The sequence below is a fragment of the Phaethon aethereus genome, assembly GCF_964289735.1.
Source record: "Phaethon aethereus genome assembly, chromosome: 13".
Lineage (NCBI taxonomy): Eukaryota > Metazoa > Chordata > Aves > Phaethontiformes > Phaethontidae > Phaethon > Phaethon aethereus.
The window spans coordinates 13,126,809-13,270,987 of NC_138589.1; the positions used below are offsets into that span (position 1 = coordinate 13,126,809).

General features: G+C 39.9%; 2 protein-coding genes across 2 annotated transcripts; both read right to left on the minus strand.

Moving 5' to 3' along the window:
• Positions 1 to 18,277: 18,277 nt before the first annotated feature.
• On the minus strand, positions 18,278 to 79,079 carry BEAN1 (brain expressed associated with NEDD4 1; the record flags this gene model as incomplete). The annotated part of the gene is made up of 6 exons (XM_082005772.1): positions 18,278 to 18,626; positions 32,471 to 32,612; positions 35,663 to 35,872; positions 65,800 to 65,934; positions 77,913 to 77,987; positions 79,049 to 79,079. The coding sequence occupies 6 exons, from the start codon at positions 79,077 to 79,079 to the stop codon at positions 18,278 to 18,280; spliced, it is 942 nt and encodes a 313-aa protein (XP_081861898.1).
• Positions 79,080 to 102,605: 23,526 nt separating this feature from the next.
• CDH5 (cadherin 5) lies at positions 102,606 to 113,970 on the minus strand (the record flags this gene model as incomplete). Its single annotated transcript, XM_082005532.1, has 11 exons — positions 113,776 to 113,970; positions 111,156 to 111,444; positions 110,950 to 111,066; positions 110,030 to 110,194; positions 109,427 to 109,614; positions 107,403 to 107,656; positions 106,682 to 106,824; positions 105,717 to 105,841; positions 104,457 to 104,565; positions 103,924 to 104,169; positions 102,606 to 103,099 (listed from the first exon to the last, which is right to left on the minus strand). The coding sequence occupies exons 1-11, from the start codon at positions 113,962 to 113,964 to the stop codon at positions 102,606 to 102,608; spliced, it is 2,319 nt and encodes a 772-aa protein (XP_081861658.1). The 5' UTR covers positions 113,965 to 113,970.
• Between the last annotated feature and the right edge of the window lie 30,209 nt (positions 113,971 to 144,179).

Sequence of the window (144,179 nt, forward strand, 5' to 3'; positions counted from 1 at the left end):
ACAAAACAGTAGTTTGTATGGAGGTTATTGACATTCATAATTATAATGGAATATAAAGAAATCATTTATATAACTTATTTATTAAAAATTACGGATGTGATGGCTACAGAGAACATGTTTATTTTATGTTTTGCTATCTATTGATTTTAATGTATAGATTTTCATATACAGGAAGGATGGGGTATTTAATGAAAACTGGGAACAAAACCAAACAGGTTACTTGTTATGTATCACAAATGTAAAATGTTTGCAGTCTGCTGTAGATGTGTGGATAAAAATACTGCCATAATCATAAATTTGTGTTTTTAAGCCTGGAATTCATTTGCTTTTTGTTTCTTGAAACCTCTTGGTGAAGGGAGGGGGGAAAAAAGGGCAATCAGCATTAGTCTGATACATATCTTGTTTCTTTTCTGTCTAAGAAGCAGTGATTGAGTAGTAAGTTGCAAAATACCATAGAAAGTACTCCGTTTCTGTAGGCCGATTGAACTTCAGTACCAGTGGAATGGATAATTATAAACAAGCTGCCACTTCTCTTGGCTTTTAAGTTTTGGTCTGTAAGTTGGATGTAGCCTATACTTGTAGACTGAACCATACATAACTGTTTTTGCATACATTTTGGCTGTTCTGGAGTATATTGTAGGAACACATGAGATGAGTAAAAATTGTGGGGTTTAATTACTTCTGTCACAATGAGTTACACATCTAAATTCTAGTATATGTGAAAAGAGATTATCTCCCTGTATTGCCTTTTCTTTATTACATACTTAGCCTGAACTGATGTCTTCTCCAGACGTTGGTATTCACTTTGTCCTGTTCAGGGTGTCTTAGCAAATCAATAACATCTGGGAGCAGCATATGAATTAATTTGAAGTAAGATTGGGAGACTGGCAAAAATTAAATCATTTAACAGTTCCATTCTCTTAGCCTGGCCTTTTGTGTACTTTCTTCTTCTAGCATGGGAAGCATGTTCAGGACAAGTTCCTTGTTTAATGAAACATTTCAGAAGTGACTGTCCAAAACTGTAGGTCTTAAGAAACCTTGAAAATTGTTTTCATCAGTGTAATTAGCACACAAAACTACTGCCAACACCAGGAAATAATCCAGCATCTCTCTTCAGTGCACTTCCTCCTGCAGAGACTATAGGAAGTGCTGGGTATTCTGACATCAGTTGCTATTGAAGAATTCAGACCTGAAGCTCTCTTGTCCCTTTCCTGAATAATGGCTCCCTTAGCAAGTTACTGTCCTGTTTCATGACTTGGAGAATCCAGTCCTTTCTGTAGTGTATGGAGGTTTAAGTAAACATCATGCATGTCTAAAGCAGGATAAAGTCATAGAATCAATCATAGAATCACAGAATGGTTTGGGTTGGAAGGGACCTTAAAGATCATCTAGTTCCAACCCCCCTGCTGTAGGCAGCGACACCTTCCACTAGACCAGGTTGTTCAAAGCCCCATCCAACCTGGCCTTGAACACTTCCAGGGATGGGGCATCCACAACTTCTCTGGGAGTCAGATGAGAATTAATGATGGTAGCTTTTTTCTGCCCAGCATTTGAGAGGACTGACAGAAAGTTGCAAGATTTCAATTTTCAAAAAAATTTTAGCTTCAGAACAAAAACTAGCAGTTGGTAGATTAATTCCTACCTAAGAAAAATGTAGTCTTTTGTCTAGTCCAGATCAATTTTTTAATTGATCATTTATCATTTTTTAAGAGGCTGACACGTGGTAATTATTTGTTCTGTATCAGGATCAGGGCACCATTTTCCTAAGTGTGTAAACATCCACCTGTAAGAGTGACCTCTGTCTGAACACGTACAGAGGTTCAATAAGGAGAGTGACAGGATAGAGGAGCTGTGTTCGCTACCTGTGTATTGCATACATACTACTTGGTTTTACTTATTTTTATGCCAGAAGGCTTTGAGTTGAATCCTCTGCTCCACCCTAGACCCCTCTGCCTGGTAGCAGCGATGCATTCCTCCCTCGCACACACCACAAAAAGCACTGAGCTGTTAGGACTTCCACTGCAAGTAGGTTGCTCTGCAGCTGTCACTCTATTCCATCCCAATCCCAACGTCAGTTTTTTACTATTTAATGCTATGAAAAGGAGCCTTGTGGGATTTAATCAGCTATCTCACTTAGACAGCTGTGCCAATTAATTTCCAATGGGTGGGACCTTTAGCTGTTGTGGTGGGTTACTGGTGGTTATCTCCCAGCATTTAGGTACAAGGTAAAAAATGATAAAGCAGTGTTTCAGAAACTGTCTTTTTGTGATGAGACGGCTACGAATGATCTTTATCTTCAGTGCTTTGCAAACCCTTGCCAGTCCCTCTCAAGGTGTGGCTTGTTTGTGTCTCAGGGAATTGCTGTTTTTAAGACTGTCACTTATAATTCTGAAGCAGATTGAAATTTTTTTTATTCATCTAGTGTTTGCATGCTTTCCAGTTTTGTGCTTTTTTTTTTTTTTTGGTCTTAACACTGAAATTTGGTTTTCATTCTTGGCTTTAAAATGAACAGTTTGTTCTAAAATGAAGCTAGGCTGCTTTAGGCACCGTAACTCCAGACAGGGCAAGGGTGTATGTGTGATACAAATGTTAGGGGGGTTAAATGACTGCTATAAGAGACCCAGCAGGGAGCGCCTGCGTGAGTGAGTATTGCCCAGCTACCAGGTCTGGTGCCTGAGCTCTGTGTGCACTGATCAAAAGAGAATTTCTCTAATCCAAGGCTTGGGGGAATGGAGCCATTCAAAGTTGGTTGTGTATAGCATATAAATTTGGGAACAGAACTGGCCTTATGTCTCTGTGATAGAAAGCCATCCAGTCAGTCAGTAAATCCTCATTCAATTCATAGACAATCGGGACCAGCTGTAGCGCAATTAAAGCTGACAGCTCACCAGAGGATAGGCACACATTTTATAAACACAAATCACCTTCCTTTAGAAAGGGGCCCAGGCAGCCCTCTTGCTGGCCAGCAGCGTCATTGCTCTTGTTTAAGTTAGCCAAGACAACGTGCAGTGGTTACTACCAACAGGGACAGGAGGGCATTAGCAGATGGGGTCAGAAATCTTATGGTCCCTTTTGTTTGTCCCTCTTCTCAGGTCTGACTATATTTACAACAAGGATTTTAAACCCAGTTCTACCTTACTCATGTGGAAGCAGCTGCACAAAGGACCACTGCCTAAGGCCTATTAAATATGACTTGGCTTTTATTTCAGACGGTTTTCAAATCCTCTCTCTTCACAAGTGTCTTTAACTGTAAAGCAGTTGTCTCTTGAGACCCCATAAATTTGCAAATACAAAAGTAATTTTTAATACAAGACCTCAAAACCCTACCATTTGTACAGGAAGAGAATTTACAGGTGTTCCTGCAGCAATAAGAAACTCAGATGAAAATATCTGGAAGACTTGAAGTGCATAGTAGCTCTTCCTACAAAGGCAGACAGACACTTAACAGTCCTGGCCAATCTGCCATGAAGAGGAGACTTCTCCTCAATCCAGGCACGCTAACAAAAAGTAGATTGTCAGAACATGGCCATTTTATATTTAATAATTTCTGTGCAGTTTAACTGTTTGTTTGGTGGGTGTTGTTCATAATTACTATCTCCACCAGTGTTTCTGCGACTTGGTGGAGCTGTGGGACTCTGGTGCACTGTTAGCAAGTTAGGGCTACGCTTCCTCTCTTCTGAAAGACCGTGTACTTTGTTTTCCCCAGGTGAAGTTTTCATAAGCTCCTGCATGTGGAAGATGCTGGTCCAAAGCCTTGCTCACAGCAGGGCAACATGAAGAGTTATGTCTCCTGTATGCCAGGGACCGTGAAAACAGAAGCAATTGTGCACAGGCACATCAGGGGAGGTTTAGTAAAGACATGAGTGTTTCTCACAATAGATGTTAACTGAACAAGTTTAGTGAAGGCTGGCAGTATGGCATTAATGGAGCTAGATGTCCAAGATGGTGTCTTTTCACATGGTAGTCTTTAGTTTCCTTTTGTATTGGTTTTTCATGTGTAAGTTGCTGTTAATTACTTTTCCTCGTATGGCAACAGTAAAGATAAAAATGGGATGATAGGTATATGAATCCTGTAGTAACTCGTGGCCATCTAAATACTTAGGAGACATCATCATTTGTGATGAGAGGGTTTTTGCAGTTTTAAATTAGAGTTCCTGAATAACTGACACAATATGAGATTTAAAACACATTTTAATAACCCCCACAGGGGGAAAATATAGCTTATAAAACCCAAAATGGTTAGGAAGAACAGATAGGTACTTGAAAGAAGAGCAAGGAGTTTGTGGTGGGTTGACACAGCTAGCAGCTAAGCACCTACACAGATGCTTGTTGCCCCCTTCCCCAGCAGTATGGGGAGAATAGCAAGAGCAAAATCAAGAGAGCTTTTGGGTTGAGACACAGGTTTAGTAAGTGAAGGAAAGAGGGGTGGAAAAAAACCCAAGCGATGCAGTGGCAGTAACTCACCACCTCCCACAAGCAGACCAATGCCCAGCCAGTCTCTGAGCAATGGCCACCTTGGTAGACAAAAAAAACAGTCGTCTTGTGCTCAGCGGTTTCATTGCCAAGCACGATAGTATGTGGTATGGTATATTCCTTTGGCCAGTTCAGGTCAGCTGTCCCAGCTGTGTCCTCTCCCAGTTACTCATTGGGGGATGAGAGGTATAGTTAGAGAAAGCTGTGACACCGTGCAAGCACTGCTCAGCAATAGCCATAACACTGGTGTATTATCAACAATTTTAGCCACAAAGCCCAAACACACCACCCCAGGGGCTGCAATTAAGAAAGTTATTGCTATTAAGAAGGTTACCTCAATCCTAGCAAGACCCAGTACAGAAGTATTAACTTGTGTGTGCATGATGGTAACACCAGTTTCTTCCAACTCTACCCAAAGCTAAAGGCAGTCCTGTCACTTGATGTTAGCATGGTCGAAGCTTTATTCCTCCCACACTGCTGGAATCGGGTGATGGCAGTACTTCAACAATTAGTTCTTCAATAAGCAGATCGTTACATCTTAGCTCCCGAGGTTTTTCCTAATTTAATCCATGTGCTCCTCTTTGAATTTTGGCAGATAAAAGTCAATTATGAACAATTTATACTAAATTAATTTCACCTAATATTTTAATGATACGTGAGACAACAAAACATTCTTAGCACTGAAGTGCTACTGGAAAAGTTACTTGAAGTGGTATTAAGTAGACTGTCTAGCTAACAAGAGTATAAAGAAGCACTGTAGATTAGATTGTGCTAAAATACAGCACCAGTGAGTGTGTGCTTTTCTAAATTTAATTAAATGTGTATGACAGAGGGTCTCAATGCTGGGACTCCAGCTTACATCTGATCTGATCTAACAACCCTCCTCCCTTTCCTTCTCAGCACAATGCTTTTCACAGAGCAGTCCCACCTACAGGACATCCCTTATCCTGGCTCTCATGCACACTGGGACCCTTCCCTGATTGGATTTTTTTCCTGCCACTAAAATGGCAGAGAATGGCTGTGTTTTTCCCTTTATCTTAGTGAGATGAACTGGCTTACAGAAAACACCAGTAAACTCCAGAGCTGGTACAGAGTTAAGTGGCAGGAACAGGGGTAAGGGAAACGGCAGTAGTAGCTGGATCTCTCTCTTCTCATAGCAGTGAACGATTACAGTGCTCACCCCTTCTCTTGAAATTTGTGGTGGTAGCCACAAAAATTTTGGTAACAAGTGGAGACAGGTATAAGACCTGTAATACAGGTTATTGCCTCTGTAAGATCTAAACTGTCACTCCTAATGCAAAAAAACCCTAGAACTGTTCACAGGGCTGTTTCCTTCTTGAAACCTAAAGGAATGTTATCAAACTTTCTAAAGTTATTTTCAACTGAAAACGAGCAAGACTGGCTCAGAGCACAGCTTCACCGGAATGTAATTAACATTAGTTAACAGAAGTACATTCCAGCATAGCATGTAAAGCTATGAAGTTGGGTCTTCCAGCTTAGAAACATCTACCTGTTTCTATCATTGTACAGCACACTATACTGAAAGAATATTCCAGGAATAGTTCTGTAAAGCAAAAAAAACCCGGGAAAAAGTAGAAGTATGCTTAACTGAAGAAACCTGTACGGCATTAAGTACAGCCAGAAGGAATCTGACTAATAAATTAAATGGATTTAAATTTATGGAAGTTGCCTATGCTTTAGAAAGGTAACCATTCAGGTTGCAGTGCCAAAGGTTCCAGATGAGAAGGGGCTATTAAGAATTTGCTCAGCTACTTCCCTTTTTCTCTGCCCAAAAGTGGTAGTGTGGTTTTTTTAAAACTGTTTTGATAAAGCTAATCACCTCCTTGAAAAGGTGATCAAGGCCACAAGTGAGAGGAAGAAACCCAGGCAGATTACAAGTAAAGCACTGGTAGAATCAAGCGTGATGGCATAACATTCCTTGGTCGGTTTTGTCAATAATGACATAAGGCTCCTGGATTTCATTTACATTTGAGTTATAGTCCTCCAGCTTTACTTCACTGGATTCAGGAGAGTCACGTTCGGGCTGCAAGAAGTTCCTTCTGCCTTGTGCGCTGGTCCTTCTTATGCGTGAAGAATGAACATCAATACTTTGTGGTGGAATGTAGGTGAGGTTAGGAGGCTCTCTAATGTGTCTGAAGCACTCAGAAGCTGTATGTGCATTAGGAGTATCCATTAACAGTCTCTTGCTCTCAGGGCCAGTAGTGGAATCCCCCATGTTCCCAGTAGTACAGCATAGATGTGAAGATGGCTCAGTATGCGCAGCTGCTCTGTTCTGCATCTGAGCATTGGTCAGATATGTATGTTTTATTTTGGAGTGATTAAATCCTCTTACATGTCTGTCACTTGTACTTGCATATGCTACTGACTCAGGTTGGCCAGTTTCCTCTACTGGATACATAAGGTCTTCCTGAGTGTCCTTGATTTGTAGTTTTGTGAAGGTTAAAGACAGCTCAGAGACTTCCTCTTCCCTAGGGACACTGCAGTTTTGGACAGATACAATGTCCTTGTACGGCAGAGACTTCAGTGCATTGGGTTCATCTGCAGGGTCCGGGTCTATGCAATTTATGGCATCATTAATTTCTGCTTCAATTGATTCTTCAGGGCCTTCTTGAGCTTTGTACTCCAAAGTGGTTTTGCTGTCACAAGAGCTGTCAGCAAATATTGCAAAGGCTGGCGGACCGCTTGCTCCTGGTGAGAGTGGCACAGGCCTGATCTCATTTGCACTTGACTCTGCAGTGACTGCCAAAACACATTCTTCACTTAGACTAGCTCTTGGCTTTTTTTCAAAAGCTTTTGGAGAAAGATTCTCACTGAAAATAGGTGTTTGTCTTATGACAATGTCACTATATTTGATCAAGAAGTCCTCACTGTCTGAGCATTTGCCTGGAAAATGTACAGTGTTAATGACTTGCCTCTGGTGTTCCTGAAGCCTGTTAGTGGATTGAGTAACTGCTAACTGAGGCATGTCATCTTTGATCTTCAGATTCCCAGCAGCTTCAAAGGATATATCACTATTAGTTGAAGACTTCTGTTGAGTAGCAAGGCACAAAGATGTCTCACTGTTTTCTTTGTTTTCTAGATTTTCAGTGTCTTCCCTCTGGGGCGTCTGAACCCCTTTGTCCTTATCTCCATGATGCTGGTGCAGTTGTGTTCTCTTCTGTAGGATCTTCTCCAAATTGCCATGTTTTTCTTCATTTGTCATTTCAAGGATGGTTTCACACTCAATTCTTGCCAGGAATATTTCAAATGCGGTCTGCTTTGTTTCCTCATTGTTTCTCTTTTTGACAAGTGAAAACTCTGTTGCTGTTGTTTCAGTGTAGCCTATTTTCTCCAGTACTGTTTTTACAATGTCATCTGGGAGCACAGATTGAATATAGTAGACAAAATTACCGGTGAATGTCTGAAACAGAATGCAACATTGAAAAAAAAGATGAACACTGGGGAGCTGGGGTGGAGGGGAGCATAAAAGACTTGCTAAAAATCAGAAATACTTCAAAAATAACTTAAGTCTTTTAAAAAAAACCTATGTTCCTAAAAGTCTGAATTTTGAATCGAAGTGAGTGAGGCTTTTCTATGAGCATTATTTTGTCAGCCTCTCAAGCATTATAGCTCTGCTATAGCACATTAATTTCAGTGAAGTTATGCCAGTTTAGACCTGCTGAGATACTGGACAAGACCATCAATATTCAAAAAGGAAGAGTAAGAAAATCATTTTAGTCAAACTGGAGAAACTCAGCAATAAATCTTACATGCTCTACTGAAGAATGGAACTTTTTTAAACAAACAAAGATTCATGGAATAAATCACTGAGGTCTAATCTTTTCCTAAAGAAACAGACATGATGGACTCACTGTTAATTGTGTTTCTTAATTGGTGACAAGACTCTAACATTTTCCATGGTTCAGACTCCTGCTATAACTCTACTACCCCTGAATTAAGTTGCCATTTCTTTGAAAACACTTTTCTGAAGCGAGACTATTCTAGCAGAACTACTGCCAAACCCTCTCTTTATACAAGCTGTCTGCAAAACATGACTTGAAGAAAATGCTGCTGCTGTGTAACAAAAATATCGATCAACATTTGCTTGGCTTTGGAGCTACCCCAGGCATGAGGCCTAGTTTGTAAACTGGAAGTAGGTTTTGGTTTTGCATGAAACCCTATGACAGGACAGCCTATGTTGACCTAAGCATGACCAACTGCAGGCAAACCAGAACAGAATGGAGGTAGGAATGCCAACTCAAGACTTCCAGAATAGGGGTACCTTATTTTCAGGCTGCCCAGCTTGAGACTGAGTTATCTACTTCCTAGGGCTGAGACCTAAGCATCGGTCTCACAAGCACATGCTTGGAGGAGAACAAAACTGACCCCTCAAAAGGCCATTAGCCTAAAAGGTCATAGTATAATGTAGCACTGAGCCTCAGTCCATTCTCAGATAAAGTTGTCCAACAGTGCCTTTCACTCCCCAGCTTCTGTTCCTTCTAGAGGGGAAGTAAGGAGCAGGCACAGGGGGTGGGTGTGTGTGACATCAGAGTGGGTGAGGCAGGAAATATGTGAAGTAGCATTCCACATATGACCAGTAACTTTTTAATCAAACCTGTATGTACACAACATACTAGTTGTTCTCCAACTTGTGCCTTGCAGCAGAATTATTTCAGGCCTTCAGAAGGCTGTCTTGCATGTTCGATTACCCACAGTGGTCTTCAAAGTTTGACTTTAACGAAGCCTAGGATTCTTGTGTTATGTAAAGCTGACCCCACTAACTGTAGACCTGACTGTCTTATGCTTCGCCCTGTTTTAGGGAGATGTATGAGGAGAATAGGGAACTACAGCTGTTGAGAATCTGCAGATGAGACCTAAGGGCAAGAAGGAGGAAAGAAATGGCTTTTCCTCACCAGCACCAGTTGCTGTAGGAAGGGAAGTAAGTTTGCATTTTGGGTGTTCAGGAATTTTGTTTAAATGCAAATAGATTTTGCATGTGTTTGAAGATTGCTGTCTTTTCTGGGCAACGAGATGTGTTCAGTGTGCTAAGGAAGCAGGGTAACCTTGACCACATTGCTGCAAAAAGCAACAGCGTTTCCTCTTTCGAAGGGAGTTTGAGTTTCCTACCCACTTCATCAGCTGCAGTCACTATAGCTACAATAGGTGGTAAAAATCACTAGACCAGAGAGGCACTGGCCCACTTGGCCTTTGGCATCAAACTGTCAACAAAAATGACAACTAATGCTAAAAAGTATCCCTTCCTTATGGGCAGATTAAGATTAAAACTCAGAGTAATGAGAGTCTAAGCCTTTCATTGTATCTTTTTACTTCTGTATCATCTCACAATAACAGAAGGTGTCCGTTTCCAAACCCTTGAACTGCTCAGGACTCCTGGGGAGACCCCCGAAGGCCCGGCCTCGGCGACGACAAGGCCTGTAAAGGCCAACAAACACCTTGCAGCACCCTCGCACCGCTCAGGACACCTCTAACGCCTTCAAAACGGGCTCCTAAGCGCTGCTCCTAACTCCCTGGGGCGCGGACGCCGCTGCCATGCCTCCTGCGCCACGGACGGGGGGAAGAGGCCTTGAAAGCCCACGGCCGCGAGGCCCCGAGGCCGGACGAGCCCTCCCCCGCAGCTGGCTGCACCTCTCGCCCGACACCGCAGCGCTTCCCTACCTTCAGCGACCTGATCTCCTTCCGCCACGGCGAGAGGAGCAAGTTGACGCAGAGCAACTCCAGCACCTCCAGCGCCTTGAGCAGGTCGCGCAGGACGCTGCCGCCCCGCTCGCCCCGGGCCCGCCGGCACCGCTCCGCCACGCTGCACACGTCCAGGCCGCCGCGCCGCCGCGGGCCCAGCAGCTGGCGCGCCCTCGCCTTCAGGGAGGCCTCGTCGCACACCGCCAGCTCCCCCTCCGCCCCTCGGGCCGCGTAGTAGGCCAGATAGTCCCGCAACACCTCCTCTTCGGCCGCCGCCGCCGGCTCCTTCATGGCGGCGCCAGACCGGCCGGATCGCCTGGCCGCGGCGCCGCTCGCCTCGCCATTGGCCACGCCACTGGCGGGCCGGTCGGTCAGTGGTGTCTCGGCGTGTCAGTCAGGGCAGGGGGGCGGGCGCTCCGGCGAACTGAAAGTGAAAGGCGGGAGGGCAGAGGGGGGCGCTGTCGCGTAGGGAGCTGCACGGTGCCGAGCGCGCGCGCAGGTGCTGGTCGCCTTAGCACGGGCGCGTGGCGGCGTCGTGTGAGGGCGGCCGCCGCGCTGAGGTAAGGGCTGTCGTTTCCCGTTCGGTAGCGCTGCCGGCGCTGTGTTACTGCTCTTCCTGGGCCCTCTCCTGCCCCTTTCCTCCCCTGTGGCCCTAGCTGCTCTCCTGGCCAGCCATGAGCCCCTGGAGGGACTTGTCCACTGTGGGCATGGCCCAGGAAGGCGAGGCCCTGTGCTCAAGGGTGGGCGTGAGGGTGAAAGCTGCCCTAATGTTAATTGTGCTGTGGGGTGAAATAAGGCCATCTGTAACACAGCACATTTCTTCTTCCTGTTTTGTTATTGTTTTCATTGTATGTTGCCTCTGAATTCCTGAACTAGGTTTAGATAACAATCAGCTGAAAGAGACTTGTGTCTTCTGCTATGGTAGCTGAAAAGTTTTGTGGAACAGGTTTGAAATGGAGGTCGGGTCCAACAGCTGGAAAACAAACCTGACTTTGATCCAGATGACTTTGCTAATCTTCATTTTTGGAATCTGAATTTTGATGTCACTTCCTATAGTTGCTAAGATGTTGGGTGCTTGTGTTATTTCATAAATTGGTGCTGGCATCAGCCTCCCATGACCTTAATTTTTTTGTAGACCAGTTGGGCTGGTGTCTTCAGCAGTGTCTCCACTGACTTGCTGCAAGTGTGAATTTGACTTGATGTTTTTTTAATGGCTCATCTTATTATAGATAGTCTTCATTACATGATAGATTTTAAAATTAATAACTGTCTCAGTATTCACTGCTGGGAATTTATGGTTTCTCCTGATTAAGGAAAGTCTCAGGCTTACTTGACTGCAGTCCTATTTCTTTCTTGTGGAAAGTGGCTGTGTGGTGTTGCAAACAAACTGGTTTTCTCTCTGACTTTCCATGCAAGAGGGCTTTCCAAAACCATATGCTTTTGATCGTCGTTCCAAGTGAAATGCCGTTAGGAAATACTTTTGTAGAATTTGTGTATGGATAATTGCTATATAAAAATTGCTGATCTAGCCAAGAGGGAAGGGGGAACAAATCCCCGTACTGCCACCACATGTTAAAATGAGGCCATCTGGCCATCTGCTGCAATGTCTGAGTTTCCTCCCCTACCATATGTGCATGCATACACAGGCAAGCTTGGCTGTGCTCTTAGTAGGGTGCCTGCAGGTGGCTCAGGTCTCTTCTCGCCATATGCAAAACTTTATTGACCCAAATGAGAGGGTTGGATTTCTGCAGACTTGCTCCCACAGGGTGGGATTGGATTCTTGAAACTTTGCAGGTATTGTTAATATATAGAATCGCTGCATTTGTTAGTCTGGTGCGTTTTAGTAGAATGATACGGGGAAATCTGGTTTTGTTGCTGCTTCTTTTGAGTGTTTCACTTTTCAATAAAGAATATTTACATAATACAGTAAATACTGAGTTGTCTCATCTATTTAGCTATCGCTGCATTGTTATTCTCTGAATTAGTTTTCTAGTGCAGCCTCCAAGGATTTGTGTTCTGTGTTTTGAAGGTCCTAATACTATAGAAGCCTGTTCTTTAAAAAGGAAACTTAATCGCTTCCCAGATGTGTGTGTGGTACCAATCCCATCACTGCCAACAGGGCAGAGTACTGGCCCATGACCCATGTGCCCGAAAGTCCAATTGCGGTTCCCTGAGCTATGAGGTCTCCCATCTTGCTTCTCCTTTTTCAATGACATTTTGAAATGTTTTGCAGAAAAGTTTTGCTCTTTTCTGGGTGTATTAATTTTGTTTATTACTGATTTCAATCTCTTGCAGAAGGAGAAAATCTTGGTAGGAGCAAAGCTGTGACAAAATAATTTTTACAGAGTTCTTTCACTGCTTCATTGTAATTTGAATTTAAATTAAAGAAAAAAAAGTCTCTCCATTGTAAATGTATTAGATTCATTTGGAGTGTAACAGAAGACAGAATCTATCAGAAGGATTTTTATTTTTTATTTCTTATGAAAGACTACCGCAAGGCAAAAACCTGGTCATTAGTCCTAGGAGAGAAGAAGAATTCAGTAGAAAGGAATGGCCACTTCCAGGTGTGCAAGCGAACTGTTGCTATTTCCCTGCAGTTAAAAAGACACAATGCTAATACCTGATGAATTGAATCAGGCTATATATATAGCTGACTCTTTTTTTTCATTGCAGTTGCGCTGATTTAGGCAGAGGAGGGTTATTGAAACGATATTGATCGGAGATGCAGGAGAACAAATAAGAGAATGAAGGCATTGGACCCAAAAGATGAGTGGACCACCATGGGTACTTAGGGGTTCCTTAAAGCTTTCACTTTGTGCCTCTGCTGGACATGAAAGCTGTTTTGCTTGTTCCTTTTTCTTGCTTTAATGGAAGTGAGAATATATACGCATATGGACCTGTCTGAAATCTGAGCTGTGAATTTATTGTATGCTTACGAGTTCAGTAGACAGTGTTCAAGCATACATTACTGTGAGCTGAGGAAGAGGGAAATGAATATGAACTTTGCTAGCTGAGAAGTTGTAATGCATGAGTTGCTGTTGGGGATTCAGAAAGCATGGATTTAGTTTCTGATCTATCTACAATTCCCACTTCACATGTAACACATGACTTCAGTGGAGCTAGAGCTTGAGGTGCTTGGATGTAATTGTGATGATGAATATTTTCATTGAAAGCTTTTTCCTGTGACAAGAGTATGGTGTTAGAAATTATGTAGTTCTCAGTGGGTCACTAATGTGGTCTGGGCTAAGAGAATCCTCTTTTCTGAGAGGATATTGGCAGAACACCTAGGGTTTGTAAAGCTGCTAATATTGACAAAAGTACAACTGCCAATTCGCAGGCCATGAACAGTGTCAGACGCTGTAGACAGTGATAAAGAAAGGACATGGAAAGCTCCACCAGAAGGAGAGAACTGAAACTTGGCCTTTCCATTCCCAGTAACACGTGGAATCTTTCTTTCTCTACAATTTATAAAACACTAATTCTCCATTTCCCCTCAATTCTAATATCTAATTTCTATGTGGCAATGGAGAACTGCTTCTATTCTCTGTCATGCAAAACCAAGAAAAATAACAACCAGGCTTTCTAACTTTCTTGTTCCTTTTCTCTAGGCAGTCAGGTTTGTCAGCCTCCTTGACCTGTAAAGCCTCAGCTTGGCCTCTGTTTCCTAACAGAGCAGTAGTGAGTGGAGAGCTGGTTTTAATGTGTTAAGATTAATAGCACTGTTTATATTCTCAGGTTCTTGGTTTTTTAATTTTTTTTCATAGTAGTGTGACATCATTGGCTCCTAGTTAGCCCATATTTGTCTCAGTCTAATTCTCAGACATTCTCCTGCAGTCCTAACAGGTCACTGTGTCATGCATTTGTGAATTTGAGCCTGTATTTCTCAAGTGCAGGAACTGTATTTGTGTTCACTGAATTGCATCTTTCCAGGCCTTTCTCTGTCCTTTCAAATTCTAGTCCTGCTCTCTTACGTACTCCTGACTCTCCTAGTTTAATGTAATTTGCTGATTTGAATAGGTCCTTTCTCTATCAAAGCTCTGAAATCCAGCAACACTCATTATTTTCATTAGGACATAGGTGATGCCACCTGATGCATCTTTTCAAACTAACTCGGAGCAATCGATAAATACTCTCTTGTATGATGATTATTTTTTTAATTTACAGAGGTCTGTGGTTATGATTTTACGTAGAGAGTATTTCTCTACTGAGCAGGGGAACAATTTTTCAGACTGCATCGTGACCTGTTAGATCAGTTAGATGTAGTTTCCATTCAGGAAATACAGTGTTACCTTGCTGTGCTGAAAAACTACCTGATTGAATATTTCTAGGAAGATTGGCCTGTTATTTCCTGGCTTTTCCTCTTTTTCCTTGGAGGTATGTTGCCATTTTCCAGTCTCCTGACCTTAGTAATTTTCAGAGGTACCTACGAATGTGTTTGTGGGGGTTTCTGATGCTTCTTGAAATGCCTGAGAGTATTTCAAGGTAACAATTTTTACTGCAGCGGTATTGTACTCTTCCCTTCCTGCTCTTGCTGAGCTGGGATGGTCCTGGCTGGGCACACACTGACTCGTCCCCCTGAGCAGGAGAGACCTGACTGTTCCAATGGCTGCTTATTCCTGTGATCTCTGACAAATGTGAAATCCAAATGTAAGTGTCTGAAGCACGATGTTGCTTAGTCAACAGTTGCTTAGTTGCCTGATTAACAGGAGGCTAGAGGCTGTGGGTAGTCCCAAAGTGATATCGATGCAATAAAAAGCATAGAAGCTGTATCAAATACATGTACGTTCTTTACTGAAAGTTTTGTGTAAAGATCAGTATGCTAAAAATCGAAGCAAAAGAGGTGACTACAGAAACACAGTATTGTTATCACATAGCAAGAAACAGCATGTCCAAACAATTTTCTTCCTGATATTAATCATGTAATAAATGAAAGGCCTGTATTAAGTCTGTTTTAGGACTGACATTAAAATTATGTGAGAGTTTAGGATAAAATCTAATAGGAGGATATGAATTTCTTAAGAGGAGCATCAGGAGACACTCTGTCAACTTTGAGATTTATCTAAGATCTTAAATATTCTCCAAGAAATGAAAACGTGTTCTTATTGCATCATTACAAGAAATCTCAACACTGTTCCAGCAGTAGCAGCAGCAGCTCTTAGAGCAGCTCTAGAGCTATAAATTTCTCTTTCTAGTATTGTCTGTTCGCAGAGGTATATGGGTTGGATCTATAGCTTTTTTCCCCACAATTTTGTGGGATATCACCTAGTTAACAGGATTCAAAAGAGTAGAAAATTCTAAACCACTCTTCCAAGTGATCATGGTTATCACTGAAGGTAGCATACTCTACTTTAAATTCACAGTTTGTTTTTTTTAAAGATATTTGTTTGTGATGAATGACATAACGTGTGCATAGAGTGGTAACTTAGAAAAATGCTGCCGTATGGAAGTGTATGTTTTGGCTGGCTTCCATATCCACGTGACAAAGAAGCTGGGATTATTTTGATGGACGAGTCCATCATTGTGAACTCTGTGTAGCGTGATAACTGGATGACTTTATAAAGCGGTATACCACAAGAGGGAGTAGACAGCTATTAGTAAGTAATGCTGCTACATACAATCCAAATAGCAATGCTTCAGATGCATAACTGGTATCAAATGAAGAAAGATTTTGTTAGTTTTTGACGATCTTAGTAATGCATTTCTATCATGAGGTAAAATATAAATCTCCCGTTTTCATCAGAGGCCTACTTAAAATTAATTTATTTTGTAAACCATAGAGAGAAAGTTAGTGGAAGGTCATGAAATCCCTGTCAGGTTAAAAGCCAAGCAGGTTGAAAGGATTTCCCAAAATGCACAGAAACTGTAAGCATCTGTAACAGAGTAGAGGCTTGCCTGCCAGATGTGAAAAGCACCCTGTGCTTGTCTTCAGAAGAACCTTCAGGTTTGCAATGTTACAGGTAAAAAAGAGACGGGGGAAAAAAAGTCGCATTTGCCTTCTAATAACTTGTTTATTAGATTTCACCTTCCACCTCCCCAATAGCAGCCTAAAGTAAGCAGGGTCTGGTCCCAGTGCCTTACCCTGTTCTAGGCAGGTCTCCAAGAGCTGCAGTAAGCCACAGCTATGAAGGCATGTCCTATTCTGCATAAATAAACCTCTGTGCTCTCCTTCACTTTTTATTTTCCATCCAATAAATCTGACTGGTACATTCCTATGTTGGTTTTAATTTCTGGCCTCTAACAGATGGTGTAGAGTTTTGCTTCTCTTATCGCAGGATACTTTGCAGACCACAAAACTGTTTACACTACTGCTTTATCCAGGGGAATAGTTCTGTCTTTAGGCTATATTTCACATTTGTATTTTACATTCTGGCAATGCCTGCCAACAGTTTTGCAATGCAAAATTGTGAATTCTGTTGTTTTGTCTATAATGTACTGAGAATACTGAAAATCATGGTGAACTTCAAAAGAATTCTGTTATTTTAGCAAAATACATATTTACTCTCATCTACTTAGCAAAAAAATGCATACTTACCTTATCTCATCATGTGCATATGACTCAGTAATGGTATAATTTATACAGCACTAAGAACCATGTAATTACTTCCCATCTAAGTATTAATTATAATTGTGTCAATCTTTGGAGTGTTGAATGATGATTACAGTTGAAAATTATTTAGTATTTACAGAAAATCTAAGTGCAATTTTAATAATTTGAATGATGCTTCCTTTTAAACAGTTATATATTTACTATACTCATTTTTACATATCCTTCAATGGGTGATTTTTATCAGTCCGTTTTACCAGTGTAAAGATTTTTTTTCCCCAGTGAAAATACCTCTAAGAGATTTAGTGGAGATAAGCCTCTGATAACTCTGCTAACTACTACTGGTTGAAGCTGTAGTCTCTCCTTATGTGGAGATATAGTGTTTGTGTACCATGTAAGATTAAAGTCTCACATCTGCAGTCTAAGTCTGCTGTTCCTGCTAGTATGCATCTCCAACTTGTATGCATTTATCATACGAATGTGTGAGAAGTCCAGGTCTATAAACAAAGGCTAGATTTGTGGGTAGCAAAATTTCAGTGAAAAGAATCATGCTAATAAAGAGGTTTTGGCACAAAGTGGGGTTCTCTGTTACTGCGCATGCCAAGTCCAGTATCTATTATTTACATCACACTAATGCAGTTATTAGAGGTCAATGTCCTTTGTACCACTACAGGTTCCTTAAGAAAGAGACCAGTTAGTGCCTGAAAATGCAGTCATGCATGGGAATCAGCATGAAGCATCTTCTGGGGTTCCAGGCACTGCCCTTCCCTTGGCTATTATCAAGTCCCCGTGAAGGGCATGCAGCTCCCAGGCCCACAAATAGCTGTAGTACAGCTTCTGTACGTAAAGCCAATTAGTGTTTGGGTATCCATTGCCACCTCTCCATTGCTTGCTGCTGGTTTCTTTTGAGGAAGACTTACAGCAGGCTTTGCAATGGTCTGGGAAGCCTGGTACTGGCCAGGCTTTCCAAAGGAAAAATGTGACTATCGAAATATTATTCTCCTTTTTCTTTTGCTCCTATATGGTACTGATAGTAATGTTTTCCAGGCAGTGTTCTGTCTCTGTCTACTGAAATACATATTTAGACAAAGAATTATTTAAAAATGCTTTGTTGCCAAGACACTGAATGAAATGTACTAGTGATAACTACAAAGACAACAAAATGGTCTTGTTTTTCCTTCTGCTCTAAAACATGCAAAGTATCTCAAAATCAACAAGTAGGCTTGATTGGATAACATGTATCTACATTAAGAGTGGCTGATTTCAATGTGTTTTGAAATGCTTCAGAAAGCATTTGCTTCAGAAAACAAATGCTTCAGAAAGGTCAGATGTACTGCTTGTCACTGCTGCTCCTTTATGCTGTGTGATGTCATGGAACACTTTGAAGCACGAAGAGGGAAGTTTAGATAAACTTTCAAAATTCACCGTAAAAAAAAAAATCCCATTGCATCCCTGTTTAAAGATATAAAATAGGTAAAACTTTCAGAGGTTTTATTCTTCCATTTAAATTTTTTTTGTTGGTCTGAGTTCTTCGGAAGAATTGAAGGGAAGAGCCACTTTTATTCATAAGATTTGGTTCAGAAGGGTCTGATAGTCAGTAGAAGAATTTTTCAGTACTTCCATTGGAACAAGTGGGATGGGGATATTCTGTTCACACACCACCATCTCGTACAGGGGAGCAGCCTCCAGAGCGAGAGCCGACAAAGAGATGGATGAAATGGGCTGCTGCAAGTCCTGCAGCCTGACTGCATAATTTGCAGCCTGTCCTGTAGTCCCAGATGCTGCTTCCTCTTCCAGGCTAATGTTTATAGATATTTCATTTCTTTGACAAGGGTCCATAAGAGAATAGGGAGGGGGATCATCTGTGGGAATATATATTTGTGTTGCTCCTGGCCCCACACATTCATCGTAGCTGAAAGAAAAAAGAATTTTTCATTAGACTCCTGTGAAAAATGCCACAGTATGCTATTTTCAGCATAACAGGGGCAAGTAAAGTGAGAAGTGAAGGATCATCTGGTGTTTTGTTCCTCAGCCTGCATCCTTGCTTACCCTGCCATGTGAGACACTCGAGCATAATACTTAAAAGCACATCTCCAAATACCTAAAGATAATCCTGGAGGTCTTGGTGAAAGTTCAGACCACAACCTCCTGCATGAAAGTAACATGTGTGGCAGCACTGTTTAGCTGAGGTGCCTGGGGATAAGCCCAGCTCCTTACAGCCGGTCACACAGGATTGGGAGGAATAGCACTGGTGGCTCACACAAAGCTGTGCACGCTGCCCCAGTCGCCGTAGGCGCAACACTGGGAGGGTTTGTTCCTGCTCTCAACTGCTTGTAAGTATCTAAGTTAGAAAATGGCTGGGGAAAAAGGAAGTGGTGTTGCCATTTTACAGTTATGAAATAAGGTATAGAGAGAGTATTGCATCAAATGCTGTCCTCCTGACTCACTGGTCTCTGGTGCTCAGCCAGCAGTTGCATGTGGTGGGTTGTCTGGGTTGCAGATCTGTGCTGGCAGAGGTAGCAGGATTTCTTGCTGAGGTGCAGAGCTGTGATGAATAATCTTGACAGACTTACGCTGGGCATTCTGAGACTCGGCAAACTTCCCGTCATGTTCCTCATGAAAAGGAGGAATGCAAGACAGACCAATTTGTGGGATTTCCATGAGGAGCCAGCTCAGGTCTATCTAGGCTTTGTAGTTCTGTCTGTGCCACCAAGCTAGAGCCAGGGTAAACTATTACCTCCACACTCCACTACCCTGCTCAGTGTTTGCTGTCCGGGTGTGAATGCAGACAGGCACCTGAGATTGGTGCTTGGACTGCAGAGCCTAGGGAGGCCCACAACGGGTAAATAATGAGCCTGGATAGACTAGTGTGTCTTTATGCCCATGTTTTCCTGTGCTCTGTGTTGCAAGAAGGGGATGGGCATGGACAGAGTGGATATGAGCAGGCTCAATGTGTTTGTACTGTTCTGTGCTGGCACTGCCCAGCCGTCTGAGCCTAAGGGCTCTGCAGAGATTGCACTGTGGCCCCAAGGAGCCAGGAGATGGCCTGGCAGGCTTGGCGCTGAACTAGAACTGGTGAATCTGGTCTGTGATGCATCACCTGTTTGTCCACAAACTAAAGCTGACTCCACTTTTGCTATCAAAACAGCCCAGGTCTAGTGGTCTAAAGGAAGGTCCTGTTTTCCTGTCTCACTAGCTACAGGCAAAAGTGAGGAAGAGTCATAACATCATGATCTTAAACATTGTACCTGCTTTGTTTGTGCCTTATTTAATTGTTTCAGGATCATTTTAAATCCAATTCTGAAGGAGGGAAAGTTTCCTGTAAAAACCTTTGCCTACTCAGTTAACCTGAAAAGCAGTTCTGCTGGAGCCAAACGAATTAAGAACCCATTTCCTCAACCACACTAACTGCAGAGCTATTAAGATCTTGGATATTTCCTGAAACTTAGGATATTTAACGTATGTCTTACCAGTAGACGGCAGGCAGTCATTCTGCCCCCTGTAATTGCATTACTGCCAGACTAAACCCAAGCTAATAAACCCTACTTGTAGATTATAAGTGGCTTGCAGCAGGGCAGCTTGTGTTGGCTAGAGTGAACTCAAATCTACTGCAACCAACCATGGAGGCCCTGCCTATTTTTCTAATACTTGGTTCTGCTGCACTCATTCATACCGTTCCCTCAGAGCACTCCTGTTGATTTTGATGGTATTGTTCCTAGTCTGGGTGATGGAAGGGGTTTTTGGGAAAGGTAAGAAAGTGAAATCTTAGTGCTAGGTTACTAAATAACTCAAATATGCACAGGTCTTCTTATTTTTTACCTCCCCTTTATCTTATTTTTATATTAATAAGAACAATGGTTTTAGATTCAGACTAGAAAATTTTGATTTCCCCATCAGCAAGAATGGTGTTTAAAAACATAACTCTGTTCTGAAGATCCTGACTCGGGCCGCTAGATACTTTGGAAACATGTCCCAGCATGCAGGAGGTCAAATTGGTTTTGTATAGCATGTAGAAAAGATTAAGTCCAGCCTCTTCTAAGCCTGCTGAAGCTTTCAACCGTACCTGATACTCTTTTAAAAAGTCTTCAACCTCAGTCAGACATTGAGGACCTGATGTCTTCAACTCTTCATGAACTCAGTGAGAGTACAGGAAGAGCCACTCTTTGCACAATTACTTACTATGAGTTGCATCTTTACTTAATTTACATTTTGCTGAGCCAAAGCCCAGTGAATTTATTTAAAATCTTTCCACAGATTTTGACTGACTTAATCAGGCTAATGAAGAGCACCTACTGGGTCCTATTACCATAGTAAAAGACTTTCAGTTTTGGAAAGCCCACAGTAATGTGAGTTTCAAGGTGGAAAATTCTGAATCTTTCTGCTGAGACACAAAAGGGAACAAGCTTCTCTGTCTCCTGATTCTGCGCTCCGGCCCAGCACAAGGGAAATCTGCCACTGACCTATAGGAGAAATGGGCACAGTATGAACCTTCTACTTACTGTTGTTATCTGATCATGTGCATTTCTTTCCCTTGGATTTAATTTAGCATCTTTCATGGACCCGCAGCTCTGTAGAACTAAAATGCTCGGTGGCATAAATAGCAAAATGATCTTTTGTGAAGGACATTTTTAAGCATCAAGACAAATGGGTAGCAAATTATAGTATTCAAGACCTGGCATTGTAGTGTTTAGTTCCAAATATCAATATATTAGTGTTAGGGCACTTTTTCTTCATGCATATGATGGATAAAAAAATAATTCTCTCTTTTTTTTTTTTTCCTCTCTAAACTCCAATGCAAGTAATGTTCCCCCTGCCCTTTTTGGCAATTAAGTTCACATCTTAAAAATCAAATAGGCCAGTAAGGAACACATGCCAGATTTTCAATTAAGTAACTTTTTGACACCTTCACAGCTGTACCTACAGATTGTTGTAGCCAAGGAGGCAACTACAAATAATTCAAATAACTTTTTTTTTAAAAAAACTTCTTATATTTCATCACAAACTTACGATCTTGATACTCAGTTTCCTGTGAGTGTGATATCTTTGCTTGTAATGCTGCCATTCCAAACAGCTATTGCTATGATACTAGTAGTGGAGGCTACAGGTTCCTAGCATTTTCAGTTGAGGAGAGAAAGGAGATGAATGAAGGTCATACAAGCAACTTTAACTGTGTATTTTTTTCCCCTAGCTTCTGAGTGTTTTGTGATTTTTTTTTTTTTTTTTTTTTTTTTGGTGGGGGGGGGTGGGGGTGGGGGTGGTTGGTTGTTTTTTTTTTCTTCCAGAGTGCTGTTATAGGGGTATTCCTGTAGTATAACTAATGAATTATCAACACTTCAAGCATGAATTTTTATTTTGCAGGCAGGAAAGCAGTGTCTCTTCTTCAAAGAGACCATCATATGTAAATATATGCCTCTAGTCTTTACCAGGTCTTTTTTTATTAGAGGATTTTAAGCAAGTATTATAAGTAATACACAGTTGGACAGGCACCCACTGTCCATCTATGTTGGTGATTGGAAAATAATTTATCAAAAGATTTAAAGGATTACTTTACAAGAAGTTGTAATAGCAATCATTTCTTGCAGTTGATTGTATTGATTTGAGTGATATTGGACTAAATCCTTACTGTCCTCTTAAAATAAAGCTTTGTGTTTGAGGATAAGAGGCGAATGGACTCTTGCATACTGCAGTGAGGTGTGTATCATGAACTAAGTGGTACTGCTAAGTTGTCCTGCAGTGAAAGGTCTGCACTTTTGACACAGCTTTTAGGTTTCTTTATTTTTACTTGCAAACAGAGCAAACTAGAATAGAGTGAAGGAGCTGCCTTCTCATCAGCCTGTATGCAGACCTCAAGACCCGAGGGGCCAAGCGGTACTATGTAATGATGGCTACCACTGAAAAAAAACCAGTTCATCCATAACAATCAGTAGAGATGATTCCTAATATTAAAATGATACTGTTACATGCAAGTCACTTAAGTATAGTAACTAATGCTGTTGATTTCAGCTGAGAAGGTGTCAGCTGTAAAGCTCAGTGATGTGTAAAGCTGTGCTTTCAACATGAGCCAGTGTCCACGTCATTGAAGGGAAGCGTTCCCTGCCGTGTTGCATACTTCCACTGTTTTCCTTGCACTACTTCTTCCCAAATAAGATCACCACTGGAGCTAAATAGGCAAAAAGGTCATATGTGTGTGGTTTTTGGTGCATGTGTGAGTTTTTGTTGTGTGGTTGTTTTTTTTTTAAGTTGGCTTTGGGTTTTTTGTGTGTGTGCGCTTTTTTTTTTTTCTGGGATTAATTTCTACTGATCTAGCTACCTGAGTTGGAAGCTCACAGCATAGTCAGATGGGCATCAATGTAACACAAGGGAAGCAGAAGTATAAGAGATGGGGAAGTCGGGTAGGTCTTAGACCACAGCTCACAGGCAGAATTTCTTAGCCACATCATAAAAGTGCAACCTCAGTAACTGCTAAGGTAATGACACCTACATATGTATGTGTATATATGTTGTATGTGTATATATGTTATATGTGTGCAACTGAAAATGCAAGAGCATGAAGCTTCCATGACTTAAGTGGAAAAACAAAAATACTTGCTAGTCTCTTGCAAAAAACTATGAGTTATGTTTTGTCTGAGAGATTCAGTTCTGTGAAGTTATTGTACATGTAAAAAGTAGCTGATGCTTGAAGTTCAGTACAGCAGTCACAGGAAAATCCTTCTAGACAAGAAAGCAAATGATTTTGAAAAGTATTGTGAATTCACTTTAATCCATTATTTTTTTTAAATTATATTAACTTAAGGTTCAGTGTATCTTACAGTTATGAGAAGGAAGGAGTTACTGACCATGAAATGTGCTGTTGTCTACTTTTTTTTTTGGCCTTGTTTCTTGTCAGAATAACTTCATTGTCATTGTAGACTATGCTATTGAGTTTTTAAGGGATAATTATACTAGGAAAGGCAAGGAGGGCTGGTGTCTGTTAATGTCATCTTACTGCATGTAAATGTGATCCACAAAGAGAAGAATATTGCCTAAAAAATACAGCAGCTCTTCAAGCTGACCTTATTGACTCAGAATGTTGGGTGGGGAGAAATAACTTCATGAATTTGTCAGGTCTCATTGCAATAAGTATTAGGATAGGTTTGTTGCTAAGGAAACCCAAAAGAGCTTATTTAACTAGCTGTCATTCATAAATTATGACCTACTCTCTGGGGAAAGAAGAAGGTTCTACTTACAGAATTTTTTAAGATGCAAACAATAGCTAGTGCAAAAAAAGGCAAATCTGGGGAATGAAGAATTCTTTGTGAAATAGATGTCTTTTTGTTTACTTCATTCATTTTTTATGTTATGACTCTACTAAAATTGCTCCTGTTGCATAGTTTCCATTTTGATGATGACCTACTGTCATCTTTTAATAATGGTAAACAGAATCACTAGATCTGGAAAGTACATGTGCTGATGGGTTTAAGCTATGATGAAAACAACACAAAGGATTTTTGTATGATGTTGTTACCTAATAAAGAAAAGCTGAAATTGGAACAAATATACCGTAACTCTCTAAAAGGAGGATCAAGGGAAAAAGATAATGTGTTTGACCGTGTAAGTAGTTCAACTGATGATGCTATCTCTGATCACACAATCTACTAACAGCTGGGTTTGTAGGATAGCAGCTGGGAAGTCTGTCAGTGTTTCCTTTTCCTTTGAGGTGCTTTTTCTTAAGATACATATATTCTTTGCTGATATGTAGCTACCGTGATGAAATGTATAATTTTTGACAGAACTGCTCTTATAGTGACATGTCATGAGACAGGATATTTTTCTATTTTTTTAAATACTGATGGTTTCCATTCGAGATACTAGGTACATCTACTAACTATATTTTGACTCTTCTTTTGCATGCTTTGTCAGTGATTTATTAAGCATTAGTTTAATATTTTCATATAACAGCAATCCATTCCATGTTACTGATTGTCTCAGTCATTTACTTAGTTTAATTCTTGAACACTGACTTAGAATGAAGAGCCAAAACATCTTTGTCTATTAAAAAAGAAACATCCTGAACTGTTGGGGTCTAGCGATTAGGAGAATGATAGTGTAAGAATAAGCAAAGGTAGTTAAGTGGCACCTCCTTGATGCTCTTTCAGCCTTCCTAGTTATTGTGTTCATATGAAATCAAAATCCATCTGTTTCTGGGCCTGGGTAGTATTACATGAGAATTTTTTACTACGACTGATCCCAAATTACATGAGTGAAGGTGGTGAGTAACACACATATGAGACCCAGAGATAACAGCCTGCAGTGTCAGCCAAGCCAGGGCCCTGAAGGAATGATCCAATGCTCCATAAAAATCACTGGAATATTTTCTGGGAATGTTTTGTCGTATATGTTTGAAATGCGGCTATTTAAACAAGGGCCGGGGGGGGGAGCTCTTAAGGTACTCTGGAGGAACTTCTCTTTTCTTATTAGCTGTAGAGGGATGCTGATCTCCTAACTTAATTGACTTTTAAGCTCCCAGAGGTGTGGTAAATGCACCTTCAAGGTGCCTGCCTGATCTTGGAGTGGGTAACCATGAACAAATAACACTGTTATTTTCTATTTTAATGTTTTTAAACAGTAAAAAATGTAACCCAAGGTATTTTTCATGGAAACAGCTAAGGCTCAACCCTTGAATAGACAGGAAACGTGGAATTAATTTTTTTCCTGCCTTTCATCTGTTCATAGTTGTTTCTGGAATTTCCCATTCCCCACAACTACAATAGGAGTATTTGTGTTAATAAGCACTAAAAGCCTGGCTCTTTATTCTCCACTATGTGTGAAGATAATCTTGAGGAAGTTGTGACTCTTTGATGAATAAATGTTCCAGATGAAAATTAAATGTAAACAGTGTTTTCATGAGAACAAATACCAGACAGCATTTGAAACTGGTATAATACAGTTTTAACATACTTGTACAGCTTTAAGCAATTAAAATAAATGTTTTAAATAAACCAAGTCATTCTATGATTAAGATTTTATATGATACATTTCAGCCTGGCATTAATTTTATATGTAATAAGAACCACTTGATCATAAGTAGTACTTAGTCCCTGGATTTCTGTAACCATTTGCAGCAAATGACAGTGAAGCTATGGGCACTGGTTGAGTAATAATGATTAGTTAAGACAAATTTATTTAAAAATAATCTCTTGTAGCCTCCCAAGCCATAGAGTTAATCCACAAACAGTCCAAACAGTCTTCTAAATGACAATACTGTTTTTTTTTTTTTTGCATGTCAGCAGGAATGCTTAGGACCTGCTAATATTTGAGGAAGTTTGCCATGTGACATGTTTTAGGATCACATTCCTAGAAAGGGCTCTGCTTTAATTATTTTAGGAATAAATTCTAGAGCAGATGAAGGAAATACTAGCTGCAGTATACAACAGAAAGTCTAACTACTCGGAAATCAGAAAAAAATATTCCTTTTTTTTCAGTACTGTTATCAATGACAACAGTTTTAAGTTGTGATTGTTCTGCATGGCACAATAGATTTCTGTTAGAAATGCTTGGTGCTTCTCTTTCATCACGTTTTTCTGCTTTCACTGCTGCAGGAGTTTTTTTGGTTTTTTGGTTTCTTTTTTTTTTTTAATATGCAGTAATAGTTTCACTCTAGAAGTGCAAACTGGGACAGGCGTAGAGAGAGGCTGGCCAGATGATACAGCGTCCCAACAGATATTTTTAATGACAAACAGGGAAGAGAACTTCGTGCCTTAACCTCACAACATGCAGGCTGAGGTGTGAGAAGATTTTTGACTACAAATACAAGAAGCAAGTAGAGAGAAAGGCATGGGTTCTTAAGAGGAATGGAACTGCCACAAAAAGAAACTATCATAAAACGGCTGTAAATGAATTTAAGCTGGAAATAAGGTTGCCATAATAATTAGGAATTAGGTCTGTCTTTAGGTATTCTGGAATGAGTATAATGGGACAAAAGATCCTTATAAACGCTGTTATGGAATAGGTAAATTTCTATTAAAAATGATTACTTGGAGCACTAGGGGTGGGATTGGGTAACTGCAGAAGATCCTTTCGAGCCTATGTTCCTCTGACTGAAATAGCTTCCTGAAGGATGATCTGTTAGTAGAAAATGTCAGGATGAAGGCAGCTCGAGGGGCAAACCTGTTCATACAGCATATATAACTTGATGGTGCTGCCACTGATGTGGTAGCATTCACATCAGCTGAGAACCTCACCATGGCAGGGCTCTGTTTAGAGATACACCAGAGACATCTGAAATACTAGTCTACATACACGCGTTGGGATCTCACTTACAGACTCTGACCTCTAAAGGGCTGGCTTAATGTTGGGCACTAAGGCAATCTCCCTGTGCTCACTAGATGGGCTGTGAATTGCGGGTGTCATGTAAAAAGCCCTTCACAGCAGACAGCAACTAACTAATCAAACAGCAATTAACTTGTTTCTATACCTAATATTAATTAGGAGTAGCACTAGGATGTGAAGGGAGAGGCTTTTGAGGGTCTAGTTGCTCAGAATTTGGAGTTGAAAGAATTGAGAGTTTTATCTCCTGTCACGATTTCCCATGGATTTAAAACTGTCATATTTACAATGGTATTTTTTACGTTAGTGACTGAAAAATCTCTGTGAAGGTATTGAAGTGAGATCTGAACTTAACCACAAATGTCCATCTTGTGCTTTGCCAACTGTCATTGTAATGTGCCAGAAGCTACCTACCTTGCACGCTTGCAGGAAAAGTGGCCTTGGCAAAGGAATACAAGCACAACATAACATGTTTCTATGTTAGTTTCCTGCAAGGATAATTCTGTCTTTCAAGAAAAACTACAAAGCTGGTTCAAGCCTTCTCCCTCTGATATGGCTAACTTGCTTCCTCAGAAGTGGGGGATTGAAAAGAATGTCTTAGAGAAGAAAGTACCTTATGTAGTTTGTTTTTTCTGGTTTTCATATTTAGAGCAAAATTAGGGTCTGTCTTTAAGACATGAGCATTTCCTTTTGCCACTTTAAAGTAATTTTGAAATTAATTTGCCTGTTTAAACAATGCAGACTGAACATGGATATTAAGAGTACTGGAATTTATCAAGCCTAAACAAGACAATTTTCACTAGAATTGATCCTATATAGAGTAGGCAAGATGACCATATGAGGTAGAGTGAGCACACATAAACAAGGAAAAAAACCCTCAGTGTGTTCTAATGTGAATACTAGGATAATGGGTGACTAACAGGTTTTTATCATAGTGTGCCCTGCAGGACACATTTTGATGGGAAATACAGAGAGGACTTTGTAGCTTCCATTAAAACTATTCCTGAAGCTAAATCCCTCCATCTTGCTCAAGAGTCATTCCTCAGTGATGTTCTGTATTAGACAGTCATGAGCCACAGATGAAAAAGGTGGTAACCTTAGTTGCCTCAAGCTCTCTATATACCATTAATATCCAATCACTAAGGAGTGAAAAAGCACTGAGTGAAAAATCAAGTGGGGTGAAATGCATTTCCTCTGGCCAAAAGGTGAAAAGTTGATAAAATTCTTTTCCTGCAGGGAACCTCAAATCTCCTCATTGTTAGGGTTTTAGAGACTCTCTTCAAGAAAATGCAATAGTTTTTAATTTACTTGGTCTTTGGTACCGTACTTCAAACCACTTAAAACATGTAAGCTCAAATTATTTTTAAATAGCTTTCTTATATACATAAAAAGATAATTTGGAAAGCTCACTTATAAGTGCATGTGTTACAATTAACTCGGGGCACAGTGAACATGAGCACGAACTCATGATTTCTATGTATAAAGGTATTATCCACACAGTGTCAACAGTATATGTTTGGGATATGTAAAGTCCAGAAGACTTTTTGCATTAAAGGTCTGCTGCTTGTCACATAATTCCAAAGAACACTTTTTTCTTTTCTTTGAGTCTAAGAAGTTTAAAGATACTAAAAATTCAATTAGATGATTTTGCTCATACCATCACAGTGAATGTTGAACAAATTGGCAAATATTGGATTTACAGGCTTTCCAGTATTTCTTTCAAAGTCATATTTACTATGATAGTTAAACTGTGGCAGGGAGATTGTTCTTATACTTTCTTCAGGTTGAATTTGTTAAAGTTTCCTAATTTGGGGGGGGAGAAGAATTCTGTGATTTAGAATTGTTACTAGATCACCAGGGTCATCTTTCTCAGATTATTGAAGTTTCTTAGAAACAAATACTTTGCCATCTCTGGTAACACAAACTATGAAACATTAACTTAACTTCTAGTGTTACTACAAGTATTTGTACATGTTAGAAATAGGCTCTAAAATACAAACCCTTACATCTTGAAACTGCTTAGTTCATATGCACTGTATTTTGTTTTTATATTTCCCCTCTACACCTCACATAAAATCAATCTGACAGATGCTAACACAGATCTGAGATTCATTAGAAAGTCATTAATTATCCTAAAGGGATGTTTATGGATAGGAGCACTGTATATTTTGGGCTGTCAAGACAAATTGGCCAAATGGCTTCTCTGTAATCACCCTGAAACTATTGCGAACTAATGACAAAACTCAGTGCGTGGTATTCCTCTAAATCTAATGTAAAATCTAAAGTGAGAAAGTGGTTAGTAGAAGTGTCTATGGTGATAATCAAATTGAGCTTCAAATGAAATTTGTGATTTAGATATCAAAGCAATTAAATTACTAACATCCCAAGGCATTTTTCAGAAATTAATTTCCCAATTAAAGTTTTAATATAAATAGTATTTTGTATTGGACTTTCGATTGGAGAGTTGACAGTGGGCAGTCCTGAACAGTCAGCTTTTCCTCAGCCATAAAAACGGGTACTCTTAACTCTGACTCTGTTTCATCAGCCTTCCCCTAAAATTCCTTTTCCACTCATTTCATGGTTTAAAGCCAACCTGTAAAATCTAATGAAAACATTCTAGACTGATTATAATCACTCCCTTGGCCAAATAGAGGTGTCATGCTTTCTACTGAAATAATTTCAGAAAGTACGGTTTTAGCAAAAATAGTACGTTCAAGAATACTCAGCTCTGCAGTACCTAGTATGCAGTGATGTAATGCTGTTGCCCCTTGCAGGCTGTATCCAAAGCTAATGCCTTGGTGTGTGCTTGTGGCAGCAGGACACTCGTTTCCACTCACTGAATTCTTTCACTTCAAATGTGTGTTATTTGCCAGTGCAGTTGCTTTCCTTGCTGCTCTTCGTTTCTGTTCTGTTTATGCTACAGTTGCATTATTAGCTTTTGGGCATGCTAGTTTAGCTTTAAATTACATCTTGCACTGCATGAATTAGAAAGAGGAATTGCATTAATTTAGCCAGTGCTACCTTTGAGTAAACCTACTCTTCAAAACATAATAATATGTAACAAGATTGATCCCAGTCAGTTAATATTTTAAATGCACAAGGTCAAGCATGTCTTGTTTATGCTTCGAGGCCATGTCTGACAGTCAGTTTTCCTGCTGTTAGCACTCATCAGTCCAAATAATCTCCACGCTCTACTAATTAGAAAAAATATATTTTACTAGTATGCCATGGAGGAGAGTGTAAAGGTAGCTATCCAGAAATTTTTCAGGCTCTTACATAATGCACTGTATTCACACAATGCTTCTCAACCAGTGCTTTTCTGAACAGAAAGTTACGACGGACTATATAACGTATTAATAGTAAGTTTAAATGTCTCTCTATGTAGCTTTGCTTTCAGCCATCTGCTAAGCTCTGCTTCTCCTGAAGTCTTCTCCAAGTTGGGTTGCTAAGATATAACTTAAGATTTTGATCATTTGCCAAAGCCACTTTTTCTAAAACATTTAACTATGGCAGCAGTGAGAAAACAGCAAAACCATTAACAATAATCTTTACTTTTGACCTGTGATGCAGCACTGCAGTTTATGGTATAAGCAGTGTTTCCTTGTGTATGGAAGAGCAAGATCTTTGGCCCCTCAGGGATGCAGTCCACTCAGCCCTCAAGGGAATCTTGAGGTGGCAGTGGTTGGACACCTTTATATCTCTCTGATCCTAGTATTGATGTCCCAGAATAGTTTCTTAGGACAAGGGAGGACACAAGATAGTTAACTTGTGCCAGGCTCATTACAGAAGTAGCTGGAAATACAGGAAAGCACAGATCCATCTAGTGCTGTCCCATATCACTTAGTCTCCTTCCAAACAGAGAACTCCACAGAGTTGGAAAATCCTTCTTTGGGCCTGTTTCAAACTGGAAATGGAAGCAATCTTTGGTATAATCTTAGGAGACCTCTCTACTAAAGAAATATCTTCTCAGAGCTTATTCACAGGAGTCTGAGCTTGTTCTCAGAAATCTGGCCAACTGCCTGCTCAAGCTGTTGCTTGGGTGTCAGCTGGTTGGCTTTTATTAGTAAAGACTTGTGGGTGTGGGTCCAAAAACCAGTCTAAATTTTTAAGTGGCTTTAGCTGAAGTTCTACAAATTTAGATGCCAGGCTCAAAATAATTTTTCACTTGTGAGCCTTCTGCTAAAATATTTACACAATCTCTAAAAGCCCATTTATTATATAGCATGACTTTGTAATACATAAAGGGTTGCTTGAGGAACATACTACTGACTTGCTCTATTTTGTATAAGTATACAAGCAGTCAGAAAAGGGCTGGTCTTTTATCAGTTTAACTCAAAACAGTATCTGCTTAAAAGGCAAAGAGGGGGGGGAAAAAAAAAGGGTCCTGACTGTTCAACCACTATTTGCTGTTTGTAAGATACAGCAGTACAGAAAGCCTGAAGTGATGTTCCGTTTAAAATGATTTCTGTTGGTTCATTGGACATAACTGAATTCCTTCATTTATTAACCTCAAGGTGCATGAGGCACACAGAAGAGATAGATGGCCTAAAGGCCAACTCTTTTCACTCATAATGGCCATTCTTGTACCCTGTGAATGCAGGCACACAAATGTGGAAGGAGCTGCTGTATGATTTCTGGAATAACTGTCTTTGGACAAAGAGCCTCTTCTAATTGCCTTGGGAGGTAACATGACTAGAACTGCCTGATATTTGAAGGATGCTCTTCTGCAAAGATGCTACTACAATTCAGGCAACTATGGCTTTCCAGAGCAGGTTTGGGTTAAACAGGTAAAATGGTAGTCATTGTCCTTCACAGATTACTCATATAAGATGAACAATCCCAAACAATTTTCTCACTATCCTAAATGGAGGTTAAGTACAATTCCTGGGTATGTCAGAAAGGTATGTTTTCTTCAGTTCTGCTTTCTGATAAAACACCAGGGTTAAGAAAGCTGAGAAATGAGACTTGATGAAAAATATGGAAAGGTTTAGAGGTTTCTCGCACTCCCCGTGCCGCCCCCCCCCCCGCCTTTTGTTTTTCCTGTTCACTCTGATCTGAACAGTATCAAGGTCAGTAATATATGTAACCTAAAAGTTCTTGCAAAAAGTATATATTTTTCTCCTGGAATTGAAACTTGGACTTGTAAAATAATTTCTTTCAAAGACATTCGTAAGTAATTTTACTTGTGTCTTTAATTAGTATGCTATTTAATATGATAAATTTTAATGTGAATATTAGTAAATGAGAATTGGCTGTATACATGCCTTTAGTAAAGATATATTCTGCTAAGGAAAACTTGAACTTGTACTCAAACTAAACAACGTCTGTCTGTATTTAGAGTTTGTGTGACCTGCATTTTTGTAGTGGGTATAGCTCTAGCAGTTTTATTTTTTTCTTTAACAGGCTTTGCAAGGGCAGGACTGTAACACTCAATCTTAGAAAAGTGCTTACCGTGGAGGTGAATCGGGATACATGACGTTGACCTGAGAAAGCGTATCCAGATAGGAACCAAAATCAAAAGCTGGGGGAAACTCTTCCATGCAGGTGGATCTCAGCTCTCCAAAAGAGCCACCATAAGAGAAGCCATCTGGAGCTGGAAAACAAGCAATTAATACTTGCTGCTCTTTTCCTCCGTGGTGGATTCTCTGAGATAGTATCACTGTTTATAACATGGGCACATATAAGAAAATAAAACCTGAGGCAGAGGAATTACTGGTATTCTGGAACAATCAGGTTTGACAGGACATTGCTTTAAAAGCAAGTTAGCATCACCTGTAGATGAACTGTGGTGTTTCAGGCTATAGTACAGGGACTATATATTCAGTGCTGCCCTCCAAGATGCAAGTGTCTAAAGCTTTTCTTGTGCTGCAAAGGTTGAAAAGGAGTGTCAGTTCATTTGCATGCAACTTCAAACGTTAGCAGGATTGCTGAAGTTTCCAGGAGTTGCATACATTGAAACCTTGACAGTTCTGTGAAGGTTTTTAAAAGGAGGCTTAGGTGTTTGATTGCAGGTATGTGTCTTGAAAATGCTGTTCTCAATAAAAACACTCACAAAAAACGGAAAACCTGGAACATAGTAGAGAAAATCATCAATCTGCCTGCTCCAGGGCTTTCTCGGTGCTTTCATGCAAGAGCTTCATAGCTCCACAAATACCAAGAAGTTAGTGCTATTTTCTGTCTCAGAGGATAGTTAGTTAATGCTCAATATTCTGGGGTAAATTTCCCTAAGAATGTCCCAAATTGTGGAAATGCAGCAATCTCTGCTCCCTGCAATTGTCTTCCAAATAAAACGATCCCTCCTTTTCACTCAATACATTAAAATAGTACCTGGAGAGAAGGGTCAGCTTCTAAAGTGACATAAAAGTAAAGCAGTGTCTCTCTCAACAGAGGGTAAAAGGCAGGAATCACTTGAACTGCCTGTTCTCCTTCTGGCAAGTTTCACCTCTGCCAATCTATTCTTAAGGAATCTACCACAGAATCATAGAATCTTTGGGTCAGATAGTCCAACGCACCTGCAGTGAGCAGGGACATTTTTCACTTGACCAGGTTTCTCAGAGCTCCGTCCAACCTGACCTGGAGTGTTTCCAGGGATGGAGCATCTACCACCTCTCTGGGCAACCTATGCCAGTGTTTCACCACCTGCATTGTGAAAAATTTCTTCCTTATAGCTGGTCTAAATCTGCCCTCTTTTAGTTTAAAACCATTAGCCCTTGTCCTATTGCTACAGGCCCTGCAAAAAAGTCTGTCCCCATCTTTCTTATAAGCCCCTTTCAGGTACCGGAAGGCTGCAATAAGGTCTCCCTGGAGCCCTCTCTTCTCTAGGCTGAACAACCCCAGCTCTCTCAGCCTGTCCTCATAGGAGAGGTGTTCTACCGCTCTGGTCATTTTGGTGGCCCTCCTCTGGACCCGCTCCAACAGGTCCATGTCTTTCCTGTGGTGAGGGCTCCAGAGCTGGACAGAGTACTCCAGGTGGGGTCTTTACCAGAGCAGAGTAGAGGGTCAGAATTGGCTTCCTTGACTTGTGGGCCCTGCTTCTTTAGATGCAGCCCAGGATGCAGTTGGCCTTCTGGGCTGCGAGCGCATGTTGCTGGCTCATGTCTGCTTTTCATCCACCGGGACTAATTTAGTCTATCATGCACTGTGCTTTTCTTTTTGCTTGGTAAGTGAAGGAAGCCAACTTCACAGTGACTCCTGCTGCTTCCATGCTGGCCAGTGGAAACGTGCTGAGATATTAGGATGGTGTGTGCTAATGTTAAAATTTTCACTTGGGTAGATTTAAATGTAGTGATTGAATCTTAATGGTCAGTATTTTATCACGCCAGAGGATTGCTGTTCATGCGTAAAACAGTAACTCCAATTTGTGTTTAACTATTTAATCCCAAATTAGCTGCTGAAAAGTGGGGAAAAATAATAGTAGACACTGGTTTTCTGATTCTTTTTTTTCTTTTTCCTGCAGTTATGTTACCATGGGAGTTTGCATTTTGCTTCTTTTGGAGTCTAAAATTTATTCCCAAAGCATAGACATTATTCACTTATCTGGATAAATGTTTCTATAAAAGCCAAAAATATTCCTAGCTCGAGCTGGACAAACTGATCCTAGGAAATATGTTTTTTAGACATGAAAATTCCTCGTCCAAATAATTAAATGAAGTCAAATTGACTTCAGTGGGTACTTGATTTACCTCAGTAAAATCAAGATTTGAGCCAGTGCATTTTTATGTGGCTCAGATACTACTATCTTTTCTATACAAAGGAAAAAACCTCAACAATATGCAAAGAACAGTACTCTCATAACAAACGGCAGATATAGGAGCCTAACCACAGATGACATAATTGTTGATGCTCCACTCAATTCATTAATCTATTTATCATTTGAATTTTTACTAGCTGAAGACTTACAAAGTAACTTTTTTAAACTGTTTTTTCCTTAAATATAGAATTCATCAGATTCTGTAATTTCTTTGACAAATTCGCTTTTAACTTCTGATCAGCAAACACAAAATTGGCCAAAAATATAATTCTACAATTAACTCCTTCATATTCCCAAATCCTTTTAAAGTATGGGTGTTTTTGTCAGGGGGCAAGGAGGTAGGGATTGGCACTTTTTTGATAGCAAACCAGTCTGTTTGATGTTGATGACAGTTGTAATGACATTGTAATGACAATGCCTTGTTGTTCTGTTTATACACAGTTATTAACTTTTGTAGTCAGAAATGAAGTAATTGCCCAGTCGTTGTAGGCTGGTGCACACTGCAGAAGTTAAAAGATTCCTGGCTTTCCAACAAGTAGAAGTTACATTGTATGCTATACCAAGGTTGTAACGGGATATGAAAATAAACTATCAGGATTCTAGTGATGGAGAAGAAATCTTATACCGTATCAAGGAAAAATAAGCTGTTTAAACAAGGCTCATGCCGACAGCATTTCTTATGTTAACCATTAACTCTGGAGCTTATACTATGTGAATTAAGTGCCAGCACAAAGATGCTATTAAACTACAGAGCTGCCTGTGACCTACTTATCCTATTTTTAAAATTTTTTCTTTTTTTAATCCCTTGCACAGTGGCCAGATGCTTTTTGTTGCCTGTAGCACCACATTTTAATAAAGTTAGGCATTATCTTGGCGATAACTAGCTATCTTACCATAAACAGCATCTCTCCTCAGATGTGGGTGTCTTAACCGTCCATCCTTTCGCAGACTGCCAACAATGATTGTAACACAGGATAGAAACAGCACAAGTCCGATCACTACTCCAGCCACCAGAAGGGGTGAAACAAGTAAACTGGTATCATTTCCGTTTTCACTGTAGCTGGGGAACTCACTGGTTGGGCTGCTCTGGTTCAAGTGAACTTCTGTACAGCAGAGAGGGAAAGAATGTGTCAGTTGTGAAAAGACACATTTACAAAGTGTGGTTATACAGGTGCCAAAACTAAGGGCTTTCAAAGCCATAAGATACAGCTTGAGACAGATCCATTGTATAAATTCATGCTCTGATGGACAACCCATTTATTAGACCAATTTCTGGAACTGCCAGTGACTGACTCTGGGGGAGTCACTTAGCAATTGTTTCCCTGTTATTGAGGAATATCCTGCTGGAGTCAATGGTGTATGTTGCGTAAGTTTGACTGCTTGTTCCTGGAAGGACTCTCTGTATCATGAACTGATACTGAAAGAAGTTCAGCGCATCAGAGGTAATGTGAAAACTCAAAAATTTGGGCTCCAAGCAGAATAGAGGAATTGTGTGTTGTTATTAGGTGTGAAAAGACTCCAAGGTTTTGCAGAGAAAGTTTCAGGCAAGAGTGAAACAGAGGAGCATGCTTTTGTATCATATGGCACGTTTTAGTCTGTGGGATAAGTCAGCATCCCAAGAAACTGATTCGTAGCAGAGGGGGGAAGAGAATCATTCAGAGTGTGATTCTTAGTGAGGCACTGGATTTTCATCAAAGCTGTGGCTCTTTCTTAGGCAGAAGCTCGGGCAATATGGTGGTCCTCTTGGCCTTAACATCTAACAAACTGTTGAAATAGATGTTGAAATGTTGAAAACTGTCAAAATAAGCACTTAAAATTTACTCATTAAAAACTTGAAAGTAAATAAACTTAATTTATTGCTCCCCATATGTCTAAACAATAACCCAGGGATGGTGGCAATCCTCTGCTTTAGTCCAGGCTTTCCTAGTGTTCCAACTGGCTACGTGCCTTGTGGAGAGGTTAGGTTTGGTGCAGTCACTCTCATTTCATCCTCCCTAGTTTGGCCTGATACAGTGTAAGGAAGGAGCTGTGTGGGCAGGCAGACCTCACCTTAAGACAGGGTGGACATATTGTGCTGCAGTAGGTACACCCTGCGCTTCACCAGGTGACTGCAAACTGAGCTGAACTCTGTGTGGCTTGTGCGTCTTTGTTCCATGCAAGCAGTTCTACACAGCAACATTACTACTCTCACCCCATTTTGATTTTTCAGTTGAAATACTGTATGTAGCAAAAACTAACTGCTTTCCTCAGTTAAATAATACATGTAGAGATTTTTTCTTTTAAGTTCAACAATAAATCTGCTTAAGGGAGAAAATGGAAAATGCAAGACTATCCCAAGCTATGAAAAGTCATAATAACTCCAGTAATTTATCCCCACGTCAAATATCCTTTTGAGACAAGCTAAAGAGAGGTATCAAAAGTTAAACAGTAAATTTCCTCTAGAGAATCAACCGGTGACATATGATTATATATGTGAATTAATTGCCCATAGATGTATTTATGAGGGATTGTACTGCTAATGGGGCGCAGGTAAATGTTAAAAATTATGGGAAAAAGGATTCGGGATTTCAGCAGATAGAATCTCTGCTTAAGTAAAAGGTTCTGTATGTTTATTTGTGGACAAAAGCTTGGGCATGCAGTAAAGGTAACCAAATTTGGGCCTAGGCCTTGAAAACAAGTTGCAATAAGCACCCATTTTCCTATCCTTAATCCACAGTTTATTAAAAACCAAAGAAACAAACACACTCCCTCTAAATTAAAAAGAAATCTCTCATTAGCTGCTCAGTATCAAACTAATAAAAATAAACAAACTCAGTTTTATTGATGCAAAAAATTATTGGAGATGCATATATACCAAGACTAACTTTCTAATATGGCATGGATGTATTTTTATATCTGGCTATATGCCACTTGAACAGATATAAGTGGTTTCCTACGGAAACTAAGGCTATCAAAGTCTTGCTCTTTTGAGTGTTCTGTAAAGTGAGTATGTGGTTTTGGAAGTGCATGTGCTTTTTACATGGATAGGTGTTAGCAGGTATTTTTTGGCAATGTTTTCCCCACTCTTTTCCTTTGGGATATACCGCTTAGTGTCTTGCAGTCACAATAAGCTTAAAAAGATGATGGCTTCAAGCCAATGTATATTATCATTGGCTAACGCTTGACATTGAGAGATCTGACTACAAATATAAAAAAATGTGGAATTAGCATGTAGTAGGGTTTTTGTTAATTTTTTAGAAGCACTTGACTGTTGGCTGAGAAACTTTATAAGCAATTAAGATAGCCAAGAAATATGCTGAGCTTTTGCAAAGCATTTTATCCCAAAAGAGAAAACTGAATTTTCTGAAAATTAAGCTGATTCTACAGCATTAAGTCAAAAGGGTGTTGAAAACTGAAAATACTCTCAGTGCAAAGAGAGTATTAAGGGTATGCATTTGGGTATGGAATATGTTTGAGAGGTAGATTCCGCTGATCTTATGTCCCTTGCACTAGAACTAACTTCCTCAAAGTTTGCAAAATTCTAATAGCATTTCTCATTTGTACTTTTTTTTAACTGTCTCTGTTAGTAATGTGCCCAACAAGTGTGTACTCCCGCTGGCTTTCTATAGCCTTATTTATTCAGATTTTTGCAAATTCTGTCTTTGAAAGATGCATATATCATAGCAGTGACAGTTTAGTTTAAATCACAATTGCAGGGAATCATCACTTGAACTGAAAGTACTGGCAGGTAATTTATTGGTAATATTGGCTCACTTGCAAAGATAAAAGGGAAGAATCAACTTTGTTGCCATCGTGATGAGAACATGAGCCTGGGGTGTGAGGTTGGTCCGCGCACTATCAGGCTTGTGGTCTTCAAATTGAAGTCAAACAGTAGTGAAACTGGGGTTGGTGATAAACTTCCTGTCAAGTCAAGTTTGGGATCGAAAAGAGGCTGCAGTGAGAGCTTTCAGATCTTTTGAAACTCAGAAAACTTCTAAATCATCCTCTTAGCAGGAAGGCACTGTCTAAAGAAAAGTAGACTAGACTAGATCTTTTTTTTTAGTTGTGTATGGAAGCCAGCTGGTATCTTAACACATTGACTATGTTGGACATTCCTGTGGTGCCAACCAGTGTGAGCACTAATATTTGGTCCTACTTTTCTTTATAGGAATTTAACAGGTTAGCAGTGACTTCAAATAGAAAGTACTCTCTCTTATACTCCTCACTTGAACTTGAGGTGTTATTTTTTTATGTCAAGACAGCCCATTTATCTAGCATGTTCTCAGGGCTTCCTTAGCTGTTCCAAATCTTGTCTATTTTATCTCTTGTTTCTCACCATCATGAATCTTTCTTTCTTTTTTTTTTTTTAATGCTCTCAATCTAATTGAACCCAGTCTCTGGTAAAGACAAGATGTATTGCAATATTGCTGTTATTAGAAGGAATGAATAACTCCCCTTAGCCTACTTCCTAAAACAATATGCAGCTGATAAATTTATCTTATGGTATTACTTTCAATTTGACACTGTGAGTCTAGTCCTCCAGACTTCACAGACCAACTTACTACTATGGGGGTTGCTCAGGTGACTAACAACTACAGAATGAGATGCTATGTTGATATAAATTCTTTGGTGTTGAATTTTTTGGGGGCAAAAGATGTTTACATTATTTTTGGCAAAGGAATGTCTTATAAATTTTTTTCCTCTTGTCCAAATACATCATCTTTTGATAAACTGTACATTTCTGTATATAAATATATTTGTTTTTTCATTCAGAATGTAAGTATCTGGGAACTTACGTAAAGCTCATGAATATAACAGCTATAGCGGAGTGCTAGCTTTTTTTTTGAGGTAAGTTGTATTTTTTGCCATGAAACTGCAAATTGTAAAAAATACATGCATACTAGATGCACAAACCATTGCTTTTACCCAGTGTAAATATCCAGTAAGTATCCAGTTTTATCCAGGGTGTTGTGTAACTAACCAGACAGGGCACAAATGGAACATGCTGGCTGTCGCAGGCAAAGGGCACATATGGCTGAGCAAACACTTAATTTAGAATGAGACTACTAGTGGAAAATTGCCTACACTATCCATTTGGTGTTAGACAATAAATTATCAATCTGCAAAATCGCTTAAATATCACATTATATTAATTTACACAATGATCCTGCATCTCAACAGACCAACTTGTAAGTAACTGCATGTAACTGAAGGAGGTGTAGTACAACTCTGTCCTGGTTTCAGCCAGGGTAGAGTTAATTTTCTTCACAGAAGCTAGTGTGAGGCTATGTTTTGGATTTGGGATGAGAAAATGTTGATAAGGTGCTGATGTTTTGAGTTGTTGCTAAGTACTCAAGGACAGTCCAGCTTCTCGTGCTGGCCTGCAGCGAGCAGGCTGGGGGTGCACGGGAAGCTGGGAGGGGACACAGCCGGGACAGCTGACCCAGGCTGGCCAAAGAGATATTCCATACCATATAATGTCATGCTCAGTATATAAAGCTGGGACAAAGAAGAAGGAAGGGGGTGGAGGGTCGTTCGGAGTTATGGTGTCTGTCTTCCCAAGAAACCATTACGCGTGACGGAGCCCTACTTCCCTGGAGATGGCTGAACACCTGCCTGCCCATGGGGAGTAGTGAACAAATTCCTTGTTTTGCTTTGCTTGCGTGCGCGGCTTTTGCTTTACTTATTAAACTGTCTTTATGTCAAACCATGAGTTTCCTCACTTTTACTCTTCCGATTCTCTCCCCCGTCCCACCGTGGGGGAGTGAGCGAGCGGCTGCGTGGGGCTTAGTCGCCAGCTGGGGCTAAACCATGACAAACTCTTTGGTGTATGTTGTGCTTTTGCCTGCTCATTAACCTGTCTTAGAAAGGGAAAAGAAATGTCCCTTCAAGCTTGGCAGTAAGTAATGTTGAAGTTTCATTTGAGTCAGATCCTGTCAGAATGAAAGAGAGAGAAGCCACTCCTCGGCGCTGGTGAGGCCGCACCTTGAATACTGTGTTCAGTTTTGGGCCCCTCACTACAAGAAGGATGTTGAGGTGCTGGAGCGTGTCCAGAGAAGGGCAACGAAGATGGTGAGGGGTCTGGAGCACAAGTCTTATGAGGAATGGCTGAGGGAACTGGGGTTGTTCAGTCTGGAGAAGAGGAGGCTGAGGGGAGACCTTATCGCTCTCTACAACTACCTGAAAGGGGGTTGTGGCGACGAGGGTGTGGGTCTCTTCTCCCAAGTAACTAGTGATAGGACAAGAGGAAATGGCCTCAAGTTGCGCCAGGGGAGGTTTAGATTGGATATTAGGAAAAATTTCTTCACTGAGAGAGTGGTCAGGCATTGGAACAGGCTGCCCAGGGAGGTGGTGGAGTCACCACCTCTGGAAGTGTTCAAAAAACGTGTGGATGTGGCGCTTCAGGACATGGTTTAGGGGACATGGTGGCACTGGATTAATGGTTGGAATCGATGATCTTGAAGGTCCTTTCCAACCTAGTGATTCTGTGAAATGTCTTGGCGTGCAGTTGTGTCATGGGAGCTTGGTTCATCCAAGATATAGCCCTTTATTAGGAGTGGCTTCTCTCTCTTTTACCTGCTTGCATCCCAGATGAGACAGAAAGGAAGTGCTACATATAAATGAAAATCACTTCTCTCCATGCTGAAATAGTTGTAGGTTTTTTGTTTTGTTTTTTTTTCTGAAGGCACAGCAGTGCCAGTGAAGCTGCAGTGGTCTGCCTTTATGAACGGTTCCTGTTCAAACATGATTTAGTCTGGCCAAGGGTGACCAACTGTATTCTGCACTTGCTGCTGTACTGTGAAATAAGCCTCTGGCTGCAGCTGCTATCAGGCTGCTATCAAACTGCTTATTTCTGTAGCTCCCAGGCAGGAGTTCACAAAATGAGTAAGGTAGGTGCATTACAAAAACAAGCCGAAAAAGGTTTTGGATCACAGGCTGGATTTGTACAGAGCATCACTGTAGCAAGGGAGAGGGGGATATTATTCAAGTCATTGAATGCAAAGCCCCCATAGGAGCTAAATCTAAGGAAAAAAAAAAGGTAGGGAGAAGTCTCTGTTTGATTCAAAGCTATTCCATCTGGATGCTGAGGAAGTCTGGAACCTCTCGCTTATGCTAGATAAATGCCAGGATGTCACCTGCTTATGGGACTTACCTCCGTTATCCCAAGTATACTTCAGGAGTGGCTTCAGATCAAAATCTGGCCTGCATTTGATTTACACTTACAGTTTCTTCAAGTCTTTTATTTTTGTGCAAACAACCTGCCAGTTTTAAATAGAATGGCAATTTAACAAGTTTTGGGTTTTTTTTAACCTTTCCAATCCCTAGGTGTAGTGAAAGTATTAAAAAAACCTTCTGTAATTCCATAAAAGGAAAAGCTTATGAGAACAGCTCAGCTCTGTCAGACATGATATTGAAGCGAGCACATTTTCCATGTAACACTTTGGATGGATCTGTGCTTTCTTCTGACTCTCTGGCTAAGAGTCCTTCTTAATGATAAAACTGGAAACGAATGCTTCTCCTCATTATGAAAAAGAGGAAAATACTGTGCTTTTTCCTAATTCTGACCAGTTTGGATAGGGAAAAAAACTATGTATGTTCTCCTCAAATAGCTTCTTGTGATCTACTTTTTGTCTTCTTGCAAGACTACCTTCTGCGCCTCTAGTGAAAGATTCATCTTGGCACACCTATTGTTGTATGCCCCATCACGTAAGATCTACAGCAGCTGTGATGGCACCTTATTAAAGTAGAAGTAACTAGGGACCCACAAAGACTTAAAAACTGAGTAAGTACAGGGAGTTTGAAGCTATCATTAAAGTATGGAAGATGAAAAATTGGTCACTGAAGATTTTGTAGGTCTGGCTATGGTGATGGCTTGTGTCAAGTGTAATGAATTAGGTGGCACTGCCTTAACATTTGAATGCACTGCATGTTTGGGTTCTTGCCCTCTAAAGCAGCTATACAGCAGACTGTCATGCTACAATGTAAACTCACATCTGTGTGTGTTTAACACCAAAAGAATAAAACCACTTAGTTCACCAGTTATACCCGTTCAGCTATGGGAACACTGTGCATCAGATTCTTCCTATATTCTAGAGAGATACAGGAAGCAGATAAGAACTGCCACCTTAGTATGTTTAATGTTTAAATAGTGATTAAAAGGAACCGATGCTGCTGCTAAGAACAGGCAAGGCTATTAGTCCTTTTGCATTTATCTTATTATCTTGTAGCAAAGTTAAGCAAACAAGTGGAAGACTACAATAATCTGGGAAATGTCCTCTCTATAAATCAGCTTTACAAGAGCCATACTAATAGTATGGGGAAAGGAATTTTCAGTTCTGGAGGCTCGGGAGCACATTTAATTCTCCACACTGCTTGCCTCTGCTACCTGCAGCCTACGGGCCAGTCACATCTTGTCCTCCTGTTCTGTATGCTTTTCTGACTTGCATGTATAAAATTAAACTGCCTCTTAAGCAACGATTGATATTGAATAACCACACAGGGATTGCTTCAAACTTTTACCTTAATGCGGCTTGTAAAGGGCATCATGTGGTATACATATTCATAGATTAAAGAATGGTTGATCTAGTTTAGCTCATGTATATTGTGGCTCAAACTTTCTTCCACTTACTACTTATGAGAGACCATTAACTTGTACTTCATGGTAGCTTATCTTCTGGAAAGGTACTTAGTAGTTATTTGACCAAATCGATGAATAAATAAATTTTGCTGTCAGTTGCTGCAACTGTGACATTTAAACAGTTTGTAAAACTAGATGATATTAATTATTTTTAAATTTGAGGTAAAAATCTTTCTATACAAATGGTTAACTAGTCTTGCCTGATTATTGCTACTGTGGGAGATACTTCAGCATAATCCAAACCCATATGAATGCTATTAACCAGGCAGGACCCATGAATCTAGACTAAGTTTCTATGCAGCTCACACTGCCTCTTTGATCTTTCTCACTGCGTATGTATGTTCTAATCATAATTAAAACTTTTCACTGATTAATAGTAAAAAATCAAAACCTTATTCAGACAGGAGACTGTGATAGGGACATTTCAGTTTTATCTGATGCACTCAGCTTAAACTGAATTTGGAGCATACTTACAGGTACAAAAGCCACCCATGACCTTGAGAAGCTCATCCAAGGCAGAAAGGGTGGCCTTTCCTTTGAGATATCTAACTCTGCCTTTTTATCATGTCTGCTGGCTATCAGATAATGACTTTTCCCTTCTTGCATTGACATTCTTATTATAGAGCCAGAATGAGTAAGATTGGATCACCAGCAGCCTGCAAATTGAGAATGTCAGAAGCAAAGAGAATGTGGCTGCATAAGGGCTCAGAAAATAAATCTTTTCAGATGCTGTGGCTTTAGGGTATTATGTTGATGTCACAGCAGCATGTATAGCTGCTGTTTCAAATTAACAGGAAAAATCTTCCAATTTTCAGATCCATGGTCTATTTTATCAACATGATAAATACCATTGCAGTGAAACAAATCACTCTGGAAGTATAACAGCCCACTTTGTGATGGACAATGTACTTCTTCCCCTATTTTCTCATATACAAACAACTTTGAACTAATACAATTTTATAAGCAGGACCTGAGCCTATTACTTTTTTCCAGAAACTCTGTATTAGGGCTTGGAAATAAGAATGATAAGAATCCTATTTTACCCATTAAAGTTACCTTCACAAGCTCTAATCCAACTTACGTTGGTAATGACTTGACCAGGGCAAAAGCAGTAATTTTTTTTATCGTGAGAAACTCTGGTATTTTGGCACATAAGCTTCTTGTATAGAATTTGAGGAAAAATATAGCAATATAATAATTTTTATTCTGAGAGAAAGGCTTGAAAAAATGTAATTGGCAAATAGTTCTCTATTTACCTCAGCAGTCTGTCTGCTTGAACTGTGATCTAGGAGTCTCATGTCTTCTTTTTAGGAGGTTGAGCTCTGTCTGAACTATATCTAATGTGACCTAAAGAGGTATCTGTAGGGCATATGACACCTCATGGAAGATGTAGCCCAGGCAGGAAACCTAATCTATATCGGGGGACCACCAAAAAGCCAGAACTCCAACAGAAAAATTCCATTCTTTACAAACCTTACTTTCCACCTCCATAGAGAAAAGGAGAAGGCAGTGATGAAATTCTTGCTAGCTCTAACGGTAACAACTGGTGAGCAGCTGACTTGTGTTCTATTGCCTGCTATATGCCTTTATGAATCTGTAAATCAGCTATCCACTTCTGATTATTATTAAAATGACTCAAACTTATGAGACTTCTAAAATTATGAAGTTTTGTATTTTCCTTGTGTTGCATTGAACTATTCAATTTGCTGTATTAACCAGCATCTTTCAGCAATCATTAACATGCTCACATGATTTGAAACTGAAAAAGAGCTAATAAGGATGATATCTGCAACAAAATTCTGACTGAACTACTAACTGAGCTTCAGGAATCATATCTACCTTATATATTCCTTGAACACTCCTTCCAGAGTGCTTGTGGCTATGTGCTGCTTCTTATTTAGGACTTTTCCTTTTGAAATAATCCTATTTCTTTTTCCATCCTAATCTCCAGTCTTCAATAGTAGTAAGCTACTAAAAAAAAAATGTAAAGGAATGATTGACATCTACTGCTTAGAAAATAATGACAACTGAAATACTGATCTAGCTAGTTATGTAAAGAACTGGTCGCTAAGATAGAAACGTGTTAAAAAGTGCTGGAATCCAAAGATCTTTCTTTAAGAGGTGATATCATATATGATACATGTTGGTCTTTCTTTCAAGGTGACTTGAATTTTAAAAAATAACAACACTGCAAAACCATTTTAATTATGCACTTCCATATGAATTATGGTGTTGATGTCACAGAGTGTACAAAGCCTATAATATGACTTGTATTATCATTTGTATCTGTAAAAGCTACAGCACTATCTACCTGCATAAATCAAGGAGTTTTTTCATACCATTAAGAAGCGACTTCATTCCCTCAGATTTTGTTTGAATAGGACTAGGACTTCTGCTTAGACAGCTGCAGAAATGTCAATAATAGCAAAACAGGTATTGATTCTTGGGATGATTTTAATCACCTAGTTTCTTTGTTGCTGAAGGAGCCACCAAAATTCAAGGACACTGAAAGATCTATAGAAATTAAATCACTCAAACATTACCATCTGAAAAACTGTGGGGAAAAATTTGTTTCTTTAAAATCCCTATTGCTTACTATAGAAAACCTGTTTGGTTAGAGGATTGGTAAATCGGAGAACAGGACTTGCCATACAGACAAACACCATTCCATATATATGCTGTGTAGTGGCTAGGGGCTGCTTGGTACACATTGTGTATTCTGCCCTCTCCCATATTTATCTTTGCCCAGCAGAGCTGAGTCAGGCTTAAAGAGGAGAGGAGACTCACACCAATGAAGGGCTGGAAAAAGTAATTTCATCCCAGCTGACAGGCAGTCGTGTTTCACCTGGAGTAGCATAATATTCTGCTGTCTTGCATATATAGCTTATTTTGTAGGTTCCACATAGTTCCTTCTTCTGAATAATATGATGTTGGTTGCTTTTCCATTTGAGATGGCAGAGGAAGGACTTTAAAAACAAAGATCCCCCCCAACAAGTGTAGCCTTTAGGAAAGTACATTTATTCACCTTTCTATATAAACTGCAGTGTGTGTATGTGTGTATTTTAAAAATAACATGTACTTTCCACTTCAAGGCTTGTTTCAGCACAGGGTAAACATCGACAGCTGCTAGAAATGAGGTAGCTACACCTTCCTATCTGCTGGGAAGCTGGATCCTGGATTGTTTCCTAAACAGAAGACGTATGCTAAGAAGGACTGACATTTACAGATGCCCTGAGAAACATCTGTGTATGCTGCACCATTTTCTCTCCAGGCAATTAGAAGTCTAGGCTATGGATATTTCTCCCTGTTTTAAACTAAGCTGTTTATTATTTTCAAAGAGGATTTTAAAAAAAGAATACATTTCTAAGGGAAACAAATAGCAGTGTGCATTGTTCTGCATTGCTACTGAATGAGACTGAGTGAGAATAATAATAGAAAGATGCAGAGTAAGGCTAGAACAGTAACTCTTGCTTCTTCTGCAAGCACACTGTTTCTTAGGTTAGACTCCATTTAAATAATTGTATGTTATGGAAAAGTTGATTAAATTTTGAATTACAAAGGTTTTATAAATCCCTTTGTAATGAACAGTGTTGTATGGAGGTTAGAACCTCTGCGATGCCCACAGAACACCCTTGACAATGCCTTAACCTGGAATACTGACTGTTTTTAAGGCTAGCTAGTTTTTGTAGCCTTTTGAACAAAAGGGACCAGAAAATGGTTTGGTCCCAGAAAATAAGCGTGCCCTGCAGGGATGGTTCTAGTAAGGCTAACTAAATGAAAGCTCTTTTAGGGATACTGCCTGCAACAACAGGGAGAGAGAAATACTATCCAGCTTATACCTTCTCCCAGTAGCTGTGTTCACGTCAGAGATGTGCTTTGTATGTTTAGTCTAATGTTAAAAGGTCACTAACTGTTGTTCCTGCAGTTCATCAGTTAACTGTGATTTTACCTCTGGACATAATTTGCTATTTCGTATGAGGCAGAATGACCTTCCTTTGACTGTTAACCCACCACTGCAGCACAGATTGACCCTGGACTGTTTCCTGAGACCTGCCGTTAACTCCTAACATGCCTGCATGCAAACCATCCTACCTCTCTTACTTCTATTAATACTCATAGTGCAAATGTGTCTGTTAAATTGTTCTCATTTACCCACTGGAGAAAAAAAAAAAAAAAATCTATGGGGTTCTTGTTGGAGAAATTAGTATCTAGGCTGACGTAAAATTCTCTTTTATCCCCTTTCAAATGCATGGTCAAATACATGGAGAAAGATGTGAACAACTTGATAATAGAAAAGGAAGTTATTTCTGTCCCTGGTTATCCTGATCACACATAACTGCAAAGGGATTTTCATCTACATACTTGCTAACAGCAAGGACTTTTACAATTGTTGATTAACAAATTAAAAAAGAATCACACAAAAAGGAACCTCTTCTTCAATTTCCTCTTATCTGCCTTAATTATGTATTTTAACTATGTGCTGGCAGATGAGAGTTACATTGTTAGGGTCATAATGAGGATGAGAGGATTCATGTGGTATGGCCAGTTAAAGTGTTTCTATTCAAATAAACTAAACATACTTCTTCCCTACAAGAAAGGTATACATTACCTTACAGTCTTGCAGTATAGGAGAACCCAGAATGTCCTTCAATATGAGTGCGATGTAAAGAGTTCACATTAGAGGAATTTATCAGCATCTCAAAGAGACTGCTAAACTTAAGATATCTAAATTGTATGCACCTGCTCTTATGGACTAATATTTGCATGAGAGAGCTGGATACACTGCTACTTCAATTCTGGTGTGAATATATGAACATCTTCAGTTTCTTCTGTGTGAACAATCAGATTAAAAAACATTTGAAGATTAAAAGCCAGTTGAAACTTTATATTCTTTGTATTAGTAGACAATGAATTTTTTTTTTGGTAAAGAAACTGACAGCATGAAAATAGCTCCTATTTTATACAATACAGTAGAAATGCAATGTGTGAGCTGGAGAAAAGTGAATGCTATTCTGAAACAGGCTTATTCATGAAAGGGATGTAGAACTGAAAGTAATACAAGGGGCAAAATGGTGCTCCAGGGTTACTACAGAAGTATCAAATCCTAGCAAAATACAATAGGATATGTTGTCTGTGCTGGACACTTTCTTCATAATGACCTTGCAATTAAAGACCTGGGGAAAATCCCTTCCAACAGCAATAATCACAGAGCTTTGAACAGCAGTAAAAACTTGGTCCTTTCCTGTGAAAAGAACTGTGAAAAGTAAATAACCTAAATATAATTGTACTGGCAAAATGCCCAGTAAGAATGGCAATGGAAAATGGATACTTTTTTGATTGTTTGAAAATTTTTTTTTTTAATTTGAAATGCTCAGGAAGTTTGAGGAAAAACATTAAATGGGAAAGGTTTGAAATCTCTGCATGTATCAAATAATTCTTTTAACTCCTCATTCCTGTCTTGTGCATCACAAGGTATCTTTTGAGGGGTCTTAATCGGGAGTGGTGGGGGTGTCTTGAAACTGTACTACAGTGACATGTTGTTCATGACTTGGAGAAGGGAGAGGTCCTGCCTTCCGCTGTAGATTGGTAAGGGAATGTGGTTTGAAGTTAGGTGTGTGTGTTTTGGTTTGTGTAAGTTGGGTTTCTTGTTTGTTTGTCTGTGATTTTTGGTTTGCAGTTTGTTGTTTGGGGTTTTTTGTTTGTTTTGTGGTTTGGTTGTTGGGGTTATTTTGTTTGTTTCAGCTCCTGGAGTTAAAGGGACAGATTGCAGTTCTTTACCGAGGAAGATATGAACACTACGCAAAAATAAAATCCTGCCTGAACCCCTGCCACCTTCTAGATAGCTTCTGCATTGGTATTAATTGGAGAATGTGCTAGAAATGTTAATGAGGATAACCACTATGTTTTATGGAACTATATCTACAGCTTTATAGTGTTCAGCCTGTGCATGCTGTCCTACTACAATTTGTTCTAAAGGCTGTACTGAATATCATGCAGTGCAGGACATTCACTTCAGATCCTCTGATCTACCTTGTGCTGACAGCATGTGATACAAGACATGCCATGTTGTTTGGATTATTAAAATAATTGATGTATTCATATTTACTGTGCCACTTGTTAATACTATCTTGTTAAGGCCTTCTGGGGATGAGATCACAGATTTTTCTAACTAGCAGCTGCTGCATAGTTTCCTAAAATACCAGATTTTAGGGTTGGTCCAAGGAAGGCAGGGTTGATGATAAAAACAGATGACCTCATTGCTAACAATATACCTGAGCTTGCAAGCACTGAATGCTTGTGAAGGTATGGGCAACCTTGTTGATTCAGGAAGTGTTAAGACTGTTCAGTGAGCTTTTTGGTTCTGAAAGGAAAGTCAGGAACTGCTCCTGTTCATCTCCTGTGTTACTTGGAGATAGACCCTGTCTGTGAAGAAAGATTAGAGATAGCCTAATAAAGCATATGTTTATTCCTCATGTTGCCCTTTATCAGTTTCATTACCCAAAAACTCTACAGAGAAACATACACATACCAACCTTAGAAAATTACTGAGACTGAGATAAAAAGTAATGAACAATGTATAATGCATTAATTTACAATATTTGTCAAGGTGATTACTGACTGTATGAATTATGGTCCTATTGATGAATTTAGCACAAGATTTCTTTTTTTACTCTCTCACTATGAGGTAGATATCACTGATGAAGCATGGATACCCTGTAATTTCTTTTGCACTACCACTACTCTATCCAAGTAAGTCTTCACCTGCATCAGTTCCTGAATTATTACAGGAGGAATCAGTACAGCGTCCAGTCAAATTATCTTGTGCACTGGCTCAGTGATCTGCTCATCTCTCAATTATTCCCAAACATGAAATGTCAAAGAAGCAGACACTTCACCGAGGTAGGATTCCAAACGAGCAGGATGTCAGTAAGATGTGCTGAGGGAATGCTGTCTTTGTCAAAACTGCATTCATACCAGGTTTACATGTGCAGTTTTAATGTACATGCATAATGATCATGGTATGAGATCATATTAATCATCCATGCAAGCATCTATAGGTTAGGAATATAACTATAATCATTATTTGCAAGCTCATTGAATTAGATTTGAAATACACTTTTTGGTTACGTTTGTATTTTTTCAGTGAAGTTTTTATTTTTCTCCACTGGAATTTTGGCATACTATTTTTGATCTTAGTATTTTTAAAAATTTTTTTTGTAAACTCTAAAAGCAATTTTAAGCAGAGAAATCTAACTTCAAGGTTTTGCCTTGTCTTGAAGTAACAATTTTTAATTCTAATTAATATGTTCCTGTAAAGATGGTATAATTAATCTTCATTATTGGTACTGAATTACAATAAATGTGGGAGAAGGGTACTTGAACCTCGGAATAACATGTAGCTGATCTGTCACATTTGCTTTAGATGTGGCTTCTTTAGGGTGACAATACCTTCCTGAGTGGAAGGAAGAAATCACGGAGGAGATGGTAAGGAAACCCTCATCTGTGAGAACGTGATCTTTCTTTTCAAAGACTATTTGTACCAGTTGTTCCATTAGGCTTTGTCCAAATAAAAATGCATTCAACTTATTTGTCCTAGTAGTTAACACTGAAGATCCAATGAAAACAATAACACCTCTTCCTTCTGCTCCAGCACCTTGTCTCTGCTCCTTGCATAGAACAGCATGTTTAGGGGGGAGAGAAAAAAGATGCAGCAAGTTCAGTCACTAGCCTGTTCAGTTAGGTCAAAGACTGGGTTAAAAGGATTAGTTGCCTTATCACAAAAAGCAGTTCTGGCTGCAGGGTGCAATGCCAGGGGAGAGTGGAATGGGTTGCAGCTATGGGCCCCATCAGTGTGTACGTAACCTCTGTATAGAAGCTCTTCCTCTGGTAGGGATGTGGTGACATTTTTGATGGACGTCTGAATTAATACATTATTTCACTAGTCATATTTACTCTATAAACACTATCCTTTGGATTCTTACTCAGGATAATTTAATATGAATACATCCAACCCATAAAACCAGTGTCAGCCTCCTACAAATGTGTATACACATATATTGTCAGAAATAGTTGCTGTGCTATGATCCCAAATCAAGATTAATATGATGAAATCAGTTTGCCTAATGTCAGCCTTAATCTTAGCTTTCACCTATCATCCTTTAATAAAGAGCTCTTCTCATTCTTGTTGGCAATTTCTACTAATAAAATTAGGCTTTTTTCACTGCAACTTCACAGACTGAAGCAGTTTTCATGTTTCCATAAAGCGGTACGAGAGATGCTGACTTTAAGGCATGTTTTATTTCCATTTGGTGAATGCCAGTTTGCCTGTCCTTCATAACTGCGGAGGAGGCAGGCTTCTCAGCCATCTCTTCCCTTCTGACTTGGATGAAACAATTGCTAAAGGACAGAGAGCAGAATTATCCACATATAACTCTGATGCTGCAGGTGCCCCATTTTTCTAAGTAACATGTGACAGGTTATTGTGGTTCCCTATATAACAGGTCACATGGCTTTTGGTGGGTTACAGAAGGAAAATCTGTGGACTTACTTTGCATTGTGTTAGCTCCCTCTTAGGATAAAATAGTGTCCTACACAGTGGGGAGGACGTGGTGCTTTCTGGACTCTGCACTGCAATGGACAGCTACGTGGCTGGAAATCTACTGGCTATATATCCATTGTAGGTTGTTTTTTTTTTTCTGTCCCAGTAGAAAAGATGATGAATCAGGAACTTGGCATCCAAAGTCTAAATGCTTGCTCTCTTTTCACAGGGAAGGCATGGTATCAGTGCTAAAGAGAAGCATGCTACCCAACAGCAAGTCATGCAGAAGTCAGCATCTCTCATCAGATAAGTCAGTTTCTCGGGCACCAAACAATAAACTAAAGGTGTACAATTTTAACACATCCAGCCTCTGACCTGTGACTTTTTTTTGCTTGTTCAGTCATGAAATACCATGCTGACCTCTATTAATACAAGTATGATCCAATTTTGTCAGAAGAACACCTTATTGTGTGCCTATTGAAAGGGCTGGCAGTGTTCAAATTGCCTTGTGGTCTTTTGAGGACAGATGGTTACACTGAGGCTGTGAATTGACACACCAATGCATTTGAGTAGTCGCCCTTTAACTGAATGTGCTTTGTAAGGCAACAACCAAAAGGGCAATACCTTAACTTTGTTCTTCCTTGAATTGACTTGTGATTTAAATTAAACGCAACTGACACTCTGCAGCACGTGATCTATGCCTTATTCTTTAAGTCACGTTCTAATTGTGCATTTTTTTCCTGCACTGTCTATGACCTGTGGAAGAGGGATGAATTACCAGCACAGTTTTGTTAAGCTGAGGAGTTACTTTTAATGAATATTAGATGGATTATGTGAAGATAGAAAATAGGAAAAAAGATATTTGCTACAGAAACATGGTTTGTTTGGGTTTTTTTCCTTGATGCTTTCATCTCTTCTGCAGCGGGGATTACTGTGCTATTTATTCTTTATGGTGAAAGTATGGCACTTATGTCTGTTAGATTTTTCGTATTTTGCTTTATATTCCTTAAAAAAGTGGGAAATGTAAGTAACATTCCTGTACTATCTTTGTGTATTTTGTTTTTAACCTGATGATGTTTCCTTTCTCCAGGCAACAAAATTTAAGATGTTGCATTATACCTGTGTCGTTCATGCGTTTTTATCATCAGGTGAACTTTCTATCCTTCTTGTTAACTCATGTTCCATGAAGTATTTCCAGAATGAAGTTTCTGTAGTACTTTGCAAAGCCTGTGCTGACTAGTATTTCCAGTGTAGTACCCGGGGCAAGAAAACGTTTGGAACCCAACAAAAGCTTGTGGACTGACCTCACTGTATCTTATTGAAGTGATGAATCTGTCTTGTACTTTCATTGACTGACCTCTTTGTTTCTGTACCAGTTACGTACTTCTACATGTTTCTGCTGTACTATAACATATAGTATATTCCTAGTATTGAGAAGCAGGATTCCTACAGCAAGGTATGTGTGAAGAAGAGCTAGCTAACAAGCACAGGGCTACCCACTTTATTCTCTTGGTATTAAACTAGTTTCAAGAAAGAGAAGTGCATCTCTCTTGCTGACACGAAGCCAACAGTTTCAGTCTGAGTCAAGGAGAGAGAACAATGATATTTGTAATCCCCTGCTGAATGCAAATAAGCTCTGTGTTTCTCTTCTGGAGATTGCTTCCCTGAGTCATTGATGTTCATTTACATTTTGGTAACATCTACAAGAATTTTGCCAACACAGCTTATTACTGCAAACATTGTGTCAGTTCTGACATTTCTCCTTACTGGGAGAATCCCCAGAATGGCTGTTTGTGTTCTTAATAGCAGACTTGCGGCTTCACTAGCACAGACATGCAGAAAGCAATGCCAGCCTTAACCATTCCGGTCCTTCATCTGGTAGAGCACCACTCCCTCAGTCAAGCCACCACAACTTTTTATGGCCATGGTGTGATGCACACAGTATGAATAAAAACCTTCCCCACAACAATTTTATTCTGGAGGCAGAATTGACACCCTGACCTTGCTCCTAGAACAGACACAGCATTGGTCACCAGGACTTGTTTCTAGAGCAGATGCAAAACAACTACGTCGACACAACTCGGGAGAGCCATGCTGTGGCAGCAGGGCTCACCTATGGACACCAAGGAGATCCAACTCCCAAATAGGCATGTAATTCAAATTCAAATTAATCCAGCATTCCTGGGGCCAGACAACTGAATCCATAGAAAACAAAGGTTACCCCTGTAATTGCACCAAAGGTTGTTATGAAAAGATGCTTAATTGCCAGCAAAGAATCTCTTTTGCCACGTAATGCTGCACTTGCTGTAACAGTTACAAAGATGGTGAAGGATGTATTAGCACGTTAGGCCAGAAGCATCATCTAAGTTAGACCCTGAACTATTTAGTCTTTCTTTCACATATCATTGGTTTGTGCATTTCTCTGGCTCTCCCACACAGAAGGATCAAGGGGATTACTTCTACTTCTCTCCTCAGAGGGGGTTTCATTCATTTATAAACATCACTTACTAGTTCTGTGAATTGCTGTTGTTTATGAGAGTCTCCAGTGATGCTTAGTAAGATAGATCAGGAGAGTATTTTGTTGTCTACCATTACAATATTTTTTTTCAACCCTGCTTATGTGTTTATATGTAATATGCATTTATTTGCCACTTTTCTCTCTGGAACAAAGCCTGGCAGCTATAAACACTTGTCTTGCAATGTAATGATATGAACAAGCCTCTTCTGTTAGCCACTCAGATGAAACCAACTACATTATTTCAGTTGTGACTTAAGGCATATTTGAACTTAGGATTTCAGGGAGGCTTTATGCCCCCTAGCCCTGCTGACTGTTTTCTATTTGCTCTGTATTTTTCATCTTATTCTCAATTCTGCTGCATATAGAGTTTCCCACTAACTCATGTTTCACAAAGCTGATGTGCCAAAAAGCTGGATTCTGCTATTTATTTATAAAGAGACTGTGGTCAAAGAAGTTAGGCCTCAATTCAGGAAAGCGCTTATGTGCATACTTTACGCACTGTAAATGTATTGTTGATTTTATTCATACAAAAATTTCCAATTCAGGGAGCACCAAGATGCATGTTCAAAAACTGTTACTGTTTTACCTATTTATACTGTGAGAGCAGTATTTGCCTAGCTGATGGTCTCTCTTTCTTCTCTTGTCATTTTTAAAGTTTGTATTATAGAAGTGTTATAATAAAAATTACTGAAATGTTTTAAAATAGCTTTTTCTGAAATTCATAGACTTCATATTAGGAAGGAAAAATAGACTTCATATTCATGAAGGAAAAGGCATATCAAGATAGCTCTTTAACCAGATTAGTTTATCTCTGTGTGTGGGTTTACGGAGCAGCCTTTGGCAGGCTGCCTTAATAGAAACTCCTTTTAACCTTAACTGCTCTTCCTGAAAAAATGCAACCATACAATGAAATATCTTGATATATTTCAAAATATAACAACAATACTGATCATTTCTTACTAAGAAACTGAGCTAGTCATTCTTTATATTCTATCAAATAATTTAGTATTATTATCTCTACCTTGAAAATAGCTGCATTTAGCAGAATTGAGCATTTTCTAAGTTCATGGGGCAAGGGGTGTCATCGTCAGAATGACTGTGCTGTTTCAGGAAGACCTGGCACGGCTACCAAGCAAAGATACTACCTGATCACATTCTTTCTTAAGGTTACTGATTGCAATTAGCCATTGCTAATTTCTCTCGCTAGGAGACCAACGGTGCCACAGCCATGCAGGCTTGTCTTTTATGGTTACTGTATGCCAGAATTCTAGGCTTAGTTGTTATTTTTCTAAACTCTCTATTTTTTATAGCTACATGCTTATGAAAAGATAAGTTGTCAAATTAAAGATGCATAATACAGATAAAAGTTCTGCTCTAATTAACAGTTAGTTGAGGGCTATTTCAATTATGTCCATTGTTCATTTCTGCTTACAAAAGTTGGTAGTGTGCGAGTAGGATTTTTATATCAGGTAAGATTAACAAACACTGACCCTCAGCAGGCAGTACAATATGCATTAAATAAAACTTAATGTCAGCAAGTAAAAGAGAAAAACATGCTGAATAAACATAACAGCACTGGAAGAAGCAGTCCTTCAAATGATACCTTAGAAAGGATAACTAAAAGTTTTAAGAGAAGAGGATATTGTTGTCATTAGTTTTGATAATCCAGACTAAGGTAGTACATGAAATTTATAAACAAGTCCAGCAACAGCATTTTTGTATGCAACAGGCTGCATATTGTTCTAACAGGGAAAGCATAGATAGTGATTTCCACAACAATCTAAATTCTCCTAATAAAGCAGAAATCAATTTCATGACGGCTCCAAAAGAACTGAAATCTAACCAGGGGCCAAAGCATCTTCTTGTGACTAAGGAACGGAAGACATGAGAGTAACAGTAGCAGTGAATTTGAAACTTAATTGCCTGATAAAGATTGTTTAAACTATCACTACAACAAACAGTTTGATGTCTTAAGAAGCCTGAATTGGTCAGCAAGATTACAAGAACTGATTAGTAAGGCGCCCCCAAATTAAATGCAGACAGGTTCCCAATCCGGCCCTTTTTTTTTGGATGCTGAAGTGTTTTTCCTAATAGAGATGCTTGTATTATAAAGATACTCATCAATATAAGGAGTATCATTCTGTTGCTTCATTAAAGTGCTAGGGTGCCTATAATACAGCAATTTTCAAAGCTGATGAGTATAGCTACGTACACTTCTTAGATGAAGAAGTGAAGTTAAAGGAAGATGAAATGACTTCTCAGGAAGAAACTGGCAAAGACAGGACAGACTGGATCTCCTGAGTTGGGAGTTCTTTCCTCTAAGACACTGCCTCCGACACGCCTTCTGTTTGTGTTTCCTTCAATGATCGCTAAAACTAGATTTTGCTATCTCAGTGGTGCATAACAGCATCGCACAGATGAACAGCAAGTATTCACCCACTTTTGGAACTTCACTTTGGAGCTCATTTTAGGAATCAATGCTTTCTAGGTCTCATACCTGTCTGTCTCCACTGACAATCTAGAGTATGTAAACCTGTACTCAGAGGGTCTGTATACTTTCCCTGAAACTGTCTGCAAGGACTAGGAGAAGCCTGGATACAAATTCACATGGATATTGTGAAATGATAAATTCTTCTTCTTCAGTTGGAATAACTTTAAAAGAACATCTTAGGACTTACCTTGGGACGAATGGAAACAAAAGAATGCATTAGAGTGACAACAGCTACCGAAAACATTAAATTTTAACCTATCTCAAGTGTTATGTTCATGTAATAGTTGTTTGAATAACAGTACTGTGCCTTCCTTGAAATCTGCTTTTCTGACAAGAACTGTCCAAAATCAAAGTCTGGATAGTATTCAAACATACTTTCCTCAACAGTCCCATGATAAAATTGTTAACTGTGCTGGTTGACTCTAGGCAGGATTATATAGAGAGAACCTTCCATAGGCAGGATTACCTATGTGACTATATAAAGCTGCATAGAGAGTGATGGAAAGTAGGAATCCAAATGGCCTGTGGTACTTAACAGAAAGAATATCTGTGGAATTATCTGTGTAGATGCAGCTTTTAGAACAGACATAAACCTGGCTCCTATTAACATAAGCCTTAGATAAAGTCTTAATGACAGATTTTTTTAAAAAGTTTGTGTAGTGTTTAATAATAAAAAGAGAAGAATCAAGTGACATAAAAGACATTTAATTTTTTTTGTACAAAAGACTCCAGTCATGTAACCTTTGGAAGTGGGAGAAATGATTGCATAGGTTATGATTATATTTGGCTTCAGTGGGGTGAATTCTTTGGTTCCCATGAAAATGTATTTTTGAATCTGAAGCAGAATTTTAGCCTTTAATAATACTTTCTCATGGTTTCAGGAAAGTCTCTAGATAGATAATACAGACTTAAAAAAACGCACATGGGTAATCTGACACACTAAAAGATAGATAAAATCTTTGTGTGCATATAAACTTCTGTGCTAAATGGTTTGCTAGAGGATTGGAAAAAGAGTAGGTAAAGGCAAGTACATCTTAAGTGCTACAGGTCAACACTATTTTGCTGAGTGTATTTTCTGAGAAATGTATGGTTAACCCTTGAGCAAAGACTATACATTTGACTTCCTCTTATGGCAAGGGAAGTATTGGCTTGTTTTCTCAACTGGAACAAATCCATGCATTGCTTCTCAGGGCAGCTTTCCTTGAGTACATGCAGTATAATGCTTTTGTTAAGACTTAGCAGTGGTTCTACTTCTGATTCAAGAGGATTTAACAGTGAAAAATCACCATCAGCCAAGTTAAGAAAAGGGAGCACAAGGAAGAGAAAGGGGGGTGGAGTGGGGGGGAAGAGAGAGTGGAAGAAAGATACAAGAATGCATTTTTTTCACGGGGTGATTCTGGTTGACTGATACAGCAAGGAATAGACAAATATATTCATACTTGAAATACACTTTAAATAGTTCATGTTCTTTCCCATTAGGCTGAATTTCATGGTAGCGGCACATTAAATGAAATACTTTTATGTCAGTGCTTTGCTTCTTGAATGCTAAAATTAAGCTCTCAAAGTAAGCTAAGGAAGAAACTATTTTGTCTCTGAAAGCCAAGATAACTATGGAGGGTAAAAATTAACAGAATTGTGAGGACTTATAATCCTGCAATATGAAATTAATTCCTGGTTTATTTTTTCCTTTTATTTTTTCTATGTTAAGGCATCTCTTTTACAGAGCTGTGTTTATATATGTGTATGCATGCATTGCCTGTTGGTAAGCATATACTGTTGGTTGTGTAAGAGTCATCTCTGTGAATGCACACACATAGCTTGTCAAGCCATTGTTGATTACTGTGATGCCATAAACAGCTTATGGCTCTACACACAGACTGGTACTGTTACTCTTTACTTATATTACCATAACACCTAGAAGCCATGGTTAGGAAACAGGATGCGGGAGGTGCTACAAGAAGAACAAAGTTTCACTCCTCAGAAGAACATACCCTGCATTCGTCTTGTTCCATCCACCACTTGTTGAGGCTCTTTCTGCCAGAGCTAGACTACTGTTTGCAGCAATAGCACGGACATCTTCCATCTAGTAGCAGTATGCTAAACATATGATGGAAATCTCTCCTGGAATATAGCCTCACTGGAAAGTCCGCTCTTAATCTCAGCAGATACTGTGGGTGTTGGTTTTGAGGACCCAAGGTTTTCCCGATTCCCTTCCCTTCCCTGAAAATTCACTTCACTGTGGCTAGCTGCAAAGCTCTTCCTGTACACGCATAGGTCTGAGAGAGTGGTCAAACATTGTAACAGGCTGCACAGGGAGGTGGTGGACTGACCAACACTGGAAGTATTAAAAAAAATGTGGATGTGGCATTTCAGGACATGGTTTAGTGGGCATGGTGGTGTTGGGTTGGTGGTTGGACTTGATGATCTTAAAGGTCTTTTCCAACCTTAATGATTCTGTAAAATACTATAGCCTGTTTTTCCTTTACAGGCATCATTCTGTGTGTCAGCCCTCTGGAATCTTTCTCACGGTCTCAAATAGCAGACACTGAATGTCTCTGCCATTTGCTCATAACTGGACAAGTTGTAATGGCAAGAGTTCCGGTGTGACTGGACTGCCCACAATAGTGGTGGATATCCTCAAAATACTATGGCCTCATTCTTGTCTTGGGCCACAAGAGATTTCGGTGAGCTACGTAACAGTGAAACTGGTGTAATACTTCGAGAAAGAGCTGTCAGGTTTTTTTGCCTTTTCCTAGGTGTTTATTTCAGAACTCCTTTCTCAGCATCTCTTTTCCCTTTGCCCTTCCCATTTCTGAGATCCTGCTTACCCGCATAGCTGATGCAAAGCAGTCTCTTATTCTAAATGAGTACCAAGACCACATGGTAGTGGTTACGGGTACAGGGAGCCCCCATTATAGACACTATTGTATCTGATTTTATAAATACCAGAACAAAATGTTCTCATTTTATTCCCTCCCAATGCCTAAGTACATGAATCCAGAATACTAGGTTAGGCATTAATGACACAGTGGGCAGGAGGCTATTTGAAAATAATTTCCCTATCATTAGTCTGCTTCCACGCCTGATGTACTGCCAGTGTTTTAAGAAGCAGATCTCATGCATTCTGCTTAGCTACTGACAAATCCAAAATTCCTTGGGGTGAATGTACATGCATAGTGAGCACATATAACAGACTGAGGAACTTGGCCATTTATTTCTCTGTTTAAAGAAAAAAAGCTTTCTCAGACCAAAAAACCAAACTGGTGGACAAATAAACTTCTATTTGGTATACTATGGAAAAGCTTTTTATTTTTAAACCTGCACAAAGCACAACCTTCCATGCTTTTGGATTCTATAATCTGAAGTTTTTCATTTGTTTAACAGCCTGAACTCTCATATCAAAGCTGAGTTTAAACCCAACTACCATCAAAGAAGATCTAGTCCAGTCCAAAGCAAAAAAACCCCCATGCTTCTGTGATGCATTTTCAAGAACTCTAGTGTTGATAGGAATGATTGCCCAGTTTTCAGATTGATGGGATAATTTTCTTGGGGCAATAGGAAAGACATACCTTCCTTTTACTTCAGTGGCTATCTTTTATCCCAGTTCTATTATATTAGTCGATGCCTGAGACTGAATTGTTGTTTTATTCCAGCTTTGCTAAATGAAGTTGCATGTCATCAGCTTCCCTGGGAATCCCTGTATAGCTGTAGCCCACCAAAAATTCTGCAGTCTCAGAAGCTGATGACAGACTTGCCTATGAGTACAAACAACGAAGTACCTAAGACCTCACTGTAGGTATTTACTGGGGAGTGAACTGTACTGCTTTTCAGAAGCACATGAAAAGGTTCTCATTTTCCAGTTTGTGTGTTGATGTATGTTTGAAAGTAAAATCATTGTTCAGATCTTCCAACATGGTTACAAAAGATATGTGTGTTCTTTATGGTATATGTGCTGCTTAGCCACTAGTTGTCGTACAGAAACAGTACTATTAGTGCTGTTTCAGCTTTAGTAAAAAGTATCTTGGGTTTCTGGAAAGCCAGAGCTGGGGAAAGGAAGCGGAACAAAATTAAAATAGAAAGAGCAAAACAAAATAACACAGTAAAACATGTTACCAGCATTGAAAGTCTTTTGGACTTTGACAAACATTCTATATAATGAATTTAAGAAACAGACCTCTGTACACTATATGACAGTATCACCAGCTGCTTGGCAATGTAATTAATTGATCCTATCACAAAAGTGCTTTGCTAATTACAGGGAAAATATTCTTGTGAGCAGTACTCAGAGGGTTAATTTGGTGTCCTGTTGAGTGCTATGCAATATGCTTATATGTTCAGTCTTTCCATTAGAAGCAGGGATTGTGATCCAAAGAGCATTTATGAACACTTCCCTCTATATAGTACCATATGTGGACCTCCCGTACTCAGAAATGCGTAGGCTCAGGAAGTAATCTTGAGCCTACTTTCTCAAGGTCAAGCTTTCAACAAGCTATGCTTCAACCAGAACAGATGCTTCTGAAGAAACTACCATCTTCTCTAGGATGGTTTTTCCTCTTTTGGTAGGGGTTACTCTCCCCATAATTCTTGATGTTTACAGAAAACTTACTAATAAGCTCCTGGCAAAATCTGAAGGATTCAACCCCTACTCAAATATAAAGCTATCCTTCGTAGCTGGTGTCATCTTTAGCACAGATTCAGGAGCACTCATTTTAAGCACTCCATCAACTGGTTTATGAGGATGATTCCTTCTAGTTAGTGGATGGAGGTGAGCAACTGTGATGGCATGATCTTTAACTGACAGAGCTTGATCTGGAGAAAAGAGCTGTTCTACAGCTGCAGGATACAAATGATAGATGAAGAACTGTACACCATGGAAGATCCTCTCAAATCTTAATAAAATCTAAAGCTAAGTGCTGCTTAAGCTTTTTACTGCCCTCTGCATAATTTCAGGCTGTAAGCATGAAGTCATTGCTGATAAAAACACTACTCTCAAACTAACTTACTTTAAGCAGTAGAAAGGGATTTAAATTCCAGGCTATCATGATTTTCAGTTTCTGTAACTAAGAACAACTTTGACAAGGGCTATTTTCATAGACGACTCAAAAGGTGGAATGTGGCTTTATTGTGTTATTTTTTTTAATGCTGAAATTATTAATTTGTAACATGATAAAAATGGAAATTTTAACATGTCCATATACTAGTTTATAATTCTTATCATAAATCATAATGTAAAACTTCCACCACAATTAAAACTAACTTTAAAACATCCATTGAGGCATTTTTAGTCAAGGAATACCATATTGCATAGCAGAAATTTGGACTATAGCTTTTGTTTGCATTTAAAAAAAAAACCCAGACAACAGCTGTCTCTTTCCTCCTTCTTTCCAGTCAATTCATCATAACTACAGGTAGTAATAGGCTCTACTGCACACTAGTAACGTGCATTCATAAATACACAGACTAGTGATGCCACTGCTGACTACCAGTGTTTTGACTTGGAAAATATGCCAGCTTTTGTCCTTGAAGAAACAGAAATTTAGCAGGTCAAAATTTTCACTGGGAATTTGCGTGCATGAGTGTAGGGGAATGCAGATGTGTCCTCTAAACATGTGGGGAGATGATGCCATACATTTTTTTACTAGTGATAAATGATGGCTGTAGCTCTATAGTATGCTACACTTGCCTGTTGTTAAAAAACAACTTTAAGTGACTTAATGCCACTTATCAAGAGGTTTTTAGGTTGTTGAAATAATCATATGAAAGTAAATTTCTACTATATATATATGTAAAAAATATCCTTTTCCATTAAAAAAGTGACAAACCCCATGTCTCTGAAAACATCAAAGTAAGAAAACAACATTCTTATATTATAGACCTATTTGCATTTTTGATCCGTTTCTTTAAACAGCATGAGAAATTGTCCAAGGACACACAAAGTAAGTAATGGATAGATTATATGATGAGACAAGCTTTAAAGATCTCTATTATTAGTACTTTAACAGAAGAACAGCCAACAGAGTAACTATACGTCCTTCTTGGTACCTGTTTTTTATTATATGTTGGTTTCATGGTGAAGTTTTTCTTGGCCAAAATAAAAAGAAAAATAAATTTTTGACTGGAGATGCCATTAACTGTGAAGTAAATGTAACAAACTTAAGATGAGAAAGAATAATGGTTAACTAATATGTAAACGTCTGATATTTTTATTCACACTTTATGGCTCAAAGGTATAGTACTTTAAATTTAGACTGCTACCTTCAGTGGCCATCACAGGTTCTTTGATCCTGCCCAGAAATTCTGAAATGTACTAGGATGAAATTGACTGAATGAAAGTATTTCCTAACCTATGAGCTAAGTGTTTAGATGTTAGTATTAGAAAAGCAGAAAGTTAGAAATACGAACAATAAATAATTCAAGTGGATTGCCTCTAACTTGCACATATATAGAAAGAAAAAGAATAAAGATTATATATTTACATATATACCCATCCCGATATACATACGATGTATATCATACATATGTATCTAATACATATAAAGTCACAAATCTTTGTGACTATAGTTAGTCATAAAGGGATTTTTTTTTTATATACACAAGTATTTCTTTCATGTTCTCATTTAGCTGCATGTTCAGACATGATTTCCCAATGTGAATCCTAACTGCATATGGAAATCTGTCTGTCAGCTTTTGAATTTCATCTAGCTCTGTCACTGCCTTGTCCTTCATTACTAGGTAGCAGTACTATTCTGGACAGTGTGAGCCTGAAGGAAATGGTACACCAGATCTAATTGCATAGTTGTTCTGTGTAGATTTTCTGTTGATGCTGATCTAAGAGGTCTTTGCTGTTATTCAGCAAAACCAACACGTGCTAGAGGTGCTTTGGCACTTGTCTTGTCTGAAACATTTCTATGTCTGTGAAGTATATATGAAGTGACAGATGTTAGTGCCTCGCTGGATGATACTCTGCTCTCAGGTTCATCCGTGAACAGCAGATCAGTCTTCCCATTGAAAAATAATGAATTTTTCCTCTAGGCAATTTCTGATTTGTGTGAGCTTCTGTAACCATTGCAAATGATCTGTTGGTTTTGTGTTTTTGACTTCAACTACTGTCATGTGTTCAGAGCAAACCTGTGACTGTTTGACTCTATTTTGTCAGCTCTGATTGCTGTAGTTTTTTCTTATTAGCACTGAATTGACAGCATTGCATTTAGAAAAAATATATATTTACATATATTAAAAAGAGTTTGTTGTCACTCACTACTTAGTTTATGTACACCTTTATAGAAGGGCAGAAGATAATATATACTTATGTGCAGTGTAAGTTGCTTAACGGTTTTCATGTGATCCAGGCAAGATGCAAGATCATCAAAATTGATGTGTTCCCATTAAACCTACCACAACCACACCCATTCTCAGTGAAGAAAACAAACCACTCTAACCTCTGCTGATTAGGTTAGGAATTAAGAGCGTAAGAACCTGAGGTCTTGCCTAAGTTCAGGTCTTGTGTGTCCTCCCATGCATGTTAACTGTAGCCCTTCTGAATTCTCAATTATAAACTCATAATCTTTCATGCTCCATGAATCTGACTTGAATCCTGCTCTACTTAATGGACTATGATAAATTCTATAGACCGCCTGTGTTGCATGAGTGCTTGAACTCCACTGTAAAGCCAAGAGGCGGGTTGTGACATGCATGGATCTGTAGACTAAACAGTTGCTGTTGAGGGCCTGCTGTCTACACTATGCACGTTTCAGAGGGTTTTACTTTGGATTAGCTCTATCTTGCCTCCAACTGAAAGCCCATTAGAGGATGGAGTGTACTGGGCTCACTCCTGAAACTAATTTTTGGTTCACTTTCATCAGAATTGTATGGCCCATAGCTGTCAATCTTCTCTCCCTGTTGTAACTTTTTGCAAATTGCATCTATGATCTTCTGCATACAATGCTGTGTTAACTAAAAACCAAAGGTCTGCAAATATTTCTGGCAAGTAATTAGTGACAGCAATATGTGATCCATCTTATTTGTACTGTGTAGAATAGAGGTCTAAAGTCATTTGCCCTCTTAGATGTTGGTACTTAGAAAAGGGCTATGTTAAAGGGAAGGTTTCAGCATTAAAACTGTAGCTTGAAATCAACAAGTAAACATAACGAGCAAGAAGTAGGAACAGAAAAAGCTGAGATAGTTACATCACTAAGTTTGCTAGTGAACAGTAACTGCTGAGATTACAACACACTCTGGTTCATCATAAATCCTCCAACTCCTCTTTCAACTTATTTGCAACAAATCTGGTTCTAGAAGAAATAGCTAAAACTATCTGCATTGTTTACAAAAATTACCCTATGACTCTAAGTACACTGGGTATCTCTAACTTGACAGTAATTCTTACTTCCACCCTGCCCAAGTATTATTTTAATTAGCTGGCAGTTTGTTTATTCACATTAACATTTCCAAATGCAGAGTGCGCAGCCAGCAGTCACTGCTCTGCAGAGCTGCCAGTGTCTATTGTTTCTGGCAATGGTGACTGCCTTTTTTCCGCCCCCCGCTCCCTTCTACCCCTCACCCCCCAACTGGCATTTCAGAGCAGCAGCCTTCACAATACATTAGCTTAATGCATTTTGAGCTTGACCAAATCTTCCATTCCCACTGCTGCTGATACTTGCCTACTATTCTACTTGAAATCAGCATGCGGTATAAATGATTTAGACATATGAATAAATAAACATCTAAATATCCGTATCCTTGCAACAGCAAAAACAGATCAAATCTAATGTTTAGAACAGTATTTTGCTACAAACACCAATTCAGTGAGTGATTCACACTCATAGGATATTGTGTCATGATTTAGGAAGGTGAAGGGTAACTCACTTGAGCACGTTAGTTTGATGGACATGTAGTCTCTGCCACAGTCCTTCTTATAGTGACAGCGCAGCCAGTTTACGAGGCAGAGTCCGTCACCGCACTGTAGCTCTTCTTTTTTACACGGTAGAATACTCTCTTCATCTGAAAGGAGGAGAAACAATAGATGACTCTGTTGCTCAGGAAGGAGTTGCTTGTTACACAAAGCCACATGTCTACTGAAAGTCAATCTGCTTTTGAAAGCTCTGGGTGGATGAAAATATTGTCCTCTCTTCGTCAGATGTGAAAAGGATCTCAGACTCAAACAAATATTTCCTATGCTGTTGTTGCTGATCGTTTAAATAGTGTTCAACACAGATGAGCTTTAGGTAAAGGATACCAAAGAAATCACAAGGGTGCCGTATCTCTAAGGCACGCATCCTTCTGGCTGACTTACATGCTTTAGCATCCAAAACAAAACCATCCATCTTTGCCTCAGCTTAACACACAAAATGGATAAATGAGGGGAAAAAGAGATCTGCTATCTTGCATAAACCTGAAGGACTGGATTAAAGGCTTCTTAGCTGTAAGTATAACTCTCTCGCACTCCCTTTCCAGTTTGACAATTAAGGGTAGGAACTTAGTCTGATAGAGTGGGGAAGGATTTTTTTGAATAATCTTAATAAAGCCTTGGGTAGATTTATGGAGACATAAACTCAGGATTTAATGTCTCTGCAAACCAAACCTATCTAGTAGGGTCTGCAGCTCTGCATGAAACCAAATCTTCGACTGGCTCCACAGTTGAAAGATTGAAGCCACCTCCCAAGATTACTGTTGATTGTTGGGGTCTGAGTAGAAAACTGAATCACTCAACTCTGCCCAGACAGGAAGAAAAAAGAATAATTTTATCTTGTCCTTAGAGAGTATACTATGGTTCCTTTTATCTTTATGCACACACACATGCATGAACAGAAATTTCCTACTCTCAAAGGACAGATGATACCAGCCTAAGCCCAAGCCCTGTAACTTAAGAAAAGCAGAGTTTCAGGCCATGCTAACTTTGCAAACATATTTGCACAAGAAATGGGAGTGCTGGTGGGAGTGTCACCACTTGCCACACCTGAACAGGATCACCCCTTCCAGGTCCAAAAGTTTTGAGGGTATGCCTGAGGAGAGAGTGGTCACTGCAAATGCAATGCCAGCAAGCAACAGGTGCTTAGCTTTCTTGGCTACTCAAAAAAGCTGTTTGTTTGATGTCCATAAACATTCAAACAGTAGTTGCATGATACAAAATTTAAAAAAAGAGTTGGGGAATCTCTATGCAGGGAAGACTGTATCTTTTTTTTTTTTTTTTTTTTTGACACATTAACTGCACAGTATAAGATATCCCATGGAATGCCAGGAACCAGCCATACCATCTAAAACACACTGAGCAAATAATTGAAAAAAGAACTTGTTATGTAAAAGTATTCCAGTTTCTTAGGTTAAGAATCTATTAACATACTATAAAGAACAAACAAATTCACGGAGATCAGGAAGTCAGAAAATTATCTAGGAAAAGAGGGGAAGAAAACCTCCTGCATTATTCGAAGAAGGGTTGTTTTGGGTTTTTTTCCCCACATTTCACCAGTAATGCTATTGTAAGGGGTCTTGTTTTGATGCTAGATAAAACGAAACTGTTTTCTGACAAGTGCATCTGAGTGCCCAAATGGATAAACTGACAACATTCAGTTGCAGGGTTTGTAGGGCCTTCCAATAACGAGAAAGAGAAGTAAGATAGGCAGAAAATGGTTCATTAATGACAGAATAAAAAGTTTTCAAGTTTGTCAAGGAAGACCTTTATGCAGAAAGACTCTTTGGAAATCAGATTTAAATTTCATTAGAGTATTAGAGCTGTATTCAGGTGACTTTACGTGAGTGATCTGAAACATTCTAAATACAGGCAAATCAAAGTTTAAGCCCAACTTGAAAAACACTAGCCCTTGAAAGTGAAGGCACAGAGGCCTAGTGTGCAAATCGGTACCCACCAGAAGACAGGCAATTCTGCTACATCATGGTTTTGTTTGCACTCCAATATTTTTAATTTGGAGCCTTTTTGTCATCCTTCATAGCCGCAAAATCATGTGGTTTGGAGTAATTGTTCATGATTTCCAATTCTCCACACAGCTGCTCCGCTGGAAGATGTCAGGACCCCCAAACGCATTTATAAATATCACCAGCACTGACAACATACTGTTATAGTAAATCTTGGATTGTATGCTTGTACATGGCAGCTCTGTAATCTAGAGACCAATAATCAGATCATACTGTTCTGTACTTTCAGAACATCTTGCAGTACGTTTCCCAAATGGCTACTGTTTTTCTGATAGACATCTCAGACAATTTTGCGGTAAAATGGCATAGAATTCCCAGCAATTACAGTTGTTTAGATTTAGACAACTTAGAGTTGTGGGGATTCCTGTCTGGTGTGGGTTTTTTTTCTGTGTGGATGTTTTTTGGGTTTTTTTTTTGAGTTAAGATATTACAGAAGCAGCAGTTAAGCAGTAATTACTTTGTGGTACCAAACGTAGCCATTGTGTAAATGGGATGGACTTTTATTAACTTTAGACTGGTTATGCAGTCATTGCAAATATCAAAAAGGAATTCACCTGTGAAAATGTTGCAAAAGGAAAAAATAATATATTAGTAAATTTATTAGAGTAATTGGTCCTGGTATGCATCTCTCATATTTATATCTTCCATAAAGTCTGTTTAGTTTGTAATCTGGTTTGAAGTTTCCCTAATTATTTTAAACCTCTTTGAACTTGCTCCAGTCTACAACCTTTCATATCTTTCTTCTTCACTGTTCCTGTTTTAACTAGTTCAATACAATTCTCCTGTATCACTGGCTACAGTTTCATGGCTTTTTGGGTATAAGAAAGTTTTCCACAGTTACTGCAACATAAAATTCCTGTTTTACTTTTCACTGCTTTACTAGCTGTACTTTGAAGGTCACTTAAAGATAAATGCCTCTTCTCTCTCATCCAGAAAGTAATACTATGCTTTCTGTTTCTGCTAGGTGTTGTTGCACTGTGTCAGTCACTTTGGGATACGGTCTTTATGAAAATGCTAGAAAATCACTGCAATGTGTTGTTATCTTCAGGGATAACCATTAAGATTGTAAGCTCTAAGAAATTATATGGGCAGATCCAATTTTTTTGGACTGAAAAGCAGTGGGGGACAATGATGGTTAAAAAAGGGTGTGCAAAACCTGTCCCATAAAGCTGTATTTCCCAGATGTAGGAAGAGCAAATTATGTCTTTTCTGAATGCAGATGATACAAATCTTCTATCTATTCTCAAGGGGAGCTGCAAAATAACTGAAAAAAACCCATGAAGACTGAAAATAGGTAAATGTTTTTTTGAGGTGGAAACTGAGGCACAGGCCTATAGTCATGCAGCAGGCAGGGACAGAGGTAGGCATCACATTCAGTGTGCTACTGACTGAACAAATTACAATGTTTTAAGTTCTATGCAATGAAAATTCTTTTGAGACAGATAGGTTCATTTGTGAGAAAATGCATTACTTTCCAAGATGATGTTTCTATCTCAGCAGAGGCTAGCACAAAGTATTTTGTCTTTAAAGTATGTTTTACCCTCAGGTAAAATCGATTCGAAAACAATTTTTGCTACAGATTACAGGGAGCTAACAGGTCTCTTTTGGAGAAGCACTTCCCAGTTCTAAGCCCACCTGTTTCCAACCTGAGTGTGCCACACAGTGGCATGCTGATGGTTTTCAAGGTTTGTATTCTAAATCAGCACATATTTGAATGAATTTATGAAGTGAAAACTAGTAATTTAAGAACACCAAAATGATCATATCAAATTCAGGTTAACGTGCACTATTATATAAATGTGATACATAAAATTAATCCAGAAGTTGAAAATTAACCTGCACCATTAAAATACACATAATAGTTTACCTTAATATATTACCTTATTATACCTTACCCAAATTTGTATTTTCCTATGTTAGTAATACCACCTTTTTTTTAAATTCAAATGACCACTGAATTATAGATCTGTTAAAGTGGGTATGCGCTTCTTGCATCGACCACGGAGTCTGATAATGCCCTCATCATCCACCAGTAGGAACTACTCTCTGCAACATAACCCTTTGCACTTTGTAAAAATCATAGTCCTCATTCTTGCCTTCAGCCTGGCTTTGAAACCTTTGTAGCCAGCTGTGGGAAGATAGCCATGGTAAAGAAAGATCCTCTGGTGACACAGAGATGAACACAACTCTTGAACTTGGCGAGAGAATGACAGAATAAACAACACATGGCACATGTTAGTTTGATGCTTAATGTTCTACTGTGCTTATATGATTTAGATGAGCATGACAAAGAAACCTGTGCAAAAGCCAGTATAAGGAAGAGAGATTCTTATTGTTCTGGTGACTTCTTGTGCCTCTTAGTTCCTTAATATTTTTGCATTGATGGCAACTAAAGAAATTTACAATAACCTTAAATCAGAGGACAGACACAAGATGTCATTTCTGTACTATTAAGGTACCTTGATATATCATCTTCAGCCAGGCATTTTACCATGCTGTCCTTGGATATATCTGGGAATTGTAGTTTTACATGTTTGAAAATCTGGGAAAAAGTTCTTATTTCTACCTCTATAGAGCAGCACTCCTGAAGCATGATACTACATCTCCAATGTTTCGAAAATTTCCAGTTTACAGCTTGCTTCATTCAGTAGAAACTTTTTTTTTAAATCAAAAGCACAAAATATAGCTCTGAACATAGGGGGTTTTTTCTTTTTTTATTTTAGCTTTCTATCAGGTTTTTACTTTCAGGCTGGCTAATAGGATCAAGTTGCAAAAGTACAGTTTCCACTTGTGTTTCCATTTAGGATTGTGCGGTTCGAAAAGCAAAGTCTTTTCTACAAGTGTCCATGTATAGACAAAATCTTTGTTGGTGGCATTCTGATTTTGTGGTGTTCCTATACACTGGGACAGTTTCTGAGTGGGACTGATGCTAAGAAATGTACTATACAGCATGTACCCCAGCACACAATAGCATGAATGTGTTGTAGCTGCTTCTTCAATCTATTATTCAATGTCCCATATTCTTTCTAAAGGAACATCTGATTTCACAGATGTGTTTAGTGTGAGTAGCATGATTATTAGCATAGTGTAACATACACTTCAAATGATGCATAAGTCATCCCAAATAGCTACTCTTTGTTGCTCCCATTTGCAGGATATGTGTTCTTTCTCTAGCACCAAGTTCCAGGCTGAAACAGGAATCACTTGGGTTTCATGTTCCTCTCCCTATGTGTCTCTGAGGCAGACTTACAGTTACAATACCAAATGCCTAGATATCATTGGGCTACTTGTCACAGCGTGGCACCTGTAGTAAACCAGGAGTGTTAATTTGTCATTTGGAGCTTTTAGTGTCTGTTCAAGTCCGCTGGGCTTTTACATTTATTCGCTGAACGGGGAATGGGGATTGCATAGCAGGCTGCCTAATCACTGTACCTTCAGAAGAAAATTTCAGGGCAACACATTATGATGACAACAAGGAAACATGGTTTACAAATTTCTAAGAACTCTGGTCTCTTCTGTTCTGTGTTGGTCTTTCTATGACCTACTTTATTAAAAAAGTCTTGTACTTCCTGACAGTTGTTTGGGCCAGTGACTTGCATACTGTGTGTGTTTGGGCAATGAAAATGGCCCTTGCGTACCTCAGTAGTCTAACTTTTAACTTGTAAATAATCATAAATGGGGAGCATTTAGCCCAAAATACTGAATTCTTCTACTAAGAGGAGACGGTTAAGTATGGATTAAAAATAAAGTTCAATATGAGGTTGTCCTAGTAAGAACTAGTTTTCCAACTGGGCTTTAATAGCTCACCATCTGCTGGGTGCTCTGCCATGTACTGTATTACTGTCTCTGGGAGAGGATCTGGGATCTCTTTTGCAAAGCTCATCTCTTTAAGATCCTCAGTCCTTGCTGTAGAAATCCCTGATTTAACCCTTTCTGTAAATTGGGGCCTGTTTTCAATGCTTAAAAATTGGAAGCAGCCTATTAAATGATTTGGAATGACTCAGAAAGTTGTTCTACTGACTGAGGTGTTTACCTTTCTGATGCAAAATACATCATTCCTATGTATCTCTTGGGTTCCCCAGTGGAAGGGAGACCCACCTGTATTTATGATCTAACTAGAAAAATGTTACAGGCCAGCTGTGGTTACTTTTCTGTCCTAAGTAAGTGGGAACTGAAAGTTGTGGGTAAGTGTAACTTCAGAATATTTCTACTTGGTCTGAGCCTGATGGACGACAGGTTGTCTGTGGACAATTAATTCAGCTACATAAAATAATCACATGGAAAAAGTAAAAGCAGAATAAATGTTCTGGAAATTGTCTTACAGCACGTTTGTTTCTTCAACCCCAAGAACAAAGACAGATGTGGGATTGGACGAAGATGGAAAAAAAGGTACAAGAGAAAATAGCTAGTGCAGTATCTTGTTACCAAGCCTAAGTGCCAACTAATGGACAGATGCTAATCCAGGAGCCAGGAGAGCCTTGCTTTCTCCTTAAATTGCTATATAATCTAAAGCAATTAATTTGTCTGCCAACATTTTTTTCCTCTTTCCACCTTTTGTGTTATCTAGACACCTGCAATCTGCAAGGACAAGGCCCATTATTTTATAAAGGATCTAGCACAATAAAGCTTCAGTCTTAGCTGGGTCTTTTAAGTAGAAGTAATTCTGTAACAATTTTGCAGATAATAAAGATCAGGGGGCTACAGAGCTGCTTCTCTTAAACCATGATAGAGCTGCTTCTCTTAAACCATGAAACTAAAAAAGATTAATTGCCAATAGGAGAGATTCAAAAGTAAAAAAAATTAAAACCTGCACATATTTCACTATTTATTTTTATAATGCTTCTAATGAAAAAACAATTGCTGAAAGGAATATCCTCATTTTAATGATAGAAGTAAAGGGATTAACACACTTGCAACTAAAAACAGCAATTAAAAGATAAGAAACTTAGAATTAAAGAGGCAAAAGAAACAAAGTTCATAGAAGCACTACTTGCATTAAGACTAGACAGCAATCGAGTGGCTTTGGCTGGAATGTCCTCCAGTGAATTGTCTTTGCACAGATCCTTGAAGACCGTAGGTGTCTCAATGTCATATAATGTCATTATTTTTAAAAAACAGTCTGAGGGGTTTCAGGAATTTCTAGCAAGATAGGTATTAAGTCTGGGAGCTAAAATCACTGCATAAATGCTGACAAAGACAACTTAATTGCTTGCTTCTGCTAGCTCTGAATTTAAGGCCCGATTGTCAAAGCATCTGAAGATAGAGACTCTATGTACCCTTCACAAAAGCTCATAATCAATGAGGTGTCCACCTCTCCTTGGAAGATGCTTTGCATAAAGGCATCTACTGCATTTTTAGGTGCTTGAACATCTAGCTCAAATTCAATCATTATATAATAATGAAATGTTAGACTGCAAGAGTTAATAGCACTCAGCACCTCTGAAACGTATCTTCTCTCCTACTCTTCTCTGAGAGGTTTCTCAATATGGCTGCTTGTACCAGTTTGATCAGATCCCCTTCAAAAACTAAAGCAGTTTCTATTTATTTGAAAGGAGCAGCGTTGGACTTTAATCTGTATTTTTGCATAGTAGCTGCATAGGAATTAATTTCAATCTATTATTCTCTCTACTAAAAAAAAAATATGTCAGGAATGGGAGGTAGGAGTTGGGAGAAGCTGCTGAAACTAAAGCATTAAGTCAGTAGTTACAGTGGCAATTAATGTTTTGGAGTTGTCATCCTACATCTTCATAAACAAGGATGAGAAATTACCAGGCTTGGAGAGAAACAGATACCTTCCTAGTACAGATTCCAGTCTAGTGAGTGAAAAGATGAAAAAATGATTCTTGGTGTAACTGAGATGATTTCAAGTCATCATAAAAGAAATTGATGGCAGAAAGATATTGAGCAGGATATGACTTAGTAGGGGAGAGGAACAAAGAATTCTGAGGTGTAGTTCTGGAGGCATTTGAACATCCTTCCCTTCTGAACAGTTGCAAGTCATTAAAGTGCAAAGTGCAATGTGCAGAGCTGTAGGGAGACATTGGTGCCTCCAGAAAACCTCCACACTTTGAGGAAAAAAAAATCAGTGAAGGACGATAGAGAGCAGATTATTCTGGGGATTAAACTTTTCTGTGCATTTTGAGAAGAGGGGGCAATTAGAGTGTTTCCCTCACTGCCTGGCATCACAGACATACATGGCTTCTGGCATTCTCTGTTAGAGGAGAGAGGTAATGGGTGGTAGATGCTGGTGGTTTGATCGTTGAAGTTTCTCAAGGTGTCCCACAAGTGCAAGGCAATATACTGCTGCAGGGTGCAGATCTGTCAGTCTGTCTCTCAAACTTTCTGCCATAATGTGCTCTCTCCAGGACACCAGCTCACAGCAAAGCTGTCACGCACAGCCTTGAAGCAGTATTTTGTCTTTGTCTCAAATCTGGTGCAGCCAGTAGAACCACTGTGAGATATTTGCACAGACCTATCACCCAGTTTTCTTCACCTGTTTGAACTGAGGCACTGGGCTCCACCTGTGCATGTGAATGTGAAGTTACGTTCATGGAGTACTGGCCTTTAGACAACCGTGTTAAACTGGCTGAGTTTAGAGACCATTCTGGGAAAAATACAGGATTTGCCATCAAGAACAAGAGCTACAGACTCCCTAGTCTGTAACAGCGGAGAGAGCATTTTATTCTTACTGTGTACAGAAAGATTTCTTTGTTTATGAGTAGAAGTTTGTTCAACCTTCCACTGACATCCTGGGGTCTCAGAGCACAACTAGCAGTGCTGTAGTCAATGACAACACAGCTGCCAGCCAGCTGTGCTGCTACTGCATGTGAGCTGAATGCTGAAGGACAACATCCAAAGTGTCCACTCAAGTGTCTACTCCTACTGGTTTTAGGATTGGGACCTTCTGCACTTTTTCTTTGTAGCAAGTATCTCACTGTTGCCTGGCTTAGGTGGCTTTTAATGCAGAAAGAGGAGAGCGCCGCAGTAAGAACACTTTTGTTCCTTCTTGATTTTGTGAGATAATTCTGCTAAGGAAGACTAAGTTTGTAAGATGTATAAAAGTTGTAACAGAGGGGTCTTAATGCTGGATTTTAAAATATCGTCTGCATATTTTCTAGTTTTGTTTTTCCTGATTCATGCATCCAAATGTTTATTTTACATATCTCTGGACATACTTTGTGCTCTTAAGTGTAACAGCAGAGACATAGTTCAATAAGGTTGCCATAAAGATTTACTAATATTTAAATACACAACTATATAGTCACTTAATAGTTGTAAAATAACTATTGTTTTGTAATAGTTGATATATACTGGCAATCTGGACAATTGATTGAAAAATCATTTTATTTATTTGCTTTCACCTGTGCTTAAAATCCACTTCTTCAGAAATGAATCTCGGAACTGCTGGGGAGAAGGTGGATGAGGCAGCAGCATGCAGGAAGGGAAGGCAGTTTGGGTAGAACTGTTTGTCTGCCTTTTTACTTCTCTGACAGTTTTCGGCCCCCTCGACTGAAGTATTAGAAGCAGCAACTGAGGTTCATGACTGATGATTAATAATGATTTATATTTATTGTCATCAATACTTTCTAGAGATAATGTTGACTTCTTACTTTAAAAACAAACATATCTACCTACCAAAAGCCAAAACTATTTTGCAAAGAAAATCCAATGTTTCTCTCAGAAAGAAACACCTAAAGCAACAAAGCTAATTGCAAATTTTATTTCCAATCAGAAAGTTCCATTAAATGCTGGAACTGTCAACCCACCTTAGTACTGTGTGGTTGAAGTCACATAGCTCCATTCCTAAATATTGACTTGCCTGGACTTGGCTTCACCCCTCTCTCCTCTACAAGAGCAATGTTCTCGAGGCACAGACGACTGTATGACAAGAGCTGCAGTCCTGCTTCTGGGCCTTTGTGCTTGCTTAGGAAGTTCAGTGTTGGGAGAGTAAACAGGTCTAGTACCTGGCATACAGGAATCCTGTATAGCTGAAGAATCCACTATGTAGTATTCTTCCTGTAGTACATAGTAACAGCCTGGGTAACACCAGTCTCTTTCCATGTTCACTATAAAAGTGTAATACAAGCCACAGTTTGTTTTGGATTTTTGGGTGGGGTTTTTTTGGGGGGGTGGGGTGCTAATGCCCACCTGTCATTGTGTTAATGTTATCTGTTATAGTCAGTAGAACATTTCAGAGTCCAGGCATTACTGTAATTACACATGATTGCCCTTGCGTAGAAGAACAGAACGTTGGGTCTGCAGAACTGTACTCGGTTAAGGCCAATGTAAAAAAAAAAAATACTGTCCTAAGAACACTTAATTTTGAAGAGATGTAGGCACCCATTTGGAAATTAGGGCAATACTCAGACTAGTCTGACCTATGTTTGCAGCAACAGTTCTATTACAAAGCTCCAATAATCTAAAGTTAATGCAATACAAAGTTGTTATGCCATAAGGAAGTGGTCTCTCTAGGAAGGGTAATGGCAGGGAAAAATCTGAGCTTAAGGGTCAATGAACATGAAAGCAAAGAATGGATAAGAAATGATGTGGTTCCGATATGAATCCCCAAACATATACTGGCTACATACGTAATGAAGTACTATGAAATGTCATTTCATGCATACTCTAAAACCAACAGTTCAGTGCAAAAATAGCCTAAACTATTTTTGCAATATTAACCTATAACAACACAAGTGGTTTTTTTGCCAAGCCTACAGGCAATTCACTAGTAAATCACTAGACTGCCACATGTAGCTATACTAAGGTAATTTCCTGTCATTTTTGTATTGTTATTATGTATTTTCTATGACTTAAGTGATGCCAGTTGGTCATCTATTAGGTTGCCACAGGGTTAACAATTTTCACCAGCAGCTACTAATTTTGCACTTGCTCTTCAGCCCAACTTTAACATGTTTTTTATAGGCGTGTAAGGGATTAGCGGGCAATCTGAAAGACAACACTTCGCATTTACTTGATTTTACGCTGTCTTCAGCTTTACTAACCTAACTCTGCTCCTAGTTACCAAAGTTATCTTAGGGTTAGATCCTACAAACACCTCGTGTTGACAGAAGCTGGTCTTGACACTGTGAATAATTTCTCCAAGTTGGTAGGATGTGGCAGCAAACATTAAGCTTGAGGATATTTCTAGACAGTGAATGATAGTAGTTGCCTGACTTTGTTGTTCCTTTATGTATGTTCCAAAGTAAGAAAGGTAATTTTTGCCTCTTCTTTCTTTAAACTTCAGGTTTAATCATATGATTTCTCACCCATGATGGGCATCTTAGCTTGAAAGTTATTACCGATGTCATCACCTGTTCACAGCATTTCAACATGGCTTTTCTTGAGCTGCAGCACTTGCTCTGAGAGATATTTTGGTGGTTTTAATTCTTGTGCATGTATTTTTATCACTACGCATTTTTTCATTTAAGAGACTGAACATGCTACTTTGATTCCCTGCATACATGTGGTTTTCTGCCGAAACAGGACATGAGCAGAATTGGCTCCTACAATGTTTTACTTCCTTTTCAAAAAACTTTCATGTAATAATGACAAAGGTGAGTCATAAAAAGGAGAGTGGAAGGAAGTCAAATGTCAGGAATTGCTTTACTTCAATGACTGGAAGTAATTTTTAGCCATGTATATTTCACTGAGTGCTAAAATGATAGAAATTTTGACTGATGTCAGTGTACTCAATTTGTAAATCAGTTTTAGCGGCTATGTGCTAATTTCTTGTTGTGGAAGAAAATGCTGAAAAGAAGGATTTTTTTTTTTTAAAGGAAATACTGAAGTACTTTTACCTGACACTAAGTTTTATAGTCCTCTATTTCAGGCAATTGTCTCACTAATTTCTCTGAGTTTTGTCTGTATAAAGATCGCAAGGTTAAATCCATTTCTGTTAAGTCAGTTGTTTTCTTAGTCAGGAAGCCATTTGCTTTTTAATGGATTGATGTTTATCTGCTAAAGGACTTTAAATACAATATTCCTACAGCTGTACATGACTGCAAGGCATGCCATTAATGCAGTTAAAAAAAAAAAAAAAGACTACTTACAGAGATTGGAATAATTGCTGCCTATTCCAATATGGATGGAGCTTCCAGAGATGAGAGGAAGATGGAAGAAAAGAACTAAGGAGAGAAAAATGGGGAAAAAAGGTCCTTAATAGCGGTTTGTTTTTGTTTTGCAACCAGATGTCAGTTGAAGACAGGCTGTAGTGTTAACATGCACCCACTCTCTCTGGGGTAGGATTATATGTTTCGGACTGTGAATATATGCACAGATGTAGCTTGAAGGGGGGTGAAAAAACCAAACAAGTCATTGCTTCATACTTCCAGGAATTGCTCCAGTTCAGGAAGTTATATTATATGTGATTTTGATGCCTCTTAGATTCATAAACCCATATATAAACAACAATGTTATATAAATATGCTAATTATTGTGTTAAGTCATGCACCAGTCTCTGAAATAGGCACCTACCATTGTAAAGCAAAATAACTGCTTCCTCATTTAAGTGCATCACGAATACATTAGCGGTGTGTGGGTCAAATGAGGTTGGAATAAATTTATTCTAAAATTTGATACACATACTCCCCTTGTGCATTTAAGCTTTAGTATTTATAACTTGCACTTCAAAGATTTACACTTGCAGGCAACAAAATGCACACGGGTAAAACGCGTCCGAAATAACAGAACGTTGAGGTTTCTGAAAAGATGTGCTTGTTTGCGCCTGGAGTTGCGCGTAAACTGCGCGCCCCTGGCCGTGGGTGGGGTGTAACGCAGCCTGGGACCAGTGTTCCGCCCCGGCCGCCCTCACAGCCCGCTGCGCCCGTGCCCTGCGCTACGGGGACGGTCCCGGTCGCGGCTCCGGCCCCGCCAGCGGCACCTCCTCGCCCGTCTCCTCAGCGGCTTCCCCCTCGCCGCATCGCGCCCTTGCCTCGGCCCGCCGCCGCGCAGGGGCTCTGCCCGGCGGGGTGCCTTGCGGTTTTCAGAGGGGGGGACCCGAGTAGCACAAAGTTTCGGCGGAAACCCTCCCCGCCCTGGCCCGCCGCCGCCGCCCGCCCCGCCGCGCCCTCCCGGGGCAGGGTCCTGCCGGGCTGCGGGCCGCCGCCCGCCCCGCCGCGCCCCCCCGTTGCTGCCGGCCGCAGGGGCGGGCGCCCGGCGCGGCTCCCGCAGCTCCAGCGCGCCTTACCCCAGCCCGCAGCGACGGCCGTTGTCTCCATGCGCCCCCGCCGCGGCGCCCAGGCGGCAGCGGGCGGCGAGGCGGGCGCAGCCGGCGCCGGCAGACGCGCCCCGCCGCCGCCTCCTCCGCGCGGGGCCGGAGCGGCGGCCGGCCGGAGCCGGCGCCCATGGGCGGAGGGCGGGGGAGGCGGATGACCTCCGCCCCGCGGGGGCCGGCCGGAGCGCCCGCTGCCCGGCCCTGCCTCCAGCCGCGGCGGGGAGGGCGGTGGCAGCCCGGCGGGGGGCGGGCGGCGGCCCGGCCCGAGCGGAGCGGGGCCCGCAGGGGGGCGGCCCGGCCCGGCGGGGAGCGGGGCCCGGAGGCGGCGGGGCCGGCGCAGGCCGCACCGCGGGCCGGGCCGCCCGCGGGGCGCCGGGGGCTGCACATCTGTGGGGGCCGGGCCGGGCTGGAGGAGGGGGGTTCCTGCAGTAACCCCGGCTGTGCTCCTTCCCCTCCCTGCCGCAGTCCCGGTGGAAGGGGAAGTGCTGGGCACTACGTGGGGATTTGCTGCTTGGCTGAGGAGCTGCAGACGGATAACGGCTCCTGAAAGCCGAGTCCAGCCCGGCACTTCGGCTAAAAGGGAGGGGACGGCCTGGGAATAAACCTGCGGGGAGGGACGGGATTATCTGAGCAGTGCGGAGGAAATAATTCACTGTGACTGGGTGGGGGCCAGGGGAAGAATGTAGTCCAAGTAAGAGCTAAAACCACTTTACAATAGCAAGATCTACTCGTTACCAGGGATCTTAGCAACGTTTCTCATTGTGAATGATAAATGCCGTAGTGCTAGAGACAGAGAAAATAGAGTTGCCGCAGGTAATAAAGTATATGAGCTTTTATAATTGGTTGTGTACCTTTAAGAAGAGCACACCATTAGCTGGTTAGGTAAAGAATGCAAGAAATAAGGCCTTTTTCTGGCATGTCCTGTCAGCAGTTTGGATTTTTTTAGGAACCAAGTTACATTGGCAGTTCTTTTCTCCCGTGCACGGCTTGGCCCTGCAGGCACTTGCAGAGTGGTCCAGCTGATACTGCTTGTGAGTGAGGGAAGTGGAGTTGGATGCTCCACGGGTATATAGGCAAGCCTCCCTAACTTCCCTGCCCCCAGGTGGCTTTGTAGTTCGCTGAGCAAGTTCTCTCACTTTGGAACAACTTCACCATCAATATCTAGGCTGTTTAATGTCTTTTTGGTTCAGTAGTGATGCATTCAGAGTTGTAATGAAGTTTGGGGTGGATATAAAGCTTGTGAATTCACTGGTCTTTCTGTAGAAAGTTTCCTGCTGTCGCTGATCACTTTTTTTTTCCTTTTTAAATCCAGGCAAGCATTAAGCATGTCTCAAGCAGTTGAAATTAAAGTTTACTGGAAATTTATAAGTATGTTTCATTATGGCCCAGGAATGCCGGTACCTTTTGCCAAAACTATACTACCTTGCTTCTTAATTAACACATCTCTACCCTAAAATCCCTTAAAATGCTGCTGCAGAAGTTATCATGTGATTAATTTCTTCAACCCCTCTGAATACTTTACTCCTTGAAAGACTCATTCTCGATCATTTCAACAAACGGCAACTGTTTGGCTTCATTTTAGGGCTCTCTGTTGTTTAGTTATGACATCTATACACACATCTGAAAAGCTGACTTCATGTGTGTTGTTTTTTTGGATATGTGCCCCATTCACCTCATTCTGCATGTGAAGAGTCATGTACGGTTATAATGCTGAACTTAATATTCTTAAAATATTTTCTCCACTTTAAATTTCAGGAATTTCAAATGTTTAGTGCTTCTGATGATTTTGGTCATGGCATCTTTTGCAAATGGTGCCTTACATTTAGCCATAGTATCAGTATTAACTTTAACCCCGACAGACTTGGAGTCTTATGTTTGACTGAAAGAATCTACGTTGAGACAATTACATAAGCTGACAAACTGTGGGAAATATAGAGGCCTTAGTAACTGACTTTGAATGTAGGGGAATTGCTCAGTGTTTGGCAATTCTGAAAAAAATCCCAATCTCAGCCTGGCTTTAGACCCCTTTCTGTGACAGTGTTGTCCTTTATCTCCAGTAGGAATTGCAACTACTTCTGAGACAGAGTACATTTGTTTCTGGGTCAGACAACGCAGTGTACAACACATGATCCATCAAAGCCTGCAGAAACATCATCACAGTTAACAGTCACTTTCTTGGTACTTACTGGTACTCAGCATGCTCATTTTGAATCTACTTAAATGTTGTAGGTTTTGCGTACCCCGCTAATTTCAAAATCTGCATCACATCCGTGTGGAGATGGTGCAGTTTTTTACCCTTTTATCCTGTTTGTTTTTCAGCTTTTAGGGGTTCCTGTTTTTCTCATGCAGTTGTGCACCCAAATGAAACCTGCATGTGTTGTGGAGTTGAGGACAGATTCTCATTTACACACTTTGTGCAGTACCTCAGCAGTGATGTGTTGTGTCAGAGTGATATTATGGGTAGTTTACATTGTTATTTCTTTCTTTTTGTTGCATCTGCTTTTCTGTTTTGGTAAAATAGATTTGTGTTGAAGAAATATTTCCACAAATAAATGGATTATTACATAGGAGATTGCTTATAGACTGTATTTGGGAGAGTTGGAACAAAGATAAAAAATATTCAGAATTTCTGCTGCTCATATCTATTCGCATTGGGTTAGCTTGTCTTTCTCATAGCATCAGAAAACAAGGAGGACCAAAGCAGCATCTGTCTTTGGTGGTTTATGGCCTGTGTGTCCAGTCTGAATTCTGTCACTTTCTCGAGAAAGTTTTTTCCCAGCCTTTGGATATAAGGAGCTCAAGTACATTTAGGTAAGTTCGGAGTGGCATTCCTTATGGATGGAACTGTACAAAGTTGCCATCCTCAGTGGGTGTTTCCCAATTTACTGATAAGGGGAAATCAGTGAGAAACCCTTGCTGAAGACAGATAATTGAATTGGAAATCACTTTGGGTGATTTTACATTTTCTTCGATCTGGGGACTTCATTATAAAACGGTACTGCTAGTGCAGTCTGCTGAAGTGACAGACCTCCTCAGCTCAGCTTACCATCTCCTGTGGTTTCATCTGAGGTTCTTGGAGCTCAGTGCTGAACTGATGCTTAAGTGTGCTATGCTACCCACGTGGACTTTTTCTGACAGCCAATTTTGGTAAGGCAAAATAGATTTTATTGCTATAATGAGATCTCTTTTTGCCGGAGAATTTTTATGTGTTAGTAATGAGACATTTGGGGGTTACTGTTCATCACATCTTTTTTTATGGAAAAGATGGTAATGAAATAAATGTCAGTTGGATTATACAATTAGTCTTAGGTAAAATGCCTCAGGATAAGCAGAATTGATTAATTGCTGTTTAGGGGAACAGGAAAGTCTTTTCTGTGTAGAAAATTTTGTGCCTTGTCGGTGGCAATAGCATTGATCTAGTAGCATTGAGAATGCATCAGCACTAGCTGCTGTAGGAGTCTTATCACCAAATGTATGCAGATACATTTGCCTTCGCGTTACTTGGCCAGGTCTTACGCCAGCTCAGCTAGCCCTGCACCTGTGCTAGACCAGCAGTGCCAGAAGTGCTGGGCTTTCCCAGTGCTCCGTGTTTCTGGGCAAGCTGATGACACCAGGCCCTGGGCTAAGGTAGCACCTTGCTGCGAGTTTCCACTGCGTGGTGGACCAGGCTGTATAAATCTGTGCTTGTTAGAATTACTAACAAAAGGAAATTCCTCTGTGCTAAAAGCTATTTTAATAAAAATAGGATGAATGAAAAAAAATGAAAAGGATGGAATTTTAAATATATAAAGTTACTGTAGAACATTTTTCAGCTCGCCTTTATAGGACAGGTAAATTTTATTTTGGAAAATATTTTCCAGAGGTTTAAATCAAGTGATTTAGTTCTTTAGGCATTAAATCTGTCAGGAGGAAAAATAATTTTAAATTATTAATATGGATAAAACATGTAAATAAAAAATATTTTACAGCAGCACCAAGGACCAAGTTGGGGGGCCAAGAAGTATTCTTTTACATGCCAGCTAAAGAAATGAGATCTAGAATTAAGAGGCTTTTCATTTTGTTTCTGTAGTTGCTATGTCATGAAAGTATTCTGTAGGAGTTTTACGTCATGCCCAAATTCTCAGTGGCTATTTTTCTGATTTTTAAAGCTACCAGCTGTCTTTTTCTATGGAACAAAAGATGCTCTTAGGGTCTGGAATGGGGCCAGGTTCAGTTTCTTATTTATTCACCTGCTTGCAGACTTTTGAAGATGGTGAATTATGCTGTCATTGCCTTCTGTACCTATATATTTTTTTCCAATATGTGCGTACTCACTACAGAGTCCAAGATTGTTATTGAAAAACCTATAATATTTTCCCTTTCTGTCTGTGTTTTTGATCTTCCTGATGCCAACTGAGTTAATGTTTAAAGACGTAGAACAGAAAATTGGATCTCAGTGTTCTTTTCCTTCTCATTCTGTGACTCCTTAATTAAATTTACAGCTAATTATGCAACTTACTTTGTGTTGACCTTTCAAGGACCTTAAAGCATCTGACAGTGAATGCAGAGTCTCAATGTTTTTATTTTCATGAGTCTTTGTATGAATTTATCATAGATTCTAATTGTACTTGTGGAATTGAAGACAGCCAGTGGATTACTAACAAATGATAACATATGTATTCCTGGAGATACATAACTATAAATATACAAAAAAATATATATAAAGAAATATTGAATTATGTCATATGCAGCATTTAAAATTAGATAACACCGCTACCATGTAATTCTGCATGTCAGAATATTACGGAACATTTCATGTGTTTTAGGTCCACTCTTTGACATAAGTGTCCCACTCGGTGCTAAAAATCCGGCGTTTGGATGATCAGATCCAGTTGTAGTCCCATAGAACACTGATTCCGGTTCCTAAGGCGAGGGGTGTCTGTTAGCTGGTTCCTCAGTGCGAAGGCCACATCCTGTACCGGCAGAGCTCTGCTAAGACGCAGAGCCCCACTTGTGTACGTCAGATGTCGTGGGGAAGGAGAAAAGTGAAATGAAAGCAAGCTTCATTCTACAAACTAGACTTCTTGACTATTTGAAAGATTGTTGGTCAGTGTAACTCTTGTGAAGGTTAGGGGTTTTATGATTTATTTCTTAATTTTTACAGATGGATACTAAAGTAAAGTAGTTGTCATTTACTATCAGTAATCTTCTTAAAAGAGGCTTTTGATAGAGAGCTCTTGGGGGGAAAAAAGGCATACCCTACAGTGTAGGTAAACATATGAATCTAGCAATGCATTTGTTAACCTAAAACAAAAGTATAAATGAGAGAAAGCCAGTATATACAATATACATGTGACCCAAAATTGATTTTATCTCTCTGAAACTGTTGTGTACTAGCAAGAAATATTTAGTGCACCTTGGTGAAATACAAACTCCATAATTCATTGTCTTCTGTGTTTTACCAGTGAATACACAAAACAGTGTGTGTCCATTTTATTACTATTTTATTTATGAAGGGTTTGTGAATCTGTAGGACCTCTGGAAGGTGGTAAAAAAATTTATAGATGCTCAAAGGCGCAAAGTTCCTCACTGGAACTGTGAATGTTTTTCATATTAGCAAGGAAGAGATGAAGACTGGAGATCAAAATGCTTGGGGACGTACCCTCAGGCTCATGAAACCCTCATGCAGCTCAAAACTGGTTTCACTGTCATTGTGCATGCAAAAGTGAGGGTAAAATAAAGCCCTGGAAGTAATACTCAGTCTTATGTAAGGGCGAGGCTCCTGCCTGAGAGGTATTGCTGTGAGAAGCAGAAACTGCTGACAGAAAAGAACTTGCACGGAGGATGATTCAAATGCAGCCAGATTTTGTATAAAACTGATTAAAAAAAAAATACATTGGCAACCTCCAGGTTGTGTTTCTCCCTGTACCCTGGCTGACTGGCACTACTTACGAAGACAGACATATTTTTTTTATAAGCTCTTAATGGTCAAAGTAAGGTTGTACCATTTTCCCTTGTTTAATGGGTCTCACCCGTGGAAATAAATATGCAGTAGGATAAGCAAACTGGCAATTAATTTAAAACCTCAAGAGCAGAGAAGTTCACTTGCTAGGAAGTGCTAGGAACTGAGAAGCACAGTGATAAATGATTTGGAGAGGTGGGAAACCAGGGCAGCTAAGTGTCTTATGCAATTCATTTGCAGAGAAGTATAAGGCAGGCTTGGGGACAAAAGGAATGGCCCCTGCGGGTTTTACAATACAAAAAGATTGTACTGGGGTTTAGGATAAAACTTTGTCTCTGGCGGCTTGGGCATGGTGCTTAGTGCAGTGGAAAGAGCAAAGAGTAGTGTGGCACAAGCTAGTAAGAAGATAACCAAAAGAAATCAGATGAACTGGGTTGCTGCAGCCCTTGAAAGGTTGGTGAGTGAGACCACATTTAAGAGATCAGCTGCATCCATTTCTAGTCAGCCTTTGTGTATCCTTTTGACAAAATAAGATATTCTCAAAATTGAGGATAAAATTGTAAAGGAGCAGTTGTGAATGACTGCTCTATGGTATAGGTGAGCAAAAGCCAGTGTGACTGGCTTCTGTATGAAGAAGGAAATTATGATTAAATTTCAGTGGAGAAAACAGAAAGGAACTGAAGGGGAAGGAAGCCCCAGGCTGCCTGAGTTAGTGACTTGTAATCGTGAAGGAAAGGACACTTTTGTGTTCCTTAGTACTTAAAAGGACAATTGACTTTTATCAAAAGCCCAATAGAAAAAATGAAACGGTACGAACACATGCACCTCAGTTGTCTCTCTGCCACTCTTGCTCTCATTACATTATAAACTGGACAGATGAGCATGGCTTTGCTATTAATCCAGATTTACTCCAGTGTACCTGAAAATGTACTGACTGTCAAATAGAAGCCAAAGAAAGCAAAGGGCAACTAGGCTTTATTGTGTTTTTTTTTTCTTTTTTTGGTTGTTAGCTTAAAAATCAGCTTCTTTTTTTAATTACAGTATATACTTTGTACTTTATTATTTGGAATGGGTTAGTATTTTAGGGACTGCTTTATTCAGACTGTTGAATGTTCTTATCAGTAACTAGCTGTCATCAAAGTATACACATGAACATAGTGTGAAGATTCTGTCCTAAGTGTCAATTAGCTCCACTCCTACTTTGTTTCAGAGGTCTAACAAAAAAGGACTCCCGAGGTAGCACAGGTCTACAATGTGTCCAAAGAGGAGCATCTGTTAAATACTGTAAATGAAGTACTCGGTTTACCCCAATAGGCTTCAGAATTGAGCCTTGTTAAGAGAATACTTCATTTCTGGCTACATTAATTAAATCTTTTTCTTCTGTATGATCCAGAAGTTAGCTTTTGATATCTTCTACACAACAATGTAAGCAAGTACACTACGAAAAAAAAAAAAAAGCTGTTGTCCTAGATGCCTGTAGTTTTGGTTTCAGATCGTCTGGCATCAGAAACAAGGATTTGATCCAATGTTGACATGACTGGGAGCAGAAGGCACCAGTAGTGTGGCATTTACTCATGCATTTCTGTTCAGTAGCTTGAATTTGATTGCAGTGCGTTACCTGGCTCTTTTCCCAACAGATGAAGCTTGGCTGTGAGAAGAAGTAATGAGGGAAAATCCTTTCTCCTCCACTTCATTTTAGATTTTTCACTACCACTGATAAAATTTTAGGTATTGTATATCTAAAAGGCCTTTGGGAGCGGAAGGATGGTTGTCTTGGTAGAACAAAGAACGGTCCAGCAATGAATATGTGAGGGACATGGACAGGAATTCTGTCGCATCTGTTTCCTCTCCCCCTTGCCTCCCCTGCTACTGCCCCAGGCTGTGCGTTCTGGCGGCGGCTGCAGCTGCGTAGCTGAGCACAGGTTTGTGAGTCAGCATCCCCAGTCAGCGTCTTTTCCACTGGTGGTTACCTGTGTTTAAGAATATGAGCATACAGAGGGAACAAAACTAAATAAAATCATAGTATAAACTATTGATTTTCAAGCTAATCTAAAATTACCTCACAGTATTCCCTGCCTGTGCCAAAACCCCACTTGAGCCCATTTTATTATTCCTGAGAGTAAGTCACCTTCACTCAACCTATCATTACAGAGGAAAAGGAATCAAACTGTGCTGCCTTTTGCTTCTAGATACTGTGTGAGACTTGTAAATGAGTCTGAGTGCCAGTTGTTTTTGGTTTTGGTTTGTTGTTTTTTTTTTTAAACAAAGCACAATTATTCAGGCTTTGGAATATATTGAGAGGTCGAGGCTTGCTTATTTTGGGGCACTTGGATTGTTGATACCACCCAAGTAACTGGAAGGGTTTTTTATAGTGACACACTAACTACTGCATTTTATCAAATTAGGTTAAAAAAATTAAGCTGGTGTGTTCATCTAGGTATCGTTTGTTGTTTTTTTCCTTGTATTCATGCTCACTATGGATAATGTGAAACTCCCTGTTTGAAGTTGGGCTTGGAACGTATGGCAGTATTTAGGGGAAGTCGACAACAGTAATGTCAATAGTAAACTGATTTCAGTGCCATCTGCTGTATTTTAGCTGCAACTGCCACTATGTGGTGAGTAGGCGTAAATCCTGTTGCGTTCAGGAGTTATTGATACAATGGTACACTTCGATATTTTCTATGTAAAAAATTGATTGCATATCAATCTTCTAAGTAATATCTATGGCCAAAATTAAGATAACACGTTTATTTTAGTACTAAAGTAAGAATCAAGACCAAAACCAAATAGCTATTAAATCTTACCACTGAAAAGATTTAATTTATACGTACATGTACATATACATATACATATATATAAAAATTATTCCATATGATCTCAACTACCAGATTTTGAGATAATCGCTATGGAGCAATTGTAGCAGATTGTACCACCAGCAGGATGGGTTGTAAAGTCCCAAGGTTTAAGAAGGAAGGAGAACGTGTGGATTTTGAAGTTCTAGATGCTTTTGCTGTCTTGACAAGGAAAATGCATTTCTTGACTTGTAAATACGACAAACATCAATAACAGAGAAAGAACAAATACAGAGAGTGCAATGTCAATTTTTCTAGCCAGTTTCCAGTGACCACACTTTAAAATGGAAGGACATGTCTTCACTCTGCTCTGCAATGTCATATTAATTTGCAAAGATGTTCCCTTGATAACTGTCCAGAAAATAGCTGGTATCACCACTGTAACTGCTGACTTTTGTTGATTTACTATTATTTTGGCAACATGAAAGTCAATGCCAGCTGACACATGGCATGAAAAATACTAATAAAAAATTCAGTGATGGGCCTTGATATTCAAGTCAAAATGTAAAAATATATGTGAGTATATAAAGAGACTGTATCTGAGAAAGAAGAAAAGTATGAAGAGAGTTAGTGCATGCTATAAAAAGATAGGAAGCTCTTGTTTATGTTTTATATGTGTTGAGATAACATTCCTTGCAGACAAGGATAACAGAGTGACCATAGTTGTTGCTTGCTCATTCTTCCCGTGCATCCAACTGAGAAGTAAGTATATGGACTACAACACAGCAGGGAAACCTCAAATTATAGACTCGGTGAACCTGTGGTGTTGGTGGAGCATCGAGGCCCTTGTTTCCCTGAATACTGCTAGGTCTTTGCTTGTTTAAGTCCCAAGTGAAGCAGGGAGAGTGCAGCTGAAACACAGTGAAATTTTTGTGTATCGGTGATCGCTTCGCAGGGTGCAAATAGTTCCTGCTTCACTGAAATCTTCAAACAGTGTGTGCACATTGGCTGTGAGGCTACTGTTATCAAAACAATAAATTTAATGTATGAAATGATCACATATTCAGTAAAAAGCACTAGGGAAATGCATTATTTAGCACACTGCCTCATGGTGGTGTTTAGTCTGGAACTAAATACAGCTTCAGTTGTAATTATATATGTGCTTTACCGGTGGGGCTCCCCTAAACGGATTTCAAAGCCGTGCTGAGGACAGTGTTATTACACTGATTTTCTATTACTTTCAAAATCATTTTGTTTCTGACAATGGGAACTGACAACAAAATGAAAATGTGTCCCACCCACTTAGGGTTTTTTGTACATGCTTGCTCTTTCTTTTCCCTTTAGTTGCCTCATGTGAGGGACTTGATGTAGATCTTGCACTTACTAGAAACCATTATCCAGCTGCATTTAAATTACTGCAGATGTAAGCCTGTGAGGCAGGAGCTCCAAGATGAAGGAGAGTAAAGAAGAGCACTCCTTTTATTGATGGAAAGGGATTAGTGTTGCTGTGAAGAGACTATTTACAGAGTCTGTCTATCCTGAAGCGTCTCTTAGGCAGGCTGTACATGAACTTGGATTTGGGAAGCTTTGGTGCTTCCCTAAAAGGTCTTGTAATCTGCATGGATGAAATGGGCATGAGAGACAGGGAAACCCAGGGAAACAGGGCATGTCACTGCTGTTATGTGGGCTTGCATGTGACTTTAGAAGTTTACACAAGGTACAGTAAAAGTATACCTTTATGCCTGACGTTTAATGTTTCAAGTTTTATTACCTAAAGACAGCCAAGCCTGGTTAATTAACTCAGAAATTCTTATCAAAGTGATCGGTTTATGAAAATTATCTTCCTGCCATTGAATGGAATTAATTGCTCATGCAAAAAAACATAGCATGTAAGAAGACACAAGGCAATATAAAGCTGTCATGTGAATAATGTATTTTTACTGTATTTTGCTAAGTTAAGAAAAATTCAAGTGATCTGACCTTATTAAATCCTTAGAGAAATATAGGCCTACAATCATTACCTATGTTTTAGAATGCCTTATTAAAAAATAAGCTATTAGTTGAGCAAATAATGTACAATTATTTGACATATTGTTAGGCTATTACATGAAAACCAGAACTACTCATAAGAAAAATCAGAATCCTAGGGAAGCTGTAGCTAGAGGTGGGATTAGCAAAATGTCTTAATATTTAAACATAGAGGCTGAGGTTAAACAGAAGATGATTGATAATAAAATTTGTATACAAATTGGCTTAGATCATGTCTTGCCATTGAAGATGAGTCCGTCTGAACCTTAAAGCTGATTGACACTGAATAGATCTGCTCTTTGCAGGTCAAATTTGTGCTATGATGCTCTGTTCCTTTACAGTAGGTACTGCTGTCGCTGGCATTTGTGAGTTTTATATAGACAAAGTGGGCTTGATTTCCCTGTAGGCTCTGTTGCCCTATCTTCTGTTGTAGAAAGTGTCTTTTTCTTGAGTTAGGTGACACAGAGTAGAATTGTAGGAAAACAGGCAGATAGGATTTTATGAATTTAGATAGGAACCTCATGGTATTATTTCTAAAGACATGGGGAAGTGTGGGTGAGAGAATTGTTTGGGTGGGTAAAGGTGTGACAAGAAGATGGGTTTCATGTCTTGTTTGGAAAAGGTGGGCATGTGAGGGAGAAGAAGTGTGTGGGGGAGGGCGGATGGAGGGAACAGTCCCTAGTTTGGGAAAGTAGGATGAAGGGAAAACAAACTTTGTTCTAAGAGGAGCTGCCTCTCATTCTTTTTTTGGCCTCCCACTATCTGATGTCAGGGTTGAGAAAAATTTTTCTCTAGGTGATGCCGATTCATACTGTCTTAGTCCTTCCTTTGGCTGCTTCTGTAGAAAGATCTAGTGGATATTTAATTTTCTCAGGCTTCTTGGTAGGGTAAGTGTTGTAGCTCTTTATTACCTAGCAAAAAAGTACTTGGGTGCAGTGCAATCACATGCTCAGCATTCAGTAAGAACCCTTCAGTTTCCTCAAATAAATGAGATATGTGAAAAAGATATGCTGATTTTAGATTGAGTGAAGCTCCCCTAAGCCGAATCTGAAAATCATAACTAACTGCAAATGACAGAAAAAAGGCAATTGTGCTCTCTGGAGATAAGGGCAACTGATAAGTGGAGCAGCAAAAAAAAACTCTATTAAAATGAGTGCTTTGGAAGGAATAAGATCAATGGCTATAATGTTTTCTATGTCGCAGACTTGCTATTGCAGCTTGAACTGTTCCCATTACAGCAAAACATTATTGAAAGGCTTGAATAGCTTGCCTAGCAGAGCAGCATATAGTAGTATCACTGTAATTAAGCTTCCACCAGCATTTCTATGATAAACATATCTTCAGGGTCCTATAACACAGCTTTCAAATCTTTATTTGGTGCTTGCAATATACCATGCTGTGATTTAGCATTTGTCCAAAGATGATAATGTGAAACTGTGCTCTCGTAGTGGTGGAGCCTCACTCAGATCAGAGGCGCTTAGAGCAATATAGAAGTTTCAGAGTCCTGTGGACAACGTTGACTCTTTGCAGACTGTCCTGTCTGTGGGGAAATGGGCAGCTGATCATGTGGGTATAGTGAAATCACTGTTTGTGTCCAGTAAGAGCCTTATCCTACGGTGATTAAATAGTTGTGCAGTGCTTGGGAGAGGGCTGGATAATCACAGTGGACTGACAGTCACAGTCTGAATCCTATTTCATCTCCTCTGCTTGAAGAGAAATGTAATCGGTGCCAGTCCCTTTCTCTCCTTATGCAGTATTGGAAAGTCTCTCAGGGTTAAGAGAATCCAACAGCCACTGAACATGCATTAGCCCATGTGGCTGGGCAAAAGTTTGGATCTGCACTCAAAATACTTCATCTGATAAGGGACCTAGAGAATATTGCTAGTTCATTGCAGTGAGGAGAAGAAAGAGACTCAGCAAACTTCAATTTCTGCACACTCTGGGTGTTTAACAATGACTCAGGCAGGCATCCTCTTTATGAATGTCCTGTCTTTTTTCAGAAAGCAAGGAAGCCTCAGGAAAACTTTATCTTCTAAAGGCAGCACATTAACAATGCTCTTACACCCAGTGTGCGAGTGCAAGGATGCTTTCCTGGGCCATTGAAGGTGCTTAGCATTTTGTGCTGTTTCTGAGAATTGATGGATGTACAGCTCAGTTTTTCTTCTTGGTACTATCAGCGTAACTACCCTGGAGTTCAGTCTCTCCTATCTCATCTGGGATTAATACAGATATTTCAGAGTCCCAACAATAAATAAGTAAGTTATAATGTTCATTCAGGGGGTTTGCTAGCTCTATGTCCAGAGAGTTAAACTAAAGCCCTTAGCAATTCTGGACTAAAATTTGCTCATTCCTGGGCTTCATATGAATGCTGGTGGGTGAAGGCCTCTCCTTTCCTAGCAAAAAAGAAAGGTTTTGAGACATTGCCTCTTTAGTACTGCCTGCTGTAAGCAAGTCTTGGAGACGAGTACCCTGTAAACAGTGCCTGTATTACTGTACGGTAGGGGCATGTCATGGTCATTCGAGTAGTTTATGCAGCCACAGCTCCTATCACTTCGGTGGTGACTGGAAGTAGGTCCTGTTTATAGTGATGCAATTCTAGGCACCTTTGAGAAGCATCAAAATAAAATGAGTTACGTAAACACATACAGTGTAGAACCTTGGTTGTGCATGTTACTTTTTGTTCTCTACCTAACTGAAGTCCAGTTTAGCCCCATTTGTGTCAGCTCTTAAGTTTAAATTCTACATGCGAATGCTTCCAAGACTGATCCCTTGGACATTAGCCCAAACAGGTGCTGTCATGGAAATGAAAGCTTGTCCAACTGTTCAGCTGTTCTTTGGGGTCTTCAGAACTGTTCATGAGCTTTCTGTGGTCAAAAGAAATAATAACTACAGGTGAGTGTGTTTCATGAGTCCTTTCCTGTGCTGTAAATGATCTGAACCAGAGGGCCTCTGAACCTCCTGATGAAAAACATCAGAGGTGGGTAGAAATTAAAAACGCTCATCTTAGAGCTATGCCAGAAAAACAGCTGACTGTTGATTATTTGTGTGGTCTAAAATGGGATAATTTGGGCAGCTGCAATAAAGGTCTGATGTAAGTAGTATGAATGGCTAAAATAAACATGTTTCTTAGAGGTAGAACTGAAGTAATGAAAAGGCACTGAAACTTGAGTCCCTTGCCTAAATGTAAGTCTTTTTCCATCCCATGTGGAGCCACATGAGGTACGTTGGTCATGCATTTATCATCTCATAAAAATAAAAATGGTGTTTTATTTCTCACCAGTGTTTTCTGCATGCAATAAACAGTCTTTGTGGCTATGCCATGGATTTTAAATGCCTAACGTGGTAATCTTAACTTCCAGGTGTGTACATGACTACCTTGCTCTAACTCTCCCTCACATTAACTGTGTTACCCATCACTCATGCTCACAGTGACCTATAAAATGCAGGTTCTACTCCTGCCTTATGCTACAGGTTCTCTGTTAATTGCAATGGGAATAATGCTATATACATCATGGAGATCTGTAAATACGTGCAGGGGAGGGTGTTTTAATTATAAGTCTTTGTAGATCTTTTGCAAAAATCTGTTGTGCCTGGAAGTGTGCTGTAAAATAATGAATAGTATTAAAGCTTTCATCCTTAAAATGCATAAGCATTAGAGAATGTTACTTATTCAGAGTGCTTTTATGCATATTAACTAACCCTTGCGATGATGTGGGGAAGTGTGTATGTATGGTTGCTGTGGCACGTGTGAAGGGGAAGACAATGGCCAGATAACCTTTCAGAAGGGAGCCCCACTTTGAACACTTGATGTGTAAAAGCAAAAATCTGGGCCTACATGACATACCTGAGATGAAACGGGAAGTCTGTGTCACAACTAGGATACAAGCCCAGGGTTCTGCTCTTGCAGATAGGCTTCATTAGCGCATATTGTTTGTAAGTCACAAATTTCCTCCTGAAATATATCTGCATCAAATGCAGTCAGCTTTGCACAGGTCTGTTCAGTGACCATGTAATGTTCTGCCAGATAGCCTTCTCATGGAAGGCCACGTGGTGCTTCCCAGTTCACTCAGTATTGGTATATGTGACAACAGATGGGTTATATGCAGCTATGCCCAGAGAATGCCTTGTCTGCTTGCCAAGTACTTGCATCAACATCCAAAAAAATCCAGATGTTGTGACAAAATCCAAGAAAGCCCGTTCTGATTTGGGTTGATGCTTAATCATCTATTTATAGGAAGGAATTAATTGTGGAGATTGTTTTCCTAGGATTGAAGAGAATCAATTTTTATAGCTAACTCAAAGCTCTTTTAGTAAAGAGGAGGATGGCTGTGTTCTAACACGCTTTTACAGCCCTTCAGTAAGGGTATAATGCTTTTCACTTACTCAAAGTGATCACTCTGCCTGGCTGGATGAGCAGTTTTGCCAGGTCCATGCAGGTACTGAGAGACAGATCCAAGTCTGTTCAAGATGTGATTAGTCAGTGAGGTGACAAGTGGTCACTGCCAAATCAACAGAATGAGATAATGATTTTGTGTCAGCATGAGACATGGCTCTGCTGCCTGGTACTTCCGATTGCCCTGAGTCTAGCCCTCTGCTAGCTTTCTAGGTGTATTCCTTGATGCCAGCTCTTTTGCACGGTTGACTGCCTCAGTGGATCCCTGCTAGCCTTGCCTTCTGCTGCTGCTGTCGGTTGCTGTTGAGTAGTAGAAGGCAGCACAACTGGGCACGGCCATTGTGTGTTTCTGATCCCTGTCTGGGCTGCACTGGTCACAAAGGTGATGGGTTTTGCTGCTCTGGACCCTTACCTGGCTGCAGCTGCATGGCTCATGTCATTCTCAAGCACGGTACTGTTAGGAGGGCAGCGTACTGCTTGCATCTGCTTGCCCCCCATGTTTGCATGGCAAAATACTCCAGGTTTGGGAAATCATCAGACACCCAGAGCTGGGGTAGTTAGCAATGACAGTTGGGAAGTTTCAGCATCTGCGTGGATGGCTCTCACCCAGCTGAGTGATACAGAAGAGAGCTTCTTAGTCTCCCCAGCTGTGGTACACACTCGTATAATCTCTGTCCATCCTCCCTCCTGTTCAAACAGTAGTTCCTCAACCAGGAAGCCCCCTGCTCTGCTGTACACCAAGGCACGGTAAATCACAGCGGCAGCTTCATTGGCTTTGCTGCTGGCTGGTCTGGGTTCCCCTTGCCGCCCTTTGAGCAGGCCAAGGCTGTGCAAGCAGGGCTGCCTGCAAGTGGTGCAGGACCTACTGACCTGGGTGGAGGCTTCAGGTTGTCACTTCTGCTTGGCACACTGCCAGGACCGTGGTTTTAGGAAGAGATCCTCGGCTATTGTCAGCTGCCTGTGTTGGTGAAATGCGCTCCGGTTCTCTGAAGGAGGAGGCCTGGCAGGGTGGGACCCGTGGGCAGCATGTGGTTTGCTCGCGGAGCCCTGGTCGCTGGCTGTGCTGTGCACAGCTTCTGTGGGAGGAAAGAGGAGCAGATGGCAGCAGGATGGGACCCGTGTGCGCCAGGGGAACAGATGTGTGAGCTGAGCGGGCTGAGGGGGCTCAGCTGCTGCTGAGGAATGAGGAAGCCACGACCCCCGGGCTACTCTCTGCTTACAGCGAACTTGCTACAATTTGCTACTTCTGTATAACATGACATTTTGGATCAGAGGGAGAAATAACATGGGTTTTTTTCCTCTCCTGTTACAAATTCACATGCTGCTATGTTTATCTTTCCTCTCTCCACATCCTAGCAAGATTTGCTTGCGATCGAGGACCTGTTTTGGGGCATATTCTTACGCAAAGTTTTGCAAAGTCACCAGGCATTCAAGGGGAGGGGTGGTAGTGGGTAGGGAGTGCAGTGGGAGTGCTGGGACTCCCAGCCCGCTTGCTGTGAGTGCATTGCAAGCTGTTGCTGGCAATGGTACAGGATCAGGCAGAACGTTGCGTTTGGAGAATCGGGTATGACATGGGTGGGAGAGCTCAGTCTGTAGCATGGGAAAGTAGTAATTAAGGAGTGATTGAGGTGGGATTGGAGAGGTGGTGGCTGCTGCCAGGTCCTTTGTCACCGTGCTGCCTGTGTCAGCTGTATAGGTGCTCGAAGAGGCCTTTGCATTTCAGCTGGATCAGTCTGCCTGTTGCTCAGGGAGGCTGGCTCTGCTGAGGCTCTCCATCAGTGCGGTGTCAGTGTAGTCCGGCATAGCTTCTATGTGGTTATGTGGCCTGGAGGGTGGCATGAAATATGGAGCAGCAGGCTTTTTGCAGAACAGAGGAGGCATCGCAGCTGCCACGGTACAGAGAGAGAGGAAGAGAGCGAGGCTGGAGCTGGGTAGGGGCGGGAAGGGAGTGGCCGGGAGAGGCGAGGGACCGGGAAGCAGCTGCTGAAGACGGCTGTGGGGGGCGCAGCAGATTGCCAGCGTGCACAGTCACTTACTCTGCCATAAACCTTTATCATAACCTTAGCCCGGTAAAATATGATAAACAGGTTTTAAACTGGTATAGGTGTTTGCTTCTATTCTTTGTGACTGACCAGCTAGAGTTCAATCCCGAAGATCTGCAGACAGCATCGTTTTGGGTCCTGAAGGCAGAGCCTGCCTCTCCTACTATACTGCACACCATGATTTGCAGAGCTGGTAGATCAGCAGAGTTACAGTAATCTGTCTGGAGGAGTAGTAGGAGGAGAGAGGATGAAGGCTGATTAAATTACTGATTACAAATACTGAATTAAATCCACTTGCAAGGAGTCTGACTGTCATGAAGCCATTAATCTATAATTGTGTGACAAGTGATTTCTGTGAATGCTTTCCACTTGTACGTGGTCATTGAAAGGTTCTTGGGTACTTTTTTAAACTGGTTTGTTTGTATGGCTACTTAGGAAAGTTTTGCTGCATGGTTATAATATGAAAATAATGAACAAGTAATGACTGGTGGGTAATGTATGTGTTCATACACAAATATACTCATTCAAGGGAAAAGCCAACTATTTTATGAGAGTCACTGAAAATAAAAATTCTTTGGTATTGCTTGAGAAAATCGTGATTAGTAGTTGCAGATTGGTTTGGAAGGAAAAATACTCTAAAGAAGTAGGGTTGGACAACATCTTTATCATCAAAACCAGATTTCAATGTCATATGACAAACTGGCAGGACATAGTATTTGACTCCTTCTGGCAAACATGCCCCAAGTAGGGTGATCTGGACTAATGTTTGAATAAAGAGGACATCTGGAGCTTGCCTCCTTTCCCCAAAGCTATTTCCCTGCCCTTCATGCCCTTCAAAACTCCTGCCTGAACAAGATCCCTGCTTTTTCCTTTATAAATCCAGACTTCGTAGCCTTGCTGGCTTCTGGAAAGGTCTGGGTATTTTTGTGAAGTCAGCGTTAAGGCATGAAACTGATGGAATTAACTTTCTGGCATTGTTAATTTCATTGAGCAGGAGTCAGATGCTGGTGCGAGCTGACACCGCGGGGAGCGGAGCGAGAGGCGGCGGCCGCGGCGCGCAGGGATGGGTTCGAGTGCCACCAGGCGTTCGCTTCTGGCCACGGCAGCCGGTGGCCACTGCGGCTGGAGGTTTGCTTCTCCCTTCGCTCGCTTTATGAAATGCTAAATTTTAACTCATTCTAAATTCGCTTATGATTTTTTGCTGTTGCACTAGCGTGAATTTTATACATCTGTTAGTGCAGCAGTAGAATCTTGCACTCCAGGTTCCTTTCAGGTTTTTGGCATTTTTAGGATCTTCGGGTTTGCTCTTTAAATGGGGCAAGGAAAGCATGGGCAGTTGTTCAGAAAAGACATCTTAAAATGATGGAATTTGGACTCACATTTCCGCCTGTTTTCTCTGTACTGCCCCAGGTGCATAAAAGTAGTTTGTAGTGGCTAGACATTGTCTCAAGGAATATCTGCATGTAGGAGGTTTTCTGCAGGTCAGAGCAGCGGATGGCTACACGATGCCTCCTTTTGAACCTTTCCATTTGAGACTGTCCTGGTTTGTAGAGGGCATTACGGGTCAGGCCTTGAGCTCTAGTGAGGCTGCCAGAAAAGCTCCTTGGACCATTTGCAGTCCAGCTGTTACTGACTTTCTGAAAAACCTTATTTGGCTTATTTTTTAGATGTGTTTGCATGGTGAACCCTGCCTTACATTGTTCTGCTTGTTTTGGTAACTTCATTCAGAGCACTGGCTTTCAAGTAGAGGTTCCTTTGTAATGAGAAATGAAAGAATTGCAGAGATTTATGATTGATTGATTGTAGCATTGAGGAAGTGGTTAGCTAGAATGAATTAGGAGAGTCTTGTGGGAAAGCAGGTGGGAAAGCCCCTCGCTGGGGATAAATAGAAGGAAATGCTGTTTCCCCCTTTTCTTTCAGGTCAGGCAGAAACAAAGTCAGGAAGCTGAGAGAAGTCAGCAAAGATCCATGGATTTTTCTTGCTCATGAAAGAGTTCTGCTCATTTCGTTTTATTTTCCTTTTTCTGATGCAGACTAAAAGTGTATCTTTGCTGGTTTGTTTTCTGTCATGCTTTTTCTATGGACTAGATTTAGGTTAAAACACCCACTATGATCTGATCAGACTCTTATTCAGTTGCTGGCAAGACTTGATGACTTGTGCTATAGTAAAATTGTGGTAGCTTCTTAAATGGGAAAGATATCACCTTGGTCATTTCTTTCATTCCAGGAAGCATGTGAAGGTAAAACCACAAAAGTGTTTTTTTCTTACTGCCTCAAGCTTGAAACATTTATTAAAAAAAAAATGTAGGAAGGGAGAATAGGTCAGGAAAGTTGGCAATTATTCTTTTTTTTCTGCCCTAGCCCCACCTGAAAGATAATGGAAATAAGTATAACTATTATTTTTAGCCAAATAGGATAGTATATCTACTTACTACCACCATGAGCATTTCCCTTGCATGTGACATACGCATAGGAGTGAAAACATTTAAAATAAATGTATACAGGTCAATCTGTACTTTGAACTCTAAGCTCCAAAAAAACAGTGTGGCTTTATGTGACCTGCTCACTACAGTTAGTCCTGGCTGGATGACAATGCCTGTGCTTGAGCCAGGTTGGCTGGTCCCTTCTAGTGCTATTCTAAGCCTTTATTGCTGAAAGGAGAAAAGGGAAGAACCCACTAATTGAAGAACAAGAAATCAGAAAAGATTTGTTTTTTCCTTTTATAACTAATCCTTATGTTTTAACTGGATTTGCTGTTATATTCTTCCTGACAGTGTATCAGTAGGATGGGACTGTAATTGGATAATACCCAATAAAATTGTTATTTCTTTCTCTGAACACTGGAAATTTGTTTTGATAACGGGACCTTAGTTCACCTGATCTATCTGAGGAGTACGGCAGTGTGCTAGGTGTTAATATTCGAACAACTTTTCATTGCTGCTTTGATATGTATCAAGGATTCTGATCAGAAGGCATTATTTCATAAAAATTTCTAATGGAGTGAGAATAAAAAGCCTTTATTAAATGGCATGAATTTCTGTGTCTGAATGTAATAAAACAGTAATGTATGATATATTTTTAGGGATAAGAGATTAAAATGCATATTAATTAAATGAATAATGAAAACCTTTATGAGCATCTCTGCTACAAGTTGCAAGTAGCTGTTTAATCAAATTCTTTCTATGGAAAAATGCATTTCATTATAACATAATTAGCACATCTATTGTGTTTTTAATACAACTTGTGCTAAAGTGTGTTTGATCTGGAGTTTGCTCATGGCAATTAGCAGTGAAGGAATTGAACTTTTTTGCTTTATTCCAAGCTTTGTAAATTGTAAGTGCCATATCTGGGGAAAATTGATGTGATTTTTTTAAAGCGCTAGGATAATCTTGGGAATATATTGGGGTGGTCATTAGTAGTAGTAAAAAGAAATGGTAAGAAACTGTGCTATGTAAAGCTGCAAATTTAGGGTTGGTTTTTTTTTCCCACCTGTCACAGGTGTGTATTGTTCTGTCGTGTCCTATCTAAATCCTGGACTGTGAGAAAGCTGGAGTTTTTTGTGTACCACGGGGGAATCCTGCTTGCGTATGTCCATAGGATGCAGTAGGGCGGCAGGCCAGGGGCCGCGGGGGGCTGCGGCGCTCAGCCTTTTTCCCCATTGAGGTAACACTAAGACCACTCAGGCAGTGGGCATATGTGCAGTTTCCCCGCAGGTGGGTGGTAGGGACTGACCCAGGGTGTTGGTGCTTTCTGTTCTGCCGTGTGTCCTTTGTCATTTGAGCGGAGTACTTTTCCAGTAGGAAAAAAGGGCAGGATCTCAGTAAGCATGGTGGTTCAAAATCACCCTGATGCCTGGCTGCTAAAATACCAAACATCTGCTCGGAAATTGAGTGCATGCTGCAGCACCGTCAGACATGAGTCCTGCAAAGTCAGAGGGTTCAACCTTACCAGCTGCTGAAAGCAGACTGCACTGTTGGGGCTTTTCTCTTCCTTACCCCAGGAGCTTTGCTGACAGCTTTCCAAAGAGTGGGAGAAAACTTCTTTTACAGAAAGTCCTTTGGTGGATTTGTGTCTAGTCTGAGTTAACTTAGAGCATAGACACCAGTGTTCTTGTGGTTGAGTTCACTGTGGTACAAAGCCTGGTATTGTCTTCTGTGTGAAACTCATTAATGCACAGAAAATTCAACTTGAGATTGACTTTTATGTAGTAAAAAAAAAAAAAAAATACAGTACAGGAATATAAAAAGAAACTATCCAGTGCAAACATCTTTATACAGTGGAAATTGATACAGTGTTCCTTAAAATAGCTTTATAAAACACGCTTAAAAATGGCGATTACAGGTAATACTATCTGGATGATGCTTACCAAAGTTCTGCACTAAATAATTTCATAACTAACTATACCTGTTGATAGCCAATACCTTAGTTACTGGTGAAAACCTTAAACTGTAAGTATTATTAGTTAGCATTCTTTATAATATACTAACATGTGGAACCTCAATAGCATACACTGTTGAATGGATTAAGCAAAATAGAAGAGAATGAACACATCAAAAATAAAATGAAGGCTGTCATCCCAAAATATACTTCTTTTATAAAGGAGGTGATCCAAAGTTGATTTGACTGATAGGCAGAATTGTACTTCATTTTCCTTTCGTTTGTATTTGAAAATATGAGTGATTGCGTTATTGGTGATAGTAGGCATTAGTGTCCAGCTAAATATTGTATTGGACAACTTTTTACAGTAGTGCGGACTAATGTGGGACTGTGCATTGCTATTTCCTGCCAAGAAAGCATTTTTGGGGAAGGGGATGTAAATTAGAGATGACATGAATAAGCGAAAAGCAAATTTGTGAGGTTCCACTATACTGGTTTACGAAAAAAAAAAAAGATTTAGTGTTATTTGGTTAGCTACCAAATTTAAATAATTAAATCAACTAAACTAATACATACAGCTCCAGCACAGATTCTGCAAAATTGAGTGTCTGTGTGGTAGGGCTCGGTTCCCGTTGAAAGCAACAGGAATCTGCATTGCCAGAACCCAGAGACAGGCCATTGTCCTAAGAGACCTGCTTTTTACAAAATGTATTTGGCTGGGTAACTTCCTGCATGGGAAGTTTCATTCTGTTCATTCTGTGGCTCTTCATCAGGCGAGAAACTAAACACACGCTTGCCATAGTAGTTGCAGCTCCAAAGCCTTACTTACATTTGCGGTTCTTTTATGCAGGCGAATGTGTGGGTTTAGCATTCTGGTTTGGAAGTCTACAATATTTTCCTAGGTGGAAAATACCCGTTTTACAGTACCTGCTTAGAAAAAAATCAAAACAGTTTCACAGTAATGAGGCCCTTCATTTGTTTGTCCCTGAAAAAATACAATTGCTTTAATAACGTTGAATAAAAAAACCTATTCAACCTCTTTAGAAATCTAGCGAGACCTATGTTGCCATCTAGACAGATTTACGGTATTGGAGTCTTAGCATTCCCCTGATCTCCACGTTTCCTGCCCTGCAGGATATGTTCCATTGAGTAACACTGGCATCCTATCTACAGAAAGAAAAGCAATTTTGCTGCTAGCTAGAGCAAATTCTAGCGTGCCAGAAAGGTGCCTGAAATCATCATCAGGCTGTTAAAAATGACAGATGAAACCAGATTGTGCATCTAAAAACCCTGTCTAATTTTATCTTTAGTAGCTTATATATGTAGTAGAAGACTATAAAGCAAGAATAATTAATAGATTGGAAAGAAGGAAAAATCATGGCTCTTTTTGAAAGTGATGGAATAATTTCTAATATTAAGTGATAGACCATATGTTCCTCCTCTCCTCTGCTGGGTAAGCATAACCATGGAATATCAATAAAGACGTTACAAGAGGGCCAGGCAAACCAGCCAGGTGGGGATACAGGAGGTTATTCAAAACATTCCTTCCCAGTGCCACTGAACGTCTCTGTTCCAGGGGATGGTGACCTTGAATGCATGTTGATGAGAACAGTACAGGAAGAGAGGAATGAAGGAGAAACTGGGGACAAAACTACTTTTTAAGGAAAAGTGTCTGTCTGGATAGGGAGAGGACTTGTGTCCTGGAAGACTTGAGCAGGTCCTCGAGCAGCAATTTTGAGGAAAGAACTGAATGTTAGCAAGGATGGCAGTGCTGGTGGAAGTCAATATACCTGAACTGTGTGTTTCTTTTTAACCCTACTGCTGTCAGGTTTTTTTTCACGTCTGTTTGAAATACTAGTATGGCTTGGGTGAAGAGCTGTGAGTTCTTCTTTGGCCGTTGGCAGGCTCTTGATGTCTATCTGTAGTGGGAAGGAGAAAATTCACGGCTAATTTGAACTTAATACACAAAATCTTCATTTGGTTCTGATCCATACAGCTCAGCTAACATTTTAAATCTAGGTCCCCAGTCATTTAGAAAGTCATAATCAATATCTGAGTCTGAGGAGCCTGATTCCAAAGAACTGAGAGATTCTGCAATGGACTCTGCACCTTCGTAGCCATAAATGTGAAGTGTGTCATATGGCAGCAAATCCCTGTCATTGTCGGCTTCATCCTTCTTAACCTCAATCATCATTTCCATTTCTCCAGCACCAGAAGTTATATTTCCAGGAGTCTTTTGGACTTGCGCGTATGCAGAGGGAACTGCTTCTGGCTTTATACCATTCTTTCGGACAGAGTTGAGTACAGATACATCATAGCTGGTGGTATCCATTTCACCACCACCTTCTTCATCATAAGTGACAAGCTGCTCATGGATCTCTGCCACATTCCTCCCAAGACCGCTCAAATCCTTCTTGTGTCTCTTTCTTAGAAGAATTAGCAATGTGATTACTGCAAAGAAAACTTAGATGAGCGCATGTAAATAGAGAAGTGAGGAAGCAAAACAAATTGCATTTAAGATATGTAACAGATTCTGAAGTGTTTTTTTTTACCTGGAGTGAATTTTTTTAAACACATATTTATTAAAAAAGTAGTTTAAAATACTGTTTAACTGTAGAATTTCTATGTTCTCAAAGAGGTTCAGCCTGTACAGGAGTTGTACAACTGACTCTTGAGCTGGAATCACAAGTAAAAATGCATAGTGTCACAAGTTCATTGAATCAACTACTGCCTTGAACTGGTAAATCCTTTAATGCCAGGCATCAAATGCTACTTATGTGGTAATTGCAAAGGAGACCTTTTCTCAAGCAAGAAAAACTGTTTCCCCTTCTCTGATAGATTCCAAATACAGCAAATAGGTACTGGTCTGCTGATTTGTTACGGATTTATTTATGTATATATGTTCACTGTACTGTTTAAAGGGTTTCCAGACTAGTTCAGCCTTTGGAAACAGGAATCCTATTGTTATTGCGCTAGCACAAATTCCCTGTTTTATAGCTGCATGTGAGCCTGGTAACAGTAAATCAAGTATATTATGCATACGTGCAATAACCTTTCCAGTGACTCAACCTTTCCAATAGAATGAACAGCGTTGTAGCTGAAGCTATGCTAACAGGCCAATTACAAAGAGCAAGTGAGATGAATCAAATAGTTACAGTATTTCTGCCTCTGTGAGCATTTTATAGCCACAAAGCTTTTTGTAGATCTCAGTTAAGAAAAAACAAAACAATCCCCACATTTTAAATCAAAGAACATTACAAAAGTCAAATACTTACCAATGATTGTGAAGATACAGATAAAAATTGCTACCAGTGCTTGTATACTAACTCCAACTTGTTTAGCTCTTTCCTCACAAAAAGTGAAGTTGCCTTTTTCATTACACTTGCAGACACTGATGACAAGTGTATTTGTGCTGCTGAGCTCAGGATCACCATTGTCTGAGATGATGACAGGCAGGTAGTGGATTTTGGCAAGTTCACGATTAAACTGTCCATATTTGACAGTGATATTAGCTGTGTTATCTGGAAGAAGTAATGACATCTAATTAAGTGATAATCTCTACCAGATTTTCCTTATGGATTATCAGTCAATTGGTACATCTTTCCCTTAGACAGAGCCAGCCTTTAGGGAACCCAGTGAAACTTGGGTGGCAACCAACAACATTTTTTTTCAGTAAGTTAAGCCTTTAAAAATAAATTGTTACTTAGCTCTGCTAGACCAATCATAGGTCATTGCTACAGCTTTTCTCCCCTGTGTCCTAGTGTCTCACTTTGGCTAGCTGAGAAAATGCATCACAGGGATACGCTACCGTAGTTCTCAATCAAGGAGAAGTTGCTATCTTCTGTGGCCAGGGAGTATTTGAAGAAGCCTCTAGGTGATACTTCATCCTTGTCAGTAGCTGAAATCCTGATGACTACCTACAAAGATGGAAGAGGTCATAATTTTCAGTATACATTGCCTCCAGTGATAAAACAGCTTACAGTATTTAAGTTAGAGCTGGGCTGTGTATCCTGTATAACCCTTTAGTAAAGGGCAGGAAAAAGATATCTTGTGATGCTCCTCTTCAAGTTCTTTCAAGGCAAGTAATTTCCTTGTAGGTCTTCAAAAAGAGCAGTCTTGCCCCTTCTTTCACAGGTAGGAAACAAAAGAGGAAATCTTGTGTAATTAAAGCATAAAAAAAGTCTTATGCTCAAAGACATATGGCTCACTGAAATACCTAAGATGGCTGTCTTCTAAAGTGTTCAACTTAGAACTTCACCTTACTCTCATTCATTGATTGTCATTGAGACTGCCACTCGTGGATCATAGAATCTTTGGGCTGGAAGGGACCTTTTAAGGTCATCCAGTCCAACCCCCCTGCAGTGAGCAGGGACAGTACACTTGGACGACATACTTGTTTTTGAAAACCTCAGCCTGGGGTAGATTAGATGTATAAAATATAAAAAATGTGTATGATTTTGTCCCAAAAGCACTTTAAAAATTAAATTAAAGGTGAAATAATACCTTGCGTGTTCTAACAGATTCCATCAGAGTCCAATCTGTGACAAGGTCTCTTAATTAAACAAACTTTTCATGCATGGGCTAAATACTTGTGTCTGAGGTCAAACATTTAAAACTAACAAATACTAACACTATTTGTGCATGCAGATACTTGCACTCTGATGAATACTACAATAATGTTATATGCAGCAATCTTTCTCTTAGTATTTTGAAATGGTTTCATTCTCAGTATCACGGATGAACGTTTGTGTGATAAAACTGAATTGCTAATTTTTGCTCTGCAAGGCTTGACTGTACTTCACGGTTCAATTGCTAATGCACATACGTACTTAAAAGCCTGGAGGGAGAGGAACTGTGCAGCCCATGTGTGTAAGCAGATAGAAGTCAATATTCCAACAATGCAGAGTCCTGAAGAGACATTTCTGACCATTGACGTTTTGGGAATCATTGAAATGATCAGGTGCTTGGGTATGAAAACCGAGACTAACTTTTAATAAAAGACATCTTTCACTTGAGCTTGCAAGTAGATAATTCAGGTTTAAGGGAAAAACTCTCCCTCCTGCCTCACCTTTCCTGGTGCAGCGTTTTCACACACTCTGGGTTCCTCAGGATAAACAAGTTCTGGAGCATTATCATTTTCATCAGTAACTATTACGTGAACTTGGGCATGTGATTCTCTGTCAGAAGGACGGCCTGAAACGACAACAACAAACGGGCAGGTCATCATTCCAGAGACGTCGGGAATCTCAGTGCTGTTTAGCCCGCCCTTTCCACTGTTTGCATCCACCTCTGTGCCTCCTGCATGACCAATACGGAGAGTTTCTAGCTCCATCATTAATTTACACTTTTTCTTTGACGGATTCAGATATTTTCCTAAAAATGCTCCTATTGGCCTAGATAATCAAGGATCTATGAGGAAGAAAATGGCAATTGCTTATGGCTTCCTGATTCTTCACACTGTGTGGCTATGGGATCTAGCATCGTTCTCTGGCCCTAAGGCAACAGGCACAGAACTGGCCATATCTATATTATTAAATATCTTTCACCCTCCGGAAAAGGCCAGCCTTCCCCCAAAATGACCTGGGACTGGCCCCCTGGCCTGCCCCGCTTCCTGAACCCCCGCAAAGCTATGCGGGGGTGCCTGTGCAGCGCTGCGCCCCGGGCAGCAGCGTGGGAGGGGCAGGGGTTTTCTAACTGTTAAGTGCGTGAAGCTGGCTGGGATGTTTCTGCTCTAACCACAGACTTATCCCTGTTCCCCACGCTGCTTCCTTTCTTCATGTCCTTTTTATTCCTTGTAACAAACTGAATGCATTTTCATAATAGCTGGGGGCCAAATCTTAAAACTATATTTGAACTACTTATAGGTACTAGTTTGATTTGGAAGATTATTGTGCAAACCCTGCAAGCACCCCTGTCACTTGTAGCTTCGTGGAAACAGGCTGTCAGGTTGCGGCTTTCCTTTTTGATAAGCTACAGTCCTGCTGTAAACTTGTACACTGATTTCTTTCAAATAGGGAAGTGGATAGCACTTACCATCTTCAAGGATTTCCTGAGCTGCTACGGTGATGTTGTATGAGGAACTGAACTCTCTGTCCAGGGGCTTGGGGAGTTGAATAATTCCAGTATCGGATACCCTAATATAGTCTCCATTAGGACTCGCTCTTCGTCGAATAAATCTGTTTTTTGTTTAAAAAGACATATATCAATACAAGGGTGATAATACTGTGTTTCACTTCAGTTCTTCACAGGGGAAGGTCAGAGAGTTGGGTGACAAATTACATTAATATCTTGATCAGGCAGTCTCTGAATATTTCCCTAAAATTATTCAAGCTGTGAGAGCAAAATATATCTGTCGGAAAAGTTTCCAGATTATTGTCGTTTGCTGTTTCAGAATTCTATTTTCTTTTCAAAGTGCATACTTGAGAGAGTTATTACAATAAAAAAATTAATAATAAATTATAACCATGTAGAGATATCCAGGACTATGCATTTTCCCCTAAATGTGCAAGTGTTTTATGAGTAAGTTCATGTGGTAATTACATGGGTAAATGTAATTTATGTTCATATTTGTTGGTTACCATGTACATCCATGGCTACACTGCTGGAAAAATCAAATTGGATTTTTTTTTTTTTTTTTTTTGGCATGCAGATTCTGAAAAATAGGGGCAAAAATCTCAGGTTTTTGTCAAATTCTTGGAGTCGTTAATGAATTCTCCACTTTAAAATAGAATTACTAAAGCTGGTGTCATGTTACCTGATTTTCCGTTTAGCTGCATCGGGGTCATGTGCCCAAACTGAACCAAGTGTTCTTATTTCTGGATCATTTTCCCTTACTTTAAATTCATATGGTAGTTTAGTGAACACAGGAGGCTCATCAACATCAGTGACTTCAATGGTGACTGTTGAAATGCTCCTAGAGCCACCGGACTTAAAATAGCGAAGATCAACTGTGGGATCTGTTGCTTCGATGTCAAACCTGTACTCTGCTACTTTTTCAAAGTCCAGGGGCTAGAAAAAAGACAAACACAGATAGTCCTCCTTTGGAGATGTCTAAGTAAACTTTGCCTTAGCTAGCTATGCAAATTTAAGCTCTGTGCTCTAACTCATGTTTGGAAATATTACTAAATTGCATCTTAGCTAGACTTGTGAGAGAGCATTTCCAACTGAGCTTCTCTTTTTTTCATAGTTGCTCAAGGCTCGAGCAACTTCTGGTTTTGAACAGATTCCTCCAGTATTCTAAGTTCAGCAAGTATTTCTTGGTTTAAATAATTTTCTTTTTGTAATTCCGTAGCTATCAAAACTTGTTTAGCTCCTTTTTCTCAAAAGTTGGGGACCAGATTCCCCTCTTCTTGGCTAGGCTTTCTGTTCTGAAGTCATTCAAGGCAGACTTCGCAGCTGCACTGACTGATAGCTGGGGCATTTAGTGATAAATGACATCCACTTCCTTGTTTCTCTCATTGACTGAGATTATAAAAGGAATCACACAATGGAAGGAAGGCCATAAACTAGGGCAGTAAGAAATTACAAAGTTTGGGTCACTTTGCACTGTTGCCTGAGATTATAAAAGAACTGTGAAATACACAGTAGTTAATTGTGGTGACTCTTGTTTCTCTCTTCCGGTAGACGTGGCAAATGGAAGTGATAGTGCTTACCTAGCAGTTGAAATTTTATCTCACATAGCTGCATATTTAAAATTATAACATGTGCGTGGCCAAAAGCATGTTACAAAAGAGTGGGGTGAACTTTGCCCGCTGTGTGTTAAAAGATCAGCTGATTCCAAATCACCTGGTGTGTGTATGTGTGGGGTCTCTTATTGCTCCTCATCTGGGTAGAATTTGCAAGCAATGCATTCCTCAGGTCCTGGACGGACCAGGGGAAGGGCTGCATTTGGTGAAGGAAAGCTGCTTACAACTAGAGTGACCACAGCTGAAGACTTTACTGCTAGTCTTGGAATACTTGGTACATTTTTCCTTAAAGTTTTCTTTTCTTCTTATTGACATTTCTTGTCTTAACAGTTACAGAGGGACATTTGGAAGTGAAAAATACGTTCCTGTCAATCTAGGGATTATGGGAGGCGATTTATAGTCCTCCCTCCTCTTTTTTTTTTTTTTAGTGTAAATCAGTGAAATCAATGAACCCTTGGCTTGGCAGTGCTCTGCATAATGCAGGAATGTCCTTTTGTACAAATCAAGTAGGTCTGAAAATTAAAAAACAAGGAACAAACCATAATAAAGATTTTGGAGAATCTGAGCCCTCTTAAAGAATTATGAGGAATTAGTGGGGAAGCTCTGAAAAGACCCTGAGGAAAGTAAGGGAGCTGTGGCTCAGATTGAGGCAAGCACCAAACTGTAAAGAGCACTTAGCAGAGTGGTCAGGTGGACTTGTTCAGATTTTCCAGTTTGGCTTCACTTGGGCTGCAGAAGGGAAAGATTCTTTAACTTTGTCAGTTGGTTCAACTCTTAAGATCACCGACTTTGAAGCGTCCAAGTATCTGAAGTTTGAGAGGAGCCCGAAGTGCATAACTTGAATATCTGACATAGTCCCTGTTGCACTCTGCAGTAATTCTAGATTTTCCCAGGACTGGCAGTTGAAATGGACTAGTAAATCACCCGCTCTTCTTCTCACAGAGCTTACAGAACGGGGTTTTCAGGATGAATGTATTTCATGCTGACTTCCATATGTTTCCAATTTTTCTGGCCAGTAGTCCCAAACTGAATCAAATGCTCTTGTTACACATGGAAAAAACAAATTAATCATCTTTGTTACTGGGAAAAGTACCTTCTTTGGCCTAATGATTCCTTCATTTGTGAATGGATTTGCTACAATTTCAAAAGTGTCCCTGTAATCCCCTCTGACAAAACTGTATTTCGTATTTCTGTGTTGTGGTTCATCAATGTCTTCTACTTTGACTCTGCCAACTTCTCCTCCTACTGAAATGTTTTCCGGAACTTTAAAGTGAAATGATGCTGTTAAAAAAAAAACAACAAAAAAACCATAAAGAGTGTGTACATGAAAGTTAGAACTTAGTTAAAAATTGTTCTTAGTTTATAGACATACAGAAAAAAATTTCACTGAGAATTCAGCATTATATATCTCTACAGACAGCACTTTGATGTATTTTTTATAAAAGCATAATTAATTCTCAAAATTGCCAAGGTTTTGTATAAAGTGACGAAATTAATACTGATTTTTATTTTCTCCTCTAGGTGTGCCTCACCCAGGAAATGTAGCTAGGGCTGGAATACAGAAGATCTTCTGAATATGTAAGATTCTTTTGTCCACTTTTAAGAAAAGTTGAATTGTGATGAACTCTGACATAAATTTGGTACAGTTGTGTCAACCCTTGGTTTCCAAATGATACAGCGTTTGCATTATACTTACGGTGTTTGAATACTGGGAAGTTGTCATTGATGTCGATTAAAGTGATAATGACTGTAGCTGTGCTTGAATCCCCAGAAGACCCTGGAGCATCTTTTGCTTTAACAATAATTTCATATGTTGATTGATTCTCTCTGTCTAAATCAGCCCTTGTTGTAGAAATCACACCTTTGAAAAAATAACACTGATTAGATTTTGCAGCATGTCCAACATCTTTTAATTTTGACAGCAAATTTTTGTCTTATGCCACACATTCAGCTTTAAGTAGCATTTTTACAGTGCTATTTTTCTCAAGCTAGAAATGCTAGAAATCTTTCTACCTGACAATATTTGAGAGATTTTGTACAATACATTCCTTTAAACGGATCTTCGCTGCTTCGAAGCAGTCTGACAATGTCTAAACTTGGTCACTACAGCATCTAGAGAGTTTGTCTGAGCATCTCTTGATCTGAGTTATTTGCTCTAGAGGACAGTATGGTTACAAGAGATATTGAGATTATTTTTAAAACTGGGTGAAATTTAAACAAGAAAGTTTAGGAAAGCAAGGGGTTGAGTTATTGATTATTGAATGCTGCTTCAGGATTTATGTATTCCCTTTTCTTGTTTGGTCAAAGGAATAGTATCTATGCTAAACTGAAAACATGAACTTATATTAGCTCCTAGTCAGTCTCTTCATCAGTGGGAAAAAAATGAACTTTTATCTTCTCAGTTCATGGCACCTGATATCCTGACTTTATTAGTTCATTTCCAGATGCAGACAGTGGATTGTGTGAGTGTGAATGAAAAATCTTTCTAAATTTTGGTTAAAATTATATTTTTGAATTATTATCCCCCTTGTCCAGAATGAAAAAAGCTTAAAACTGCATTTTCTTCAAAGCATAAGGTAAAGACAAATTGTAAGGACATTCGCATATCTGACCTACCAGAGTCATCAACTGTGAAGTATTCGTCTCCTCTAATGACTTGGTAGGTAACTGTGGCATGACCTGTAACTGTTGGGTCATCAGCATCTACAGCTGTCACTTTGGTGACCGAGGTTCCTAGAAAAGGATTTTCAAACCACATATTTAGTATAAATTCTGCTTTTTAACCAGAGATATGAAGGGCAATAAGTCATGGAAGAACGTACCTACTGGTGACATTTCTGGGACAGATCCATTGAATACTTTTTGTACAAACACAGGGACATTGTCATTAATATCATAAACCTTGATAATGAATTTAGATGGGGGTTCCAGTGACTGGTTGTTTCTTCTGTCAATAATGAGAGCTGTCAGCTCATACTCTGCTTTCTTTTCTCTGTCTAGCCTCTCAAATGCATATACATCGCCACTGGTTTCTTCCACTTTAAAAATGGTGTTGGCATATTCACCTTCAATAATATACTTAGCGTAGTTGTTCCTTACACTTGATGTGATCTAGAAGGAAAGTATAATTCAAAGAGATAAAAGTGGGCTTTGGCATCCAGATGCAACACAGTTTCTACCAGAAGATACACACAATCAGGTTTTCTTCAGACTCAGTTTGAAACCAGAATAGCCATCAAGTCTTTTGATGTCAGCTGGAGTATTACTGAGCAAACACCACCACAGCAGCTGCAACCATGCAGGGTTATAGGATGAAACTTGCATCCAGACTGAAACTTGCTTACTTATATATCAAGAAGCATTGGGGTTTTTTTAGATCTCTCATTTCCTAAAGGCGTAAATTGTTCATGCAGTTAACGCATACAAATCATTAACCTCATTATGTCTGAAATAACATGCACCTCCACGTTCAGTTTGAGCTACTCTTGTTTGCAAGTAACCTTGTGAACTTAGCAGAGATTTTGCTTAGATTTCACAGAATTACAGAATCAAATCTACATTTAGAGCTGCTGACATGATTCAGCATTAGCCTCTATTACTTAGCATTTAGCAGAATTCCTGCCATAGCTGACAGCTTGCTTGTGTTTAGTCACATGCAATTTTTTATAGTCAGTCTTTAGGCTCATGCTATGACAGTAAGATTAAATTTCCACCCCACAGATTTTAAAATTTAAGATTAAATGCAATGAAAAAGGGATGAGGTAAAAGGAATGAACATTAATCGGTTTTAAAATGTAATTTAATCCAATCCCACATGGTTTTACACATTATTTAATCTGCAGATAATCTGATTATTCTTCCCTTTCTAGACCTTCGCCCATCCAAGGACACTGATAGAAGGTTTAAAACACAATTTTCCATGCACTATATCAGCACTCTTACTTCAGCAAGCTATTTATCAATAATTGCTGGGTTTGACCAGGAATTTCTAGTCTTTTGTTACTGATGCTATCATAAATTGCAGCTGTTTGGTATTCAAGATTTTATTTATCCTGTAGTTGTCATTTACTGTTGAACACTCTTTCATTTTTGTTTTCTATTTTGAAATGTGTCATTAAAATTTTCTTCCCTCGTTCCATATACTTAATCATGCTTCTGGCTGCTGGGGCTGCTGAAGAACAGTTTACAACACCAAAGAGGTAACATGAGAAATAACCTCATCCTTTTCTCAAAGATAGTATAGTCTGTGCCTTCTTTCTCAGTTTTTATTTATTATTCGTTCTAAAAGGTATAGACTTCCAAGATTGCCTTTTCTAAGACTGAGGATGAACATACAAAGGAAAGCATCCAAGGTCATGAAAGATAAAATCAAAATGTATCAGCATATTCCTGCAGCTGTCACTCAGTTCTGCCACGCTGCTGCTGTGGCCTTTTTTAAAGGGTTTATCAAGCGTTCGATCCTGCAAATGCAATGTGCTGAACACAGCCATTGCAAAAGTAATCAGAAGCATTCCACTGTTGAAAGACCACAGAGCACAGTACAAAGTGAATTACTCTTGTTTAGGACAGCTCCAGGAATAGAAGCGTTCTCCTCAATCTGCTACTGAATTGGTCTGAAATGAAACAGAGATACCCTGTGTTAGCTGAGAGTACCCTGTGGCCTCTTTTCTCTCTCTCTCGTGCTTTCTGCCAGTGAGCAGCGCTGATCCAGAAAGGTCTGTTTCACTTTGCTGAGACAGCCTTGACAGATGCTGATTGTTGTACATGGGAGGAAAATGTACAACTGCATTTATCTGAAAAGTGCCAAAGTAGTTCAATTTGAAAGACTAGATTGGAAGAACTTTGTCTGGGTGATATGCAGTTAATCATAGGATGTTATGAGCACTGCCCTGAAGAAAATGAGTTTGTGAGCAGGTCAATGCTTGTTATTATTTTTTAAAATTATTTTCTTTTACTTTGTGAAACAAATTTTTTGATTGTGTAACAGTATTCCTAAACATGCGCTTTTGTTTTGTATCCAAGCTGAGAGATGTAAACTGTATGTTTTTTAATGCTTATGTTTTTATTAGCTGATCTCCTAGGTTTTTGAAAGAATCTTGAGCTGCCAGAAGAATATTGACATACGTCAGCTGCCGGACTTCCTTCCTAACTGCACCTGCATGCAATGCAATTGTTTCTGCACTGCGGATGCTCCATACTTGCCATTCTCTAAAATTTATTTGTATTCTTCAAAAGAATTTGAATCCCTTTGACATTATTCTTGGTTTACTGTCTGTCCACATTCTTAAGATTTGAACACGTTAGTATGTTGGTGTTAAGTCCCATTTCTATTTTCTATTTTTCTCTTCTATTCTGCCTAAACTGCAAACAAGTAATACTTTTCAAGATACTCATTTGCTGTCTGCATTTCTAATAATTCATTGCTAACAGACTGCTATTTACCTTGCCAACATGGTGTGGTAATGGTGTATCAATCTCTTCTTTGATATGCATTTGGTTCCATATCCAGTCTCTTTTCAGTCGTTTATGACTGGCATTGTTTGAAGAAAAGTTTTGGTTTGTTTTCTGATTTTCTTTGTCAGCAAATGCTGGAGCCAAGAACAATGAGAAAAGTAGAATAAGGTGGTTCATCTTCTTCTGTAGCCTAGAAAGTAATATAAAATATGAAAACTATATAAATAACAACAGAATCAGATTAATCAGAGAGAGCACACATAGAAGTGCAAATGGAATTTCCTTCTATAGGAAAGTTCGATTAGTTTCTGTATTTCTTTTCATCTGCCTTAGCATCAAAAATTGAAATATCAGGCTTCTTCCTTCCATGAAACAGTTTTAACTAGATGACAACTGTAAAAACCATCAAAACCATCTTAGTGAAATAAAAAATGTGCAAGTTTTGAAAGCTAGCATAAAAGCCAGCATCCACTTGAGCCACCATAGTTAATCTGAAGAGAAGATTCAGTAGCGAAGATCACTCATTGTGCATTATGGAAAGTGTAGTCCAGCTGCACAGTATAGCTCCTGGGGAGAGTAGCCATGGGAAGCAACACCAAGGCTGAGCCCGATCAAAGTTTAGGTTAACTCAACTTGAAATGAAACGTTCCAGCTTGACAAACCCAAATGCAATGTTTTGACTTGCCCTGACCAAAAATATGCTGTAATCAATATCTTCATATGGAAAATACTGATTTAGAATAGAGTCTGTTTTTTGGGTGGAAAAAATGATTTGTGTGAAATTTTCGTCAATTCCAAGTACAATGTAGCAAATTATCGTGCTCAGAGCGCTCATTTATTGATTCAATTCCTCGCCTTTTGAAATGCTTGAAGACACATATAAGGCTCCTTTATCCCCTATCCTCAGGTTTTGCCATCTACAAAATGATAATTTGTGAAGTTATTCTCAGGTGAAACTATATTTTTGCATCATATGTTAATATTAGCAAACTTTAGGCCTGACTTTCATATCAGATTGATAAGTTACTTTAAAGTAGCAAAGCTGATTAATTTTCTTACTGAATTTCCCCTTCCCAATACAAAAGACTGTCAGGGAACTCTAACACTCAAATAATCAGACTTTAAATTACACATAAAAGACTTCCCATTAGCTTCTAGGAGCTGCCAGCATGCACATCAAAAATAAAACCATTAATTGTGATAGAGAAGTTGACATCACACAGGTTGCTAGATGCGAGATTAAATTAATATTTTCGACAGGAAGGTGCTGAGATGTTTCCAGAATTACTCTTTGGTAACTAGGCAATCAATGTTATCCCGTGGTGCAGCATCATTGTCAGTAAAAAGATTTTATTTACCATGAGATTTTGCTTTCCTGTACTTTCCTCTCCTCTACATTGTTGTACATAAGCTGAGGAGCATTCCTTCTTCTTTGTGATTGTGTAGGAGATGACCAAATAAGGTGGCTTCAAAGTTTCTTTTTAATATCTAAGCTGTGTTTTATACAGTTTCATGGATTCATATAAAACTTTTTGATTTAACTAGTTTGTTGTATTCTATGCACTTACTTTGGCTCTGAATGTTTTTAGAAAAATTAGTAAGATTTCATTGTTTTGCTTTGTTTTATTTGTGTACATGAACATTGGACAACTGGAAACTGGAAGGCATTGATATGATTCTGTTGTGATTGCGTAAGTCTGTCTTTTATTCATAAAATTGTAAAACATGATAACCAAAGGAAACCAGACGGTTAACATCAACTAGTCCAGGCTGTAGTTTTGGAAGAAACAGACTGTAGTGTTTAAAAAGCCATTTTGTCTCGTTGCTCTGGTAGAGTGGAGATCTGTACTGCTGTAGTGAAGAGATTAGCTGGGAAAGCTGAGGACGATACTGCCCACTTCAGCTGCCATTCATTTCACGGGAAGTGATAAATTTACAAACATCCTCGCATAAAGCGTTTTTAACTTAAATAGCCAAATCTCCGCTAAAGCATACTGGTCCCAGTATAAATCTACTTTGTAACGAGAAATTTTGTGTCTTTTGTGTCAGTAATATTTTCCTAGCATTTGCCTCTCTGTGTATGAACGCTCGGTTCAGAGCCTGCCATGCCCTCGCTCGAACCCCTCGGGGTACTCCTCGCGCTGCTGCCGAGAGTGATTACTAGTAGCAGCTCCGGCACCTTTGGTGTCCTCATACAGGGGCTCTGCTTAGCGGAAGCTGAAGGCTCAAATTCATAAGGAGTGTATGGTTATCTGTGTAGGAGCTCTGGGACTGTGGAAATATCTTGATTATTCCCAAGGATCCATGCAGCAAATGCGAGCTCTCCTTTGAAGTAGGTGGCCTGTAGGTGTTTCACGGTTTGAAAGCTTGGCCATTAATACAGAAAGTGCCAGACCGAATCTTCTGAAATATATGCACATTTCAGCTGAAACTTAAGCTACCCTTCCACTCAGCAGATCCATCTTCGTGTTCTCAGATTTTAAGGTGGCTTCACTTCCTTTAACTCCTCGTTAATGGATTCTTTGTTCATACTTGTCCAGCCTCCTCAGTACGTTAACAGTTCCTTTGTGAGCAATTTGGTGGAGTTTGGTCTGCCCTCTGGTATAGACTGTAGGTCAGACACACACTGAGATAGAAGAGCCTCTTGCGAAAGATGACTTCTGCTTTGTCTTTGGCACGTTTCACAATTTCTCATTTTGGTAGAAGTTACACTGCACACTCGAGCACTTTGCATGCTGTCTTTTCTTTCAATTTGATGTGCATTGCTCCATAGGACAGTCTGACTCTGTGAAGACTTCCTCTGTGATACCATGCAAGGTTTCCATGTGGCAGCTGGAAGTCCACTGCTGTTGAATCCACAGCTGAATTCATCACCGTATTTAAGAATACCCTTCTTTGGCAGCACATACAAACACTGCAGAAGCAGGACCCTGCCGAGCAGTAACTGGATAAGGGCACTGTCCTGGTGTGAAGGCCACGTTCCATGGATGTTAGCTCTTGACAAGCTGTACTAAATGCTCTCTCTTCTTCTGTCCATGATAGTTTTCCTTCCCAGCAGATCTCATTTGAAATGCCAGAGGTAGCAGCAGAAGAGAGATATTCCCATGCCTGAGCAGGGGAATGCATTACCATGGAGTCAGAAGCAAGACAGTTTCTGAGGGATGGCAGGTGGATGATATGCAGGGATTGGCTTTTTGTTTCTTCTCATGTCTGCTGTGGCAGCCAGGACTGAGAAGAGGAAATAAGATGCACCCTTTCAAGTAATGGCCCCTGCGGCTGCACGCTTCCAGAGAAGGGGACAGCACGGCATGGGCTGTGACCACTCTGCCCCATGCCTGGCTCTCCCTGGCATGCTGCCATGAGGTCCCATCGCTGGTCTGCCTTAAAGTACAGTCTCCAGTACCCCTCTGTCACTAACTGATTAGACCGATAATTCAAACTTCTTTCAATTTAAGCAGGGACCATAAATGTTTCTTAAAGTTAGCAGGGGAATAGTTTATTCAAATAGCAAAGTTTCTTGCTTTGCTCTTAAATTTTCTTTCAGCAAATGATGGGTTTTTCTGCCAACATTATTCATTTTATGTGTTAAATTATTTTAGCAAATAAGTCTTGGTCTGCAGGGTACTATAGACAGTTAACTGAGAAATTCTGGTATTCAAACTGATTTATAAGACACATGACTGATACAGTGTAGCTTCTTCTCACAAATTGGGAGTAATTATTAAAAAAAAGTCAGGTGGAGATACAGACAATACTGTACTAATTAAAAGTTTGCATTTTACAAGTTGCTTTGGTAAGTAATCAAGTATAAGTTTGATGAGCAGCTAATATAAATAAGGTCTTCCTGTAATGAAAACACATTTGATGAAATATTCTTATAAGCATTTGTGAGTTTTTTTAATGGTATTTGCCTCTTAATCTGGTTTACTTCTCACTCTAAAAATGTATATTAATACTTATGTGAGGTTAGTTTTGTTAGCAAAGAAATGTGTTCTACGCTTGCGTGTTAAATAGAAGCTAAACCAGGTTCCTGTATGGAGACCTTGGTAAATAAGGAAGCAGTTGTAGCTGAAATGATGTATTTTTCTGGTTGATTGGACTACAGACTTATGCTAATCTTCAGCATCTAAAAAACAGAAATAGTTTTAGAAATAGTGATAAGGAACATCCTAAGAAAGAGATTTGCTTAAAGTGGCTATCATGCACCAGAAAATAAAGAAATTTTAAAAGGTTTGTGTCTGTATTGTTCAGATCATTTGCATACCTCATTGTCAGAAAAGCTGGAAATGAAATTATTATTGATGATTGAGCTGAAAACTTAATGATTATTTTTGCTTACACTGTCTCAGTTGGAATCTGAACAATGTAAATGAAAATGAAAAATCTGATGCAAAAATGAGAGTTTCATCAAAGCAGAAAATATTAACAAAATTACTTATAAATCAATACTATAGGGCATAATCTATTCCATTCCACAGCACTGGAAATTTTGCTGTTTCTGATTGTCAGTCAAACCTCAGCTGTCATGCCTGCACCTATGTAAATGTAGGGAATCCGAGATATCTGAAATATCCTATTCAATCAATTGGGAGAAATACGGAGCTTGACGGTGGGTGGTTGCTCAGCTTAACCCACCCTTGCTGTGGGTACGGGTGGGGGCCCCGGCCCTGCGGTGTCCCAAGGGGAAGGGTGCTGGGATGGGTCCATGCCCACGGGGACGTGCTGGCTGGGCTGAAAGGGACAGAAAACGAAGAAAATATTCTTCACAAAAGTTTTTTTCAGAAAAGTTGACTTTGGATAGCTTAGTTTAATAAGTATTTTCTAACTATCTTTCACCCTCCTGTCTGCTGCACCCTCCCCAGTATTCCAAAGTAGCTCTGTGAAAAAAAATCAGTTGAATTTGCAGTGGGTAAAACCCTACAATGCAGAGTAAACAACACTTAAATTTTTTTTCTCAGATGCAAAGCAATTACTTTGGTACACCATCTAAACACCTCCAAAATTACTATGTTCAATGAAGCCATGATAAAGAGAGCAGAATCTGACCCAGGGTCAAGTAAGAAAATGACCCCGAACAACCCTGCCATACAGAATCCATTTTTAACATTAATTTCTCATCTAGATGATGTTTAAGACCAAAGGTACATGTGTGAATGCAGTGAGCATTAAGAAATAGCATACTGAACACGGGAGGGGGATAAATTATCTTTTTCTTTTCAATGCCTGTAGTTTTGGTAAGCAGGCAAAACATTATTAAAAGAAAGGAGTCCTAGCAATACTTCATGCTGCCTTTAAGGGACCTTAAACGGCTGTGCAAACGTGAATTGATAAAGCCGCCTCATTTCTCTGCGAAAAATACTGCAGCTAGATAAAAGGCAATGTCCCTTTCAAAAGGCACATTTGAAGCACAGAGGACTTAAATGTGTTTGCCATCTCTTGACAGTGGACCAGGGTCAGGAGTAACAACAGTCTCGGATTTTGTTCTCCCGGTTTCTTCACCTCATAATTAGACAACCTTGCTCTAACCAGCTTCTAACAAACCCAGAGACACACGGCAGCAAAGTAATCACATCGATACAGTCGTTACCTTCACTCCGGTTTCTGCTTGGCATCTGAGTTGCAAAACTGTGATCCTCCTTTGCTCCCTTGAGCTTACAGTGTGAGGAGAGTCGAGGGCACATAGTGACTACAGTGAGAACGGGAACTAGGGTAGGTCTTCAAACTTTAGTGACATCACTTAAAAAAACCTGTGTAAGTAAGTTGTGCAACATTTGACTTGGAGCAATCATTTTTTTGTTGCATTTTCAGATAGAATTTGTTTTGGGTGGTTACTCAGTATTTCTCTTATTTCTTATTAAAGCTGTCTTGTCACATGTCCTCAACAGTGTACAATGATTCATTTTAAAATAGGCCTTTCCTGAGAACACTGTGCTGCTCTTTCGTTTCCAGGTTATTGAGCTGATTTAAATGGGCCTACTGCCTGACTACCTGGCATTATATTTTTGATTGTCCTTATGTCGATTTTATGCATCTGAGAAGTGGTTTCCACTGATGACTAAACAGTCTGGAGTGCAAATGCCAACCTGAAAACTGATTACAAAACGGCATTTTATACTTGTGTATTATAGTACCTTTGAATGAATAGCCACTTCAGCAATATCTTAACTACACTTGCTACTTTAAAAAAACCCGCACATCCCTCAGTATTGTGAGAGCACCCTTGCGTGCGTTTGGTGCTGTTCAGTTCTTGGTGTTAATGCTGCAGCGCTGTGTATCAGTATAGCTGAGGAGATAATTCAGCAGTTCTGGTTTTGGCTCCTCATATTTTTTCCAGGGAAGAAGAGAATAATTTTAATTTGAAAGTTCTTTGTGATTTCAGCTCCAAGCTTCTGGTAGGTGTGGGGAAGACGTATTAATGATTTTTCCCCCTGTCTGTTCAACTCCCCAGAAAATACCCTCCTGGATGATACAAAATACAACTTCATCTCGTGGGTGGATGGAGTCCTTACCCAGGAGAGATGCCTCTTTCAGAAATGAAGAAATTTGGTTATAAAAGATCTACAAATACTTACTATGCGTATGTTAAAGATTCATTGCCTGGTGGAAAGCAGGCAACCAGATTGGTCTCCCAGTCTTTCTGTTATCTCAGATACAGAACTGGCTAAAAATTGGGGGAGGCAAGCACTGGTTTGGCATTTTTTAAAAAAATTTTTTTCAACAAACAAAGCCACCCTCTGAGCTAGTCCGTGAGAGCTTGTGTACTGAAGATGGGTGAGCAGCAATGATAAGATCTGCCTGAATGTCCTCACAGAGCTTCCTGACACCCCTGCTTGCATTTTAGCAAGTGACTTGCTGACTTCAGGATTAAAGTGGTATGGTAAATACTGAGAGAAGGGCATATGAAAAGGCTGAGTGTGAACTGAAAATAAGAAATGTATGGTAAGAAGACATTTGCTGTAAACAGAATGATTTTAGAGAAATGATTGAGGAAGAAAGTTGTAAGAGGTCACAAAGATCTCCTTTGTTCCTTGCCAAGAAGCTTTTATGAAAAAGGGATGTACAGATTGTCAGTTTGTTTGCTAGAAGTCACCTCATCACAGATCTGAAAGAAAAGCAGGATGAATCAGGTGCAGGATCTGATCTTGCACCAGCAAAACCTCCTGACTTTACTGTAGTTTGTCTTACATCAGTAATGTGCCTGATAAAATTTTAGCTAGGTAGATGAACAAAAATAAAAACATTGGCATGTGTGAGGAAAGACTAGCCTGTAGAAGGTTTCGCTTATTCTAATCTATGAACGGTGCAGTACTACAGATGCAGTCAGCCATCATAGTAAGCCAGAAATACTGTGCTTCATGGTCTTGTCCATCTTACCTCTGAATTGCTTTGAGTCTGATGCATTATATACAGGCATGACCTCCAGGACAAACAGGGGAATAATTTTGCTGGTGGTGCTACTTCAGCTCAAACACTGTTCCTTACAGTACTAACTTTCAAAGGTATCCTGATAACTGTATCAGTAGACTCATAACATCTACTGCGCGTTAGCTGCGTGTGCAAGACGTAGTCACGATCTCACTTTGGCTCACAAAAATCCTTTGCTGATAAATGCTGGTTTAAGTTGAGAGAATTCAGAGGCAAGTCTTTTGGACAGTCAAGCACCAAGGCTCAAAATCTCAAAGGTAGGAGGATATTTAACTTACATTGGTTTTTCTTAATTTCTAGTTGACCTTAATGTGTATTTTCCAAAAACTTACAAAAACATGTTTGCAGTTTGGAGAGTGCTGTCTACATGCCTACATGACTCCTATCTGATAAAGAATGGATTAGTTATAAAACTATCAAATGTGTGTTACTGGTGTAGGTTCAGATTCAATTTCCTATTCACAAATGCACGCTTGTTTGGCTTAGATCTTGATTTACCTGTACATAGCACCTGTACAGCTCAGAATCAGGTCTGAATTTGGCTCCTATTAGAATTCAAGAAAACCTCAAACAGTAACTTTTTCTGGGAAAATTTGGAAGAGATGGGCTTATAGATTGTGCCTAGCTGTTCTGTGTTCTTTAGGGACTCGTAGCCTTTTGTGGATAGTGCTAGTTTAAGTACGTCTGGGGATCTGAAACATTTCTGTTTGTGGAAATGAATCCCAAAATTATGCAACTTCCACGTAGGCTGGAGAGAAGCTAGTTGTTTTTTTTTTTTAATACAGCATGTCAAAAATCTTACATAGTGAAGTTATTCAATGAAGAGGGACTGCTTCTGTGTTTCATGTGCACAAGCTATGATCCCTATTCTAATCTTTAATTAAATAATTTTTCTATCGATCTATAGTAACCTGTTTTTTATCTGAGTTTCTTACTTGCAAATCTGATAATTGAGAAGCAACTTAAATACATGTTTTAGTTACTGGGCTGGTCTCTTCATGGACTTTAAGGAAGCATTATCTTTGGACTAGATAAATTAATAATTATTGAAACACTTCTGTTGTTGAAATGACAGTACAGTGTTTAAGTGAGGGTTGTTTGCTGTGGTGAGCATGACATATGTGTTGAAGGTAAAAAATACTTTGAAATAATTAAAATGAGTGGTGAGAGCACTGACTTTCTCTTCTCATCAAATCAGTTACGCAATCTAATTGTTGTTTTAATGGATGACTGTTTTCCTTTCATATGAGCATCCTGGTATGTCTAGCAAGTAATTCACCAGTCTTAGTAAACCTGCTGGCCCTCTACCTCACCCAGGAGAGAAATATGTATCAGAGTCACACTGAATTATTAGGTGAGTTTTAAGAATCTTCCTCATTTCACACACTCAGCATGCAGATCATGTATCATGCCAGGTGCAGAATCAATGTCTTTACTCATTTTTCACGATGATGTTATTTGTCACCACAGAGGCCGTAGAGATATTTGAGAGCTGATGATAACCACTTTAAAACTGAACTGAAACAGTACATGAAGCACTAAAATAAGTTTTGGTGCTGCTTAAGAGTTCTTACTCTGGCCATGCTACTATAGTCATATAGTGCTTTACTACAGAAACTTTCCCTGAAGTGACCCCAAAATAGATTAGAGTGCTTTAAAGAAGCAGCAAGTGGTATTGTCCAGTCTTTCTATGCATAAAGCTTTTTACCTCATATACAAATATGTTAGTACAAAATATAAGAAGGGATAAACTCTGCTTAACCACAGTGCCCAGTATAAACCCTGCTGCTAAAGTATTTTGAAGTTAATTTGTGAATAAATTATTAAGCCATTTTGTGACACTGTTTCATAACAAAAAATTATATTATCATAAACAGAAGATTTTGGCTTTCTCTTAGTTGTTGACAGCATGGACAGCATTGAGTTTAAGGTCATAAGCTACACCTCCTATAGCTCTTTACAGCTTCTGAGCTTTGGGAGTGCGTATATGAGGGCTGAATGACTCCTAAGGAGCAGGAGTATTCTGGTGTTTAGTGAGTATGTTCAAACCCACAAGCAGAGTTTGGGTGTTGCTACAGAATATTATCACCTCTTCATCATCGTGTCATACAGATTCTGTGCTCTGTTGATTTAGAGTGTTCCATTTTTTAAAATCAGGAAGCTTATAGTACCTATGACTAGTGTGATTTATTTGCTTTGCAGATGTTGCAGGGCTGAAACTAACAATTAAATTACAGGAAATTTGTTCTTGGCCACATGTCGTTTGATGACAGTTGCCAAATGCTGTTGAAATCTGAGCTATTTTGGGGGGTTAACTTTGGATTAAATACAGCTCTTCTGTTCTGAAGTGAGCTAATAAGACGGATGGGATAAACCCTGCATGCATAGTTTGGAACTGCAAGCATTTTCACCTATGAATTCTTTGTCCAAAGTATAAAGCTAAGAGCAAAATATCTCCCATCTGGATTAATTATTGACAAGGATAGATGCTGAAAATAGTGATGAAGTGCCAGTGTTACAGGTGGGCAAAGAACTTGTTCTCTTCCTTGTATCTGAAACGTAGTTTCAGGGATGATCTTGAAGTCATGCGTACTCACTCCTGCAGAGGGTCTCACTGACTTTGAGGAATGGTTGAGGCTCCGTCAGTCTCAGCGGCCCATTTACGTGGCTGTAGAACCAGCTTCTTTCTCGCTTGCTTTAAGCCAATTTCCTTCTGCTTCACCCAAACTGTGGTCTCCGGCAGGAGGGACAGAGGTGCAGGTGTTTCAGCACTGAGTCTCCCTCATCCCCAGCATCTCCCACACTCAGGTGATGTTTGATTTTTGGGGAACAGGGGTGTGGGTGAGAAGGGGACAAGGGAATCCCCCCAAAATTATTTGGCTCATCTCAGTGCAGAAGGGGAGCAATTCCGGTATATTGGAGGTGTTCATGATCACTAAAAAGATTTCTCAAGCATCTCAGACCAGGAGCTTTGTTTCTTACAATAAATGGTGTGTACATTTCAGAATTGATCTGTTTTGATACTGCCCCTTGGTTAGCTCTGCTGTACACAGAGATTAGCCAAAGCTGTCACTGAATGTTTAAGAGTTTGGCCAAACTGAAACAAAATAAGGTACACTATGAAAATAATGTATTAAAGAGCTTTTTCCACTTCCTCGTTGTTTCCAGATAAAGCCTTAATATCAGAGAGGCTTTTTAGCTCCAACTGAGTAGCTTTGATTAAGGAAGTCTCCATCCTTTGAGGAACTGCATGCAATAAATATGATTTTTTTTTAAGTACAAGGTAGCTGTGTTTACAGCAGATAAGATTTTTTTGACATTTTCCTTCAACAAAAGCTCAAGAGCAAAAGTATCTGTCTCGAACACAAGCATCATGCACAGGTCACAGTAATTGATATTTATTGCGCTAACCGTAATCTGAAGCAGAGAAACTATGTTTAGCTGGCTGTGTGTTCTGACTCCTTTGTCCAGGTTATTCTACTGGGTAACTGAATGCATTAGTATTTCCTCTGAAAATTAATTTTGTGGCAGATAAAGAAAGCATGTATATATACATAAATCTCTTGTTTTCTGGCTGGGCAAAAGGGTAAAAAACCTGGGTGTGTCTGGATATATTTTGTGTGGTGATTAGTATTCAGCATTTTTCTCCCTTTTTAAAATGTGTAACTCAAATGTCAGTTCATTCTTTTTTATTTCCTGCCCTTATTTAACTAGACTTCCAGATCAGGCTTAATTATCTTTAAGACCTTTTCTGCCCACCTCTGTAGTTACAGTCTTTTCCTGGAACTTTTCCATTGTTATAATCTCCATGTGTTGTGAGATGATACAAATGATACTGTTACCGCTCTTATAAATTTACAATGACCCTTTCAATATTTTTACTTACAGCTTAGCTCTTGTCAGGAAAATCTCATCTTCAAATAAAAATAAAACTAGGGAAGCAAATTTCCAGCTTACAGTGCTGATAAAGGGAAACTGGAGGGCTGAAAATTCGGGCCTCAGACATAGGGAAGCTTAAAAAGATGAGGAAAGCTGTAGTAAGTTTTGTGACTTTTTTTAGAGCTAGAGCTGCAGAGCTGTTTTTTCTGTATGCCTTTGCTTCCATGTGGGAGTGTTTGTGATTTAGCAGAGTGTTGTGTTTGGCTCCATTATCTATGCACTGGCTTAAGCAGGTCATTAGTCTGATGGATTTTACCACACCAGCCCAGAGGCACTGGGAACCCGCACCCAAGGAGAGCTTCCTTCATGGAACAGATGGCAACCAGCATAGGTGCTAGTTCAACATGTAACACGTGACTGCAGGAGGGACCCCGTTTCAAGGCAGGCCATGCTTTTGTTTATATGTGGTAAGAAGTCTTTGTAACAGTGATAAAAGCGAGAGCTAGGATGACCCGGGGACATTTTTGCTCACAGGTCTTCTCAAGCCAGCGCGCAGGATCTAAGCTGGCGGCTGCTGGGCTGCCCTGCTGGGGCTCAGTGCGGGGAGCAGCCTGCTCCCCTGGGAGCTGGTGGCTTTAAAGTAACCCGACTGTTCCCGAAGTTCTTACTCACAGCGGTGCTGCCCTTGTGGGTTTTCTGCCTGGATCCAAAACACAGCTGGAGAGATTTCTTAAGCTGGGGTGGGGATTTTTTTTTCTCCATAGTTAGTGGCTGTGTAAGTGGAATGTTAATTTCTCTCACAGCTCATATTTTAATCACGGCCACTGAAAACCCCATTGTTGTGCGAATGAAGCCTTTCTCTTCATTTAAAGAAGCCGAAGATCAATCCATATAAGGCAGGCAATACAGCTCGCCATTGCACAGCAGGAAAATGATGCAATATATTCCAAAGAGAAATGTGCCTCTTTCTTCCTGTTTGAAATTTAAGTCATCTCCAAGTGCAATTGCTAGAGGATTCAGTATCTATTCTAATCCTAGACTTTTACCAAGGCTGCTGCTGGCAAATCTAGTGTATAAAGCAAATGCGTTTGTTAAATGGTGCTACAGCCGATAGAGCTCCGCAATAGCTTTGTCACTGTCAAGTTCACATTATTGTCTTTGTAAAATGAACCTGTTACAAAAAGCATTCCTGCTTTTTGTGCTCTCTGCTTTATGCCATCACTTCTTAATTTCTGTGCTGGATATGTGTTTTAAGTGGAGTGCATTGGTAATCTGGATGATACTAAAATGTGCATTAATAGTAATAACTGTATTAACAGTTGTTTATGTTTTAATGACAGCGTAAAAACCTAAATTAGCAGTACTGAGCAAATAGACAATATATGCTATTTCATTGTAGGTTTGGATTCATAGATTAGGTGGTGAAAAGTCTGATAGCTTACTAGTAGTAGAGATCGGTTGGTGTAACCCTAACATGAATAAACTCATTTTCTTGCAGACAGATCATATATATCTGAAAGATAATGACAATAAAAGCCAGTAAGATAACGCACATCTCCTCTGAATTCAGGTCTAGGACTGGAGGTAGCGGGAGGAAGTATCCCAGAAAAAGAATGGAGAAGCTAACCTGAAACTCTGTGCTAGTGGAGATTCTGATGGTGAAGCTGAACCTATCACAGGAACAATTCCCATCAATGGCAGGATTTCCTCTCATTTGCATGAGAGCAGCATTAGGCCCTTAGTCTCCTCAAGTGGTATGTTGTAAGGTAGACTTTGCACTCCTAGAGGATTTCCAGTACACAAATTCATAGCAGATAGCATCATAAAAGGAAGGGGAAAAGGAAGACTGATCCTACCAAAACATTGCTTAGAAATGTAGACAAAGGCAGGAGAAGGAATTCAACTGTATCCTCCAGACATACCGTGGAAGTAGAATTTCCCTTTAGACTGTCATACACAATAAAGACGAGGGCCTGTGTGTACTGCAGATAACCCACCTTGCGCCCTGTGAACTTTGCCAGGTGTTCGGAGGACCATTCCAGATGTTGCTGGTGGGCTTGGGGAAAGAGGAGGATGCAGAGAAACGGATGACTTCGGTGGGGGCCCAGCCACATGGGCTGCTGCTAATTTGTGGAGACTACTAGTAGGCTTTTTACAAGAATGTGTAATAGAAACAGGGGTCTCTTTCTGCTGAAGTTTTGGCAGAGGATGGTGGTGAAATCCCACAGGAACTGGAGGGTTTTGATGACAACTAGTCTGGGACAATAAAACTGACCTCTTTGGATTTTGAAAAACGAAGAATTTAAAACATTTCTGCTTTTGGTCTACCTCTAACTGTGATGGTGCTCTGTAACTCCTTGCATTTCAGATAGCAATGTTGGGGCAGAAGAATACTCTTTCCTCGCCACTGGTCTTTTGAAAAGGTCTCTGTACAGTTTCTGCAGTGTGTCCCAGGTAATCATGCTTGCCTTTTCTCTAAAATATCAGTCATTTTTCACTGTAAGTTCTGGACCCTTTCATGGATAATACTTGGTAACGTTTTCACATGCAGCTCCCAACCTTTTGTAAGACAGTTTTGCTATCTCACACAAAAGTACTTGTCTGGAGAAAAGTCTTCCAGAGTGCCCATCCACCTGCTTGACTCTTTCTGGTTTACTGATTGTAAATCTTTGCTTGGATATACGTGGAATACCAAAACTGAAGTGTAGGCAGTGTGAACACCTGCAATGGATGGACAAGTTTCCCCTCTGCCCTTCCCCTGTCTCTGCCCAGCACTGACAAACACAGCTCTTGCGAGTTCCTGTGAACGTCTGCGGGCTTTAACTAGCGCCAAGGAGGGCTGGGCCCCAAATCTCGCTGCCTGCCCAAGAGGTGTGTATAGCAGCATACGTACCAAATAGACTCATGGCACAAAGAACATCCATCTCAGAATTATGTTACGGAGAGAACTTAAAATATTTAGTAAAATCTTACATTCAAAATATAGCTAGTTCCATGCTTATTGACAAAATTGAAATTCAAATCAAGGTGAGTGAAGCTCAGGTTCTTATTGAATGAAAGGGCTAATTTGTTTTCTTGCACTGGAGAACTGTAAACAGGTTCTTTGCAATTTCTTGTTGTTTTTTTTGTTTCAAGATCAGAATCATTGCAGACTTTAGGAGGTAGGTGGCACATGCATTGGTGAGTGATGTGCATTCATTTTGCACCTCATTATTCCCGGTATTAGTCCTGTTGGTGAGATTCGTGGGGTTGCAGTGGGCTCTGTACTTGGGCCGAGGACAGGCCCTGGAGCAGGATGCCTGCAAGTTTCTTGGCAGCAAAAACGGTGGCCGCTGATCATGACTGTGGCACCAGAGGGTTGTCTGCTTTCTGTGCTTGCAGTAGGCCCTTGAAGGGAGTAGGGTGCTGAACTGAAGTCCACAGCTGGATCAAGCAAGCTCTCATCGTGGATCAAGCTAGTATCCAGCTCTGGATTTGCTAAGGTCTGTTCTCTAGGTCAAATTCTGATCAGCTCTTCAAAGGCTTGTGTGGGGAATTGTTTTACCTTAATGATTGTGAGCTGGGAATCTCTCTGTCCTAGCACATCTCTGCTTTACACAAATAATCACTGTCTGCTGTGTTCTAGGGCAGAAAGGAAGCCAGTCATGTCAGGGCTAAACTTTGAGGGATTTTTGATTTGTAAACCCACAAGGATAACAAAGGGGAAGACATTTGTTTTTAAAAAGTACACCAAAATATTTTCGTGGCCAACAAATTGCTCACAGAGAACCTCTTATTTTCTTCTTGGCATTAACATTTGAACCTCTGAACTTCTAGAACCTGAGTGGCAACTGGAATTATGAATGCATGACAAAACTAACCATGAAGATTCCTTACAGAAAGCTCAGCTGCTAGAGATAATCAGTTACCCCTAGTCTGTGAACCTCTGCTTTTTTAGAAAATATAAAGTGGACTCATTTAAGGCTGTAGTTCTGTAGACACGTACCCTGACAAGAAAAAAGAATTTTTTTACAAAAAGTTTTTCTATTTTTCATTTGAAATATTAATTGAAGTAATTGATTTATGGGTGCACAGTGAAGTTCTTTGTTCCATATGTGCTATAAATCAGAGGAGCTTCTAAACCATCCCCAGTGGTTTTTACCTATATCCTGTTTTCAGTTCTGCTTCCCTCAACAGAGGCAGGCTGTGAAGCAAACCTGGCAACAAACCTGTTAACTGTTTGGGTGGAACTTTCTCTGCTGAAGCTGCCTCCTTAGCACTGAGCCCTGCATCTAGTGCTCTGCAGGCTGCAGATTGCTGAGTGACATGTACCTTTTTCATGGCATAATTTCACTGTTGGTGTTTGTTTTAAAATGTTTAAGAAACAGTCTTCTGCTCTTGTGTTAAAGAGCAAAGCTTTGGGAAATAGTTCTTGTTGCAATGCAGCGCAGCTGTAGCACTCTGAAACATAAAGCCCAGGTTTGTGGACAAAGCAGGAATGATTTGTTAATTGAGTTGATCTTTTGCTTTCAAATTAATTTGTTTTATTGTTTGTAATTTCACATTCTTCTCTGTAGTATACCGTAATATTCTAAGGCTTTCATATGCTAAGTTAATCCTGTGTCCTTTTTTCCTGTTGGTCACCCTTTATTTAAGGATAAAAAGTAACTCCTGGAGATACTGCAGATAAATTGCAAGTCAGCATTTCTGATTTGTTTCTGGTATATTGGTTGTTGTTACAAGGCACAAATTAACCTAAGATGAGAAGCTTTTGTAAATCATTGCAGTATCCTTGCTTTTGTCTAATATTTTTTCCTACAAGAACATCTGTAATACTGTATGCTTTTACAAATGCTGATATAATGATTTATAATCAGTGGAGGCAGGGACACATGGATTAACTATACCTTCGTTAACTGCGGTAGCAAACAACTTTTAATGTTTTCTGTAGCTAAGAATGAAACAGATTTCTCACAGAAATTCATCTTCTTCCATATCTTTTTTCCTTGCATTTCTTTCCTTCCTTTATCACAGTGTGACAACCAGCACAGTAAGGTACTGTGCACACTGACAGTCCCACTATTGCAGAACAGAGTTCTTACGGAAAAAGCAGTATCAGTTCATCTCCTATGCATAAATGCTTTGTCTCTGCAAGCTGTACAGAAAACTTGTTAGCTCAGGGACTTGCTACACTATCTTTAGGATAAGAGAAAAGCCTTTTCAACCGACTTTTTTGTATCAAGCCACTGCTCATAAAATACCTCATCAGAAAAAACGTTCTTTTTGGACCATTGAGATCAAGAAACTTCTAAAATAAGAATCGCCAGTCTTTTAGAACATGGGCTATAAAACCTGGTAGTCCAGGGTTAGGGTGCTGAAGTACATGGGCCACTTTAAACGTGACATTTAGGACACCAAGCCACAGACATGTTTATGTAAAGGGCCCTCTAAGCCTTAAACAAAAGAGCTATGCCAAAGCTGGCTAGTATACATGGTGGCTTTCACCTCCTCTTGGCATTGGTCATAATAAAGCCGTAGCACCTTAAAGACATACAAAGTCAACCCCCACTTTGATAAAAAATACTGCATCAAATCATAGTGCAGCGTACACCAGCTCACCCAAAACAGTACTAAGCACGTAACTGTCCACACTGCGAGTGAAATCCTTTCCTAAAGGGCTTACAGGTGCAATCTGCAGTATCATTTCTGCCCCTTCTCCATTATGAATGAGCATTGGCAATATAACCTAAGTATTACAAAACAGAACTACAAAAAAGCATAAAATGTCTCTTCTTTTAAACAATCTCAGAATATTGTGGTATAGCCCAAGAAAGCCAGAGATTTTCCTCTTCTAGTGTCGATTGTAAAGAGCTCTACTGTTGTCTGCACTTAATTTGGTTTAAGTGCCATCAATGTTAGGCCCAAAGGATTTTGTAGATAACTATAAAATTCATAGCCTGTCTGCTAGTATTTCTTATTTAAGAAATTAGAATTAGAAATTAGAAATTATTATTTAAGACATTAGAAGAGATTTTTGGTGGAGGTAAAAAAACCTTTGAAATGAACTTCATAGCTGAAGGACAGCAAATACTGTTTATCCCTTACCTGAGTCAGAGTTGGTGGAGCTTCGGTTTGTTCCTGAAACAGGCAAACTAAAATCAACAGTATCCCAAAATATTAAGCAGTATACAGAAAATGAAGATCAAATAGAAAAATCCACTTCTTTTTTCGTTAAGCTGTACTGGGAGTGTTCAGCTCTCCAGCCTCCAAAGTTTTCCAGCTGGGAGTCAGCCTTTTCCCATCCTGCATCCCGGCATCCTGTTATTGTTCCAAGTCTTAGTAATACAGTGAGAAAAGGGAGTGGAGGAAACAAGATAAACTTAGCCTTATTATTGCTGTACCTACTTATTTGTTGCTGACTCTAATGAGGGAGTTGAATAAAAGGAAATTGTCTCTGAGAGGAACACAAAAGTTGGTATGTTATTTGGTATTATTTTATAAAGAGTTTTAGGAGTTAGCAAACATCTGAGTGGTACTTTAGATAGTGTCTGATATTTGATCAGCACAGACTATGCCTGTTTTGCACAAACAGGATTTGCAAAGCAGTTTGGAGATGTCCTGTCTATAAGGATTTTTATACCGGCAAGCAAAAAAGCTAGAGCTGTCATATGAGTGAGACCGGGTTCCCGTAAAGCTCTGTCAGCGCTGGATGTAAAAATGAAATTTAACAGTATTTTTCACAGGTAAAATTATGACCCAAGAAGCAGTGTAACGGTGTAACTGTGTCTTTCAGAAGGAGAAAATGTTTGTAACAACTGGATTATGGTTAGTTTTAAGGCTGGAGACCACTCAGGGCAGAGCGAAGGCAAAGATTCAGCGCTTGTGTTACATTCCTGAGGCTGACTTGCTGGGCAGTGGCAGCCTGGGGGAGGCTTACTGAAGCGCAGGCATCAGTGGCTCTAATACCATCACCCGCATAAAACTTAAGTCGGGATATTGTTCAGTGAGCCCAACCTGATGAGCCGATGGGCTTTTCTACAGCCGAGCCTGAGTACCCAAACCCTTCTGTGGGACTGTGATGCATTCTTCAGTGCCACCTGCCCTTTTCTGACCCTGCATGTTAAAACTGAATGCAAAGGTGTGTCTCTGGCATTGTACAGTACAAATGTAAGAGGAATTTTTTTACTAAATAATGCAGAAGAAAATCTAAGAAGTGTGGGACAACTCAAAACTCACTTTTTTTGAACCAGTTGTAATAAATGTAGGCAAATGTTCAATGTATCTTAAGTAGGACTTTAAATAATAATGTCCCACAGTTAAAAACTCTCTCGCCCCTATTTGTCGTCACAGTCCGGCACAGGTGATGGCATTGATTTCCTGGCTTGCTAGAAGGCTGAGGTTGGTTAGATTGTTTCCCATTTTTATGATGTACAGCAACAAAGATGAATGGCTTTTAAAAAAATTTGATGCATTAGTTATTCAGAAAAGTTAAGCAACTAATGAGGAGACATTTTTCAAAGTCTTACATAAGGAGACCAACTAGAGTCATTTCCGTACAAGAAAATAAGCTGTTCCTGTGTCATTGCTGAGAGAAGAGCAGGGAGGATGTTGATAGGACTTTTCCAGGGAACTGCAGTTATCTGGTCAGGATGCAGCTCAGTGATAATCTGGTACCCACAGCAGACAACAGTCCCAGATATGATTTACTTTTGCAAATGACTTCAACTGTATTTACAACCGTTGCATAGCCTTTGATGTTCATATCTGTGGACTTGGGAGTAAGCATGCTATTTTGCTAATCTAAACAAAGGATGAGGATAAGGGAGTCCTTCACGTCCACTGCTCAAGAAAGGAAAAGAGAAAACCCCTGTGTTCTCTATATATGCCCTGAGGCAAGAGGCCTAGATTATCGAGGTCTGTTTTGGTGCCCGCTAAATAAGCTTTGTATTCGTTGCCTTTTTTTATCTCTACTTAAAAGTTCAAGGAAAGAAGTGAGAAAGTTTCTAAAGGCATTTTCAGTGTGCTACGTTTCAGAGCTCAATAGGATAACTGAAAATCATTTATAAGCTTTGAGGAAGATACTTTCATTTAAGTTTTAGAAACCTGATTTAATAGCTCAAAACCTTCCACATTATGCTTTATAGATTTCATCTCTGCTGAACTGATTCTTTAAGTCTTCTTTCTGGCTATGAGGAAATGTTTGCTGAGATTTTACTGAATGAAGAACCTGTCTTTGCAGTCCTCTCCAACAGGCGGTAAAGCTCCTAATGGTTCAGACCACCCCATGCCCTCTGGTTAATCCCAGACGTTTGCACTGCGGTGCTTCCTGGGCAGTGAATTTCATCACGTTTTCAAAGCTGCTGACTCAAAATGCCAGCAAGCAGGTTTTCCTATAGAGCCTAGGCTTTCAGACTTCTTTCTTTTTATCATTAGGGCCAAATCATAAGATTTTGGAAAAACTCCTTGGTGACTGGTGTCTTTTGCAAGAAAGGACGTGATGTTTTAAACCAACTATTAGGAATTCACACCAAGTTTTGCTAATGAGAAACACCCTGTGCATGATCAGACAACATTGGCAGGTACACTTACCTTTTAGCTGCCTCATTTTCTGTATGAATTCTTATTTAATAGTCAAACCTCTGGAAGTGAAAGGAATAGGTAAAAAAAATTAATAGAATCCTTAGCCTCTAACAACTTTCCACTGCTCTGTGTGACTCATGGATGGAGCTGGTGGCACGAGTAAAAGGAGCAATAATTATTTACTCGGCATTTCACAGTGTTTGTCTGCTGTTCCTTTTTCCACATGGCACCAGGCCTTTTTCATTGGTCTGTTCAGCCCTGCTGAACAAGTTTTCTTTCATGTTATATCCAGCTGTCCCTGCTGGATCATTTGCTTTTTTCGCCAACGTTTTCCCACAGATGTTCATTAGCTGCTATTTTTTGACTTTGTGGCACCTGGGTTAGATGTGTCTGGTTCAGATCAGCATCTCTTTCTATGAAACTTTATAATATTAGCCTGTGTTATTTAAATGCTGGTGTCTGAGCAATCTTGCAGAGTACTTATGCTAGTAAAGTTTAAAATAGTCTCTCCTTTCTTGGATAAAAGGGGTAAAACTCAACTTTGCTTTGAAGGTGCTTGTGCATACTTTGAATTTGACATTTCTGGGAATCTAAAGTAATAACTGTCATCTTGCTACTGCTGAAAGGAATAACGTGTTATAATGGGCAGAAACAGAGCCCTCATTTACTACGCTAAATCTATTAAATTTGACTGCTCTCACTATACACATATACCTGTGAGTGGGTTACTATAAATTAATGGAATTGATAACACAGAACAAATGTGAGATTAAAGCTTGCATCTTTCTTCAGAATTATATTTGATCTGTTGCTGAGGAGATTGGTCAGATGATCTGAAACTCCAATTTCATTACTTTCTGCGTAGCCAGCAGACTCTTACGATAATAGCTTTTGGTTACATCTTGTTTCAGTTTTTCATTGTAGTGCTTGTTCGCTGTCCCATCTGATGTGTGGTCTGTGAAGTTCTCCTCAAAGAATTCATGGAAACCATAGTTGTAGGAACAAATCATTGCGTTCCTAACCAGCACAAATTCCAGCAAAGTTGATAAAACAGCCCATGCCTTTCGTTGAGTGAGCATGGATTTTTTTTTTCTTTGCAAGTAATTCCAGTTACAGTGAAACTCCACACAATAAATAAGCCCTTCGTAATAAGCACAGTCATCAAAACTAAAGACAGTTACTGACACAGCTGCAACTGATGGTGTTTTAATTTCTCAGAAGCAATCATCCTAATATTCGACTCTTGCTGGAGAAGGGCTTTATGGTTGGCAATACAGAATACTCAAGAATGCTATTGTAACCGTTTATAAAGGTTAGACCTAGTAGTCTGTCTTGCTAAAACCAGTACATTACAGGTGCAAGTGAAGGTCTGCCAAGATTTGAAATTCAGTCACACCAGTAATAATTGTGTCAGTACATTTATGACCAGCTAAGAATTATGGTAGGCGAGAGCATAAGCTTTCCCTTGGTTATAAAAATAAACCTGAAATGCTAATTTTGAACAGCTCAGATAATCATTGTAAAATCCCTCCGCTTTTAAATGTGCAATTGTATCCGACTGTTCTCTGAAGCCTCTCTGGAAGAAACATTACTTGAAGTTTAAAAAATAACAATTACTGCTCCATGTGGAAAGCATAATCTGTGCAGAACGTTGTGTTGTTATTTCTGGGATTTTTAATCAGGGCAGTGCAGTGCTCTTAGTCATTTCCACTTGGTAACTGTTTTCCTTTTTGTCACAGATTGAGGTGCGTATCCTGGAGTGAGTCTGACTCAGCTTCCTTTTGTCAGGTTTGTTAAACAAAAGAATGTAGCTCTGCTTTTTTTTAAATGCATGGTGTATTTTAAAAACTGCTGAGGAATTTGAGTTAAAGCTTGTGGAATTAGATGTTTGCTGGGGATATGTGATAGCATTTTTTGGAAATGTTTTCCAGAGTACTGTTACGGCTGTACCATATGCATTTCATTACACTGGATTTCTCATCAGGCAAATCTCTCATCATGTATGAGACCTCTGGCTGCATAAAGAGTAATGACTGCAGGATTTGCATCTGAAATGTTCAGCAGGGAATGATCCCAAATGATCTTGTTTTCTTGTTTGGAAACGACAGGAAAAAATAGATGGTAGAAAATGCACCCATATTGTACTCTTAGTAGCACTCTGAGCAGGAGCTGTAAAATGAAACTGCCTCACCACTGAACTGAAAGAAAGGAATCTTGAATCCCTTTGATTTGTTCATTGAAAACACAATCCATAGGGATTTTAACAAGCAAGCCTGCAGGTGAACTCAGGCACGCTAACCTCGATAGGTGATTTGAGTTTGAACAGCAAGTCTAATGCAGAGGTGTGAAGCTGATCAAAAAATTTCCAGAAGTGTTTTTTATAAACAATCTTGATTTCGGTGAAACATTTTCACTCAAAGAACATATCTGCTTTAATTGAAATGTCCCTTAAAATAGAAACCCAAAACAACACAATCTCTTCTTCTCCCACTTAAAGTAAAATGATGAAAATCATTACCTTTCATTCATTAACATGCTGATTGTTTGTAGAAGCAGCCCAGCTTTCACCTCTGAGTGGTAATGTAAATGGGAAGCTCATGTTTTGGTGTAGAAGAGTTTCTCTCTCTCTGTTATGCCAGGTCTGAAATGAGAGGGGTAACATCCATGTGAATTTTTTGGTAAAGTTTGCAGTGCAAACATTCTTTGTGTCTGTGGCATTAATTTAAAAAATAAACCTGAGCCTGCAGTAGGTGATGGAGAGCTAGTGTTGTGGAGCTGCTGGGGCAGGAGGGACTGGGGAGGTTTCCTTCCGTTTGAGCCCTGTCTTGTGTTTCTCTGGATGCTGTGCTCATGTCCTGATTGTGTGCTGCGATTCCTCGCTCTGTAAGGGATGCAGCACATCAGGAGTAGGGAGCTGGAGAGAAGCAGGGATATGGCCTCCTCTCTTTCCTTCCGACACTACTTACATAACTGATATGCCCATCCTGATACTGGCTTCATGTGACATTCTCCCCATTAATGGGTCAGATGTTGCCAGCTGAAACGCTTGGCTGCAAGCTCCTGACTTCGGTGGTGGGGTGACGAAGGGTAGTGGGTCTTAGTCCCTGCACTCAGCAGCACTGGCTGTTTGATTTGTTCTGAAGTTGAGTGTCTGCTAGGAAGATCTAAAACAGAGGAAGATTTTAGATAAACTTTGAAAAAGGTTGAAATAATGTTGATTTTTCTTCCAAAAAAGACTGAAACCTGATTTTTCTGCCTCTTACTGTTCTGTGAGAGTCTCAGGGGAGATAAAAAGTCAGATTACTGCTTGAACTGCAAGCTGTATACCAAATAACCATTCCAGACATCAGAGAGATGTCATCCTGAAAGCTGCAGCACACAAATAGCTCTGTGATGCTGGGATTCGTGTGGCTAATAAAGTGAAGAAGGAGTTTTATCTTGAGAGTAAGATTTTACAGTCTTGGGGTGAAAAGAGCAGAGCGCAACAAAGAGTAGGTCACAGACGTGGGATTGCTTTTAGGGCAACGTTGGGATGCCATTCACCTCAATGTCTTTCCCAACGCTGATGCTCCATATCCGCTTGTAAACTTGCCAGAGAAGGGATGTGTCTCAGTAGTGCTTTGTTCTGTGCCAGATGAGTCTGCGAATAAACAAGTTCCTGGAAGGGAAGCTGCACGGGGTGTTTACAGGACATGAGATGACCTATATCTTAAATGCTTTCCTTGATGCCCCTTGAAGTTTTTAGATTTTCCTTTTATCTTGTTACATTGAACTGCTGGCGCTCCAGTGATTTGATCTCCATGCATGCAGTCATACTGTTGACGTCAGCGCCTGCTGCACCAGGTCAGGGATCGTCCCCAGTTTCGTCACGCAGGGGTGGGCAGCAGCGCTCCGCTGCTGCGCTTGGAGCGTCTTCCAGCACTGCTCTGCTGCGCCCCGCGCACACGCGTGCCGTCTCGCTGCCGCGCGGCCACGGCCCCGCTTGGAGCAGGGTGTGCGAGCCCCAGCTGGTTGGCAGGCTGCCGTTGGGGCTGGCCAGATCTCTCTGGCATGCGGTTTCAGTGAGTGGGAGAGAGGCTGCGACACCCCGCTATCGGTGCGTGAGGTGCCGGTGAGGGGATAGAGAAGCACGAGGCGTGGGCTCCAGGCCGTGCCGCGCGGCACGGGCTGCGCGTGAGGCTTCTGCGACAGAGATCAGATGGACCCAGTCCCACGTTGCTGCCACCCTTTTCCCAAGGGCACAGGATTTCAGACCGGGGTTTTGTTTTGTTAAAATAGCACATGGGAAAAGGGAATGAGGTACATGTGCTTTCTGTAAAAGCTGTTCATCGCTGGGCTGAGCGTGTCTGAGCGATTGCCAAAAGGAGGGTGGAGAGAGCTGCTGTGAAAGAATCCTTGCTGAGGGGTTGAAGTCTGTGAGCCAAGGCACTAATGCCTTGTAAATCGGTTCAGTGACTTTTACTCATTTATATGTGCTCCCTTTATTATACCCCCAGACCTGGGCTGCCTTATTTCTGGTTTTGCTGCCAAACACTGTGCAAATGCAGATGGTTTAAGTGTATCACTGACAGTCCCCCACGTATTGTTCCTGTTCTGCAGTCTGCATTGTGCCTCTTTTAGCCAGTGAGTGTATGTGTAAGAACTCCTAATGGCTTGGAAATCAGTCAGTATAGATTTTTTTTCCCCCAACCCGTTGAAACTGAGCCGTCCGTGTAGAGGCAACAGCAGATAGTGTTTTCCTTTATTTAAACACTGGAGGCCATTCTCTGCTGTGATGTTGTCTCCTTCTCTGCAGTGAAGCTGCTCTGATTTGCACTAGTTTGAATTTAGCCATTGCAGTGGAACGTGGAATATAAATGTTCAGTCTTTCCCTGGTACTGATAAAATAGCATTTAATTCTTAACAGAAGAAATATATTTATAATTGCATAAATAACTCCCTAGCTTCCAACGGCATAGGGACAGCGCAAATCTGATGGAAATCCAAAGATTTGGGTTTGGGTGTTCTTGTTTGTAATTTTGGCGTTAAAAATAGTCAAGGAAACTAGTCACAGAGATTGGAGGGCTTGGTCTATAAAATGCCAAATTTCAGTGACTGTGATCTTTACAATGCAGTGGAAAGTCATTTTAAATCTTCTGGTTACCTGTGAATTGCTCAGTTTAATAGTGCTGAGGCATGGGACTGGTCTCCCCAGCTACATGCTAACACTTCTGCGCTGTAAGTATCTCATTGCAACTCTGCTAACTGAGGGAATAATGCAGGATGAAAAATGTGTAATGAATAATACAAAGACTCAAGCTTTAGGAATTAATGATTCATGCTGAAATATAACTGCCCTGGACAATTTTCTTTTGCCGATATTTCATCTTGAACGTACAAATGGTTATGCCGTGCCCACCCCTGTGCACGTTAACAGAGATTAAAAAGAGTAAGAGTTGGTTGCTAACATCCAAACAGAATCTCAGAGGAGAGAATATGTATATTTAAAAGCACAATGGAAAATTTAAGACAGTTAAATCCTTGCTTTGACTTTTCCAGGATTTACATTAATTTTGGAAATTCAGAGAAATAGAAAAATAATTGATCTTGCTAGTTTGCAAAGGTTGTGCATGAACACTTCTACTAAGATCTATCTTCCTGAGCATGCTCCTGAAAAAATATGCCGCTAAATTAACTTATTGGATAAAGATACATTTACAACAAAAAAGAAGAAAGATAAATGTTCATGAATTACTGCAAGTAGATTTGCAGCTATTTTGACTTGTCATCAGTTTAATGCAGCAGCAGATTATGCTGATTTAACTTTAAAAATTTGTTTTGAGGAGAAAGCATAATTTTAAAACACTTGATTTAAAAAAACCCCACCTTTTATGTATTATTTGCTCACTAAGTGCAATATTTTTAAATGTTCTTCAAGTATCTATGAAATAAAATGCCTGGTAATTAATATTATTTGCATTTCAGAATAACTCATAGCTGCCTCTGAAGGTGGCCTGAGGTTAAACCAGTGCAACAGATACTGAATCCAGGCCCTTTGGCAGATGGGGCAGTTCAGCCAGAGCAGGTCTGACCCAGACCTTGACCCTGCCCTCCGCTCAAACCAGAGTTCTGTGGCTCTTTCTGTGCTGTGAAGCACAGAAACTTCTGTCAACGTGTGGATCTGGCCTGTTTGAATATTGGACTGAAATAGCCAGATGTTAGTGCCTTTATTCCTCAAAGCTGAATAGAATAGAATAGAATAGAATAGAATAGAATAGAATAGAATAGAATAGAATAGAATAGAATAATTTTGGTCAGAAGGGACCTAGAATGATCTTCTGTATTTGGCTTCTGCAAGGCTGAGCTGGGATCTCATTAGAAAAACTTTTTTATGACACTTCCAGTGTTTCCTGCCCACGTTCAGATGACAAAGGAACTGGCTTTCTTGAAGAATTTTGTTGTTTCCTCTCCTGACCTTGGCCGGCATCTGCAGGTGTACAGCAGCACAATGAGAAACGCCTTCTACGTGTTTCCTTTAAATCTTCAGAAAGGTTGGTTTAGAGGAGGCTTGGATGAAATATGAGCCATTTCTAATCATCCCTGTGGAGTGTTATCACATCCAGGGCTGCACGTAGGAAACACGTGCAGAAGCGTTCTGAAATGTAAGCATTAAATATGAGCAGATTTAAAAAATCTGGCTTGTTGGAAACAAAAAGGCACCTAACCCAACAGCAGTGAAATGCAGTGACTCAAAAAGCTGGAATGTGCCACGGGCTGCGGGTGATGCTCTGTGGTGGTTTCCATCTGGGTGGAGGGAGAAAATGCCTGTGGTGTGGCTCTGGAGAGGGCGTTTCAGTTCAACGGGGAGGGAGTCCTGACTGCGTGGGATTTCGCAGCGGGTAAAAGACGCCTTCTCCAGCTCAACACGGGATAATTTGTCTAGCGCTAAAATAGAGAAGTACATCTGTGTGTTGCAGAGTATTTGTTTCACATAAGCACTCTCTGACTGTCATGCAAAGATTTTGAGGAAAAAAAAAAGGATGTTACTGCTATCATTACAAAAAGTAGATATGTTTTAAGAGAGGTCAAATTAAGACTAAAACGACGGATACCTGAGCATGATTTGACAGTGGCGCTGCGTCTACGGGCAGGCTGAGATACTTAATACACTACGTGAAAGCCTGTAACAAACTAAGTTTTTTTTAATGATGGGTCAGTTTACACTGTTGGAGCAGGCTTGATCTCTGACAGTTATGCAAGTGTAAATATAAAGAGCTTGTACTGAGGCTGTAAACAACAGTTGTTTAAACACTTACTTTTTACAGTAACTTGAATAATACTTGGAAGGATGGATTTACTTCTTTGGCAGTGGTTGACCAGTTCAGGTGTTTTGGGTTATATTTGAAAAAATGCCATGCTTTATTTTGACTTGACAGTCTGGAGGTAAAGAGGAAAATGAAGAGCAACTGTAGTCACGGAGTTGAACTATTCAATAACGGCTTAATGCATCACAAATCAGGAAAATGAGAAATTCTAGGTTTTGATTTAGCTTCACAGAGCAAGAGACCAACTAGCATATGAGAAAATGAGACTGCTGTGTCACGTGCCTTTGTTAATAAATATGAATATATGTAGTTTGTGGCAGAAATCTGCGGGAGGGGGGGTTGTGCTTATTGCTGGAGAGTCAGAGACTTTCTTGCTTCTGTAGGAGAAGTTGTGCCTATTATGCAGAGCAGCGTATTTGCATGCACCTGTGTTGATAAGGTATAGCCAAGGGCCCGGGGTGCTGGAGAGATTCCTTGGCTTGTAGCAGAATGCCATGCTGGTTTGAAGGGAATTGCTGGGACTAAACAGGTGGAGATGTTTGGGTGGTTGCAGATATTCCTGTCACAAAGTTGAGAATTTGTTTTGGCTTTTGCTGTTTAGGGGTTCCCTTCTCACCCCCACCTTTTCCAGCCCACACGCTGCATTTCCACCTTTCCCCTGCCAGTTCACATGCACTCAACATCCTGCTCCATCCTGCAGCTCCTCCAGTTTTTCTCTTGCCCTGCTTTCTTCTGTAGTTCCTTCAGATTTTTCTGTACTGCAAATGAAACTGCAAACTCAAACCTCTGAAGAGCAGAAGGGAGCAGACCCCCCGTGCCTGCGATACCGGGGGATCTAGGGTGACTGAATGTGGCTCTCCTGCTTTTCTGATTTTTCTCAGCAACAATAGATACGGCCAATCCAATGCCAAAAATGTTTTCTGGGATGACTGGATACGGATGCCATAAGCCACCCTACTACAGTGTGATGCAGGAGCTTGTACTGGTGCTACATGTTTCAGGCCTAACACACCTTTTTTCAGCTTCATGGATACCTCATCTACAAAAAAGTGTGCAGTACCACAAACAAAGACCTGCTGGGGCCATTTGCTGATGAATTTATTGTGATGTCCAGAATAAAACTGGGCCCTATTGTGCTGATCATTGTGCAAATGGCCTATTGGCTTGAAACCTTCAGTTCAGACTTGACCTGCAAAGTGCTCTTTTTTCCACTCCTGCAACGGGTTGAAGGCACTAGGGTAACATTTTTATTCACTTACCCAGCAGTAGATTAATTAAGTTTTAAAAGTGGACTTACTTTAAATTCTATGACTGAATGTTTGTGAATGAGTCAAATATTATTTCCTATTGGTTTCCTTATTGATTTCCTAGTTTTTGCAGATCATATCTCTTTAAGAATGGCTTAGATTTTTATTCTGGTTTCTGATCCATGACCCACAATTTTATGATAATACAACTAACTGTTTACCCTGTGTTGGGAAGAGTTAGCCCATTTCCCTTAATAGTACTGCTAGCATGAGTAAGGTGATCTGAATTTTGGATTTACTGCTGCAGGTTGATACAACCTGGAAGTGTGTCTTTCTAAAGTACTAAGAAGTACAATGATGATTTTAAAGGCTTTTATTACCATTTCAAATCAAATGCCGCGTTTTCTTATATGCATTGTGTAACTCTGTAGTGTTAGCTGCTCTCAGTTATACAGATGATGCAAATACTCACAAACCACTTTTTCAGCAATAAAAACCTAAACTGATGTTGCTGCAAAGATGTATACTGTACATATATGTACACTATGCTGAACAAAGTATGTATACTGTACATACATTGGACTCTTAGTAGCTCTTCGGGGAGGCCTGTTTGCTATCAAGGGTTTCTTCTTCATTCTCTGGTTTAGCGATTGTTGTAGAGACACATAGGGCCAAAGGATCTCCGAAGCTCATGAGAGCAAAACGTGGAATATAGCAGATGAAGTCAGGGGTGAGGTATTCTTTTCCCTGATGACCTCTCTGTTGCTACCTCTGTCCATCCGTCCTGGAGTGAAACTGGGTTGATACTGCCAGGAGGTGCTGTGGAGTTCAAGTACCCCAGGCTAGTATTTCCCGTGACATTTGTTGCATGTGCTTACTTATTGGATGACTCATGAAATGTCCTCCCTCCTTGGTCACAAGAGGAGATTTTTTTTAAGAGAAAATAAGCAACTAGTTTCTCAGCTTTTGAACGCATTCAGTTAAAGACGCGTATGCATATTGTGGTGCAAGGGAAGATGCAATCTGGATGCCAGTAAACGCTATCATATATGCTTTGAATAGAATAATATGTGGGAATGGGAACTTTTTTTCTCTCTGAATACAGTAGTTCTGGTTTGTTTTGACCCATCTAAGCTTCTGCCGAAAGGATTTCCGTTGTATAACAAAGCTTGGGACAGGAAACACATTGTGTTTGGACTTTTGCTGAAATAAGGTATAGACTGTTGTAAAACATTAAATCTGTACCTTTAAAGTGGGCTTTTCTCTATTGGAACTGTTTTTTTCCACGCTTTAGAAACTGGCTGTTGGGGAAACAAAGAAAAAATTAAGGAAATGGAGAAAATTGTTTTTCTCGGTTGGTAAAGTATTTTAATGCTAGTAAGTTTTAGAAAGAGAAGATCTTGGAGGAGGGGAAAAGAAGAGTCACATTTGAAAAATAAAACATACTCACTCTGCTGCGTATATCAGCTTCCTACAGTAGATAAGGGTTGTGTCTCACCTTGCCTACATTTGAAATCCCTTCCTGAAGAGCTGCTGTAACCCCAGATATGGTAATCACCTTGCATGCTGATCTGACTTCAGCAGGCAGACATCTTCTGCCCTGTTAGTGTCTCTTCTGTGGCTACGACATCCCTCTGTCTTTTTTCTGTATTTAAGGACAGATTTTAAAAAAAAATGTCATTAGCATTGGCCCATTACCATCAATGATAGCACTGGGAGATTAAGTAACAGATCATGTAGATTAGTGATACAACAGCAGTAGAAAGATTTCATCTTTAGGGTTTAATTTTTTTCTATGCCAATAATGCAATGGTGCTTTTAGCTCTGAGTTCAAAATGTGTGCTGGCATTTCGCATATATAAGCAACCTGAGTTTTAAAACAGTTGGTTTGCTTATGTATACACGGTGCAATAGTAACTACCCCCATAGAAGAAAACTACATTCCTTGAGTTTTGTGACCTGTCCCAAAGTCATAGCT